Source organism: Heteronotia binoei, chromosome 21 (genome assembly GCF_032191835.1).
Source record: "Heteronotia binoei isolate CCM8104 ecotype False Entrance Well chromosome 21, APGP_CSIRO_Hbin_v1, whole genome shotgun sequence".
NCBI classification, from domain to species: Eukaryota; Metazoa; Chordata; class Lepidosauria; order Squamata; family Gekkonidae; genus Heteronotia; species Heteronotia binoei.
In genome coordinates, this window is record NC_083243.1 from 77976938 (window position 1) to 78121116 (window position 144179).

At 43.4% G+C, this 144179-nt stretch overlaps 2 protein-coding genes and 1 non-coding gene across 4 annotated transcripts; 2 read left to right on the top strand and 1 right to left on the bottom strand.

Annotated features, from left to right (window-relative positions):
- Window positions 1–7370: 7370 nt before the first annotated feature.
- On the bottom strand, window positions 7371–7452 carry TRNAS-GCU (transfer RNA serine (anticodon GCU)). The gene has a single exon. It is a non-coding gene; the product is annotated as a tRNA-Ser (tRNA).
- Window positions 7453–7828: 376 nt separating this feature from the next.
- KNL1 (kinetochore scaffold 1) lies at window positions 7829–74667 on the top strand. The gene is made up of 26 exons (XM_060261347.1): window positions 7829–8467; window positions 8725–8793; window positions 12894–12924; window positions 14773–14832; window positions 21071–21132; window positions 26960–27006; window positions 27138–27177; window positions 32735–32772; window positions 33213–33265; window positions 34190–39280; window positions 40833–40974; window positions 43099–43166; window positions 43294–43392; window positions 44018–44133; window positions 45324–45414; window positions 46753–46869; window positions 53883–53970; window positions 56005–56088; window positions 56659–56698; window positions 56816–56917; window positions 58101–58201; window positions 65248–65319; window positions 70800–70909; window positions 73243–73361; window positions 73558–73680; window positions 73784–74667. The coding sequence occupies exons 2-26, from the start codon at window positions 8759–8761 to the stop codon at window positions 73908–73910; spliced, it is 7056 nt and encodes a 2351-aa protein (XP_060117330.1). The 5' UTR covers window positions 7829–8467; window positions 8725–8758; the 3' UTR covers window positions 73911–74667.
- Window positions 74668–80366: 5699 nt separating this feature from the next.
- RAD51 (RAD51 recombinase) lies at window positions 80367–93547 on the top strand. 2 transcript variants are annotated; one of them, XM_060261352.1, is made up of 10 exons: window positions 80367–80673; window positions 82098–82209; window positions 82972–83109; window positions 83510–83627; window positions 84511–84602; window positions 87135–87229; window positions 89084–89197; window positions 92002–92131; window positions 92333–92454; window positions 92629–93547. In XM_060261352.1, the coding sequence occupies exons 2-10, from the start codon at window positions 82123–82125 to the stop codon at window positions 92750–92752; spliced, it is 1020 nt and encodes a 339-aa protein (XP_060117335.1). In that variant the 5' UTR covers window positions 80367–80673; window positions 82098–82122; the 3' UTR covers window positions 92753–93547. The 2 variants fall into 2 exon arrangements, with proteins under 2 accessions (XP_060117335.1, XP_060117334.1); XM_060261351.1 differs by lacking the exon at window positions 80367–80673 and having other exon boundaries at window positions 82088–82209.
- Window positions 93548–144179: the final 50632 nt, after the last annotated feature.

A 144179-nucleotide genomic window follows, 5' to 3' on the forward strand; every position in this document is an offset into this window, starting at 1 on the left:
GGGTGATTAACATGTGGAATTCACTGCCACAGGAGGTGGTGGCGGCCACAAGTATAGCCACCTTCAAGAGGGGTTTAGATAAAAATATGGAGCACAGGTCCATCAGTGGCTATTAGCCACAGTGTATGTGTGTATATAAAAAAAAATTTTGCCACTGTGTGACACAGAGTGTTGGACTTGATGGGCCGTTGGCCTGATCCAACATGGCTTCTCTTATGTTCTTATGTTCAAACTGGCCTGGAGAAAAATTGCTGCCTGACCCCCAAACTGTCAATCAGCATTTCCCTGGGCACATAAGAAAGGGCCACAAAGACTAAGCATTGATACAACCTTTCCTGTCCTCCTTATGATCTTCCTAATTCACAGAATCAGCATTGCTGTCAGTTGACCATGTAACCCAGGGGTGTCAAACTCATTTGTTATGAGGGCTGGGCTGACATAAATGAGACCTTGTTGGGCCAAGCCATGTCAGGTTGGGCCGGGCCATGTCATGCCAGGCTATTTAAGATTAGGTAGCAGAGATATAAACTCTATAAAGGACACACACACACACACATTTAAAAAACAACAACCTTAAAACATGCTTAAAACGTAAGCACTCGTTGGTCTCAAAGGTGCTTTCTTCGTATTTCTCCCATGGGATTCAGGGAACAAGTCAAAGGAAGCTCTGGCTCTTTCCTTCCTTCCCCAGGAGACTAGGGGAGGAGGAGCCTCAGTCAATAGAAGGAAGAGGGACTTGGCTCTGTAGCTCCTATGTGACTGAGCAAGCCTTGCAAAGCAAGCTGTTAAGCAGAAAGAAACAAGAGAGAGAAGGAAGCAGACGACAGCCATTTTGCTTGGGGGCCTAATAGGAGCCCTCTGGGAGCCTGATTCAGCCCCCAGGCTGCATGTTTGACACCCCTGAGCCTCTGTTTAAAAACCTCTAAGGAAGGATTGCTCACCACCTCCTGAGGAAGCCTTTTCCACTGAGGAAAAGCTCTTACTGTCAGGAAATTCTTCCTGATCTTTAGCTGGAAACTCTTTATTTAATTTCAACCTATTGGATTCTGGTCCAACCTTCTGGGGCAACAGAAAACAACTCCACACCATCCTTCAAGTACTTGAAGATAATAAAAATATCACCTTTCAGTCGTCTCCTCTCCAGGCTAAACAAACACAGCTCTTTCAATCTTTCCTAGAACTTGGTCTCCAGATCCCTCAACATCTTTGTTGCCCTCCTCTGGACACGTTCTGGATTGTCTATATCCTTCTCAAAATGTGGTGACCAGAATTGAGCACAATACCAGAGCAGAGTGGTCTAACCAGAGCAGATTGAAGAGATACCATTACTTTGATGATCCGGCCACTATACTTCTGTTAATATAGCCCGAAATCACATTTGCCGTTTTTAGCTACTGCATCACACTGCTGACTCATGTTCAGTGTACAGTCCACTAAGACCCCTAGATCCTTTTCACACATACTACTGCCAAGACAAGTCTACCTTGTCCTATAATCATGCATTGGATTTTTCCTACTTAAATGCAAAAGTTTACATTTATCCCTATTAAAATTCATTTTATTTGTCTTAGATCATCTTGTATCCCCGTCTCTGTCTTCTACTATATTTGCAACCCCTCCCAATTTAGTAACATCTGCAGGTTTAATAAGCATTCCCTCTATTCCTTCATCCAAATCATTTATAAAGATGTTGAACAAAACAGGTCCCAGGATTGATCCTTGAGACACTCCACCTGTCACTCCTCTCCAAGAGGATGAACCATTCAGAAGCACTCTTTGGGTGCAATCTGTCAACTAATTATAAATCCACCTATTGGTAACAGGATCCAAACCACATTTTACCAAATTGTCAACAAGAATAGTATATGACCTTACTGAAATCAAGATAAAACAATGTCTACAGCATTCCCCTGATCCAGCAAGGTAGTAAGTTTCTCAAAAAAAGAGGTTAGTGTGACATGACTTGTTCTTGAGAAATCCATGCTGGCTCTTAGTAATCACAGCCATCCTTTCTAAATGTTCCAGGACTGACTATTTGATGATTTGTTCTAAAACTTTTCCAGGTATAGACATCAAACTGGTGGGTCACTAGTTACCTGGATCTTCCTTTTCCCCCTTCTTGAAGATGGGGACAACATTTGCCCACCTCCAATCTTCTGACACCTTACCTGTTCTCCAAGAATTCTCAAAAAATAATAGCCAGAGGCTCAGAAATTATATCCAGACGTTCTTTTAGAACCCTTGGATGCAGTTTATCTGGTCCCAAGGACTTTGTTTCTTTAAAAGAAACTAGGTGCATATGTACTGCCCCTATGCTGGTTCTAGGCTGCAACTCCATACCTTCATCGTATGTTCTGTTTTAGCTATGTTGTGCCCCATTTCTTTCATAAGAGAAGACTGAGGAAAAGTAGGAATTGAGCATTCTGCCCTTTTTTCATCACCTATTACAATTTCACTTCCTTGTCTTCACAAAGGGCCTACCATGTCCTTGCTGTTTTTCTTACTTTGTACATAAGTAAAGAACCCTTTTTTGTTGTTTTTAGCATCTCTCCGCAGCGTAAGCTCATACTGCGCTTTAGCTTTCCTAACTCTTTCTCTACAAGCACTGGTTATTGGTTTATATCCATCCTTGGTTATAAGACCCTTCTTCCATTTCCTAAATGAGTCTTTTTTATTTCTCAAGTCTTTAGAGAGTGGTTTATGGAGTCACCTTGGCTTCTTTAGGCTCCTCCCATTTTTCCTTCTCAAAGGAATCATTTGTGATTGTGCCTTCAATATTTCACTTTTAAGAAACCCCCACCCCTTTTGAACTCCCTTAATTGTTTCTGACCATAGGATTTAACCCTGCTTAATTCTAAGTTTGTCAAAATTTTCTTTCCTGAAGTCCAACCTATATGTGTAACTATAGCTTTTCCCTTCGCCAAGACTGTAAATTCCAAAATCACATGGTCACTATTCTCCAGGGTGCCCACTATTTCAACTCATCAACCAGTTCTTCCCTGTCGGTGAGAATCAAGTCCAAGATAGCAGATCCCCTTGTTTCCTTCTCCAATTTAAATTCTAATTAAAGGAATTTTAAATTAATAAGTGCATGAAAGAAACAACATTTAGACCTAGATGGCCCAAGCTACCCCAATCTTATAAGCTAAGCAGGGTCAGCCCTGGATAGTACTTAGCTGGGAAACCACAAACTAAATCCATGGTTACTATGCAGAGGCAGGCAATAGCAAACTGCATCTTAATTTCTCTTTCTTGGAAACCCTACAAAGTGTCACCATAATTTGAATGCAACTTGATTGCACTTTTCACCACCACCAGTCTTAATAACCAAAATGACATAACCCATTTTGTTAAGCAGCCTATCAGAGGAATGCCTGGAATTAACAACAGAAAGCTTTAAAATCTCTAAACTGACTCATCTCTAAGAGATGAAGGTGTAGCTGTTACTGTTCTAGAGAGAAGGAGATTAGGATTGGCTACTGAGAGGGTGACAAACAATACTGACTACCCAGCAAGGTCTAGAGGCCACAGGTGCAAAGTTACAGGTCTAATGTTTCTGGGGAATTATAGATGTTTATATGCAAATGCTCTAAGTGTCTGAGGTAAAATAGCTGGAATGATACATGACATAGGAGAACATAGACATTGCTGGCATTTGTGAAAGTTGGTGGGATGAGGATAATCAGTGGGATACAGTGACCCCTGAATATATATTATAGGATGGGAAGGGAAGGGTCAGAGGTGGAATGGCTCTGTATATCAGAGAAGGTAAAAAGTCCAGTAAAATTGAGAATATAAGAGAAATAGATTTGCTTACAGAAACACTATGGGTGGAAATAGTGGGCCCAAAAGGAAGCTTAACTCTGGGAGTTTATTATCACCCACCAGATCAAAGGTTAGAGGAGGATTTAAAAACAGCAAAAGAAAGAAAGCAGCAAAACAAAATAATTCTCATAATACACATACATTGATTGGGCCAATATGTATTCATCAGGAGAAAGCGTTTAGGTTTCTAGATACTCTTGATGGAGCAGATGTTCATAGTAGCTACCAGCAAGGAGGCAATCCTGGATTTGGGCCTAAGTAATGCTCAAGACCTGGTGAGAGATGTAAATGTGATAGCACCAGCTGGAAACTATAATGCAAGTTTATCATTTATGTAAATAAGAAGTTGCTGCAAAAGACCAACAAAACCACATTTAACTTTAGAAGGGGTAACTTATCTCAAATGAAAGGAAAGGTAAGGAGAATCAAATCACTTTTGGAAACTTGAAGACTATTTAAAATTACAGTACTGGAAGCTCGATATACTGTAGGTTAGAAATGGTACAAATGGGTATTTTTAAAAGGCCTGCATGGTTAAGGAACAAAGTAATTAAAGCAGTAAAAGGTAAGAAGAATTCTTTTAAGAAGTGGAAGGCTAGTCCGAGTGAAGTAAATGAAAGGGAGCATGGGCTTTGTCAAAAAAAGATGCAAGTTGGTGATTAGATAGGCAAAAAGGACTCTGAGAAACATATTCCAACAAAGATAAAGACTGACAAAAATCTCTTCAAATGCATGAGAAGCGGAAAACCAGCCTGAGAGGCTGTGGAGTCCTTGTACAAGTAATGAGTTAAAGAATTACTAAAGGATGATAGGGAAACAGCAGGAAATGTATTTTTATTCGCTGTGGAAGAAAGGAGGTGCTTGCCCATTGTAGAACCACTGATTTCAGAAGGGGTGTTGAAAGACCCGAGTTGGATTGAAGTGATGAGAAAGGAGATCTTACAACTGATGGACAAATTAAAAATTGACAAATCATCAAGCCAAGATGGCATAAATCCAAGAGTTCTGAAACAACTCGAGAATTTGATGATCTCCTGACAAAAATATGCAGTCTATCACTAAAATCATCCTCAATTACTGAGACCTGGAAGGTAGGTAATATAACACGCATCTTTGAAAAAGGTTCCAGGTAAGATCTGGGAAATTACAGGCTGGTCAATCTAACATTGATATGGAGTGGAATCAGGCACATCAATGAACAGAAGCTACAGAGGGAGAATCAGCTTAGATTCTTTAAGGAAGATCTTGTCTCACCTTTTAGAGTTCTTTAAGGGGGTGAATAAGCACCTGGACAAGGGTGACTGTCATGCTTAGGCCTAATTTGTTTCCCAGCCTGTTTCGGTTTGCAACACAAGGGTTAACAATATTCTTAAAAATGTTTAATTGAAGAATGTGCCATCCAGGTACTCCCTTTCAAGAAAAAATCCTTAATGGTAATTTGGAGCTATTTGACCTTGTATGTGTGAAAGGAGATGGGAAAAACATTTTGTAGAGGGAAGTTAATTTTTTTGAGTGAGCCTTGTTGAGTGGTCAGGTGAAGATCATTAAATTATCTTGTTTATCTCACGGTAGGTAACTATGTAATTGGCTTTAGAAGACCAGGTTAGAAACACACTTGATGTGACAGAAGGGTGTTACTTTGGGTTCCTTGCTTTGCTAAAGTATGTTTTTTGCAGGCTATTTGTTCCAGTTTTCTATCAACTTTTATTGAATGGAAGAAAATATTAGCAGTCTTGCCTTTGTAAGACTTATTTTTTATGCCTGTAAGATGAGCTTTTCCCTATAATTAGGAAGTATAACTTAGGCTGTGTAGTTGTTTTTATTTTCTATGTGCCTTTGGAACCTGCAGAACCCAGTAACCCCAGCAAAACCATAAGCCAGTGTGCCAAGCCAAATAGAACCAAAGTCAAACCAGCAAATCTCTGTGGTGGAAACCCAAGGTGAGGGGCCAGCAGAATTATTTTATTTATTTATTTATTTATTTATTACATTAAGCTTATATCCCGCCCTCTCCGCAAGCAGACTCAGGGCGGCTCACAACATCACATTAATTCCATTAAAAACCAATAAAACATATAAAACATAATTACATATTTAAAATATTTAAAACATTTCATGGTGCTGTATTAATATGGCAATGGCAATTAATGGCAATATGTAGAAGCCCAGCAGAACCCAGTGCCACTATGGCAATGCAAGCCCAATAGAACCAAAGAATTGCTACAGTACAAATTGAAGTTGGGGGCACTTTTGTAAGCCCAACAGAACAAATGTCGAGGTGCAGAATGTCCAGCAGAACCCAGAGTCACTGTAGCAGTGCAACCTCAACAGGACGGTCAGTCTTAAGGATCACAAGCAGAACAAATCCAATGGAGTGCGGGGTGAGATTTTGCAAGCACTATGCAATACTATAAAGGCAGAGAAAGCGACATAAAGCAACTCTGGCAAAGAGGAAAGGGGAGGGAGACCCTCCTGAAACTGACAAACACACTTGCAATTGACACAGACAGCCTGGCAAGCCCCCCCCCCCCACAACACACACACACACCTAGAGGCACACTCAGAAACAAAGGCAAAATGAGGGGGGGGGGGAGAGAGAAATGAAGAAAGAAAAAAAAAGCCCCTGAGACCTTGCAAAAAGCTGGCTCCTGATATTCCCAGCAGATCCTGAATATTTCCAGGATTTTTGGGGGGACCATTGTTTCGATATCCCCCCAAAAATCCTGGATATATTTGGGATGCTAAGTGTTTGGGTCCAGGATATTTGAAGGACCATCCCCTCCCATATTGTCCACATCACCCACTAAGCAGTGGCTTATACCTTCAAGAGGTGAGGCAGCTGGTTACCAGAGACGGAGCCCTTTCATCAGTAGCTCTTCTCCTGTGGAACTCCCTACCCACTGGAACTTGCCTTGCACCGACCCCCAGAATTTATTTTTATCCAGGCTTTTGTTTAAGGGGGTTGATCTTTTAGCATAATTTGTTTCTTTCCAAGAACTGTTTTATGAGACTTGTTTTAAACCGCTCGGTGTTATGTGCTGTTTTTATGCTCTGGTGGTTCCCCTGAAAACAGGGGCGTGTATAGTACTAAATCGAAGACATACCTATCCTTTGGATTTACAATGGAAGCAGAGCACAGCAGAAAATATCCAGTTCGCTGACAAATTATGTTCTTGACTGTGTCACATTGTTTGTATTACTGGAACGTTTCTTGGCAGTATGAATTTGTGTGAATGCTTTGATCTTGAAAAAGAACAATGCCGGATTAACAAAGAGGAACGATGTCCACCCCCCTCCCCCCAATATTAAAGATTTATTTTTATGGGCACAACAGTTTTGAGAAATAAAGTTATTCAGATTTTTAGTGTTTATCTTTTACAGCATTTTTTTTGGTACTTTAGCAAACACTGACGCCTAAAGGAGCGTGAAAGAGTAGAAGCTTGCATTAAAAATACACCGTCCAGTTGGCAAATAAGCATTAGAAACCCCAACGCATAGCGTGGTAGGAAACGAACTTCAGCGGCTTTTTTCCAGGAAAAAAATTACGACGAGGATGGGATTCGAACCCACGCGTGCAGAGCACAATGGATTAGCAGTCCATCGCCTTAACCACTCGGCCACCTCGTCACAGGAATCTCAATTCTCTCCAAGCCTAAAAGAAACTGCTACTGCCAAATCTATACGGCAACTATTCATTTCTTTGCGAACATATGTGGTCTGTCCTGATAAACGCAGAACGCACTTAGAACCAAGCAGTCTTGAATAACAACTCTTTGGAGAATCCCGCAGATTGCTTTCTCAAGTGTTTTCTTTCCCGGTTCCCTGCAATTGCGGCGGAGACGGAGTAGGCCACCCTGCATGGAGGCCACCATGATGTACGGAACACGAACGCCGCCATGATGTACGAGCAACAAATGGTCTCATTTCTATTCTACTCGGCGAGCATGCGCGCGGGTTGGCGGTTAGTTTGAATTCTGTGGCGGCCGCAGCTGAATTTAATGGCGGCGCTGAAAGACCGACGTGCCGAAGGTCGCGGGTTTTTCCTGTCGGAGGTTTTGGAGAAGAGACCGTTGCCGAGGGAGGAGAACCTCTGACGACCACTGCGCTTGAACTGTGGTGTGAGTTAGCGGGGAGCAGTTTAGCCTGCCCCTTTGCGGCCTTCTTCTGCAGCCGCTTTCCTCGTAGCCGAAGTCGGGGCTTGTCGTCGCCGCTCCCTCGACCCCAGCCTCCGGCTTCTCACACCCCTCTCTGCGTTCGTACATGTTTACTCGGAAGTAAATCCCACTTCGCTCGTGGGCTTACTCCCTGAGTTGCTGTGTGCCCAAAATGTGGGTCGGAGAATGTTGTGGCATCGGCGGGGGAATGAGGCTTAGAGAGGCGGCAGCTTTTTTTTGCCGAAGATGGGTCTTCCGCTCCAGTGGCAGAGTCCATCCGAGGCGGCAGGAATCGGCAGTGCCATTTAAGACTTCAGTAGGTGGGAAGAGTCAAATTGTCAACGATTCCTTCCTAACTTTCGCCCCGGAAAAAAAAAAAAAACCCTCTTCAGGGAGAGCGGTTCTAGCCTACCTCTTGCTTTGTCTTATCTGCTTCCCGATCCTATGAATTATTACTAACTAAAATCTGCAGCTGGGGTGTGCGTGTGGTATGTTCCAGTTGTTAGAAACTATGATCGACGTTTAAATCTTAAAGGACATTTATAGTTGAATTCCGAGCTGGGGGCGGGGAAGCTGTGGTAATCCGAATAAGTAATACATCTCCGTTTACTCTATGTGGTCGGAGGTGGGGGGGACAAGCCCCCAGAAAAAAAATTAGTGCCCAGAGAGGCTTCTTAACTGTTATTTGCTATGCTTTGTTGCTTTTGCACAATATTTTGAGATACTAAAGTTCTGGCTGTTGCAGAAAACCAGCTAGCCCCACCCTGGGGCCCTCCAGGATGGACACAATTTATTCCGAAATAAATGCAGAAGAGTAAGTTGAACTTCCACAAAATACGTTTTGATGATGATTTGTTTTTAAATTAAGCAATTATTTGCCCAGAAAACTACTTCCTTTATTGTAAAATACAAGCTCCTATAAGTGGTATATGACTAGAGATGCACATTTTTCTGGAGATATTGAAGCTATGGGAGAAAGTTTTGAGAGAAATTGAAGTATATATAGAATGCTAACATGCATAGCATGAATACTTTATATCTCTCTTAGTGTACAGGCTGGTATATAAAGTTCAAAATGTGTGAAGTTTAAAAGTGCCTTAGTTTATTCATACTACTGTCAACCAAATTGGGGAGGGTGGGGGGTGAGTTGCAAGCTGTTGCACCCTATGCTAAGAACATCTTGGCTTTTGTGGTCTGAGAAGCAGGGGAAAAGTTGAAAATAAACCATAAGTTGTATAGTAAACAAAAGGAAATTTATTATTTGAACTTACAAAGTGTCATTTAGTTACTGCATTAAGAACTGTCAATAGGTTTTATTTATACACCACCTTTCTCACTGGGGACCCAAAGCAGCTTACTTCATTATCCTTTCCTCCATTTTATTCTCACAATAACTCTGTGAGGTAAGTTGGAGTGATCTTGGATGTCTCCCTTTCTATGGAGGCCCAGATCACGATGATTGCCTGGTCTGCCTTTTGATATCTTTGGCAGATCAGGCAGCTAGCACCATATCGATCCCCCCAGGACCTGGCTTCAGTGATCCATGCAATGGTCACTTCCAGACTAGACTACTGTAACTTGCTCTATGCTGGCTTACCCTTGAGACTGATCCGGAAACTGCAGAGGGGTGCAGAATGCCACGGCTCACCTGCTGACTGCACCACCTTTACGAGTGGGCATTTGGCTGGCGCTCTGCAGTCTGCACTGGCTGCCCATTGAGTACTGGATCAGCTTCAAGGTTTTAGTTTTAATGTTTAAAGCCTTATGCGGCCTGGAACCAACATACCTACAGGACCGTCTCCTCCCATATATGCCCGGGAGGTCGTTACATTTGGCCTCCCAACATCTGTTGGCCGTCCCCGGCCCAATAGATGCCCACCTTGCCTCAACTAGGGCCAGGACTTCCTCAGTCTTGGCCCCAACCTGGTGGAATCAGCTCCCTAAAGAGATCCGGGTCCTACCTGGCTTATTAGCCTTCCATAGGGCCTGTAAAATGGAGCTGTTCTGCCAGGCTTTTAGTTGAGGCTGCAGGTGTCTATTCTTGATCTGGTTGGCCTTCCCTGCCGGCACTGACACCTGAGCTATAAAATGGAATGATGTCTACCATCTCTATGGGATAACATCTTATCATGATGAGAGATGGCCAGACTGGGCAATATGTGATGATATAAAAAATTATCTGAGTGCTGTTGAGGTGTTTGTTTATATTGTATTTTATTGTTTTTTCATATGTTGTACTCCGCCCTGAGCCCTATGAAATATACTAAAATAAATAAATAAGTTAGGCTGAGAGAGTGTGACTGTGGCCCAGGGTCATCCAGTAAGTTGCCGTGGCACAACTGGGGATTCAAACCTGGCTTTTCCAGATCCTAATCAACAACCGCTGTGCTGCACTAGCTCTTTGGGTTGGTTTCATGGACGGCTCCTATCAGTTACACTGAACAGCCTTGCAAAAACTGATTTATTTTATAGTCTATTACAGGTGTGGGGAACCTCCATCCTGAGGGCCGTATACGGCCCTCGAGATCACTTGGTGGGGCCCTCAGGGATTGCTGGACCGAACTGAGCCATGTGGCAGCCTTTCTGGGGCCTGGCTGGCCAGTGAGGATCGTGGGGCCCAGCCGCGCTGCATAGCAGCCTCCCCAGGGCCAGGCAGGGATCACAGAGCCCAGATGTACTGCAGGGCCTGGAAAAGTTACTGTCACACATAAAAAAGCCCTGGACCTAGGCATTTGCCTAGGGTGGCTGGCCGGGTGTGTTTGTGTGTGTGTGTGCCAGATTAGGCTCTCCCCACATTACTTCAAATAGAAAACAATTATTTGCATTAATTCTGCTGGCCTGAATCATTCTCCCTCGGCAGAGCACGGTTTTTTAAGTTGATCATTTTTATGGCCCGCGAATGATGTTACAAATATCCATACAGCCCTTGGCAGAAAAAAGGTTCCCCACCCCTGGTCTATTAGATGATATTTCATATTAATTAACATTGTTACATTTAAACATATCCTTGAAATTTTCTTGCCTATGGTATACACAGGAATTATTATCTTCAGTTAAATATTACGACATAAACATCTTCTCCATCACTAGAAAGTATTTTGAGTTAATAAAATGTCTTACAGAATCATTTCACTAGTTCAATATTCCTCTAAATTTCCAATCTTTCTACAGAAATGAAAAAACATTCTGTAGAAAAGGCTAGCTGCTTTCACCCTGTAATTTTCCAGTGTATGTTCTGGATTATCCTGTCCATGACTTATTGAACACATTGTAATAGGTTTGAGGTAGGGATAGGCATGGTGGTTCAGTTCTTGGTTTGTTGGGTTATCCAGATCAGTGGTTTGCTTTGTTTTGTTTTTCAGTTTCCCAAACGATTCATGGTTCTCAAAGATTTCAGGTTTTCACTGCTGGTAACATCATTAGGGTTTGTAGAATCTTTCGGGATCAAGGCCTAGAAATAGCAGCTCTCCAGCAGCCCTGGCTCCACTCAATGCACAGCAGCCAAGAAGGTCTGAGCGCCTGCTCCGGCTGCAACGCCACTGAGGATGTTCTCCGCAGCTGAGAACGAAATGTCTGGAAGGAAAACTTTCTCCAGTAGAACATGGCACTTGATCCCGAAAGATTCTACAAACCCTAATGATTCATGGCTCATTGGTTGATTTGGTTTGGGAAGGCATAGAACAGCCCCCAAGTGGGCTAGAGATGCCAAACTTGTGGAAAACTCTTCAGTGGACTCTCCTCTACCAGCTCTTCAAGTTTGGTGCAAATTGGATTTGGTGGGGAGGGGTGAGCTACAGCCCCCCCCCCCCAACTGGTACCCCAAGTAAACTGCTCTCCTAGGAGCTGGGGAAAGAAATGCAAACTACCTTGCAGCTTCCAGTCTGTTTCACCCTCAGGAAGCTTGGAAACTGACTAGATATTGCAGCTCAGCTGTCTGGGCACCTGCTCTTCTGTTCAGTTCCCAGTGAAACTGAGTAGGTGCTGCAGGGGATCAGGGAGAGGGGAGCTGCAGCATTTAGTCAGTATCAGAGGAAACTGATCAGAAGTGCAGGCCTCAGAGTGAATGGAGCTGCTGCTTCTAATCAGTTTCACTTGGAACTAACCAGAAGTGCAGGGGCTGGAGAACTAACCTGAAGTGCAGGGGCTGGTGCCAGGCTGTCTGGGAAAAAAGCCAAACATGAACCTAACGAAAGACTGGTTGGTGTTTAGTGCCACGGAATCAGGTGAACCAGTTCAGAATGAACCACGAATCAGCCATTTTTAGAATGAATCATTTTTTAAACTGTATTTATTTATTGATTTGATTTGATTTTTAGCCTGCCCTTCCCGTAGAACAGGCTCAGGGTGGGTTAAATCATAAAAACAATCAACAGTAAAAACCAATTTAAAATATATAAAACCCAAAATTAGTGTTCTGAGGTTAAGCTGAACAATCCGCTTAAGTAGACCAATGGTGGTAGAGTAGTCTCTAGTTTGTATTGTCCTTCTGCTAGGGAGATTTCTGATCTAAATGAAAGCACTGCAGTTCTTTGGGTTCTGGTTTGTGATACAGAGAAAAGTTTTTGAAAAAATTATGGAGCATGATAGAGAGGCAGGGGCCATTGCTGTGAGAGTTGCTGAAGCACATACAAAGTGCTCCAGTGAGACATAAACTGGGTGCCTTTGTCCCTTCCTTTGCGCTCTATATATTTGTAGGTAAGGCAGATGCTGCAAGGGAACTAAGTTTCTAATATTCTCTTCTTCCAAGAAGACCATCCTGGACAATTATTGGAATTTCTCACAGTTCTGAGAAGTATGTTTTTAATGTGGGATTGTTTGAGAACATATATAGCATAATAAGTGTGCAATGGCAGAAAATTCTGGTGAAATGAATTGCATTTTAAAGTTTTTTATTTATTGTTTGTTTGTTTTTAGTGACCACGCAATTAAAAGAAGGATTTCATCTGTAAGTATAATGAGACAAAAGGTTTATTTTTTTCTGATAGTTAATTATTTCATTTGCATAAAGAGAAATGTTAGTGCAAAGCTAAAATGCTAAAGAAAATGTTAACTGTTTTATGTTCATTAATGTGTGTTTAAAATGCCATGATCTGTGTAGAGCCCATGGACTTTGTTGGTGGCCTCCTGTCCAAGTTCTAATCCTGGCTGACTACTTAACTACCAAGATTTCAGTCGCCTGGGCCACCCAAGTCATGACTGTTTATTAATACCTATATGGACATAATAAAATGGTATCCCGTTAATTAGAGACCCATGTTATCTGTTGTAGTCTGCAGATTATTCTTGTTGATGACTTGCTAGCTCAGTGGTTGCCAACTGTGGTCCAGGACTCACATGCAGCTCTTTCACACATAGTGCAGCTCCCGGGGGTCAAGGAGGAACTTGATGCAGGTTTCCTCTCCAATAAGTGTGCTTAGCATTGGGACCTCAGTCAGCCTCTGAGTGCTGACCCCATAGGTAGGTGACTATTTCCACCTTGTGGGAAGCTGGGGGAAATAGGCAGGCTTGCGAGTCCTTTTCCACCGCAGAAGTCACCCAGAGACCTAGAGTAGGGAAACAGAGCACAAGAGCTGAGGGAGCAGCAGGAAGGAGGGATGGAATTATAGAGGGAGGCGCATAATGATGCAAATGGTGGTCAGTGATTTAACTGGTACATGTGTGTTTCCTTCCACTGGTGCCAAAAAATAATTCCCTAATCTTTCCCTATGCAGGTTTTGACGACTGTTATTCCCAGCTTTTGTTTTTTAAAAAGTCTCCTAGCATATATTCTATCTTTCTATGCAAAGAAAGTATTAAGAGTTTTAATAAAGATATGTGGGTAATATTTATTCATGCCTTTTAGCTCTCAAGCATCTGATGTTTATTCTTTGTGGCTCTTACGTTTGACCGCCCCTGTGCTAGCTAGAACAATATTTCATAATGTCATAAACAAGATGACTTATCAAGACATGCTTATTACCAATAAAATGTCATTCCTTTTTTGTCATTTTGAGTATAAAATTGGAGAGAATGTGACACTGAATACATTTTGCTAATACAATGACTTGCTGATCTGAAATTTGTATATTGCATGATAAATATTTTAAATAGATCGTTATATCCCACCCTTCCACAATGCCCAAGGTAGCTCTTGATAATTGGCTTTTTAAAATCTATGTATCTGTATTATTCAGTTATATAGTGCCTTTTTGAGCCAAATGCTCTCTACTTTAAAGTGAATTATTAAAACACTGCATTTCCTCCTTTATGACTAACAGTTTGAAACCAATAATTCACAAGGTTAAGAAGAAGAAGATATTGGATTTATATCCCGCCCTCCACTCTGAAGAGTCTCAGAGCGGCTCACAATCCCCTTTACCTTCCTCCCCCACGACACACACCCTGTGAGGTGGGTGGGGCTGGAGAGGGCTCTCTCACAGCAGCTGCCCTTTCAAGGACAACCTCTGCCAGAGCTATGGCTGACCCAAGGCCATGCTAGCAGGTGCAAGTGGAGGAGTGGGGAATCAAACCCGGTTCTCCCAGATAAGAGTCTGCACACTTAACCACTACACCAAACTGGCTCTCTGCAGATTAAATTTAGGAAATGATCCAAAGAAACCATTTATATATAGTCAAGGGTGTAATCTGTGGCAACCAGATTTTTTTCTGGAGTCCTTACTATTGCAGCAGTCTCATCAACAAAACAAGCCAATATCAGCTGTAGAAGATACTAGAATAATAGATGACCATTAAAAAAGAAGAACTGCTGGTGGTAAAGAAATTTTAGTCTCAACTCTGCATGTTTTCTTTTTAGATTTTAAAAGTCCCCCGAACCCCTCTTCGTGACCTAGGGAGTGGGAATGAGATAATTCAGGTAAATATAAAATCTTTACTCTGTAAGTGTTTTCAAAATTAGGCTGGCCTCCAGTTCATGTCAGTACCTACAACATCCTGCTTTAGAATATAGTGGTATCTATATAAGTAGAAATAATTTCTTGATGCATTTATATGGAAGCAAGCCAAATGAAATCACTAGGATTTACTGGTGTTTTGTGTTCAAATTGTCATACTTCACAGATATTTTCTATAAGGGTTAACATATATTACATTTTAACTTCTGTTTATATCAGATAAGATTTATTGAGCTACACTGTGCATCCTGCTTATCAGAATAAATTTTACTTTTACAGGAAGAGATTGAAGAATTTTAAATTATTTGTGATTTGGCTGTTTTTCACTTGAAAAACTTAGTCCTTGGAAAATATTAAACCCACAGAATTACTGCTGTTTAAGTCACCTGTGGGGGGGCTGAGTGGCGGTATTTGTCTGGAAATAAAGGTCCAGATTGTGATGTAATGGTTTTCACTCCAGAAGTTTAGTATGCAAGTTCATAGCTCCACAGGTTAATCACTGGATTTTAACTTTCTGTGGGCACAGAGGTTATGTGGTGCTCCTTGCTGGTTAGCAGGAGGAAAGCTGAGAAACAAGTTGGTATGAATCACTTCCCAGGTGCAAAGCCCTTCATGCCATAAAAATACAGGTGACCTTGGAGGACAAAGCTGAGTTACATCTAACATTTGAGAACTTAGGCTGCTGAGGTCCTCAGGACAGCAAGAGAGTTGATCTGCTGGGGGGAGGGGAGAAAAGGCACCTTTACATAGTGTGTTGTTTGCCTAGGCAATGTGTGTTTTTAATTTACTTATTTAAATTCTTTAATTTCTTTCAAAGTTATAAATAATAGTTTAAAAATTAGATGGTACATTCTGCCATGTCCATATGTAATAGTACATAGCCCAGATCTCCCTGTTTAGAATGAAATTTATGGGTTGGAACGAAATAATATTTCCACAGGTGCAAGGATTTCTGCCCACACTTTTCCTGCCCACTCTCCAAAATTCTGTTTTTGCTCACTCATCCCCACCCCGGATTTTAGGCTTCTGTGGGAGGAAGGAGCTGGGAAAGCAGTACAGAAATGTTTGCAGAAATGTCTAGTCTGGATCCAAGACAATCCCGCCCCTCCCCCCCCAAAAAATCCCCCATCCTAGGTGTTTCTTAAATAACATTTTATTTGCTCCTTTAGTGTATATTTGGCTTGGAAGGTCTAAACAAACAAACCCTCATCCTAATTTCACTATGTTTTAGAGCCAAAGAATAAATAGTAAACTAGAAAATATTTTGCTGAATCCTAAGCTTCTCTCCCTAAGGGAAGATTCCAGATGGGTAGCTGTGTTAGTCCTTTTTAGCTGTGATTCCATTTTTTATTTTGCTGCTACTAGATTAACATTTATTCTAGTATAAACTTCCATGAGTCAAAGTGCTCTTTCCCAGATGCATAGGAATGTAAATCTAACCACCTCCTCCTGTTGTGTATATAAAATAAGGCCTGATGGAGTTACACTCCTATTCATCTTCTGAGAAAGAGAGCTGACAAAAGCTTATGCTGGAATAAATGTTAATGTTTAAGGCATCACTAGACTCCTGTTTCATTTTTTCCCCTAAGCAAGTAGATTTAGTGACACAGGGAGTTGTAAGAACCAATTCCAGGGGGAAATTATTGCCCTGTTTCCTGAATTTTAATTGTAGCTTCTATATATGAGATTATATTATTATCAGTGATGACATATTAGTGGCTTGGCTGGAAGATGTGAATAATTTTGCCCAATTCCTGTTACTCACTGCAGCCTCTGCCTCCAGTTACAAATTCTAACATCCGTTTTTCATGATGAGGTTTGAGTTGCTGTGGAAAGGGCAGCAAAGATCTGTTTCTATGAATTCTATTATGCTCAATTTCCACTAGATCCAATCAAAATTGTTAAAGCTGTTTTAATTCTTATCTCTTCCAAGTATGGTTGATTGTTTTGCTCCTTCAGGCACAGGTTGATCTAACTGTTCATTAACTCAGTTTCCAACAAATTTGATTTACATGCCACATTACATATCTGTGTAACTGGAAATACTCTACATTAGGGATGGGCACGAACTGGGGGAAATGGTGGTTCTTTTTGTTTCATGCTTTGTTTGGTTTCTGACCTGGTTTGTGATTGTTTGGTTCGGGAGGCATTAAAGTCATCAGGAGTCTTCAGCAGGCTCTTCTCCACCTGCCCTCCAAGTTTGGTGAAGATTGGATTTGGAATGTCCAAGTTATAACTCCTCCAAATTAGGTGCCTCCAGGAAAGTTCAGCTTAAGCTTTCACTGACAACTCATTGGGCTGCAGAATGTGAACTCTGTGATTGGCTCCTAGAACTGACAATCAAGCTATTGAGGAAGACTCAGCATGGGTTCTATAAGGGAAGATCTGGTCTCACTAATCTGTTACAGTTCTTTGAGGGGGGGAACAAACATGTGGACAAGGGAGACCTAATAGATGTTGTTTACCTTGATTTCCAGAAAGCTTTTGATAAAGTTCCTCATCAAAGGCTCCTAAGTAAGCTCAATAGTCATGGGGTAAAAGGATAAGTCCTCTTGTGGATCAAAAACTGGCTAATTAGTAATAGGAAATAGAGAGTGAGTATAAATGGGCAATTTTCTCAGTGGAGGGTGTTAAGCAGTGGGGTACCTCAGGGCTCAGTATTGGGTCTGATGCTTTTTAGCTTGTTCATTAATGATTTGGAATTGAGAGTAAGCAATGAAGTGGCTAAGTTTGCAGATGACACTAAATTATTCAGCATGCGGCAAACCGATTGTGAGGTACTCCAAAGGGATCTGTTAAGGCTGGCTGAGTGGGCGTCAACTTGGCAAATGAAGTTCAAGGTGGCCAAGTGCAAAGTAATGCATATTGAGGCCAAAAATTCTAACTATAAATACATGTTGATGGGGTCTGAGCTGTTGGAGACGAACCAAGAGAGAGATCTTGGAGTCATGGTAGATAACTCACAGAAAATGTTGAAACAGTGCGCAACTGCAATAAAAAAGGCCAATGCTATGCTGGGGATTATTTGGAAGGGAACTGAAAACAAATCGGCCAGTATCATAAATCCCTTGTATAAATTGATGGTGTAGCCTCATTTGGAGTACCATGTTCAATTCTGGTCACCACACCTCAAAAAATATATAGCTTTGGAAAAGTACAGAAAAGGGCAACTAGAATAATTAAAGAAGGGGTGTTGAACTCATTTGTTATGAGGACGGGATCTGATATAAACGAGACCTTGTTGAGCCAGGCCATGTCAGGTTGGGCTGGGCCATGTCGAGCCAGGCCATGTATATACCTATTTAAGATTAGGTAGCAGAGATATAAACTTTATAAAGGACACAGACAAACACAATTAACTGTTTTTGTAAGAAAAAATCTCTTAAAACATGCTTAAAATGTTAGCACTTGTTGGTATTAAAGGTGCTTTCTTTGTATCTCTCCCATGGAATCCAGGGAACTGAGTAAAGGAAGCTCTGTCTCTTTCCTTCCTTCCCCAGGAGACCAGGAGGGGGAAGGAAGAGAGGCTTGGCTCAGTAGCTCTGCTGTGTGATTGAAAGAGCCTAGCAAAGCAAGCTATCCCTCCCCCCTCTTCCTTCCCAAGGGAGGCACCTCAGCCAAGAAAATAGAGACTTTGTAGCTCCTGTGTGATTGGGCAAGCCTGGCAAAGCAACCTGTGATGCAGAAGGAAGCAAGAGAGAGGGAGAAGGAAGCAAATGACAACCAGGTGCTCCGGGGCCTGATAGGAGCCCTCCAGGGGCCTGATTCAGCCCTCGGACCGCATGTTTGACACCCGTGGATAAAAGGGTTGGAACACTTTCCCTATGAAAAAAGGTTAAAGTGCTTGGGGCTCTTTGGCTTGGAGAAACGTTGACTGATGGGTGACATGTTAGAGGTTTACAAGGTTATATATGGGATAGAGAAGGTAAAGAAAAGTACCTACTTTTCTCCCTTTCTCACAATACAAGAACTTGTGGGCACTTAAAGAAATTGCTGAGCAGTCGGGTTAGAACAGATAAAAGGAAGTACTTCTTCACTCAAAGGGAGATTAACACATGGAATTCACTGCCACAGGAGGTGATGGCAGCTACAAGCATAGACAGCTTCAAGCACAGAGGTCCATCAGTGACTATTAGCTACAAGGAATAGATGGAATTCTCTGTCTGGGGTATGTGATGCTCTTTATTCTTGGTGCTTGGGGGCAGCAGTGGGAGGGCTTTCAGTGTCTTGGCCCCACTGGTGGGCCTTCTCATGGCACCTGGGTTTTTTTGGCCACTGTGTGACACAGAGTGTTGCACTGGATGGGCCACTGGCCTGATCCAGCATGGCTTCTCTTACGTTCTTATGCTATGGACAACTGCTTTGGGTATTTCTAGGGCTCCTGGAAGTCCACCCCCAGCATTGCCTAGCAATTCACTGAATCAGCACCAGGCTGTCTGGGCAAATGAACTGCAAAGACAAAACAGATGGAGCACCATGGTCTGAAGAGGTTCAAAACAATCCATGAATTGGACCAATTTGTGCACAAATTGTGATTCATGGTTTGGTCCATGCCTAGTCTATGTAATCTATAAGCCTGCAAGACTAAATGGGTTAGTTAGCTTCAAAAGAAGAGTTTCAGTCCTAGTTTTTGTCCTCCTCAGCTGCTTATCTGCACATATTTGTGTAGAGAAACGGATGGTAGTATATAGTGGGAAGAGAAGGTGAGCCAAACTAAGGAGCCTTTTTGGTAGGTATGGGAGGAACCCCCATGCATGTTATGGTGATCTCATCCTCCTCCCATCTCACACACAGGTTTTTCCCTTCTTCTTTCTTGCTAAGCAGCCCCACTATCTATTTTCTTCCTATTGTTTTTTTTAAAATGGCTGTCCTTTATATACAGACCAGGGATCAGTCCTCTTTATAGAATCTATTTCCCTTTTTCAGCTTGAACGAGGACAAAATATATTTTTTATTTCTTTATGGCTGTCCCATTATCTCTCTTTCTCTATATGTGTGTGTGTGTGTGGCTTTCTTTGTAGCAGGAGCTCCTTTGCATATTAAAGTAAAGTAAAATTTTATTTGTATCCCTCCCTCCCCGCCTAGGCAGGCTCATTAGGCCACACACCCCTGATGTAGCCAATCCTCCAAGAGTTTACAGGGCTCTTCTTAGAGGGCCTACTGTAAGCTCTTGGAGGATTGGCTACATCAGAGGTGTGTGGCCTAATATTACAAAGGAGTTCCTGTTATACATATATATACACATATATGATGCTGGCACAGCCCAAGTTGCTGAGGACAGGGCCAAAATCACCTTCTTATATTCTGCTTTTGAAATGCCACAAAAGAGGCTTTAGAAAGTTTAAAATAAGCAAAATATTTTTATTTAACTTGCAGAAGAAAAGATCAGGTGGAATCAGGTGTAGGATATATGATGTGAGCAGATTTAAATAACTGAGGTAACTTTGTATTCACGCAAATGTCGGATTATTTGTTGCCAACAAGTAAATTTTTCTGTTATTCACCAAGGTCTTTAAAACATTGAGAAGAGAGACTTTCTTTTCTGTTTCTACTTGAACACTCAAGCATAAACACAAAAAGTTCAACCAGGTTTTCAAAATCCTTTATACACAGACCTGGGATCTCTCCTCTTTTCTGGAAGCTATTTTCCTTCTGGGTAGGGATCACTTCTCTTTACTAGAAGCTATTTCCCTTTTTTGGCTTGAATGAGGATCCTCCTTGATCCATTTACTCCCTTAGTATCGTCCCCTTGATCCCCTCATTCTCTTAGCCTCTTTCAGTGCTTAACCGTCTCTTCAACTGTTAGTTCCCAACTGTCATTCCTTAACTGATTCTCTCAGAATTTCCTTTGAACAGCCTGTTACTCAAGGGTTTTCTGACTCTGTTAGTCATATAGTCCATTACCCATATCTACACAACATGCATGTAGTGTGCTATTATAACTTTTCCTGGCTAGTGCTTAATTAACTTTTTCTGGCTAGTGCTTAATTAAGCTAGTGCTTAATTTGTGAGTTTCCTGCATTGTGCAGGGGGTTGGACTAGATGACCCTGAAGATCCCTTCCAACTCTATGATTCTATTCTATGAAGAAGACTTGATGATGATGAGTAGTATACATAATACTGTTTATTTTTATGTTTTATATATGCTTATATAAAAGAGAATTTGTTGTCTATGGGTGATTTCTGTGTTGTATGTTCAGGGTGGCAATGCTGAGAAACGTCAGAGAAACTCCCGGCGTGTCAGTTTTGCAGATACAATAAGGTGAGCTTGATTTTTCAAATGTGCATCTATAAATGCTAATTTGTACAGGATTCTTTGGGCAAAAAGTTACCAACCTTAGAAGTTTGTTTTAAATACATTCAAATATTATGAGTACATATATTGAGCTTCAGAATTCTTCAGTACCCAATGAATTGTGTTCCAGTGTGTCACAGTTGGTTGTGGTAACATTCTCTATTCAACTAAGCAGTTGCTGGTTATGGTTTCTGTTTCTTTTTTTCCACCTGGGGCAGAGAAAGGTGTTCCTATGCTGAGTCTAAACACACAGTTTGAATTATTTACCAGCCAGCTTAATTGATCTTTAACCCTTATATGAAGTGCCAGTTGTAGATTTGGATTGTTCAAAGTCATGTTTTGTCAGAGGCCAGATCTAGGAAGAACACTGTAATACAATGACCTATGAAGTATAAATGTAGGGGAGAGAGAGACCTCAATTTGTTGCTTTTGTTGATCTTTTGTCCACCTTGTGTGCTTTTGCTGACCTTTTGTCAACTATAGGTGCTTGGGGAAGTGTCTGCATGATAACACTGAAAAATATTTAAGGTGTAGTTTTGTAAACTACAGCAATCCTGTGCAAAATTACCTGAGAGTGAATCACAGTAAGCAGTGGAGTTGGAATCCATAATAAACAATATATAAGTTTGAGTCACTAGCTAGTGTTTAAAATGATCAACAGTATTCTAGGTACCAGGGTTGTCTATATTCTCCTTTGTTAAATTCTGATATTGAATACTGTTGGATTGTAACTCATCAATGGTGACATATTTTTCCCTTGCAAGAGGCTTCTTGCATCAGATAAGCCTCTTATTTCAGATGAAGGCTCCTTACACTTGAGGATGCACCATCATTACTTTAGTCAATTCCTACTTTTCCTCAGTCTTCTCTTGTGAGAATAAAGGTGCTCAACCTGGCAAAAACAGAGCACATGATGAGGAAAGGGAGTTGCAGCCTATGATCAGCATAGGGGTCTTTAAATGAAATGAAGTCCTTGGGACCAGATGAACTGCACCCAAGAGTACCAAATGAACTCGTGGATGTAATTTCTGAGCCTCTGGCCATTATTTTTGTGAATTCTTGGAGAACAGGTGAGGTGTCAGAAGATTGGAGGTGGACAAATGTTGTCCCCATCTTCAAGATGGGAAAAAAGGAGGATCCGGGTTACTACTGACCCATCAGCTTGATGTCTATACCTGGAAAAGTAGAACAAATCATCAGTCAGTCCTGGAACGTTTAGTAAGGATGGCTGTGATTACTAAGAGCCAGCATGGGTTTCTCAAGAACAAGTCATGTCAGACTAACCTGATCTCCTTTTTTGATAAAGTCACTACTTTGCTGGATCAAGGGAATGCTGTAGACATAGTTTTATCTTGATTTCAGTAAAGCTTTTGAAAAGGTTCCACATACTGTTCTTGTTGACAAGTTGGTAAAATGTGGTTTGGATCCCATTGCTGTTATGTGGATCTGTAACTGGTTGACAGATCACACACAAAGAGTACTTGTGAATGGTTCCTCATCCTCTTGGAAAGGAGTGACAAGTGGAATGCCTGAAGAATCTGTCCTGGGACTGTTTTGTTCAACACCTTTATACATCACTTGGATGAAGGAATCGAGGGAGTGCTTTTTAAATTTGCAAATGACACTCAATTGTAAGGGATCACAAATGCAGTAGAAGACAGAGTCAGGCTACAGGATGATCTTGATAGGATGGAAAACTGGGCTAAACCCAATAAAATTAATTTTAACAGGGATAAATGTAAAGTTCTGCATTTAGGTAGGAAAAATCCAATTCAACATTATAGAATGGGGGAGACTTGTCATGGCAGTAGTATGTGGTAAGAAAGATTCCTTTAAGCACTGGAAAGCTAGTCTAAGTGAGGTTAATAAAAGTGAACATGGGCTGTGGCAAATAAAATGCAAGTCTGTGATTAGGCAGGCAAAAAGAGACTATGAGGAGCATATTGCAAAAAACATAAAGACCAATAATAAAAATTACTTCAAATACATTAGAAGCAGGAAACCAGCCAGGAAAGCAGTGGGGCCTTTAGATGACCAAGGGTAAAAGGATTACTGAAGGATGATAGGGAAATGGCTGAGAAGCTGAATGCATTCTTTGCCTTCGTCTTCACTGTAGAAGATGAGTAGTTAGCCCACTCCAGAACCGCTGATTTTGGGAGGGGTGTTGAAAGACCTGAGTCAGATTGAAGTGTCGAGAGAGAGGAGGTCCTACGACTGATAGACAATTTAAAAACTGATAGTCACCAGGCCCGGATGGCGTACATCCAAGAGTTCTGAAAAAACTCAAAGGTGAAATTGTGGAACTCCTGACAACAATAATCTTTCATTAAAATCTACTTCCCTTCCTGAGGACTGGAAGGTAGCTATTGTCACCTCCATATTTTAAAAGGGTTTCAGAGGAGATCTGGGAAATTACAGGCCAGTCAGTCTGACTTCAATACCAGGAAAGTTAGTGGAGACTATTATTAAAGAGAGAATGAATAGGCACATTGATGAACAAAAGTTATTGAGGAAGACTCAGCATGGGTTCTGTAAGGGAAGATCTTGTCTCACTAACCTGTTAGAGTTCTTTGAGGGGGTGAACAAACGTGTGGACAAAGGGGACCCAATAGATGTTGTTTACCTTGACTTCCAGAAAGCTTTTGATAAAGTTCCTCGTCAAAGGCTCCTTAGTAAGCTCGAGAGTCATAGGGTAAAAGGACAAGTCCTCTTGTAGATCAAAAACTGGCTAATTAATAGGAAACAGAGTGAGTATAAATGGAAAATTTTCTTAGTGGAAGGTGGTGAGCAGTGGGATGCCACAGGGCTCAGTACTGGGTCCGATGCTTTTTAACTTGTTCATTAATGGTTTGGAGTTGGGAGTAAGCAGTGAAGTGGCTAATTTTGCGGATGACACTAAATTGTTCAGGGTGGTGAGAACCAGAGAATATTGTGAGGCACTCCAAAGGGCTCTGTGGAGGCTGGTGAGTGGGTATCAACATGGCAAATTATTCAGCATGGCCAAGTGCAAGGTAATGCACATTGGAGCCAGAAATCCTAACTATAAATACAAGTTGATGTGGTGTGAACTGTTGGAGACTGATCAAGAGAGAGATCTTGGGGTCATGGTAGATAACTCATTGAAATATCGAGACAGTGTGTCTGCAAAAAAAAAAAAAAGTCCAAAGCTTCTGCTGGGATTATTAGGAAGGGAATTGAAAACAAATCAGCCAGTATTATAATGCCCCTGTATAAATCGATGGTGTGGCCTCATTTGGAGTAGTGTACAATTCTGGTCACTGCACCTCAAAAAAGATATTAGCTTGGGAAAAGTGCAGAAAAGGGCAACTAGAATAATTAAAGGACTGGAACACATTCCCTATGAAGAAAGGTTAAAACACTTGGGACTCTTTAGCTTGGAGAAACGTCGACTGAGGGGTGACATGATAGAGGTTTACAAGATTATGCTTGGGTTAGAGAAAGTAGAAAAATAAGTACTTTTCTCCCTTTCTTACAATACAAGAACTCGTGGGCACTCAATGAAATTGCTGAGCAGTCGGGTTAGAATGAATAAAGGAAGTACTTCTTCACCCAAAGGGTGATTAACACATGGAATTCACTGCCACAGGAGGCTATAAGCATAGCCAGCTTCAAGAGGGGACTGGATAAAGATTTGGAGCAGAGGCCCATCAGTGGCTATTAGCCGCAGCATATTGCTGGAACTCTCTGTTTGGGGCAAGTGATGCTCAGTATTCTTGGTGGTTGGGAGGGGCAACAGGGTGAGGGCTTCTGGTGTCCTGACCCCACTGATGGACCTTCTGATGGCACCTGGTGTTTTTTTTGGGGGGGGGTGGGCACTGTGTGACAGAGTGTTGGATTGGATGGGCCATTGGCCTGATCCAACATGGCTTCTCTTATGTTCTTATTTTCTCATGTGTGTGAAAAGGATCTAGGGGTCTTAATGTACCATACACTGAACATGAGTCAGTAGTGTGATGCAGTGGCTAAAAAGGCAAATGCAATTCTGGGCTCTGTCAACAGAAGTATAGTGTCCAAATCATGCAAAGTGATGTTATTGTTTTACTCTGCTCTGGTTAGATCTCACCTAGAGTATTGTGTTTAGTTTTGGGCACCACAATTTAAGAAGGATATAGAGTAGGGCAATGAAGATGGTGACTCCTATGAGGATATGTTGAAGGGGCTTGGTATGTTAGCCTGGAGAGCAGATGACTGAGAGGTGATAAGATCAGCATCTTCAAGTACTTGAAGGCCTGTCATATAGAGGATGATGCAGAGTTGTTTTCTGTTGCTGTAGAAGGTTGAACCAGAACAACAGGTTGAAATTAAGAGCTTCCAGCTAAACATTTGGAAGAACTTCCTGACAGAGTGGTTGCTCAGCGGAACAGGCTTCCTCAGGAGGTGGTGGCCTCTCCTGCTTTGGAGGTTTTTAAATAAAGGCTAGGTGGCCATTTGACAGCAATGCTGATTCTGTGAACTTAGGCAGATCATGAGGAGGGCAGGGGGAGGGACTTGTAATTTTAACTGCATCGTTCAGGGGATTGGACTAGATAACCCTGGAGGTACTTTTCAACTCTATGATTCTAGGTACAGTGGTAGGATAGAACCCAGTATAACAGCTAAATGAAGTGGATATTGGTTTGAGTCCACTGGTGTTTTTATTGTGGATGGAAGGCTTTCTGTTCATGGAGTGTTAGTTTTCTCTCCCTCACATCATAGCCCCCAATGCACCCCAAACTATGTTCCTGGAACAACATTTGAAGAGGAGTTCTAGGGTGCAGTGTATGTGCAGTGTGTAAGAAATTCACATTCTGCAGGCACCCATAGAAGACCCCATGTGGATACAAGTTATTTTCAACCACCTCGGCTAGACAAGTGTCTTTTGTTACATATGCCAAGGGTCCCCAACCTTTTTGAGCCTGTGGGCAACTTTCGAATTCTGACACAGTGCAGTGGGTATAGTCACAAAATGGTTGCCATACTACTTACACAAAATAGGTGTTGCTACTTACATTCAGTCTCATAATGAAGATCCAGAAACCTTCTTGGGCAAAACTACACTTGGTGGGCATCATGGCATCCATGGCAGCCTTGACATATGCTGATGATACTGCCATATTGTTGTTTCCATGCAGGACTGATCCTTGGTGAAAAGGAATTTTTGTTAAATTAAGAGAAATATCGTTGCATCCAGCACACTTCCAAACCTCATAAGTGTTCTTATGACTTGATGGTGCCATCACCCTAGGTCTCAAAATGGCACTTGTAAATTCTTGCCCACTAGCATCATATTTAAATCAACCAATGCTTTCATTTCAGTGAATATAAAGACATACGCTTGTTCCTAAGGAATTGTTTTTGTGGCTCCTTTGAAGACTGCCAAAATTGCAATTTTTGAAAGAATCTCTATTGTAAAGACACTGGCTTTGTTGGAAATATGATAGAAATGCTTAACTAATGTGACTTTTCTTTTATGTTTTCAATATTGTATTTAATGTAATATAGTAAAACAATATAATATTGAATTTAATGTAATAAACACTATAGTGTAATGATACCGTACAATTAAAAATTAAACCCAGGATCTGCAGTCTTCAAATGCAGGATGTTATGACTGAGAAATCTGGCTTCTTAATATTCTTCCTTTTGTAATTGGTGGGGTACTAGGTGACTTGCATGGTGCTGTTTAAATACTGGCCAATGACAGGATGAAATCTTTTGATGGTAGAGGGTTTGTGTGTTTGTGTATTCATAAACATTTTCCCCCAAGCTATTAAAACTGTTTGTGGGTTTTTAGGGTTTTTCCAACAGATCTTCAAACAAGTGCGGAGTCAGATCATTTAGGTGAGAACTTCTGTTTATTGTTGAATTTAGTTGACCAGGAATAATAAAAAAAGCCTTTTTGGATGCAGTGTTGTAATAAATGCATGCCATGATACTGATGCTTTTCACAGTGTTTGGTTTTCTAATTTTAGAGGAAACAGTAGAGCCAAGGCATCAGGAACCACTTAATCAGTAAGTTTTGAATAAATTCCCTGACTGAACATATATTCTAGTTTAAAATGGTCCCAACTTGATCTTAACCTAAATGATGTTAGCACCAGTATTGATTAATGCTGTGTTCTCCACACTTCATTGTTTCACCCACCAAGGTTTAGTTAAGAACATAAGAACATAAGAGAAGCCATGTTGGATCAGGCCAACGGCCCATCAAGTCCAACACTCTGTGTCACACAGTGGCAAAAAATGTTATATACACACATACACTGTGGCTAATAGCCACTGATGGACCTGTGCTCCATACACTGTGGCTAATAGCCACTGATGGACCTGTGCTCCATATTTTTATCTAAACCCCTCTTGAAGGTGGCTATACTTGTGGCCGCCACCACCTCCTGTGGCAGTGAATTCCACATGTTAATCACCCTTTGGGTGAAGAAGTACTTCCTTTTATCCGTCTTAACCTGTCTGCTCAGCAATTTCATCGAATGCCCACGAGTTCTTGTATTGTGAGAAAGGGAGAAAAGTACTTCTTTCTCTACTTTCTCCATTCCATGCATTATCTTGTAAACCTCTTATCATGTCACCCCGCAGTCGACGTTTCTCCAAGCTAAAGAGTCCCAAGCGTTTCAACCTTTCTTCATAGGGAAAGTGCTCCAGCCCTTTAATCATTCTAGTTGCCCTTCTCTGCACCTTCTCTAAAGCTATAATATCCTTTTTGAGGTGCGGCGACCAGAACTGCACACAGTACTCCAAATGAGACCGCACCATCGATTTATACAGGGGCATTATGATACTGGCTGATTTGTTTTCAATTCCCTTCCTAATAATTCCCAGCATGGCATTGGCCTTTTTTATTGCAAACGCACACTGTCTTGACACTTTCAGTGAGTTATCTATCATGACCCCAAGATCTCTCTCTTGATCAGTCTCTGCCAGTTCACACCCCATCAACTTGTATTTGTAGCTGGGATTCTTAGCCCCAATGTGCATTACTTTGCACTTGGCCACATTGAACCGCATCTGCCACGTTGACGCCCACTCACCCAGCCTCAACAGATCCCTTTGGAGTTCCTCACAATCCTCTCTGGTTCTCACCACCCTGAACAATTTAGTGTCATCCGCAAACTTGGCCACTTCACTGCTCACTCCGAACTCTAAATCATTTATGAACAAGTTAAAAAGCATGGGACCCAGTACCGAGCCCTGCGGCACCCCACTGCTTACCGTCCTCCACTGCGAAGACTGCCCATTTATACTCACTCTCTGCTTCCTATTACTCAGCCAGTTTTTGATCCACAAGAGGACCTGTCCTTTTACTCCATGATTCTCAAGCTTTCTAAGGAGCCTTTGATGAGGAACTTTATCAAAAGCTTTCTGGAAGTCAAGGTAAACAACATCTATCGGGTCTCCTTTGTCCACATGTTTGTTCACCCCCTCAAAGAAATGCAACAGGTTAGTGAGGCAAGATCTTCCCTTGCAGAACCCATGCTGAGTCTTCCTCAATAACCCGTGTTCATCAATGTGCCTACTCATTCTGTCCTTGATAATGGTTTCTACCAACTTTCCCGGTATTGAAGTCAGACTGACTGGCCTGTAGTTTCCCGGATCTCCTCTGGAACCTTTTTTAAAGATGGGGGTGACATTTGCTACCTTCCAGTCCTCAGGAACGGAGGCAGATTTCAATGAAAGATTACAGATTTTTGTTAGAAGATCCACAAGTTCAACTTTGAGTTCCTTCAGAACTCTCGGATGTATGCCATCCGGACCCGGTGACTTATTAGTTTTTAATTTGTCTATCAGTTGTAGGACCTCCTCATTTGTCACCTCAATCTGACTCAGGTCTTTCAACACCCCTTCCAAAATTAGTGGTTCTGGGGCGGGCAAAAAGTTCTCGTCTTCTACAGTGAAGACGGAGGCAAAAAATTCATTTAGCTTCTCAGCCATTTCCCTATCCTCCTTCAGTAATCCTTTTACCCCATGGTCATCCAAGGGCCCCACTGCCTCCCTGGCTGGTTTCCTACTTCTAATATATTTGAAGAAAGTTTTATTGTTGGTCTTTATGTTTTTTGCAATATGCTCCTCATAGTCCCTTTTTGCCTGCCTGATCACAGTCTTGCATTTGATTTGCCACAGCCTGTGTTCCCTTTTACTAATCTCACTTGGACTGGTTTTCCACCGCTTAAAGGAGTCCTTCTTACCTTTTACAGCTTCCATTACTTTGTTTGTTAACCACGCAGGCCTTTTCTTATGCCTGTTTGTGCCTTTCCTAACTTGTGGTATGTATTTTATCTGAGCTTCTAGGATTATAGTTTTAAATAGCGTCCAAGCTTTCTCAAGGGTTTTGACCGTATGTACCTTTCCTTTCAGTTTCTTCCTCACATGCCTCCTCATCTCAGTGTATTTACCCCTTTTAAAGTTAAACGTGGTTGTGGTGGTCTTTTTGGACAACTCCCTATTTATACAAACGGTGAAATCAATAACATTATGGTCACTGCTCCCAAGCGGCGCAATCACTTTTACATCTCTCACCAAGTCTTGGGCATTACTTAGGACCAAATCCAGGATCGCCCCACCCCTGGTAGGTTCTGAGACCATCTGCTCCATAGCACAGTCATTGAGAGCATCAAGAAACTCAATCTCTTTCTCTCGACCAGAACACATATTGACCCAATCAATCTGTGGGTAGTTAAAATCACCTATTACAACACAGTTTTTATGTTTAGCCGCTATCTTTAAGCCTTCCATCATATTATAATCGTCCTCTCTCTTTTGATTTGGTGGGCGATAACAAACTCCCATAGTTAAATTTCCTTTTGGGTCTTCTATTTCAACCCAAAGCATTTCTAAAAGTGAATCTAATTCTCTGATCTCAGCCTTACTGGACCGTATATCCTCTCTGACATACAGAGCCACCCCACCTCCAACCCTTCCCTCCCTATCCTTCCGATATAGCTTATATCCAGGAATCACCGTGTCCCACTGATTCTCCTCATTCCACCAAGTTTCTGAAATTCCCACAATGTCTATGTTTTCTCCCAGCACTAAACATTCCAATTCACCAATTTTACTTTGAACACTTCTAGCATTTGCATACAAACATCTATAATTTCCCAGGCGAGCTAGGCCCACCACCTTCCTCCTGCCGCCTCGAGACACTGGCAGACAGTCCATATTGTTTGTCACCTTCACAGTGGACAACTCCGGTCCGTTACCCGGTAGAAAAATAGCAGCTAACCCTTCATCTCTTTGAGACGAGTCCTCCCGAACCAGAGACATTTCATCTCCTGTCGGCTTTCCCCCAAGATTTAGTTTAAAAACTGCTCTGCCACCTTTTTGATTTTAAGCGCCAGCAGCCTGGTTCCATCCGGGGACAAGTGGAGACCGTCTCTTTTGTACAGCTCCCGCTTGTTCCAGAAAGCATCCCAGTGCCTAACAAACTTAAACCCTTCCTCCTTACACCATCGTCTCATCCACACATTGAGACTTCTAATTTGTGCCTGTCTCTCCTGCCCTGCACGTGGAACAGGTAGCACTTCCGAGAAGGCTACCTTGGAGGTCCTGGCCTTAAGTCTCCCGCCTAGCAGCCTAAATTTTTCCTCCAGGACCTCACGACTGCATTTCCCCACATCGTTGGTGCCAACATGCACGACGACCACAGGCTCCTCCCCAGCACTGTCTATCAGTCTATCTACTACACGCGTAATGTCCGCTACCTTCGCACCAGGCAGGCAAGTCACCATACGGTCAGTACGCGGTTTCGCCACCCGGCTGTCTACTTGCCTAATGATCGAATCACCAACTACCAATACCCCCCCTCTCCCCCTGCTCAGGGATGGTTCCTTGGCGCGAAAGGATTCCCGCTCACCAACCGAAGAAGAGGTCCCTTCTGAGGGCGCATTCCCCTTATCCTCAGCACGGTGCCCTGTTCCCTCTCGACCCTCACGCTCTCTGGCAGCAACGGGGCTGCTACGTTCAGAGCGGGGCTCATCTAATACGCCCCCGAGAGTCTTCCCCAAGTGCCTAACTGACCGTCTCTGCTTCTCCAGGGCAGTCACCTCGGCCTCAAGGGTACGAACTTGTTCCCTGAGGACCAGGAGCTCCTTGCATCGAGCACACACCCAAGACTTCTGTCCTTTGGGCAGATAGTCATACATGTGACACTCAGTGCAAAACACTGGAAAGCCCCCAACCCCCTGCTGGCATTCTATCTTCATTGTATATATATATATATATTAAAATATACAGTCCTCTTTAAATGCTGTTTAAGTGGCTCCCCTTCTGGCGGGTCAACTTACCTAAACTTACCTTATTGGGAACTTACCTTATTTGGAGAACAAGGAAGCCAGGGATCTGGGTTCCTGCTCCTTAGAGAGCCCCTAGCCGAAGAGCCACAGGCCAAGAGCCCTTTAGCTCTCGCCCTTCGGCTCGCGCCTTTGGCAAGGCGCAGCTTAAAATGCAAAGAGGTGGAGCAGGGCACTCCTCAGCAATCACTCTCAATCAGCAGCAATCACTCTCAATCTCTTTCACCCTTAAGGCAGTCAACCAAACAAAGAGCAGTCAACCAAACAAATAGCAGTTCCCCAGCTATCACACCTTAGAATTTTAGGCAGCCCCACAAACCTTAGAATGTAGTCCTTCAAAACTCAGAAATTCTCAGCAATTTCTCCAGCTGTCTCAGCTATCAGAGCTGCTCTGCTCTGCTCCTCCCAGACCTCTGTGAGATGTGCTCAGCCTTTGGCAAGGCGCAGCTTAAAATGCAAAGAGGTGGAGCAGGGCACTCCTCAGCAATCACTCTCAATCAGCAGCAATCACTCTCAATCTCTTTCACCCTTAAGGCAGTCAACCAAACAAAGAGCAGTCAACCAAACAAAGAGCAGTTCCCCAGCTATCACACCTTAGAATTTTAGGCAGCCCCACAAACCTTAGAATGTAGTCCTTCAAAACTCAGAAATTCTCAGCAATTTCTCCAGCTGTCTCAGCTATCAGAGCTGCTCTGCTCCTCCCAGACCTCTGTGAGATGTGCTCAGCCTTTGGCAAGGCGCAGCTTAAAATGCTGTTCTGGCATAGTCTCAGATAGTAATCGGTAGCAGCTTCTGACAGCAGGTAATTCTGTTGTATCTCTGTGCTCCAGTCACAGCCAGTGCAGAGATATAGTGGAATTAAACCCCAGCTGAGTGAAGGAAAGCCTAGAGCAGTAAATCATGTAGAGATGCTATGGGCAGCCTCATCTGGCATTTGAGTATTTCAAAGCTTCCACAGCCTTTAACTATTTATTCCTCATTATGTTCTAGAATGTCCCCAAATATAGTTCAGGAATTATTAGACCTAGAGTATAGGAAGGTTAATTACAAACTTTTAGAGTTGGTAGGGAAATTGCTGCTTGCTTCAGCAGGTATTTAATTTCACTCTAATATTTGCAAAGTTGTTATTCTAAAAAGTAGCCCTTCAGCTATGAAGATTTTAGGTTACACAGGAGTAGGTCCAGTTTAGTTTTCTATTAAAACTCACTTTTGCTCCTGAAGTGATCTTTGAAATAAATTGCAAAAATTGTGTGTATGTTTTTTTTAAGAAAAGAAAAACCAGAGACTGTCCAGTGTGAGATCACTGGTAAGTATAGAGATGAGTTCTTTTTAAGCTGTGTTTGAACAATCTTTGAAAAATATTAAGTAATTTCTAAGTAATTAGACTTTGTTCTAAAACATTCTACCTAAAAATGATTATTGCTGCAAGTAACATGTATTTTACTGTACTGATGCCAGTGAATCCTCTGGTCTTGATTAGCACAGATCATGTGGTGGCATGGAATGTTCAGTTGCTCAGGAAACAAAAACATTTCAGTCACATTAAGGAAAATTGTCATTTTGCCTGAAATATAATCCTTAACACAGGAAGGCAAAGGACTAGCAAGAGATCACCCAATGTTTCCTCTAAGCTATGTTGTCTTGTGAGCAGAAATTCTACTTCGTGAGCCAAAAGATCTACTAGTTTTAAAGTTGTGAGCAGGCATAGACTGGAAATCAACCTTTTCCTTATCTTTTTCTTAAAAGGAATGAACACTTTACTTCATGCCCCAATCCAGACACCATTGCAAGAAATAGAGGTAAACATACAGAACTTTCTTACACTCAAAGAATATTTTAAACAGGCATAAACACAAGGATATACAAGCAAGGGGGAAATTATTCCTCCTCCACCCCCTCTTGCGTTCATTTTACTCTCCACTGGCATTTTCTCGGTTCTCATTCACTTTGCTTCTCCTTTTATTCTGGAAGTACTGAAGCCTTCTTGTGTGTGCCTTGTCACTTATTAGCCCACTTCTGTCCTGAATTCTGCAAAATTGCCTCTCAGTGGATCAGGTCATGTTGACATTCCTCCTGAAATCATACTTCTAGTCACAGCTCCTCATTCTTACCTTCAAGGCCCTCCATAACCTTGCCTATCATAGGATATGTTCATGCCTGTGTATTTTCATCCCTACAACTCAAGCACTCCCAGATATTTGAAGGGCTCCTGCTCCATTCGCCCCACCTGCCCTCCCCCCTTCCTGCTGCTGTCCCTTATGCTTAGAACAAGAGTGCCCTCTTGGAGCATATGATGCCATCCATCTCTCTTTCACTTTAAACTCCATCTCTTTCATTAAGCCTTTGGTATAACCACTTAATCATCATTCTTCTACTGAAACTAAGCCTAAATATTTAGACTGAATTATATATATTTTATTCCTATTTACCTTCCCTGACATTTTTCTCCTGTGAGAAATGTTAGATTAAAAGCTCCTCCCAGCAGGAATCTGTATCTTTTGGTCTATAAAGTGCCATTCTTTGGTCGAGATACCACTAGACCAGTATTACTAGGCCTAATTTTCTGGATTTTATAAGTTTTCATTTAGATGTGTGTATGTTTTTTAAAAGGCCAAAAGGGAAAACTGACTGCGTAGCTCCTGTGTTTGTGAAACCCTAGTTAAATGTAACTTGCAATGTAATATTTAGAAATGACAGTAATCATTAATGTTGTTTTATTACAGTGCTACGATGTAAACTCTGGTCAGGAATGGAACAAAATGAACAGAACACTTCTCTTTTCAGAAGAAAATGAAATGGATATGACAGCTGGTCACACTGTAATGATTACACATGATGTTGGGATCTATGAAGAAACTAACAAGCCCAAGAAAATAGATTTCAAATCATTTTCGGCTGAGTTAAAACTGAATAAGAAAAATTCGGAAATGAATGAGAGCAGTTTCCTTGGTGACCCTATGAAAGGGAATGAGACTTGTCTACTTCAACAGAAGACAAATGTTGGTAGCACAGAAAAAATTAAATTTGATGACTTTTTGAAAAGCTTGAAATCAACTAAACCCTTTACCACACCTGCAGCTGAAGTATCTTTTTTGCCTTCAGAAGTCCCAGAAAGAAAACAGTGCTCTTTGGAAGTAAATGCATCTTTCGACTTGCAAGGGAAAAGCAACCTCATGAACATCTTTGGGGGACTTGATAATAAAACAGCTGTTACACAGTACAGCTTATCCAATGAGACCATTGCGCCTCCTACGTGTCATGCTTCAGAGCAAACAGGACATAGGATGGTTACTCTGCATTGTGGAGATGAAAACATGGGCATGAATATTGTCAGTACAGAGAGAGTTTTGCCAGCTGGACCTGGCTCACTTAATGTAGCAAAACAACATCAGAACTTTGAAAGTGATTGCTCAGTTTCTTATGATAGCTACAGATCAAAGCCTAGTCATCCCCCTGGTATTCAGCAGCACCCAGCTATGTGTATTAATAAAACAACTGTAAACAGTGGGGAAGTAGGTGTTTCCAAAAAACATGGCATCAAGTTGATAAGTAGAGATGACTCACTGCCCTCTAATCAAGGAATATCTGTTACCCCAAAATTTTTTGGAGCAATGCCAGTTCTTGATGGTAGTAAAAATATTGTTTCTTCTAGCACTTGTTCAGATATGGAAGTTACTAGAAATTGCACAGGTTTAATTTGTGATGCTAATTCTAAGGAAATTAGCAAACTTGTCCATAGAACTTGTGAAAACAAGAGCAAGATTGTCTCTAGGCTAATTGGAAGAACTGTTTTTGGAGACAGTAATATGGACACCATAGAGAATCAAGCTTCTACAAATGCTAATATGAATGGTATTCCTCATTCCATCCCCTACAATGAAATGACTGCCTCAAAGCGAGAGGCTATTTATGGAAATAAGGAGCTGCAAAATTTAAGTATAAAACCTGTTTCTTGGACATCTTCCCATCTTGAGAGGAAAGAAGACGCTCGGCTTGTGACAAGTGACAAGTCAGCAGTCTTCTCTGCAAAAGACACAGATTTAAGTAGAAATTATGTTGCCAAGACTGAAGCAAAGCAAGGAGAAAGTCAATTTCTTCTGTCTGGTGACAAAGCAGCCTTTACTGAACTGAGTGGTACAACAGCTGTAAACTATACAACTAATAGAAAAAGTTCCTGTTCAAACAATAGAATGCCTGCAGTTCCTGCAGACAAAACTGTTATGTTTTCAATCAGTGAAGACATGGAATTAACTAAACCCATAACATACCCAATAGATAAATCTCTGAAAACTGCTGGATTTTACAAGAAGCCACAGGAAGAAACAAGACCTAGTAACCATAATATAATTGGACCCGCTACTAACAAGACAGTTGTATTTTCCCTTGAAGACAATGAAATGGAGATTACCAGGAGCTGTACAGTGGCAGTAAACCATAACTTTATGCAGCATTGTGAGAAAGATTCTCAAGTGTTGCCCTTACAGACTGTTGATAAGACTGTTGTTTATGCATCACATAATGACATGGACATAACTAAACCAAACACATGCATAATAGACCAGTCTCTAGAAAATGGAGGTGCCCAGGCAGTGCACAAACTTGATTACAAAGCTGATGGAAGACCTCCCACTGGATCAACCAGAGACAAGACTATTGTATTTTCTCTTAGTGATGAGAATGAAATGGAAATTACCAGGAGCCATACAGTGGCATTAAACTATGGTGATGCCCCTCGAGGTGCCAACATCCCCATTACAATGTATGTACCTCCAAATAAAACTGTAATGTTTACATTTAGTGAGGATATGGAGATAACTAGGCCTGTTGCAGGGGCAATAGATACATCTCTGAAACGTGTAACTGGTTCTCTTGCTGTACCACAGCAAGGTACAGGAAACGAAAAGAAAAGGATAATGGGAACAGCTAGCGACAAGACAGTTGTATTTTCCTGTGGTGAAGACAATGAAATGGATATTACCAGGAGCTGTACAGTGGCACTAAACCATAATTTTATGCATCATTATGAGACAGACCCCCAAGTATTGCCCTTAAAACCTGTTGATCAGAGTATTTATGCATCACATAATGGCATGGACAGGAGTAAGCCAATTTCATGCATAACAGATCAGTCACTGGAGAATGCTAGTGCCCAAGTTGTGTACAAATCAGGAAATGAGGCTGATGGAAAAACTCCCATTGGATCAACTAAAGACAGGACTGTTGAATTCTCTCTTATTGAAGACAATGAAAGGGAAATTACCAGGAGTCATACACTGAAAGTTAATCATGATACTATCCAACAAATGGGGGGAGCTCCTCAAGCACCCTCCCCATTTCCTGCAGAGAGATCCTACGTATTGGTACATAACAGTAACATGGCAGTAAATAAATCTACAAGTTTTATTCCTGAAGACAAGAGAATGATGCTTAGTCACTACAATGACACAGAAATAACTAAACCCATAAAACATGTAACAGATTCATTCAAGAAAAACAAAGAAAAAGAAACTGATAAAATAATCCTACCAGAATTTGTTGAGGAAGAGACAGTTAAATTTTTCCTACATGAAAACAATGAGATGGAGATTACTAAGAGCTTTACAGTTGCAGTAAACCATGATATCAAAAAAACAGAGATAGCATCCCAAGAACTGTCCCTGATTCCTTCAGAGAAAACCAAGATTTCTGGACATAATAGTTACATGGCCACAAGCGTTGTCCCTACAGATAAAGCTTTGATGTGGATGCATAGGAATGACATGGGAATAACGGAACCCTTAACAGATACATCATGGGAAAATACCAATTCCAAACATTTGCCACAGAAGGGAGAGGAAACTAAGAAGGCAATGCTATCTGGGCCAGTTAATAGCAATGCTATTGCTGTTAAGGTGCTTGATGATGAAATAGATATTACTAAATGCCACACAGTCGAAGTGAACCATGATATTTTTTCTCAGTCTGAAAGAAGACCTCCAGTGCAGTTTTATCAGAATAGTATGGGCATTACAGGATCTTATAATGATATGAAAAATATGCATGCAAATATAATGAAACTGGGAAAGGAATCTAAATGGGAAGTGTCCTCAAACCAAACATTGGCATTAGCTACTGTTGATAATATGGACAGTGCTAAAAGGCATCCAATGCTGATGAATAACAAAACAACTCAGGATCATCAATCAGTTAGCAAATCTGGGCTCCTAATTCCTCTCAATAAAAATAGTGTGTTCACATGTTATCAGTATGGCAAAGAAATCAATAAGTTGCCTCCTAATGCTACTGCTGATCAGAGCTTGGAAAAGAAACAGGAGCTAAATAAAAACACAAAACAGGAATTGGGTAACATGTCATTATTTACCAGTCATGGAATAACACAAGATATAGACATCACTAGAAACCACACAGTTAATATTTATGGTCCCGATTGTTGTGTACCAAATCCTGAAAAACAGATACTGCACTTGGTCACAAAATCAAGAGAAAATACCATTGCATTTTCAGATGGTGAGGCCATGGAGGTAACTAGAAACCACACAACTGGAATTGAGTTTATGAATACAAATAATTGTAATAATGAACTAAGCTCTTGTTCCCAGACTGAATTTGGCTCTGAATTTCCTCCTTTGGTTGTCCCAAATGAAAAGGAATTGGACATTGCTAAAACTGACAAACATATGCCTGAAAAGTCAATTTCATCCTCTAATATGGAGCTGTCTATATCTGTAAATAAGGCCAATACACAGAATTCGTCGAGAATCCAAGACAACCAGCTAGAATCCCATATCTGTAGAATTAATAATCTTGCAGCAGTTGCTGCAAATTATGTGCATGGTTGTGAAGAAAATGAATGCACGTTGCCAGTTGAAATGCTAGATCAAAATCCAGAGTTATGCGGTGAAACTGCTCTTAATGTGAACACAGAGAGAATGTGCATGTTACTTACTGAACATGAGACTTCAAAAGATTATCCAGGAAAATTATTTCTATCAAGACATGAAGGTAGCCCTGTTAGAGTTCCAGGAGGTCTGCCAGTTGCTGACACAGCAACTAACATAGACTTGGGCCATGCTACAAAAGATTGGCAAACTAATTTGGATCTTCCCATCAAAAACGTCTGCTCAGAAGAAGATCCAGTCCTTTTGTTTAGACCACCTAGTATTGTTAATGATCGTTCAATGCTAATGAACCCTGGGAAGAAGCCAGAGTTTGGCTTAATATCTCAAAATGATAGGCCCAGACTTGGAGAAAAGCTACTAAAGCAGAAAGATTTTTTGGAGTTAACAGGAGGTATCAGAATAGAATCCAGTAACTCTGTTGTTTCCAATGAATTGAAAAATAAGCCTTTTACAGAGGGTGATCCTTTTAGTGTACCCTTCAGTACTATGCAGAAGGATAGCTGTCAAATAAAAAAGTTACCCTTGGGTATCTTTCCACCTAAACTGCCAAACAAACGAAAATTCATCATTTCTAATGCAGATGGCGGTGGTGGAAAAAGAAAACTTCAAGATTCAGAAAAATCTCTGCTCATTAAGAAATCCTCAGATAAAATCACACAACATTTGAGTCCATCACACTATATAAGTGAAGAATTACTTCCTCAATGTGTAGAGGAAATGGATTCCAGTGAGCTTCTAAATTGCGAACTTCGGGAGAAGGTTTGTGATGTGGTGGATAAAAAAATCACTGATAAAGGGCATCTAAAAGAAACTAATAGCCAGAAAAGAGTTTGGAATCAAGAGGGAGAAGAGTTTCAGAAAGAAAAGAAGCTCAAAGCTGATGAGGGCTGGACTGATACCACAGAACTGAAGCAAGTAGGTGTATTGATTTTTTAATCAGTATAAAGTATAATACAGTATACAGTATAGCCCCCTTGGGGATACAGCAGGACATTTTTTTTCAAATGTGAGCACTCTGTCCTCTGGTAGCTTGCTATGCAGATAATGACTTGGGGAATAAGAAGCCAAATGGAACTAATATATGCTGTAGTTTAATGGGAGTTTGATGGTGTGGTCAGAGCATAGTGTTTAGCATGATGATGTTGTTAGAGCTTGGTTCTGAAAGGTCCTGCAATACGCAGTTCCAGCTCTGTTATATCTGTTGGCAAAGGTGGTGCAATGTCATGGGCTGTGCGGGAATCAGGACTCAGTCACAGGTATGGTGGTGATGTGTTTGCAGCTCTGTGTAAAACCACGGCCACTCTTGCCAAGTCTATAAAATCAGCTTCCCAGCCATATAGGGAAGTGAACTAATTTCAAAAGCTTGGATCCACTAGAGCATTTCTGCTTGCAGAATGCATTTTCTTTCTTGTTGTAGCCCATAAGGCTCCTGAAAGCTGCACTGGAAGTGAAAAAGTCATGCTCCTTGGGGGGGGGGGATTACTATCTGTGGGAACTCTTAACAGATCCAAGCCATAGCTAACAATTAGTTTTATTCTAAAGCAAGCTGATATGGTGTAGTGGCTACAAACTTACTTGGTGTTCTTAAGCTAGTACCTCCCCCCCACAGTCCCACAGGAATAATATCCAGTCACTGTACTGGACTACTGTAAGAGTGCTGAATACAATTAAATACATTATACCTGTTAGTCCACCAGGCTCACATATAAAGTATTTGTTATTTTAAAACTTTTCTATCTCCTTGCCTTACTTGGATATCCCAGGCAAGTCCCATTTTAGAAGCCAAGCAGGGAGACTCTGGCAAGTACTTGGATGGGAGACCTCCTTGGAATACCAGCAGTCAGGAGGACAGGGGCAGGCTTTATTCAGTCATCTCTCTGAATATCCTCCAGGTCTCCAGTAGGGGTCAGTCACCAGAGGTCCATGTATTTTAAGAAAACCCATTTCTACTTCCCCTTTCAACAATAGTTGTTGGGGCTACTTAAGTAATAAATGAACATAGCTTCAAGTCTGCTCATGGCCTTATTCTGGGAATCTACAAGAAACACAGCATATGCAATTGAGCCTTGATTCCCCCACAGGTTTTACATTGATTGCTATTGTATATTATATACTTAATTTTTTTTCACAAGTGATCTAGTAAAATCACTCTTGAAGGAATACACTGATAAACAGATTTTATTTTTAGTGTTTCTTCTAATGAATGTAGTTTAATTCTGTAACATGAGGAACTTTGCAGATCAGTTGATGACATTTTAGATTGACCAGTGGAACTTGAAGGTTTGCTGTACTTGGAAAACTTCTGTAGTAAAAGCAGCCTAGGGAAAAAACTTCTTGCAATTACCTCATTTGTGATCATACTGTCTTGCATAATCTAAAAATTGGTTCTTATGATGACCCACAGGCAAATGATACTTCAAATTATTTCTTATCCCACTGACATGTATTGAATTATTATTGTTTTCAGCCATTTTCCAGCATTATAGTACCTAATGAAGAAAGTCTTGAAGGCAAAAACACCCAAGATACGATGGCTTCAAATATGGAAAGGACACACAGCAGTAATGGAAGCTCCTTGGATTCAATTAAGGCCGATCCAGATTTCAGTAGTAAGAATTCTTTCTAAACTGATTAATTTAACTTCAGCTAATCCAATAGGTAAAGCAACTCTACTGTGTTCTGTGTAAGACATACATGTATGCGAATGAGGTAGGACAATGCAAATGAGACACAAAGATCTCCATACTAGTAGTCTCTCGTGCCTTCTCTCTGATCAGTCCCTTCAATGTTATAAAGGCATTATGGGAAAATAATTAGTTTGAAGATTGGAGTGACCTATCGACCTCAAGATAGTTTTTCCCCTCCTGTCTCAAGCCTTGCTACAAATTTTCCCATGATCTCTCTAGCTGTTTTAACAACAACAACAAAATGCAGGCATCAATTGTCAGGCTCCAGACTTCTGGAGTAGACCAGAGGAAATGGATGGGAAAATGAGAACCTGGAGAAATGAGTTGCTGGAGTCTTGAAAAAGCATATAAGTCCTTGCACTGGGAGAGAGGCTATTCAGTCCCCAAGACTGGGTTGCAGTGAGGTAGCTAGTGGAAGGAGCTGATGCCTCAGGACAAGGTGTATTGACCTAAAGAGGATCAGGTATTGAAGTAGAGTGAGGTCATGTTAGGGAACTTTTCCCAGCATCATTTGGCATAGAGGCTTTCATGCCTCCTTTATTCCACCAATCTGGGTACACTGATTGGTGGTTGTTACTGAAATACACTCTGTGAGGGGTCTGCAGCAGTTCACATGTGTGCTGGGATGAACAAGTGGAAGATTTTACACCAATTCTGAGTCTGCTGTTGTACTGATTGTCTGTTCTCAGACTCAACACAAGGTGCTGGTTCTTACTTCTTAAAACACTTTATTTCCCGATGCTATCATACCTTAGGGGCTGTCTCTTCCTATATTAACCCAAGTGCTGGGGACATTCTGCCTCTTAGTAACATTTGCTTACTGGAGTATCTCTGAAGGTGACAGGCACAGCTTGTACCCATTCCTGTGCTTTATCTGCACTATACTCAGTTTTGTTTCCGTTCTTCTGTTTCCGTTCTTTCTGCTTTTACAAGAGATTGCAAGGTGGTGACGTTTCAGAGGACTGCCTGTTAATGGTGTCTAGAGTCAATTTTGTGGTAATTTTGTCTATTGATTATGTGGATTGTGTATTTTAATCTATTTTAGTTTTAGTCTGACGTTTGGTTTTTATTAGCCACCTTGGCCCTGTCTAGTGTGTGAAAAAATGCAGGTTAGAAATTTTAAAAATGAAAGAAATAAACGATGATGAATATAATATTACTTCTGGCTAGCACACTTCATCTACTACAGCAGTTTAGTCCCATCAATCCCAAGAAGCCCGATGGGAGCATAGACATTCCCCTATTTGGCCTCAGAAAATAGTAGCTGAAGAGCAACTGTTTCAGATATGATAGTTCAGTTTTACTGGATGATCTCAGACGCTAATATTTTGATATAGTAATTTCTGTATATTCATTATACTTGTTACAGCTATTGCTTCGTTCCATTCATTATACCTTTGTAATTTTGGGGCCTCCTTAGTGCAGGATGAGGGAGATCTGCTTGGAGGGTGACTTTCCTCACTGTAAAGTGATCTCAGCAGGGCTTGATCTAAATTTGCAGGGATCTCTTACCTTTCTGAGCCTATGGGTACCTTTGGAATTCTTAGGGTGGTGGGTGCAACCACAACATGGCTGTTGTAGGAGGTGGAACCAACCACAAAATGTCAGGGAATGAGGTTTCAGGCATATGGTCTATTTAACCGGATGCCTTTTAAAATGAACACATTGTTTAAAAATATATTCTTGAGTACAAACAGCTTACTCATTCACACAGTGGAGACCCTTTTGCTGTAATGGCAGATGGTGCTGAGGCAATACTTTAAAATTATCTGCACGGCCAGTCAGAAGCCTCATCTGGCTCCTCCCATGCTCTACAAACACTTGATAGGCACCAGGAAAGGTTCCAGTGAGCACTGTGTTGTCTAAGGAAGGATGAGAATTTTAAGTTGAAAACAAAATCTTATTAGTTCTAATTATTTTGGTTCTTTACTTAGTGTGTGTGTATGTGCACACACAGTTTTATATTATATTATATTTCAGTGGGTATTCTATATATATTTAAGAGTAGGACCCACTTTCTTAATCGTGCCTCTTTTTCTTTTCTAGTTCAGCGAAATGCTGAAATAGAGGCTGAACTTCTTATGGGCAGTACTTGTGAACAAAATTTGCAGGAGGTACGTAAGCAATTTAATAATCCTTAATTTCCTTCTCTAGCAGGAACTGTATTAATGGATTTTGTTGTAAATTTCAAAGTTTATTTGTATAAGTCTACTTTGGAAATTTTGAATTCTTCATTTTCAGAAATTGCAGGAAGGTGTTATCACAGTTGGGGAATTTTTTACACTTCTCCAAGTTCATATTCTCATACTGAAACCTCGCCAGAGCCTGCTCCCACCCAAAGTAAGTGTATAGATCTACATGTTTATCTCATAAATTTTTAATTTGCCTGAAAACAGCTCAGCAATATAACCTTCTAATCTTCATAGTCTGTGTACAAGTCTTATATGGGAACTGCAAAGGCCAGCCTTGGAATATTCTAGAACTCATTAGAGTTTAAGATGCTCTTCCTTCTCTGAGAGAACACAATGAAAAAATCAGTGTTGTTCCTTCCTGTAACTGATGTTCATCCCATCAACTGTGCTGTCCCACATCCCTCCCTATAGGCTCAGTAAAAAAAAAAAACACCAGCAAGGTTTTGCAGCTGCTCAGAAGAATTTAGAAGTGAGATATGTACACCCTCTTCCTCATGTTACCTCAAAGTGAGAAAAATCATTAGAGTGAAGGGAGGGGCCACTCATACTTCATTGAGTTCCAAAATACTTTGCAGGCAGCCTGTGCATGGACAGTTCCTAGTTCTTGCTGTGGCAGTTTGGAAGAAGCAAGCCACTGCACAATTTGATAAGCTGCTTATTATTTCTCAGCAACAAAAACAGTTGCATTTAAGCTCTGCCTGTGCATGTGCCTCACATTTTTGAATCTGAAATTCATAGAACTATGTTAGATCTGCTTTTTTCCTCTTCCCTAGTACACTGTCAATGCATCTCCTACCCTGGAAGATTTGATTCTCAGCAAGTATGTTTATCATCCAAAGTTGCAGATTTACAATGAAGATTGTCAAGCTCTCTCCAAGATAATAGAAGAGTAAGCTACTTGGAGTTTTTGTTAATGTGTTAACATGTAACTGAAATCTGAAGAGTTGCAGTATATTGGCATTCAGAAGATTTCTCTTGCCTATCAACAGTGTTTACTTGACAGCAGTAGCTGAATTTTGCAAGTTCTTCTAAACATGGGTTGAGGGTTCTTACTGTTGGTAGACAGTAAGACAAATCTAATAACTTTGCTGTATTGACCTTTACCTTCATCCCTCCTTCCTGTTAGAGTGCTGCTGACTTTCAAGAATATAGTAGAAACACCTGGCCATAGCTATCAGCAAAACTCTTGTTAATTAACATTATTAAAAAATAATACAACAAAAGATGGTTGGTCTTCAGTGGTCAAACATTATCAGGTAGAAACTTTTCCACAATGGCTTTGGTGTTGGCTTGTTTTCTGTAGTGCAGAAGTGAAACAAGAGAGGTGTTGTGGGTTTTGAATTTTAGTTCAGTGACACTGAACACCTGGAAATCTGAGCAAATAGCAGGAAAAATGTGTAGATTTTTGTTCTTTTTTTACAGAAAAATGTTTGAACTGTTAAGAGAAGCATTTACAAAAAAGTTTGAATGGCTTTATGCATATATTTATATAAAGCCTTAAGAAGGGGAGGGGGAAGGGATCCAAATGTAGTATGAGCTGCTAATATGTATTCACCAGGGCATTTGAGGCCTCCCCCCCTCCCCAATTTGCTTGAATGCTGCTCTTAAGGCTTGAGGGATGCTCCACAGCACCTTCTGACTACAGCCCAAGAAACTGTTGTCCAAACAAAACTGAAGGAAATCCAAATGCATACTTTAGGGCTCTTTGGTTCCCAGCCAGTATGTTTCTACAGGTCTCAAACTCTGAGTGGCTTCCACAAGAACTATGGGAAGAATCCTGTAAAAAGGTAAAGGTAGTTCCCTGTGCAAGCACCCCAACTCTGGGGTGACGTTGCATCACAACATTTTCACGGCAGACTTTTCACAGGATGGTTTGCCATTGCCTTCCCCAGTCATCAACACTTTTAAGAATCCTGTACTCAAGTGCAAATAATCTACAGTTTGTACAGCAGGCCTTAATAGTTTTACAGAAAATATAATGAATACCAGAAAATACTTCATGATTATAAACATGGTTTAAGGTACTTGATAATCCAAATCTGCAGACTCATTAAAATATGCACTTTTTATTAATTTCAGGCTCAAGTTGTGTGCTGATAACAAAGATAAACTTCTGGTGAATGTACATAAAAGTTTGTGGGAAGTAATGAGAACCTGTTCTGATGAGGAGGTATGGACATGTATTTGTGTAAATGTAGCTACTGAGGTGTCTTTTCAGTCCAGTGCTGCAATTTTTCATATAGTATTTTATCTATACGTGGTTGCCCATCAACTGTTCCTTGTGCACTGCTTGTCTGCCCATAATATGCTGATTCTTTTTAGGATTTCAGAGATGGATTTTAACAAAAGGAATGTGTACATGTACAGTTGAGCACCTTTATGTTAATATTTTTGGCTAGACAAGGGTGGGGTGGGAGGGCTTAATAGTTGCATTCAGAAGTTGCAAGGAGCCATGCAATGTCAGAAAAATGAGTAAAACATATTGTCTATTGGTCATTATGACTGAAAGACACATTCAACACTCCTTAAAGATGAAAAGGAAAATAAGGAAAATGGCCAGCAAGAAACACTATGGAGTGATTGTCCATACCAAGATAATAGATACGGATCAGCATGAACTAAAAACAATGGTTCAGTTTGGGGCAGCTCCTGAACTGACCCAGAAGGACCCCACCCAAGCCATTCCAGCAACTTTAGTTCCCCTTTTCTCACAACCATGGCAAGCTGCTGTGGAGAGGAAGGGGGCAGGGACTGCCCTGAAAGGGCTACCCTTCCACCTTTCTCCCAGCTGTAGCTCGCTGTTAGGTTTAAATGGCTGGTGGCCATTTAACCAATTGGTTTCACTTTCCCCACTTTGAATGGAGGAAAAATGAAACCTAATGGGCAGCCAGCCATTTAAGCCTAACAGCTGATTGGTGGACCCTGCACTTCTCAGCTGTCAAGTTTATATGCTTGGCCCCAAACAGCTGAACTGGCCACAAGTCTGGTCCAATTTGGCCCAAACTTGAACTGGTTTAGAGTTTGTGAGCTGGTTCATGTCCATCCCTAATAATAAACACTGTGCAAATGTATTGCTGAGTTTGTGTGTATGTATACATGCATAGAAGGATGGAAGAGGGATTCATTTGCAAACTCAATCCAGATGTGAAGTATGTAGAGGGGCTTTGGATGAAGTACAAACCAAATCAGGCACAAATAATAGAATAGTGACTAGACCTGATAGTTCTGTTATCCAAGAAAATCTGGCAGTACTCTAAACCTTGTGCTGAGTATACCAGAAACAAAAGCTGTTCATAAATGTATTCTGTTTAAAAAAAACTTGCTTAATCTTGCAGAAACTCTGCATTTTGTTTGTTTCAATTACAGGTTGATTCTAATTTAATAGGTATTTAAGCACTTCAGGGCTTGAAATTAATTCTGTTGTGACTGCAACATGCTATTGCCACATTCTCAACCTCATCAATTTTCTTCTTTACTCTTCCTGGTACTGTCCTGAATTGCAATGCAGCTGAAACAGTTTGGAGCAGAGTTAAACAAAATGAAATCCTGTTTTGCCAAGAAGAGCAAAGTCCTGGCTCACAGAGGGAAAGCAAAATTATACATGAAGCTGGTGCAAATTGCACAGGTAAAAACTGTTTCAAGAAGCCAGTGTGAGGCAATTGGTGGTTTGGGGGGTGGCTCTGGCATAAAAAACTGCTTTTAAAGCACTAGTTTCCTGCCATTTCTCCAACAATGTTTGGGGTGGTATACGTGGAGTTTTCATGTTTTTCTCTCAAGAACTACATGGGGTAGCCTAGACTGAAAGATACTGATGGGTCCTGTCATGATCCTGGGCTCTAGAGAAGCCTGCCCAGGAATTACTACAAAAGCATACATTTCCCAGGATCTTCTTCGTGGTCTCTGTGCATCACACTTGTGGGATACTGCGCCTGCGCGGGTCCCCGATCGGTATCTGTAAGAAGCCCGGGAATTTTCCGCGGTCGGCGCCACTGGGCATGCGCAGGCGTCCCATTGCGCACGCCCAACGGCGCCACCGCGGTAATCCCGCCAGTTCCTTTCTGACCGCTGCGCGAAGAAGCTGCGTTTTCATCGTGTTCCCGGTCGGTGAGCTTCGGGGTTTTTCACCCTTTTTTCCCCCTTAGCCTCTGTATATATATTAGCCTGTTTATTGTTTTTTCTTAGAATAGTAGTTAGTTCTTAGTAGTTAGCTAGTTAGTTTAAAAAAAAAAAAAAAAAGTTGTTTTTTCTCAGGGTGCGTGTCACGGGGTTTGTCCTCCGGGACTCCCCCCCCCTCCCTGCTCCCAAAAATTTTTTCTCCTCTCAGAGGACTCTGAGAGGACCCTCCTAGCGACCACTGTCTATGGACAGTCGCTGGGGTTTCTTCAAGAGGTGCCAGGCCTGCGGGAAGAAGATCGCCCCTCCCGACGGCCATTCCCTGTGTCTTCTTTGTTTGGGAGAGGCGCACCGCGTGGAGACCTGCCCACACTGCCAGCACTTCTCCAAACAGACAAGGAAGAACAGGGCGGCAAGACTTTCGGCAGCGCTAACCGCCTCGGCACTGAGACCTCCAGTTTCGGCTTCGGTACCGAAAATGGCAAATGCCCAACTGTCGACGGGCCCATCGGTCGATGCCCCCGTAGTCGACACGGGAACGCCGAGAGATCAGCACTCGGCGAAACGGTCCCTCGAGCTATCGACCGAGAAGCCGTCGAAGAAGCGACGCGAGGAAGCGGGCCGCGAGTCCTCCAAGAAGGAGAAGAGTAAAGAAAAGAAAAAGCGACCTCGCTCCTCTCCTACGCCACCGGACACGGCGGCATCAACCGCCACTGAGCCGCGCAGAAGGGTTCCTCCCTCTCCGCTCCGCAGCCCCGCGACTCCAGCGGTCGACGCGCATACGTCGCACAGCCCTACAACTCAGCGGGCTAGCGTCCATCGGCCGCGCAGTCCCTCAACACCGAGGACTAGCGCTCATCGGCAGCACACCTCGCCGATCCTCGACCCGAGCGCTAAGGGGCAGCACATTCCAGCACCAGAAGCGGAGATCGACCTAACCCGTCGATCCCCTTCGGTGGCCTCTCGTCGGAGGAGCATCGACTCGGCATCGGACGTCGAGCCCCTACCATCGGCTGACGAGGCGACGCCTGCAGCGCCCAAGCGACCGAGACAAGGGGACCCGTCGGTCGAGCGCGTGAGGCGAACCGACCCATCGGTCGAGCGCGTGAGACGAAGGGACCCATCGGCCGACCCGCGCCGCTTCCCATCTATGCCCCCCTGGGAACAGCACAGATGGCAGCCTTCGTATCCCTGCTGCCCGCCTTACCACTGGTACCAGCCACCGGAACACCAGGAATGGGAGCGTCGGTCCGATACGTCCTCCTTCTCTAGGACATCACACCGACCCAGGCAACCATCGGCATCACTCTCGATCCCGCCGGAGGAACGCGCCGCCGCGACAGACCCCCCGACCCGACCGCTGACGCCGATCCAGCAGAGGGAGCCAACACCACCTCTGTCGACACACTCGGACTGTGAAGAGTCCGAGCCATCGGGTTCGGAGAGCGACGAGGGGAGGACCTGGGAACCCTCGCCCGACCCAAATACTGCGGAGGACCTCCCGGTTTCACCCTCCGAGGACCTGAGCTCCTATGCGGAGATGATCAAGAGGATGGCATCGACCATCGCTTTACCCATCTCGCAACCCAAGCCAGTGGTGGACGATAGCGTCTTCGATATCGTCCAACGCGACGCCTCCACAGCCATAGCCCTACCGATGACCAGGGTCATGTTGCAGGCACTCAAGGACCCATGGAAAAAGCCATCATCGGCACCGGTGTCCTCGAGGAAGTTGGATCACATATACAAGATCCAGGAGGCGGGGGCTGAGTTTTTATTCACTCATCCAACACCCAACTCAGCCATCGTCTCGTCTTCCTCGAGGTCGCGCAAGGTGCATTCTGCCCCCCCTGACAAGGAGGGGAAGAAACTAGACTCCATGGGCAGGAAGATCTATTCTGCAGCATCCTTGGGTGCCAAGGCCTCCAACTACACAGCCTGCATGGCGAGATATCAATACGCCATGTGGGAACAGTTGTCCCCGCTCCTATCCGCCCTGCCTGAGGACAAAAAAGCGGCTGCCAAGAAACTGCAGCAGGAGGGCCTGAAGGTGGCCAAGCAGCAATTGACAACTGCAAAGCACCTAGTGGACGTCTCTGCCTCACACATTATGTCCGCTGTCGCCATCCGCAGGCACTCTTGGCTGAGGTCCACCGCCCTGCAGCAGGACACCAGGGCACTTATCGAGGACCGTTTGAAGGGGACGGGCTCTTTAGTTCCACTACAGATAACGCCCTGCAGGAACTAGATAAGAACCTTAAGATCTCCAAGAGCCTGGGAGTGCAGGCACCCTCCAGACAGCCCAGGGCTAGACAGTGGAGTAGATCCTGGACTAGGAAACCCTCCCACAAGTCGTCCACAGACCAACAGTGGCGCCCACGCCCTTCGCAGCCCGACAAGCAGGCCTATTCGGGCAATAACACTAACAGGGGGCGCTACACCACCCAGCATTCAGGCAAACCTAAGGGTGCCCGCCCCTCCAAGCAGGGACTTTGACTTTTCTGTCCCACGCATCGTCGCCCCTGCCCGCTGCACCATCCGCCTCCGCCCCTTCCTCCCTGCCTGGGAGCAGGTCTCCTCAGACAGGTGGGCTCTCTCCATCATCAAAGAGGGCTACAAATTAGACTTTGCTCAGATTCCAAACCAGTCCGTGGTGGTTACCACCCCCCCCTCCCCACCGCTGCTGGCAGAGGTGGCCACCCTCCTACAGAAACAAGCCATAGAGGAAGTACCTCCAGAGGACAGTCCCGGGGGTTTCTACTCCCGTTACTTCCTGGTTCCCAAGAGGGACGGGGGACTGAGACCCATCATGGACCTTCGGAATCTGAACAAGTTCATCCTATACCGCAAGTTCCGGATGTCCACACTGCAATCCATCCTGCCCCTCATCAACCAGGGCGATTGGATGGCCACCCTAGATCTCAAGGATGCCTATTTCCACATCAGCATCCACCCAGAGTTCAGACGGTTTCTAAGGTTTGCGGTAGGCCCACAGCACTTCCAGTTCACGGCCCTACCATTCGGACTTTCCACAGCACCCAGGGTGTTTACGAAAATGATGAGCGTAGTGGCTGCCCACCTCAGGCTACAAGGGGTGATGGTCTTCCCATACATAGACGACTGGCTCCTGGTAGCCAGTTCAAGGGAAAGCCTATCTGCTCACATCACGTCCACGCTACGCCTCCTGGATGCCCTGGGCCTACAGGTCAACCTAGAAAAATCGAAACTCACCCCATCAAGGTCAGTGCAGTTTATAGGAGCAGTGCTGGATACAAACCTGCACCGAGCGTTCTTACCCGCCCAAAGGGCAAAAGACATTACCAGCTCTGTACAATTGCTCCAGAGGCAGGGATGGGGCACAGTCAAACAGATCCAGCGGATGCTGGGCCTGATGGCAGCGACGACAAGCGTGCTTCTTTTCGCGAAACTGAGGATGAGGAACATGCAGCTATGGTTCCTACGTCAGTTCCGCCCAACCAGGGACTCACCTCGAAAGAGGTTCACTATTCCCCCCATAGCGCTCCACTCGCTTCACTGGTGGGGGTCAAAGGACAACATCTGCCAAGGAGCGCCCTTCCACCTTCCGGCCCCCACAGTGACCATCACCACGGACGCTTCCCAGTGGGGATGGGGCGCTCACATGGAAGGACTATGCGTGGGGGGCCAGTGGCCACCCGAGCTAGCCCTGCAACACATAAACTACCTGGAACTGTTAGCAATCCACTTTGCTCTGCGTTCATTCCGCCCGAAGCTGACAGGGAAGACGGTGGCTCTGCTCACAGACAACACCACCGCCCTGGCATACATCAACAGACAGGGTGGAACAGTGTCCCGTCGCCTTTGCGCACTGGCAATGGACTTATGGGCGGAATGCATCCAGCAGGACATCTTCGTCAAGGCCGCGCACCTCCCAGGGGTCCTCAACATACAGGCGGACTCCCTGAGCAGAGGGGGGGCCTCACCGCACGAGTGGGAACTCCAGTGGCGCTTCCTGCAGCCAGTCTTCCAGCTGTGGGGTTACCCTCAGCTGGACGTCTTCGCCACAGCACACAACAAGAAGTGTCCCAGGTTCTGCTCCAGAGGGGGTGCCGACCCGGCATCCCTAGGGGACGGCCTTCTCATCTCCTGGGAGGGCCGCTTCCTCTATCTCTTCCCGCCCCTCCCCCTTTTGACGAGGGTACTCAACAAGATAGCCAGGGACAGGCCACGCTGCATCCTAGTGGCCCCCTGGTGGCCACGTCAGAACTGGTTCTCCTCCCTACTACGCATGGCAGGGAGGAACTTCTACCACTTCCCAGCGGACCCAGACCTCCTGTCATCTCAAGGGGGGCTAGTGCTGCACCACAATGTGCCACACCTGAAACTGACAGCGTGGCTCATAGACCCCTAGACTTCTCCAGCAGGGTCCAGGAAGTCCTACTAAATAGCAGAAAACCCTCTACCAGGGCTTCCTACGATAGAAAGTGGAAGAAATTCTCCAGCTTTCTGGCCGACCGGCCAGGCACACCGCAGAGGGCAGGCCTGCCGGCAATCTTCGACTTCCTATTGTCTCTAGTCGACGCAGGCCTAGTCTTTTCGTCCATCAAGGTCTACTTGGCAGCAATATCTGCCTTTCACGACCCTGTGGGCGGATACTCAGTTTTCGCCCACCCTCAGTCCAAAAAGTTTATGAGGGGACTATTTAGACTACATCCACCGTCTAGACCTCCCACTCAGCTGTGGGACTTGGCTCTGGTCCTAGACATGCTAACCAGGCGTCCCTTTGAACCTATGGCCACGTGCTCTCTGCAGCTCCTGTCCTGGAAGACTGCCTTCCTCGTGGCCATCACCTCTGCTCGTCGCGTGGGGGAACTCACGGCGATGCGCTGTGACTACCCCTACCTAGCTTTTACAGAATCTGGTGTCTCCCTGGCCCCAGATATCAACTTCCTCCCCAAGGTACCCTCCCAATTCCACCTCAATCTTGAGGTCTGCCTACCCACCTTCTTCCCTAACCCCTCCTCGGACGAGGAGCGGAGGCTGCACTCCCTAGACGTCAGGCGTGCCTTACTCTTTTACCTAAAGCGCTCTAAAGCCTTTCGCAGGGACCAACAGCTGTTCGTCTCATATACTTCGCCCAGGCTAGGGTCTAAGATCTCTTCACAGCGATTCTCGAAGTGGCTGACGGAGACCATCAAGACCTGTTACCTCCTAGCAAAGAGGCCGCTGCCAGGACCTGTTCGCGGACACTCCACCAGAGCAATGGCGACATCAGTGGCGTTCCTGAAAGGCGTCTCCTTGGCGGACGTATGCAAAGCTGCCACCTGGTCCTCCCCGCATGCCTTCATGAAGCACTACGCGCTGGACGTGCATGCTCAGCAGAGGACTCGGTTGGGGACTGCGGTGCTGCAATCTGTCGTCTCCGGTTGACCGTCTTCCCACCTCCAGGTATGCCTTGCTTGCTAATCTCCCACAAGTGTGATGCACAGAGACCACGAAGAAGATAGACAGGTTGCTTACCTGTAACTGTAGATCTTCGAGTGGTCATCTGTGCAGTCACACTACCCGCCCTCCTTCCCCACTGCTGACGGTCTCCCTCCTATGGGGGGCTTTTTTCAGCGGTCATGAAGGAACTGGCGGGATTACCGCGGTGGCGCCGTTGGGCGTGCGCAATGGGACGCCTGCGCATGCCCAGTGGCGCCGACCGCGGAAAATTCCCGGGCTTCTTACAGATACCGATCGGGGACCCGCGCAGGCGCAGTATCCCACAAGTGTGACTGCACAGATGACCACTCGAAGATCTACAGTTACAGGTAAGCAACCTGTCTATCCCCTCTGTCCCTCTGATTGGGTGGCAAGGTGCTTCCAGTGCTGAAAGCCCAGCTGGAGTCACCAAACTGGATGGCCCCCTGCCCTCCCCCAAAGAAAAAAACCTTGGCTGTACACCCCACCATATTTTAAATCCTGCCTACATCCCTGTCTCTAAGTTGCTATTGGACTCAAATCTAGCACATCGAAACCTTTTGGTCTAGCTAATGGAGCAGACTAACCATGACCTTTTCCCTTCTTGCAAATCTGTCCAAGGGATAAGGGGACCAGTAAATGGTATAAGAATATCTAATCGGCTGTTGCTGTCAAGCCACAGCTGACTTGTAGCAACCCCATAGGGTTTTCAAGACAAGAAAAACTCAGGTAGCTTGCCATTACCTGCCTCTGTTAACACCCTGGTATTCCCTGGAGGTCTCTCCATCCAAATACTAGCTAGGGCTGACCCTGCTTAGCTTCTGAGAGCTGACCAGTTCAGGCTAGCCTGGGCTATCCACTCAGGATAGGGAATGACAAATACAGTGGTGATTTTAAAGATAAGCATGTGTAAATCTGATCCAATTTCCTACATGGCAGTTCTGTGTAAGAGTCAGATAAAAGGATAATGAATTTTTAAAAACTGGTTTTATTTGGGAGTTAAGCAAATAGAGTCCTTGCCAAGATGAAATCTAGCCACAAATAAAAATTAGGTTTTAATTATCCATTTTTCTTCTATTTAAGCTCCAGTGGGAGAAACTCCAATCAAGACTAAATGAAATGGATGAACTTTTCAAAGAAATGGATAGCTGTCTTGTTGCTCTGGAAGCAGGTATAGCCTCAAGTGGTTTTTAGACCATTCTATTTTCTTGGTAGAGCAACTCCACTTATCTCTTTCCCCATTAACTATAACTGTATGCTGAATGCCTTACAACCCAAAAACATTACTTTGGTTTATTTATTTATATTTCTATTTGTATCCCACCCTTCCCATCGAAGTGGCTCAGGGCAGCTTACAACATATAAAAACTAACATAGGTTTGGCTTTAAAACATCAATTAGCAGCAGTTTAAAACAATAAGTTAATAAAACATAAAAACCAGCAGTCTGTCAGAATGCACACTACCCCCATCCAAAATTCTCAGTGTCGGTTAGTTGTAAGCCAGCCGGAAGAGGACTGTCTTGCAGGCCCTGAGGAACTGCCCAAGGTCCCGCAGGGCCCTCACCTCTTCCGGCAGCTGATTCCACCAGTAAGGCGCCGTTACCGAGAAGGTCCGATCCCTGGTAGGCCCTACTGGATCTATGCAAAACAAAGACATGTGATTCATGTCTTAAGCCATCAGTTTAGAACTGATTTGAATTATTGTTTAAATTGCTTTTTGTCAACAGTAAATCTGAAGTCAGAATTTGAACTAGAAATACCAGGGATTGAGTCTTATGGGTACAAAAAATGTGCTGTGTCACTGAGCTGAACCTCTCATCTCCTGAGAGCCCCATATAGTTTCTGTATGGAGTTGCTACTCTGTATTTTCCCTCTGGGCGCCTGCCATGAATCTAGAGCTGAGCGGTGGAGTGATCACTAGACCTCAAGACAGCCCTTTACTCACTTAAAAGCCTCAGCTATGCAGCCAGTTTTTCTACAGACATCTGTGCCCCAGGCCTTCTTCAAGTCTCAGGAGTGGACTGCGGGAAATGGTGGGAAAAACTGAACCCATTGCTGTTAAGGAGGCAGAGCCTTGCTAAAAGAATCATATAAGACTTTGCACTAGAAAGGGAGGGGGAGTTCACTTCTTGAAGGTGGGCTGCAGTGTAGCTATTATGAAGTTACTTGATCCCCTAAACCCAAGGGGGGGGGGGTGAGTTGTGTTTGGGAATCTCATTGTTTTCCAGCTGGCTTTCTTCCTTGGAATTTTTGCCCTGTGTGTCTATAACATACTCTGTGCTAATCTGCTTTTTACAAATATTTGTTTTGTTTAATAAATTAGTCTTTTTTTTTATGCCTCATATTCAGCCATATAGCAAGACATGCCCCGACTGATGAGGAAGCTGTTGAGGGTAGGCAAGGAGGGTGTTGTGGGTCTTTATAGTCAAGTCCTAGAACAAGAGTGGTGCAGCCATCAAAGGTCCTTGCCATCTCTGGGGCTGAAAGGGAAGGGGGTGGCTGGAGGGTGCCTTGGAAAGGAGTCCCCATCCACAACAAAGCCTTGCATGGCCCCACCTCTTCTTTTGACAGCTCCAATAGCTGAGCATGCTTTCTTATTTAAAATCTCAGCTAGTTAAACTGCACAGCAGATGTAGAACACACACAGCCCCTTCTTACAGAATCTCCTGCAGTATAACTAATGTATGGGAGATTTTGGTTTTTGCTCATTATCCTAAGATATATCTAATGATACTGTGAAAGAAAAATATGTCTAATTTACTGTTGCCTGAGACTTTTTAATATATTTATTCTCTCGAGTTATTTGGCAGAAGCATGAAGGAAAGTTAATGTAAATTAGGATTGCCATATTTTGAAATGCAAACAAGAGGACATATTTTCCCGACTGACTACTTCAAACAAGTGATCACTATGACAAATCTCATTTTAAATACTCCTACTATTTAACTGTGATTGCTATTAAGAATATTCCTAATCTTCCAACCCCAAAAGAGGACATTTTCATGAGTTTTTTAAAAAGAGCCGTAAAGAGGACAGACTCCATAAAAAAGGATATCTGGTAACTCTGTAAATAAAACTTATATTTACTGGAAGTTGAATCTCCAAGTTGTCACTTTGTTACACAGTTTGCATTTCCTGCTGTGTTCACTTGAGTAAAATATGAGAGTTTTTGGATTGGCTATTCTTGTATTGCTTGCTTTTTAGAAATTGCTAAATTGGAAGAGTCTGAGCTAGAGGTCAGTGAATCTGTGGCAGAATGTGAGTCAAAACTGAGACAGACCGAGCAAGGTAATGGGGCTGACTTGCAGTATATGATAAATGTATTCAGTTGTGAATAAACGTTCTGAATTGGTGTCCAACTTTTTCACTACTTCATGAGAGACTGTCTTAGTATTGTTTAAAAATAAATATATTTTTGTTTGTTTAGGCCAGCTTTCCACATGATAGAATCTCTTATCATAATCCTCATGTTTGTCCACATGCTGTGAACTGCTTGCCCATAGGCAGGGCTCTTTTTGTAGCAGGAGCTCCTTTGCATATTAGGCCACACAACCTTGATATAGCCAATCTTCCTGGCTCTTCTAACAAGGTCTACTGTTACATCAGGGGTGTGTGGCCTAATATGCAAAGGAGCTCCTGCTACAAAAAGAGCCCTGCCTGTAGGACCATCATTTATTATTATATGATTTGTAATATACTGAAATTATTTCCCCGTATGAATTTCATAATGTGCACATGGGTCTTTAGTGAGGAAACATGCATTTGAATCTTGTTGACAACTGGATTGTCATAGTCAGATAGTTATATAGTTTGTATTTATTGCCTACTGCTAGACTCTTGTCTTTTCCCCCTTTGTAGAGCTAGAAAACTACAAAGCTCAAGAGGAAGTACTTCAAAGGTAGATTTTGACACGCATTTTCATTCCACAAAAGTTTCTTGGTTAACTTATTTGTTTTGTTTAGTTCGTTATTGTGTTTCGTTCACATATTGTGTTTTTTTAATGGCATACTTACAGAGATCAGTCAAATCTTAGAGGACAGCAACAACAGAGAGTTTCTGAAATAAAACATCTCCAGGAAGAAGTCAAACGTTGTCAGGAACATATGGAGAAATACAAGTAAGAGGGTTAAATTAAAAGGGTTCTTGTTCTGTTGTTACCTACCAGCTAATTAGCTCCATACCAGCATATTTTATTGCACTGTATTTAAGATTAGTGATGTTTTTGAGTTTCATCCTCAAGCAGTGACTCTAAGGACTGACTGTTTCACCTTGTAAAGAGGAGTGGCAGATTGTTACTGACTTGAGAATACACTTGAATTATATTAACATATAAAAACTACATTTAATTAAGTTTCATTAGTAATTATGTCAACTTTAAAGTATGTAAGTCATCTATCTCAATGGCTATTAAAAATTAAATTGAAATTGAAACTTTGCCTTTTTGTGAACAGCTGCTACTGATCTCAAGAAAACAAGAGTAACAAAATAGTTAATCTTGTTTGAGGCTTCAAATGACAAGAGTACACATGGCTCTCATGTGGCATCTTTACCTTCTTCACCAAAAACTTTGGCCAATATAAGGTTGTGTAGCTTCCTATTGCAATATTTCTTTTAGAAATGACAGAAGACTTTCCTAATTTAAAAGAATGAGGGTGGAGGGCCAAGAGAGAAGGCACTTTCTTCTTTTGGCCTCCGCTCTTCACTTAGTTTTTTTCTCTGAGCTCAAAGTGCTCCACCTGCTGCATTAATTCTGGAGAATTGTCATGAAGGCTTCAGGTTGCTGTTCAAATATTCAAATTTACACCTCTGGCTGCCTGAGTTAGTACCTCTATGTTGCTGTCTGCTCCAAGGAGTATTTATCAGCAGCATGAAGGGAGAACATAAGTGCAACCCTCTGTCTCTGCCATTTGGAGGAAGAAGCTATAAGGAGGTGGTACTGTTGATAGTGACAGATTTACCCTGCATCTGCCCCAGTATTTATAACTTTCAGTGACTACATGTCTGCATACTCTCAAGAGAATCCCCCCCCCCCTCAGTGTGGTAGGGATAGGGGAGGATTCTACAGTAATTTGGGGGGTGGGGTTATGTTAAATATGCAGAATGGAAAAACTATTTGGAAATAGTACTCCATGGCTATTGAGCCCCATTTTTGCATTGCATTTTTAAGCACTCCTTAGTTAGGAAGTCTCCTGCCTTTTGAAAGAAGGAATTTGATAATAAGCCACAGAACTTTACTGGAGTGCATATTTGCCTTTTCCTGATTGATTTTGATAACTTATGTTTATAATATCTTTCTGTAGCTTCTCTGAATGGGTGGTGAAAGAATGGAATGATCAGCAGGCAGTTTTCACCTTCCTTTGTGATTCTATCGAGCTCACTATTGCACTTGAATGCCCTGTGGGTAAGTGGCAAAAACAGGAAGAACTTGTTCCTGGTTTATAAAGGAATGCTTGAAAGCATCATTGCTGAATGTATATTTTAATGTTCCAGTACATTTTTTTTGAGGAAACAAAGAAATAATATAAAGGAAATATAGAAAGGAAAAAAGGGTTACCTAACATAATTAAAGGTGCCACTGGACCCCAACCTCAATGTCTCCTGCTAGCCCAGGGCCTGGCTACCACAGGGACAGATTAATGCCTTATGCACCCCTGGGTGAATAGCCAGTTGTCAGTTGGTTGCCTTCCCCCCCTCCTGGGGCTCCCTTTTAAAATAGCTTGTCTGAAACAATGGGAGTCTGTCTGATACAGAGAACCACTCCCAGAATCAAGTTTAAAATATTTATTTTAGAATGTTTACAAGCATACTTTTAGCAGTATTGCAGATTGAAGCAGGGAAGAACAAAAGAAATGGGTAAAACACAAATCCTCTGTCCATCTTGCTAAAACTTTGTTCTGACATAATTTTATATATAATTATATATATCAAAGAAGATTATATATAACAAAGTATAAAAGACAGAAAAATATTTTACTTCTTATGGGGTATATATATATTCATCATTTGACGTTTCAAACTTTGTGACTAGTCATTTTGTAGCTAAGTTATTCATTGCTACAATCTTCTTCGTGGTCTCTGTGCTTCACACCCATGGGATAGTGCGCCTGTGCCGAATAGTGCGCCGAATCGGTACCTGAAAAGCCCGAGATTTTTCCGTGCTCGGCGCCAGTGAGCATGCGCAGGCGTCCCAGTACGCATGCTCACCGGCGCGGGGATCCCGCCAGCTCCTTTCTGACCGCTGCACTGAGAGGTTTACCTTTCGTGTTCCCCGGTCGGTGAGAATCTTTGGCTTTGCCCTTTTCTCTTCTGTTTAGCCCGTTTATTATTTTCTTAGTGTAGATAGATAGATAGTTAGTTAATTAGTGAGTTAGTTGTTTTTTTTTTTTTTAAGTTTTTCCGTGTGTGTTTGTTGGATTGCCCTTCGGGGTGTTCCGCCCCTTTCCCCCCAGTTTTTCCCCTCAGAGGGCTCTGAGTGGGTTTTTTAGCGGCTATCGTCTATGGACAGTCACTGGGGGTTTTTCAAGCGCTGCCGTGCTTGTGGGAAAAAGATTGCCCCCCCAGACGGCCATTCCTTGTGCTTGCTGTCTTTGGGTGAAGCGCATCGCGTGGAGGCCTGCCCGCACTGCCTTCGCTTTTCCAAACAAACGAGGAAGAACCGAGCGGCCCGTCTATCGGCAGCTTTGATGGAATCGGCGCTTCGCCCACAGAGATCTATGGCGACCTCATTGACACCGAAGTTGGTGGACACCCCAGCACAGGAGTGCGCATCGGCCGATGTGGCTCCGACTTTGACCGAGTTGCCGGAAGAGCGCGGCTCCACAAAGCGTTCCCGTGAAGGTTCGGTGGACACGCCCGCTAAAAAGCGCCGAGACGACTCGGGGACCCGAGTTCCTAAGAAGGCAAAATCGAAGGAAAAGCGGAAGCGACCCCGCACTCCTTCGCCTTCGGTCGACGCTTCGGCCCCGGTGACCTCAGCACCACCGAGGAAGATCGTGGCTTCCCCGCGCCGCAGCCCACTGACTCAGCCACGTCAATTGACCTCGGAGCATGAGCGTGAGATCGACTTGACTCAGCGATCTTCCTTGTCGGGCTCGCGTCGACGCAGTGTGAGCGAATCAGCGTCGGAGGTGGAGGTTTCGGCACCGATCATCGAGCCTGTACCGATGGGGCCCTGAGAGAGACGAGAGGTGGAACCCTTTCAAGCACCTCGCCGCTTCCCGATACCACCGTGGGAACAGCGTAGGTGGCAACCTCCGTACTCTTATTATCCGCCGTACCAGTGGTACCCAGAAGAGTTCCCGGAGTGGGAACGAGAGTCGGAGTTTTCCTCCATGTCTCGAGTATCGCACCGATCCCGAAAGGCGTCTGCATCGGTATCGATTCCCCCGGAACGACGCATGGTCCCGCTCGAAGCTCATCGACGACCATCGCCGCCGATCCGGTCTCCTCCGAGGGAATTGACGCCGATGTTATTGGAGCACTCCGCTCACCAGGATTCCTCGTCATCGGAATCGGATAGCGAAGCCCAGGACGTGGCGCCTTCACCGGTCTCCCAGACGGCTGAGGATCTTCCGATTTCGCCGTCGGAGGATCTGAAGTCAAACGGGGACCTTGTGCGGAGAGTTGCAGCCACTCTCAACCTGCCTGTGACTCAGCCAGAACCAACTGTGGACGACAATGTGTTCGATATAATGCAGAGGAACACATCCACCGCTGTTGCCTTGCCAGTCACCAAGGTGATCCTCCAGGCAGTTAAAGAGCCTTGGAAGAGACCATCGTCTATGCCGGTCTCCTCCAAACGACTGGACCACATGTATAGGGTCCAGGAGGCAGGAGCTGAGTTCCTCTTTACCCACCCAAGGCCAAACTCAGTGGTCGTCTCCTCCTCCTCGAAGGCACGTAAAGTTTATTCCTCCCCACCAGATAAGGAAGGGATGAAAATCAATGGTATGGGCCGCAAGGCCTATTCAGCAGGGGCACTCGGAGTGAAAGTATCTAATTATGCAGCTTGCATGGCACTCCGTGTGGGAACAACTCTCCCCTCTTCTCTCTTCCTTGAGTGAGGATAAGAAGGCTGCCGCCAGGAAGTTGCAAAAAGAGGGCCTTGCTGTTGCCAGACAACAACTGGCTGCAGCAAAGCTCATGGTGGAGGCTTTGGCCAAAGCCATCACTTCCACTGTCTGCATCTGGCGCCACTCCTGGCTCAGATCCACTGCCTTACACCAAGACACTAAGACCTTTGTGGAGGACTTACCGTTTGAGGGTGACGGGCTCTTCAGCACCACTACTGACACGGCGCTGCAAGAGTTTGATAAGAGCGTCAAGACCTCGAGGAATCTGGGCATGCAGGCCACCCCTAGAACTTCCAGGTCCAAGCAGTGTCATAAGCCTTGGGCCAAGAAGCCCTTACAGAAATTTTCGCCTGAGCAGCAATGGCGTCCTTGTCCCTCGCAATCTGAAAGACCCTCCTACTCTGGCAACAACAGGAGCCGTTACGGGTCCCAACCAACGGGCAAGCCCAAGAGTGCTTGGCCCCAGAAGCAGGGGCTTTGACTTTCCTCCAGTACGCGTTATCGCTCCCACTGGTGTTACACCACGTCAGCATCCATCCGGCGTTCAGGCGTTTCTTAAGGTTTGCAGTGGGTGCTCGGCACTTCCAGTTCAGGGCCCTTCCATTCGGCCTGTCCACTGCTCCTCGGGTGTTTACAAAACTGATGAGCGTTGCGGCTACCCATCTTCGTCTTCAGGGAGTTGTTGTCTTCCCGTACATCGACGACTGGCTTCTTGTGGCGAAGTCGAGGGAGAGTCTATCATCGCACATTGTCATCACTCTGCGTCTTCTTGACACCCTGGGGTTGCAAGTCAACCTGGAGAAATCCCATCTTACTCCATCAAGGACAGTGCAGTTCATAGGGGCTCTGCTGGATACAGACCAACACTGGGCATTTTTGCCTTCGCAGAGGGCAAAAGACATTATCAGTTTGGTGCAGCTTCTCCAAAGGCGGCAGTGGGGCACGGCTCAACAACTTTAGCGGATGCTGGGGTTGATGGCGGCGGCGACAAGCGTGCTGCGTTTTGCAAGGCTACGAATGAGAGGTCTTCAACTATGGTTCCTGCGCCATTTTCGCCCTCTCAGGGACGAACCTCGAAAGAGGTTCACCATCCCGCTTGCAGCTCTTCGATCACTACAATGGTGGGGGTCGGAGAGCAACATCTGTCAGGGAGCTCCCTTCCATCTTCCGACCCCTACTATGACTATCACTACCGATGCTTCCCTGTGGGGATGGGGGGCCCACCTGGAAGATCTCTGTGTGGGTGGTCAGTGGCCACCGAGACTGGCTCGGTGCCATATAAATTATTTAGAACTGCTGGCGGTTCATTTTGCCCTTCGCTCCTTCCGCCCGCTGGTAGCAGGAAAGACGGTGGCACTGCTTACGGACAATACCACTGCCCTGTGCTATATCAACAGGCAGGGGGGAACAGTGTCTCGTCGACTCTGTGTGTTGGCGATGGACCTCTGGATGGAGTGCCTCCAGTTCGGCATCTTTGTGAAGGCGACACATCTGCCGGGGGTCCTCAACATACAGGCGGACTCCCTCAGCAGGGGTGGGGCCTCTTCACACGAATGGGAACTGCAGTGGCGTTTCCCAGAGCCTGTGTTCCAGCTTTGGGGGTACCCGCAGCTGGATGTCTTCGCCACAGCCGAGAACAAGAAATGCCCTTTGTTCTGTGCCAGGGGGAGAGCGGATCCAGCTTCGTTGGGAGACGGACTCCTACTTCCTTGGGGGGGCCGGTTCCTTTACATGTTCCCGCCTCTGCCTCTGCTGACGAGGGTGGTCCACAAGTTAGCTCAGGAGAGGCCACGCTGCATTCTAGTAACTCCCTGGTGGCCCCGCCAGAGCTGGTTCTCGATCCTGCTCCAGCTGTCAAGGGGGGTCTTCTACCAGTTTCCGGCGGAACCGGACCTGTTGTCGGCTCAGGGCGGGCACGTGTTTCACCACAACGTGCCGCATCTGAAGTTGACAGCGTGGTTCATCGACCAGTAGGTTTTTCTAACAGGGTCAGCAAGTCCTCCTAAGCAGTAGGAAGCCTTTCACCTGTGCTTCTTATGGAAAAAAGTGGAAGACGTTTAGTGACTTTGTGGCTGCCTTCCCTGTGCCGCCTGACACTGTCGGGCTCTCGGCAATTTTTGAGTTTTTATTAGCCTTAGTGGATGAGGGCCTGGTTTTCTCCTCCATCAAGGTCTATCTGGCAGCTATTTCTGCCTTCCATGGTTCAGTGGAGGGTTACTCTGTTTTTGCTCACCCTCAATCAAAGAGGTTCATGAAGGGGCTGTTCAGGTTGCATCCCTCCTCGAGGTTCCCCCCACAATTGTGGGACTTGACTCTAGTTCTGGACAAGTTGACTTGTTGTCCATTTGAACCCATGGCAACGTGCTCCCTACAACTTTTGTCATGGAAGACTGCATTTCTAGTTGCCATCACATCAGCACGCCGTGTGGGGGAGCTCATGGCAATGCATTGTGACTATCCTTACCTTGTTTTTCGAGAAGCTGGGGTTTCTCTGGCTCCAGACATCACTTTTCTTCCTAAGGTGGTCTCTCAGTTCCACCTTAATTTAGAAGTTTGGTTACCTACGTTTTACCCTAGCCCTTCCTCGGACGAGGAATGCAGATTACATGCGCTGGACGTTAAGCGTGCGCTACTGTTTTATTTAAATCGTTCACGGAGTTTTCGTAAAGACAAGCAGCTCTTTGTTTCTTATGCTGCTCCCAAGTTAGGGTCCAAGATTTCGTCTCAGAGGCTCTCAAAATGGCTTACGGAGACGATTAAACTTTGTTATTTGTTGGCGAAGAAGCCTTTACCTGGACCTGTTTGTGGGCACTCCACAAGGGCGATGGCCACGTCGGTGGCATTCCTGAAGGGGGTGTCCCTTTCTGATGTCTGCAAGGCTGCTACCTGGTCTTCTCCACATGCCTTCATGAAGCACTACGCGCTGGACGTGCATGCTCAGCAGAGGACTTGGTTGGGAACTGCGGTGCTGCAAGCTGTGTCTTCTGGTTGACCGTCTTCCCTCCTCCAGGTATGCTTGGCTTGCTAATCTCCCATGGGTGTGAAGCACAGAGACCACGAAGAAGATAGACAGGTTGCTTACCTGTAACTGTAGATCTTCGAGTAGTCATCTGTGCATTCACACTACCCGCCCTCCTTCCCCACTGCTGACGGTCTCCCTCCAGTAGGAGCTTCCAGCGGTCAGGAAGGAACTGGCGGGATCCCCGCGCTGGTGCCGGTGAGCATGCGTACTGGGACGCCTGCGCATGCTCACTGGCGCCGAGCTCGGAAAAATCCCGGGCTTTTCAGGTACCGATTCGGGGATCGGCGCAGGCGCACTATCCCATGGGTGTGAATGCACAGATGACCACTCGAAGATCTACAGTTACAGGTAAGCAACCTGTCTTTCTTAGTGTGACATTTTTCATCTCTTTGGCATACTCTTCTCTTACTTTTAACAAGAAGGTGATAAAGCAAAAATAGTGAAAAAGGTCTATCTATTTAAGGCAGGGGTGTCAAATCCATTTGTTATGAGGGCCAGATGTGACATAAATGAGACCTTGTTGGGCCGGGCCATGTCAGACTGGGCTGTGTGTTCCTATTTAAGATTAGGTAGCAGAGACAAAAACTTTATAAAGGACACAGACAAACACTATTACAGATTTTTTACCAACCCCCCCCCCCCCCTTAAACTAAATCATGCTTAAAACGCTAGCATTCATTGGTCTTAGTGCTTTTTTTGAATCTTTCCCATGGGATCCTGGGAACAGAGCAAAGGAAACTCTGGCTCTTTCATTCCTTCTCCAGGGGACCAGGACGGGGAGGAGCTGTGTGATTCAGCAGGCCTGGCAAAGCAAACTGTGAATCAGAAGGGAGCAAGAGAGAGGGAGAAGGAAGCAGTTGACGGCCAGTTGTTTGGGGGGCTGATTTAGCCCCCGGGCCGCATGTTTGACACCCCTGATTTAAGGTGTTTCTCCCCAAAGTTGTCTTATTTACACACATTTATATTCAGGATGTTACATTTAAAACTAATTCATGTTGTGCTTTTTATTCATTACCATATATTGCATACAATATTTTAAACTGCTTATTTTAAATTTGTCCCCTGCTTGCATAGTACACATTCTGTCTCTCCTCAGATTTCATCATTAATCTGTTTCTCAAATAAGTTGTTAATTTTGCCTTTACTGCATACTCAACAAGTTTATTTTCCCATAAGTTCCAGTGTATTAAATTATTGCCCTGACTGGTATAGCTCAGGCTAGCCCAAACTTGTCAGATCTCAGCAGCTAGACTGGGTCAGCCCTGGATAGTATTTGAGTGAGAGACCCCTAAAGGAATACCAGTGTTGCTATGCAGAAGAATGTAATGGCTTTATTTTACTTCTTTTTCATAGATGCTGCTGCTTTCACCACCAGAATGCCCTACAGGAAAATAGTCAGTGTGCACTTTGAATCATTGTTGGATGGTAAGGTTCTGAACTGCTTTACTTTCAAGACTCACTCCTTCCCCGCCGCCCCCCCCCCCCGGATGAGATTTTAAATTTAAATGTCCTTTCAAGGTGTCTTTCACTAAAATGTTTTTAAAATCTAGTTTTACAAGTCTTGGTTCTTAACAATGACCTGAAAAAACAGTGAAATTGCCAAGCCATAACGATTTTATTTTGGGGCAGTCAAACAAAATTTGAGGCTCCTGCTATAAAACAATTTGGATAAATGCAAGTTGAATAGAGCTATTATCACTCTAGAAGAGAGTGCTCTGAGATAGGTGCCTCCTTTCTGTTTCAGCAGGCAGCACTTTTTCTAGATACTGCTTCTTCAACTCCTGGGGGGGGGGGAACCCTCCCAATTTACTTCAGGCCTCCACTGAGCAAGTAAGCTGCCTTCAGGCTTGCAAGGCCTTATCTTCTTTTAGAGGTCTACTTTCTTTCTTTCTAGTTGGTTTAGTTTTGTTGAGCAGAGAGGAAGACTGCTATACCGCCCTTCAGCCCGAAAACTTTGGGTGGAGGGGCCTGGGAGCTAAAATATTTGTCAGAGGGGCTGCAGGGCTTGGCCACTTCTTCCCTCCAGCAGCCAACCCACCCGGCTCCAGCTCTCTCTCACACATTGCTGTCGCTCTCTCACTTTCTCTCACTGCTGCTTCTCACTGTCCCCCCCTCTCTCTCTCACTGCCGATTTCTCTCTCTCTCTCATCTTGCACTCTCTTTCTCCCCCTCACTGTTGGGAGCTCTCGCTCCCCCTCACTGCTGCTCTCTCACTGTCCCCCCCCCCCCCTCTGTCCATAGTAATGCTACATATGTTAAGGAGCTCACATATGTTGTTTAAGGAGTTCAGTAGACACGGGAGGCTGTTTAGTTATCACATTCCAACAGATATACATGACTTTTGGGGTGAAGAAGGTAATTCATATGGTCTCTTTTAACGCCAATGCAATATGGATCATGGAACCAAAACAAAATTATGTCCTAATTCACCAGGGAGTCCACAAAGAAGGCGAGATTCTCATCTAAGCATTTAACCAAATAACTTCCTTAAACGACTTTGCAAGGTGAGGGATTGCGAAGCACTGCTTCTAGCAGAGCACACCCTGTTTTCCTCCTGTTTGCCTGTTTGGATAAAAGTTTACCAGCAACCTTGGTGAGGAGCTGGCAGGAGGAGGGCAGCGGCCCTTCGGCCCCTCCCGAAGCGGACTGGCGGGGGGGGGGGGGGAGTCACTGCCGCACTTGGCCTTTCTGCATGTGGGAACGTGCCTGCCGGAGTCTTCCCTTCTTGGCACTCGGGGGCCGCCCAGGGCAAGGCGGGGGGATGCCTTCATCCCAGGGAAGATGAAGCCACACAAAGAAGTATAGTTCTTGGGCTCCCCATAGTGAGCAAGATATAAACTCTAGGATAAAGGCTTCTTACTGGGACTGTTTTCCCTCAGGATAGCATAATTTGATCAAGGACAATGGGGCAAATATAGAGGCATTCATATGTACAGTGCACAAGGTTTCTGCTTTTGCCATCAGGCCGACTGTATCCAGTCCAAGTCTCCAGTCTTGGGTTGCTAAACTGTTAGGGAAAACACCTTCTCCTGGATGCATGAAGCCTCTGCTACTGGAGTTAGAAAAAAGCTCACAACACTTCTTGTAACCAGGAGGAGGAGTTTCTTCCAACAGTTTAGACTGCAGCACCTTGGAATAACTGAGAAGACATTCACTGTAAGTGAATAACTTTTTCCATTTTCAGGATTGTGATCTAAGGACATCTTCATGGAAATTGACCCACCCCTTTCCCCGATCTTAGGCATGTGTCCTTCCAATGGCTCAAGTTTTCTACCTCTACAAACAGGCAGTTCTCTAAGAACTTGCAGCCCCAAACTTGCAACTTGATCAAGAAGTGACATCAGCCTGATGCTAGGATCCTACCCATAGGAGGAAAACTCTGAACAGTTGTTTCATACATGTTTACCACCATCCTGTAGCTGTTTGAGACCATTTAAAGATGAATTTACAAACCTTCTGTGGTCAAGTTCATTGGGTGCACCAGTCAAAGATAGAAGACAAATAGTAGAAACCAGATCACAACATTTTGAGACAACCAGGAAATTGAAAGGGTCCGTTGAGAGAGTTGTGGTGGCAATTTATCCATCTTCCCAGCTATGGAAAAAAATGGAGATTAGAAAGCATTGCTTAATTCTATACATGCCTACCAGTTTCTGCAGACAAAGAAACTTCCCTTGGAAACTCTTCACAGCATGCTGGGAACTTTCCAGCCTCAGAGTTTCCTTAGCTTCAGTAAGCCAGGGGTCCCCAACTGTGGTGCCTGCCAGCACCTTTCATGGCACTTGCCAAGTGTTTTTAGAAAGTGCGCAGACCATATGGGGCTTTTGCCCAGTGAGACTTCTGACTGACCATTGGAAATTTGATGTGGCTGTGCAAATTTTTAAAAACATTTCTTTGGCAGCAGCTGCCACACAGAACAAAAATCTTTATTTTGTGACCCAGAGTACGCTACAGCAGCCATGTTGTTGTTAGCACCACTTCCTGTGGCAGCCATTTTGTAGCAGTGATTTTGTTGCTGCACCTACCATGCTATGTCTGAATTCCAAAGGTGCCCACAGACTTAAAAAGCTTTAAGTTTGAAGACCACTGCAGTAGGCCTACCCTCCTACCATGAGTACTGGCAGATGCTGGCAGAGGTCAAACTGACTGGTCTGTAGTTTCCTGGATCATCCCTCCTCCCTTTTGAAAATTGGGATAACATCTGCCCTTGTCTTATGGCACATCTCCCATCCTCCAAGATGTCTGGAAGGTATCATAATGCCCCTGTATAAATCGATGGTGCGGTCTCATTTGGAGTACTGTGTGCAGTTCTGGTCGCTGCACCTCAAAAAGGATATTATAGCATTGGAGAAAGTCCAGAAAAGGGCAACTAGAATGATTAAAGGGCTGGAACACTTTCCTTATGAAGAAAGGTTGAAATGCTTGGGACTCTTTAGCTTGGAGAAACGTCGACTGCGGGGTGACATGATAGAGGTTTACAAGATAATGCATGGGATGGAGAAAGTAGAGAAAGAAGTACTTTTCTCCCTTTCTCACAATACAAGAACTCGTGGGCATTCGATGAAATTGCTGAGCAGACAGGTTAAAACGGATAAAAGGAAGTACTTCTTCACCCAAAGGGTGATTAACATGTGGAATTCACTGCCACAGGAGGTGGTGGTGGCCACAAGCATAGCCATCTTCAAGAGGGGTTTAGATAAAAATATGGAGCAGAGGTCCATCAGTGGCTATTAGCCACAGTGTGTGTGTGTGTGTGTATATATATATATATATATTAAAAACAAAATTGCCACTGTGTGACACAGAGTGTTGGACTGGATGGGCCATTGGCCTGATCTAACATGGCTTCTCTTATGTTCTTATGAAGGTGATGGACAAAGGCTCTGCAAGCTCTCTAGAAAGTTTTTTGACCACACTTGGGTGCATACCATCTGGCCCGTGGGATTTGTACTCATTCAGTGCAGCCAGGTGCTTCTCAACTACCTCTCTGTCCATGTCAACCAGCCACCCAGACACCGTGCCTTGTAATAGAGTTCTGAAGTCCACGGCACAATGGCACAACTCAGTAACTTCAGAATATTGGCTTTTATTCAGGTGTGGCTATTTTGGTAGCCAGACCAGATTGTATAATTGTATTTGGCTGAATAAATACCTGAAAAATACCAATAAGGTGTTTTTCAGATATTTGACTTGCTATATACTGAGCCTACATCACTGATCCCTACTTAGATGACTATCTGTTGAAATGGCTTCATAACAGAGCAGAGAGGAGGTTTTCTTCAGTGCTTTCCTTCTGAGATTGGATGAGGCCAGCTTCCACACAGGACCATTAGATCTGCTATTATCTGATTTACATCTTGGGATGTCATCCACTGTTACACTTCATGAATTTCTGTAAGGGTTGTTTCTTGTCCTACTTGAGATTGGCATCATGGCCTGCCTTAATTGTGACTCTAACCATGTGTATTGAAAATAATGAGGTTTTCCCCTTTAATTAGCATCTTTGGTCCCAGGCTTGTACTTCTGTCCTACGCCTTCTTTTCTCTTACTTTTCCACTCCTTGCCGTATGTATAGGGTTCATTCTTAGAGAGTGAGGGTCAAGTGCTGTTTGCTATATGTAATTTTTGCTATTTTTAACTTTATTATTATTTCTAGCCTTTCTTTCTTCTAAAAGACTCAAGGCAAGTTAATTTTTATCAGAACCCTTTCAGTTCTGTACCCAGGCCTAAAGCCACACTGAAAAGGGTTTTGCTGTTTTGAAAATAGTTTTTTGATCAGCTTGTATGCATTCACAACCTGGAGCAGATTCTTCCAAGATAAAAAAGGAAGACTTTAAAAAAAATCCAAGTTGCTGAAGCAGATGAAAAGAATCACCATTCTCCAATAACAGTAGAAAGAACACTTATAAATAAGCCCAATGCTTGTATTCCTGCTGGTAATGTTGGGACAGAGAGCTGATGGTAAGATGGCTGTTATGCATTTTCACAGTTTTCTCAATATGACTTTGTAATGCAGACTCTCTGGGTTATGAAGCCTAGGCATAGTTAGAGGGGAAGGTGGTAGAACAATCAAGAAAAGTGAGAGGAACACATAGCTGATAAGCCGTTGTACCAGCAATAAGGAAAACCTACTTTTGTGAAAAGAGCTGTTAGTGTGGGGCTCTTTTGGAATAGTTGGATCTGAATGAGGCTGAGGCTTAGTCAGGCATGTGCGGCTGAGCAATATTTGTCTTCCACTTCGCAATTTTGCTTCTGACTGTGGCCTTGTGTCCACTGAGATGGGAAGTTTGCATCTGGCCAGTGTCACTTTGTTATACTCCACTGTTCTTCCATCATGGAACTCAGATGACTTACCAAGGATCAATGCTCCCTCTTAGCTGTGGAGTTTTGTGAGCAAAAATTCTACTTCGAGAGCTACTGGCATTAAAGCTGTGAGTGAGTGATTTGGCTACTGCATAAATTAGTTTGGGGCCATCCTTCCTGAGACAAAAATGTGTGAGCCAGAGGCCGAAAAACTGAGCTAGCTCACACTGACTCACCTTAGAGGGAAAACTGCCAAGGATTCCTATATACTCACCAGACTCACACAGCTTCATCCAGGTTGCTGTATCATATACTTTCAGGTGATACCTAGGATGTTTCAGACTGTGCGCAGGGGTTTACATGCTTCTCCATTTTTAAAAAAAGATCCCCTCTCATAGAAAACTAACATGTTGGGGGGAAGACAAGGATAGAACTCTTCTCCTGGGAACCATTCAGCCCTATATGGCATAGCCCAGCACAGGTTTACTACCTCAAAACTTGACCTGTAGACCATATAGTTAGAATTTCTATCAGCTATGAATACAATTACTTCAATATAATTTTATGGTAAATGAAAGTTTTGGGGTTTTTTGTTCTTGCAGAAGCAAAAGCGCCAACTTCTTCCAAACTAGTGCACAAGCTCATTTTCCAGTTTATTATTGATCAATGTTCATGGCAGGAGAAATACACAACAGTGCACCATCTTCATCAGGTAATATAATAGGAAACAATTTTCCAAATAAAGTTTAGAACATGTTCTGTACCAGGCTTTCCATTTGGCTGGCACTCCTGTTTCTCCTGCCCCCCTCCCCCCCCCCGCCAGCAGTGCCATCTTTTTGGTTTTAGGTACTCCTGTTTTTATAATACATTGTGGTTTTTAAATGTTTTACTCTGATGTACACCACCCTAAGCCCTGTTCCACAGGGGAGGGCAGTTATAAAATCTAATAAATAAATACCAATAGCCTCTTTAAATTCTTCCAATTTAATCAGTTAAGGCTGTGTTTATTAAAACTTAGGAACAGGGTTGCCATCCCTGGAAATTTGAGAGTGCAGCCTGAGGGAGTGAGGAGGGACCTCAGGAGGGTACAATGCCATAGAATTTTTCTGCCAAAGCAGCCATTTTCTCCAGGGTTACTAATCTCTGTAGTCTGGAGCTCACTTGTAATTCCAGGAGATGCTGAGTTCCCACTTGGAGGTTGGCAGTCTTGGGAGTGGAGATAGAGAGCTGAATTCGAAATGCAGAATAGTGTTCATTCTATTTATTTAATTTATACGCCGCCCTACCCCACAAGTGGCCTCAGGGTGGCTTACAACATAAAAACATCAGACAACTAAAACAATAAATGGCAGCAGCAGCTGATAACAAAAATCTGTGCTTCATGACAAGCGAAGATGATGATGATATTGGATTTATATCCTGCCCTATACTCTGAATCTCAAAGCGGTCACAATCTCCTTTACCTTCCCCCACCCCACAGACACCCTGTGAGGTAGGTGGAGCTGAGAGAGCTCTTACAGCATCTGCCCTTTCAAGGACAACTCCTGCAAGTGGAGAAGTGGGGAATCAAACCTGGTTCTCCCCAGTAAGAGTCCACACACTTAGCCACTACACCAAACTGGCTCTCATAGTAGGTACCCCAAGAAACTCCAGTGCCCCAATAATATCCAAGGGCACTAGGGGGGAGTCCAGAATGGTTGAACATCTGCCTCAACCAAAGATCTGGCAGAACAGCTCCATTTTACGGTCCCTGCAGAACCGTAGTAAGTCCCTTAGGGGCCTGATCCCAAGTGGGAGCATGTTCCACCAGGCCTGGGGCAAGGGCTGAAAAAGCCCTCGCCTTCGTTGAGGCTATGCAGACATCCCTTGGGCCGGGGACCACTAGAAGGTGCTAGTCAGAAGAGTCATATGGGGAGAGATGGTCCCACAGGTATGACTTGCTGAACTGCACTGCTTATTACAACACTGAGCTTGGGGAATATAGGGGGAAGGTATCTAAAATGTATTTGCTAGCATTTCTTTTGTGTCCCTCCTCCCCCTAAATCAATCAAATAAAGTGATAGTCTGAGAATTCAGTCAACAGGGCCAGGGTACTTTCTCCTCCTTAGTCTAACAATCGATCAGCACTCCTTGCTTCTCTGTATCTTTTCCATAAATCGCCGCTAATCCACTTCATACACAGGCCCTGCATACTGGCCATCTTACTCGCTGAGCAATTACAATACTAGTCATCATGACATTCCCAGCAGCTTGGTGGGGTGGGGGGGTGTGCAACTCACTTGAAGGCAAAAGCAAAGCCAGAACTACTACAAGCAGTAGCTGATTACAGTCTTTGGTTGCTTGATACAGATGGTGCTTTTTTGCAAGTTTCTTAAATTTAGGGGACAGTAATTCACTATTTTTCCTAGAAAAATCTGTATATTCTGGCTGTCTGTAGTGTTTCAGATTCGTTTCAAGGAGCTGGTGTTTACCTTTAAAGCCCCATATGGCCTGGGACCTGTCTACCTTCAGGACCGCCTTTCCCCACATGTGCCCCAGAGAACACTGCATTTAGGATCTCAAAATCTTCTAACGATCCCCAGGTCAAAGGAAGCCTGGCTGACTACTGCCAGGGCTTTCTCTGTGGTGGAATGCGCTACCAGAAAACATCAGAGCCCTGCTGAACTATTCTGCCTTGCATTTAATGACTAATGGGAGATAGCTGTCAAGTTGCCACATAACTGACAGACTTGGCCAACTGTAACAATATCATGAGTGTCATATTTGATAAGATCCTTGTGTGATTTTAATTGTTAATTTTGTGATATAGTAATTTCTTGATTGTTTAAATTTTATATTCTATGTTTTGTTTTTTATTAGCTGCCCTGAGCCTGTTTTGGGGAGGGTGGGAAATAAATCTAATCGAATAAAATAAATAAATAAATTTGATCCTTTATTTATATTATGATTATTGAATTCATTCAGATCCTGTTTTAGCAATAAAATTAGTTTTATGGATCTGCATTTTAAAATTTCCTTGATTGTGACTTCTGATTCTCAAACCAGTTGCTGCATGATATCTCTCTTGTGGTGAGTCGCTGTCAGCTCCTAGGAGAAGAGATAGAGTTTCTGAACAGATGGGGTGGGAAATTTAATCTTCTGAAGACATCTGTGAATGATACAAAGTAAGTGATTAAAGTCTAATCATATAAAACATATTGATTCAAATAACACTCTGTGAATGTTAAGATTGGTAGTAATTTTGGGGGATTGTATGTGTCTAATACAAAGTTGAAACATTTCACCTTTGCAGTCTAATGTTCGTTTAATAAAATACAACCCCGACCTAACTTTTGTATGTATACTTTGCTTCATTCATAGACTGAAACTATTATTCTCCAGTTCTCTGGCTTTTGCAAAGTTTGAAGTTGAACTGTCTCTCTCTGCCAACTACCCTATATCCCCTGTGGCTTTCACTGTTCAAAAATACACAGGCAATCTTGGGTAAGTAAGTAAAACAAACTAGAGATCTACAGTTCTAATAGTTTTTAGAAAATAATTGGATTCCCAGCATCCATTTTTACATGTATTTGTTTTCTCTTCCCAGCCAAGAAGAAATTTCTGAGGTTTTGTCTAAAGTTCCAGTGGGAGCCAACTATTTGAAGAGAATGATCGATCAGATTCATCATAGTCTGCTCCAGAATCCCTCAGCAATTTACAGACAGCAAAAATAGTTTTGTGTGCAGCTCTCAGACTGGACACTCTGACAGTTGAAGTATGAGAAATATAATGTCAGCTGCCAAGAGAGCAATATTTGTGGTCAGATATTTAGACACAGTCTTAAGCACAAGTACGTGGAAAACTGTAATAATGAAAGAATTTCATATGGCTTCTTTTCGGTTTTGTGTGTGGTTTTTCCCCCCAGTCATGTTTTCATAGCTTCTGGTGCTGCCTATGGCTTTTTTATCTAGGAACCTAGCTTCTCTAAACTATGAAACTGATATAATTCAATTCCAGTAATATTTACGATTTGAAAGATCCTTTACTGCAGTTATGGGTATCTTCCAAGTTTTGTGTGTGTGTAGATGATCAGCATTAGCCTTTAACACCCCATCATAAATTATTAGGTTTTATTTTCATACATTTGCTGGTATAACTCCTAAACTGAAATCTCATTCAAATATTGCACTTCAAAAACTATACATATTTTCCAATATATATGAAAAGTACTTTGACAGAATCTCAGTCATACCACCAGTGATGTATTTTAGATTATTGATGATGCGCTTCATCATAGGTATACTGTAGCCTCCAGAATTTCTCCACTCTGATGTATAGTTGCCTGACAGCTTCTGTATATATGTAAAGTATAGCATTTTATAACTTTTTTTGAAGCCTGGGAATTGGTGTTTTAATTATCTGTTTTCCTTCTGTTGAAGAGAGAAGTTTTTTAAAAGTATGTTTATACTAATAAACTTGTTTTTGAAATGACTTAAAAGATTACTATTTATTCCTAGGTGTTCTCTTCTGTGCTACTTTTAACTTTAGACATTCCCCCCCCCTTTCCTAGTTTGGACATATTTTGTGTACTCCTTTCATCAAGTATTAGAAAAGGTACTTCAGGAGCGTTCTAATTTATATATTAGATACACAATTTCTTAACTGCCCTTTTGTCTTATTTTTCCACATTTTCCTTGTAGAATGCATTTGTATTTCCTGTGTATTTCCGTCTTTCTTTTATTGTCCTAACTTGTGTGCTAAGTTTTTAAATGGCTGCATCCTACTACCATTTTCAGCAATGGGTGAACACTCCACTTTCAGCTGTTGTTTCTAGCTTACCAATTTTGATCACTTGTTAGTTCTTTCTCCTCAATTTACTTTTTGGTTATTTCTTCATTTTTCTTGGTGCTTTCATCAAAATCTTTTAATTCATTACAGAAAAATTGTCTTCACTACATATGGTACTTCCATCTTTCTTATCCTAAAGTTTGCCTACTTAACATCTTGCTATGCTAAAACTCAGATGCATAGCAGTGTACTTGTCTAATTGCTGCTTCAACTGAATAGACTTGCACCACTGTACCAATAGTTAACACAAATTAATTAGTGAATAAACTCAAAGTTGAGTAGTGTAGTGATTAAAGTGTTGCACTTGGTGATACCAGAGCACTGCCGAATAAAGAGGGTAGCCCTAAAAGACATGGGGGGCCCCCTCAAGCTAGCCTGTGTGTCCCTAGAAGGCCCCAAGATGGAGACCAGGAAAACTCCATATTGGAAGGCTGGGCTGCATAGGCAAGGCATGCCCTGAATGACCTTCCCCCCATCTTCTCCAGATGGACGCAAGGGAAAAATACTGGAATGCGCTGGTGTGAATGGATAATCCTATCACTGTCTCTCCTCCTCCCGTGACCCATCTTTACCCCGTCTCTGTCAATATACTATTCCGTTACCCCATTGTAGTGTCATTTCAGTCTTTCCTGGGAAACCAAATTGTCACCCATTTGCCCTTCCTGAGTGGTCATACAGAATTAATTTTCACCTTTTGTTCTACCTCCGGACCTCTATCGTAATCCCTCGATAAGTTCCTTACCCAGCTACTTAGCCCCTGCTGTGAGACTTCCCCCTCCCAACCCTATAACTGCCAAGGTCTGGAGTCATAGGGTGTGCATTGTTGGACACCTTGCTAGTTTGTACCCACTGATATGTCCTGTTACTGGGTTCCTTTGGGGCAGGTCACACCGACCGTGTCTGTTCCCACCTTTATTTTTCCATGGACCTCCACCATCTTCTAGAAAGGTGTAGAATACCCTTTCTGTCTTCCTTTGTTCTGCACTATCTTGCACCCCTTTATTTCTTAGGTCTTGTGGGTATGCTTAAATTTATGTGTAAAGAGTGATTGTACTGCAACACCTACGTTATTTTTAGTAAAACCATTTCAAATTTCATTCTCATATGGAGTTATTTTCTGAGCTATCTGACCTTCGTATCATTGGCAAAAGATCTCCGCTCAAAGCTCCAGCTAATTTCCCCATTTAAAAATAGGAAACCCAAAGCACTTTCTGTAACATTGGATCCAAAAGATCCAGGTTCAAATTCCCACTGTGCCATGGAACCTTACTTGGTAACTTACGGCTAGTCATACACACTTATCTGAATTTACCTCACAGGGTAGTTTAAGGATAAAATGAAGGAGAGGAGAACAATGTAAGCCACTTTAGTCCCTGCTGGGGAGAAAGATCATTTAATAAAATGAAGTAAATAAATTTCAAATATTTTCAAAATTCCCAATAATCTATTGGAAAGAGATTGTTTTTTGATGCTTAACTTCTTCGCTGCTGTAGTGGTTCCACACAAGAAAGAGAAAATTATTGGTAGGAATAACCGTGGACTCAAGGCTTGGGCTACTGAACTTAAACTGTAGTTTAAATAGATTCAGGTGGGTAGCTGATTTGGTCTGAGGCAACAGAACAGAAGCTTTTCTCTTGAATAACATTTTCATAGTTTTGAAGGTGCCACAGGATTCACACTTTGTTTTGACGTTTAAATGTTATGACTGTAATCAGTCAGCAGAGGTCTCCCCTACAATATGTCATAGCTGTTCAGGCTGGTGGAATAAAGGTGATAGAATACATCTGGAAATATGCAGTTCTGCATTAACTTTTTTCATTATACTCTTATAAAGGTTTCATTTTAAAAGCAAGTACATATTTAACTTGATTTAGAGACCTAGGCTAAGCACCGATGACTAGCATACAATCAAGTTTGATTCCAGATTTGCTGTCTGGATGCTGCTATATGGAAACAGATTGGTTCTATGCTTGGGTGATTGGTTAAACATAGCCCTAAACATTTGTTAATGGCTCTTGTCCCAAAATGGCAATTGCTGCTATATTTTCTGGAATACAAATCATGATTTTTTTACATAGCTTGGGATAGTTGTATCAGGTTTTGTGTCTAAAGTGTAAACTGGATCTTGACCTTGTACAAATCTGCACATCGTCCTTAGCTAATAAAAGACATACAGATGGAGTCCAGGTGAAGAAGAAAGGGTGGGGGGGGGAGTTTGTTGCAATGAACTAAGAGCAGAGCTAGGCCATAGCATTACCAAGCAGCTCTGAAAATGTTCAGAATGGTTTCCCTTGACACACTGGTTCTCATGCTACTCAGATCAAAGGTTTGCTCAATTTGTTAATTTTACTGCATACTGCTGTTTTGTTGCTTTTGCATGCTCATGCTACTCAGATCAAAGGTTTGCTCAATTTGTTAATTTTACTGCATACTGCTGTTTTGTTGCTTTTGCATGCTCATGCTACTCAGATCAAAGGTTTGCTCAATTTGTTAATTTTACTGCATACTGCTGTTTTGTTGCTTTTGCATGCTCATGCTACTCAGATCAAAGGTTTGCTCAATTTGTTAATTTTACTATTCTGTCATTGTGCCATTTTACATTCTAAACCACTGCCTACCAGATAATTTTACTTCACTGTCACTGGTTCTTAAATCTGTACCATGTTGCATTCTGGGCCACTACCTACCAGCTGTGTATGGCTCTGCTCAGCTATGTATAACTTTGCTCACTGTGCTGGATTCCTCATCTGATGAAGTGTGCTTAAGAGCACATGAAACCTTGCGTTCTAAATAAAAATTGGTTGGTCTTAAAGGTGCAAGTTGACTCCTGCTTTGTTCAACTGCTTCAGACCAACACGGCTGCCCGCTTGGTTCTTATGTACACATGCCAGCCTGATTTCATTGCAAGAGCCAGCTATGCACTACTGATACACTCTGCCACAGTGGCATAACCCTATTGGATAAGATCTATGTCACAGACAGAAATTCTACTTTGCATGTGCTTTGACCAGATAAATCCAGTTTGGACTATAAGAGCCCTATACTATATTGTTACCTAGAAACACAGTAGAAATGCAGTAAGGCATAGTGCAAGGTCTTCTGGTATGTTATCTTTTTTCCTTCTCAGTCAGACCTAGCTGCTGTGTGTTAACCCATAGAGATGTTACTTAAGCATGTCTGTGGCCTTTCTAACTAAAGCTGTGTCCCACAATCTTAAGGAGCCTCTCTGGCTTTCTGTGATGTAGATTGTACATTTGACTTGACATTTACCCATCTTCAGGGTAGAAAAAGTAATCTGACCATGTGCATTTTGTGTGGTGCTACAAGGCCAACAATGGTTTGACTCTAGCTTTCATAAATATGAACTGTTCCGATTCCATTCATACAAAAAGCCTACACGGCATGGGTGTCACTCAGCAGAGAGTTCCAGCAAGTTGGGGCCAGGACAGAATGCCCTGGGCCTGGTTGAGGACAGCCGGATATCTGCTGAGCTGGGAACACACCAGAAATCAGCCGACCAAAACACCCTTCAGGGAGGTCATACAGCAGGGGACAAGAAAGGGCCTTCTACTAGCTGCCACCACTCTGGTAAGGGTCTGTCTGGGGGGGCCCCAAGCACCCACCCAACCCTTGTGTCTTCCTTATTAACAGTTATCTTTTAATCATGACCAAGGAGACGTGAGGTCCCAGACAGTTTAACAATAACAACAGTTTATTTATAGTGCTCAAACAAAGGTAAAGGTAGTCCCCTGTGCAAGCACCAGTCGTTTCTGACTCTGGGGTGATGACACATCATGACTTTTTTCCAGGGTGGTTTGCCATTGCCTGCCCCAGTCATCTACACTTTACCCCCAGCAAGCTGGGTACTCATTTTACTGACCTTGGAAGGATGGAAGGCTAAGTCGACCTTGAGCCGGCTACCTGAATCCAGCTTCTGCTGGGATAAACTCAGGTTGTGAGCAGAGCTTGGACTGCAGTACTGCAGCTTACCACTGCCATGGGGCTCAAAGGTGGGTAATAAAAGACATTGAGTGCAACAGTGAATGAAGAAACAGTAAAGGTTGGTACAAATAAACAGCCCTAACATGTCTAACTAGTTCCCTGTTACTAATATCAAAATCCACTACCTTGAGTGAAGGATCTCTTCCTACAGCTACGGCCTTCTCTCCACACTGCAGCCCTTCTAAAGAGAACAACTTCCCTTTCTAGTTGGGTCTTTTATTGCCCTCCTCCCAGGTCCCACCCCTTTGGGTGAGTTTTCCCTCCAAAAATTGTCACCCAATCAGAGAGACAGAATGGATCCTGGGAGATGTAGGCCTGCTAGCCACTCCTACATTGGCTTCTCTGGAGCCTGCAGATCTCACTAGGCCTAGGATCATGACAGAGGGTATACCAGGAGAGGTGGTTCCAAAGATATGTCAGGCCCTGACCATTTAGGGCCTTAAAGGATAATACCATAACCTTGAACCTGATCCAGTACTCCACCAGAAGCCAATGCAGCTCACGGAGCACAGGGTGGATACGTGCTGTATGCAGAGTTTCTATAAGAACTTGCGCTGCCGCACTCTGTATCTATTGGAGTTCCCAGGTCAGACACAAGGGTAGCCCTAAGTAGAGGAAATTACAGTAGTCCAGTTTGGAGGTGACTGCTGCATGGACTACAGTGGCTAGGTCGGGGCAAGGCAGCTAGGAGGCCAGTTGTTTGACCTGGTGAGGATGAAACTGCCAGTTTGGGAATATTTGCAATCTGAGCCTCCATTGACAAGGAGGCATCCAGAATCACACCCAGGCTCTTAACAACTGATGTCGGTCTCAAGTTATTTCAAAATTTCTACACCAAAATTCTTTCAGAAAAAAAATATATACCGGCTCAATTCAAGCAAGCATTGACACTGCAAATAGCGTTACCTCCTAAAGTGGCAGGGAGTTGCAAGCATATGAAAGGAAATCAGAACAATCTGCCTTCATGTTCCAATTTCAAGGGATATATAGGATTATCTGACCTTTTACGGTAGTGAGTCACGGACCTTGTTGCCTATTGTAGACGTGCCCTACCGGTTCCTCTGCACCATTCCGTACTCTTCAATTTATATGACAATGTGCGCATATGGAAAACCACTAAGCAAAGTTACGTGGACACGCGCCGTCTCCCGCTCATTGACAGCGGGCTTGTTTTGTATGATCGCTGCACTATGGTTCACCGCTGTCATTCTCTTAAGCATTTAAGTATCCATACATAATGGGTGGGTTGACAAGACCAGATAATTTTCCCGGCACACTATTTGTTTAAATTGCTGGAAGCCAGGGTTCTTCGGCCACCACAAGGGGCCGAGGCTGCTGCTAGCGTCAACAAAATCCCGGAACCGCCCGGACCCTCCCCCAACGAATAATGCAGAACAGTCTTATCGCGGCCCGCATGCGCAACAGGACCTCCTTCAACCACTCAGCGAGCGAATGAGGCGTTGCTGCGTATATACGTAGGGTCACGTGAGGTAGTGGCGGGCTCTTCTGAAACCAGAGGCGTACAGGCCCGTTGTTGGGGGAGACTTTGGAGGGGAGTTGGTGTTTATCGCCCCCTTGCCCCCATCTTTCCCGGTGCAGAAAGGACGCCGCAGAGGTGGGCTTGTCGTTCCTGGGCCACCTGACAAGGTGAGGCGGGAAATGAAACGCTTGTTCCTTGCGAGTAAGAGATTTCTCGGGCTGGCGTAATTTTCAGTCGTTAATAAACTGAACGGAACTCCAGAGAACATAAGAAAGGCCTGCTGGGTCGAACCAGTGGTCCCACCTGGTACATCATCCTGTTTTATACAGCCAACGATCAGTTGTTCTGGAAGATGAAACTTAACAGGTCGTAGAGGCTGAGGCCTTCCCCCTGCTGCTGCCTCCAACACTTGTATTCAGAGCTTTCATGCCTCTGGAAATGGAAACCCCCTTCAGTCGCTGTGGGACTAGTAACTAATGGATCGAATCCTCATTTTCAAGCTGTCTATCATGGCCATCACTGTGTCTTCTGGTAGCGAATTCCACTGTTTAATTACTCATTGAGTCGGAAAGTATTTGTTTTCTGTTGTGAACTTATTTCCCAGCGATTTGTTTGTGAAATCATTTCCCAGTATTGGAGAAAGAGAAAAAGCTCCCTCTATCCACTTTCTCCATCCCATGCACAATATTATAAACCTCTGTGGTGTCTCCCGGTAGCTGTTCTTTTTTTAAAACTTAAAAGATACAGTCTCTCTGTCTTTTTCTCATATGGGAGATGCTCCAACCCCTAATCATCTTGGTTGCTCTCTTTTGTACTTTTTCCAGCTCTACAAGGCTATAGAGACCAGAACATTGAGTTTTTCATTGCTACTGCACAGTGGGTCAGCAGTTTCATTCAGGTTTCCACAATAAAACCCAAGCTCTTTCAATTTCAGTGTCATCCAGCTCAGACCCCATCAGCATATATTTAAAAATAGGAAATTTTTTTGTTCCAGTATGCCTCACTTTGCACTTATTCACATTGAACTTCATTTACTACATTGTTGCCCAATCACCCCATTTAGATGCCTTGACATTTTGACTTGATTTTCAGCATCCGGAATAATTTGGTATCATCAGCAAAGCTGGCTACTGTGCTACTCAGCCACAATTACAAATTATGTATTAACAGATTAAATAGTACAAGTCCCAATTTCAGTCCTTAGAGACCTAACTGCTTCCTTCCTTCCATTGCACAAACTGTCTATTCCTCTTCTCTGATTACTGCCATTTAACCAACTTTTAATATATGAGAGAACCAACCTCATGATTGCTAAAGGTTACTCTGAGGTCTTTGATGTACCTTGTCCAAATCCTTTTATATCCAAGTATATGATGTCTACTGGATTGCCTTTATCTACATGCTGGTTAACTTGCTCACACAACTCCAAGAGATTGCTTAAGCAGGATTTCCCTCTGCAGAAGCCAAGTTAATTTTTCCCTCAGCAGATGACATTTGCCTACCTTACAGGATTTATTGATTACAGTAAACTAATGTATGTGCAGTGCTTTGAACACTAAATAACTGTTATTAACACTTCTTACTTTTGTAGGAACATTGACAGAATACTTTGTGCCATGGCCATGCAAATGCAGTGTGATGAAAGTGCAGATTTGTCAACAGATGAGGGAAGCTTTGGTCCTCAACCCATTTCACGGCTGGAGGTATATCATCAGTGACTCCTTGGAGAGCTAGAGGTGTTTGGGGCTGCTTCATGCATTAATATTTCTGTGCATAACATGTTCCTAATCTATGTGCATGCAAAGAAAGATGAACCATCATGACCTTGTTATAAAATATATACTAGGGCATATTTATTGAAATAGTTTTATTCTGCCTTTCTTTGGGTTCAAGGTAAAACCACAGCTTAGGGCTGTTTGAGAAATGAAATTTTATGCCATACTCATTTTCAACCATTATAGCAGTGACTGAATTTTTATGTGAAATAAGTTTCCTTATTCTGAAAGTTTTAATGTTTCCATGATGGTGGATATGGTTCTGAGATGAAGGGCATTTTTCATTTTGGTTTCTGTTCTACCAGTCTATGAAGGAATAAAGGTGCAGACATGATAATTAATCTTAAATGCAATTCTTGCTGCATAATATTTAAATTAGTAACAATTGAAATAGTGCTGAAAAGTTGCTGGTTTATCATTAAGTATTTATTTCAAATAACTATTCATCTGTATTGTATATCATAATGTATTATGCTGCTGAGCAGGCAAGGCAGGAAAGAAACTTCACCTCATTGTTTGTACTATTCTTAATATTGGAATAAATAACTGAAATACATAAATAGAGTATATCTTTCAGCTGCTTTTTTGGTTGAATGGGATAGCAATACTTCATATTTTGTCAGATAATTTAAGTGTCTCACTTCTGTTGCAAATGCTTCATGCCCAGTAACTATGTTTTCTTTTGCATAGCAATGCAGTATAAATGCAAATGATGTGAAGAAATTAGAAGAAGCTGGATTTCACACTGTTGAAGCTGTTGCTTATGCACCAAAGAAAGAGTTGCTCAATATTAAAGGCATTAGTGAAGCTAAAGCTGACAAAATCTTGGTAATTATACTTTAAAGCTATTAAAATATTAAGATAACTGCTTCTTGAAAATAGTGCTCCATGAACTTTTTCAAGTAAGATTGTACTTGAAAATATTTAGAAACGGAAGGACTTTTTAACATTTTCCTCAAAAGTATTATAGCAATTCAAGAGGTAGGAAAACAAAGCAAGGAAGTGGCAGAGCATGCTTTTGTTGGGTCTACTGCAGAGTATAATGGTGTACTTCTAATGGCTCAATGATCAGCTCTCAAGTCAAAAGATTCCCGTGACTGCACCTAGATGCTGTGTCACACCTTGTTTAAATAAACAGTTGCCTTTGTTGGCCTAGGCAGATATTCTTGTTGCAAAACCAGGGTTTTTCTACCATTGTCATTTCACTGCCATTTATTCTCCCTTTCAGGCAGAAGCAGCAAAATTGGTTCCAATGGGCTTCACCACAGCAACAGAGTTTCATCAGCGGAGGTCAGAGATCATTCAGATCACCACTGGGTCCAAAGAACTTGACAAGCTCCTTCAAGGTGCAGATCTTTATTTAGAATGCTTGTATTCTGAAACATTATGTCCACTAAATGTTTGCATATATAATAGTGTGTAGATGTGTATATGCAAAACTTATATCACAGATTGATTCAAAGTGCATGTATTAGGCAGAATCTGTTTTGAGACCACAAATTCTTTCAAGGGTAAGTTCAGTAGAAGAGAGGAGGATCCTGGGTCTTTTGAAAAGGTGGTTGCCTAGCTGGTTCTGTTTGTGTTATATTTCATAGCAGGAACCTATTCAAAAATATCTACTGAGTAAAGGAGCACACAAATAGTTTTGCATAGAGATCCATATTTAGATATTGAATAATGTATAGCTTTGGATTGATATCTTTGATTAATACAGGGTCCTTGGGCTTTTGCAGCCCAACACTTGCAAAGTAAATCTTTGCTTATCCTCGTTTGAATTTACAATGCTGCTTGCCACAATAGTAAATTTTCTTCTGGTCCCTAATAGGACATTTCCTTCTGGTGGTGTGTGAAAGAAGCCATTTTAAGACCTTTGCTAAAGAAATTAGTTTGGCAAAATAAAATCTTGCCAGTTACACACCCTGAGCTTTATGGAAGGTGTAGGATACAAATATTTTAGTAAGTAAATATGATCAAAAAGACCTGTTGCATGGTGTTATTAATCTGCCTTCTAAGAGCCTTTCTCCATCTAAACTCTGTTCATTATATATTTTTGCTTGGAACTTGTTGAGTTTGCTTTTCCTGAAGTAATCATGCAGCAAAAGCCATTGTGGAGAAATAAACCCATAGGACCTTGAGATTCCCATGAACTGAAATTCAGGCACTTTTAATATATATCTGTTGTAGATATTATTTGTGAAGTGAGTTTGAAAATCATTATTTCTTATTAAGGAGGAATAGAAACTGGGTCTATAACAGAGATGTTTGGAGAATTCCGCACAGGAAAGACTCAGTTGTGTCACACGCTGGCAGTAACCTGCCAGGTAAGTAAATTAATTTCCTACTGAAATAAAACATTAAACAGAAAATACTCCTGCTCAGTGGGGCATAATTCCCATGATACAAGAGAACTATAGTTGGGTGGATCCTTTGACACTGAGGACTTGGCTATAGGTTCACAATAGACTTGAGTCTGTGAATCCCTTTTACTGCTGAACAGAGCTGCAAAGACAAGAAAGTGCAATTTGCAGCAAAGAATTAGTAGGTGGGGAAAGGATGCTTATCCTTTTCTGTATCTGCCACTTTTGTCTCTAATCCATTTCCTCCAGCCACTGTCACCATAATGAGGCAAATGTCTTAAGAATCTTGGCTGGTGGAGTAGCAGATGGTGGGGAGGGTGCTCTGGAATGTTTATTTAGCATACATCTCCTCCCCGCCCCCGCTGCTTCTCCAGTGCAAAAATATAGTTTCCCCTGCTTCTTTATAGCTCTAGGCTGTAGAGGAGGGCTCTCTAGCTGATCTTAAGTCATGGTGAAATCAAAGTTTCTGAGTTCTGGTAACCCTATGAGTTAATGACTTCCAAAATGTCTTACTGTAAACAGCCTTGCTCAGGTCTTGCTGTGGCTTTCTTGACTGAATCAGTCCATCTCCTGTTGGGTCCTCCTCTTTTCCTGCTGCCTTCAACTCTTCCTAGCATTCTTGTCTTTTCCAGTGAGTGTGGTCTTCTCATAAATGTGACCAAAGTACAATATCCACAGTTCGATTATTTTAGCTTCTAGAGAGAGTACAGGCTTGATTTGATCTAGAACCCACTTATTTGTCTTTTGGGCCAGTCTACATTATCTGTAAAACTCCTCAAAGACCACATGTCGAATGAATCAACTTTCTTCCTGTCAGCTTTATTCATTATCCAGCTTTCACACCCATATGTAGCTTGCAAAACAGAGCTATTCTGCCAGGCTTTGCAGCTGAAGCACTGGACATCACCTTCTATTAGGTGTGTCCCCCGTGTCCCCCCCCCCAATTCTAGTGATCTTGGGATCTGATGGACTTGAACATATGAAGCTGCCTTTTACTGAATCAGACACTTGGTCCATCAAAGTCAGTATTGTCTTCTCAGACTGGCAATGGCTCTCCAGGGTCTCAAGCTGAGGTTTTTCACACCTGTTTGCCTGGACCCTTTTTTGGAGATGCCGGGGATTGAACCTGGGACCTTCTGCTTCCCAAGCAGATGCTCTACCACTGAGCCACCGTCCCTCCCCTAATTTTCTGATGGAACCCATCCTGTGTCTGCTTTGCAGGAAGGGCAGGATATAAGTCAAACAAAATAAATAAATAATGGGGAATACTATGGCATGAATTAACTTTATCTTGATCACCTACACACATCTCTACACTTAAGGATCTTTTCTAGCTCCTTCCCAGTCTCAGTCTTTCTGTTTTCTTGGTTGCAGCCTTCCTTTGGGCTGATGATGGAGCCAAGGAATAGAAAATCTTGTACAATTTCAGTTTCTTCACTGTCATCCTTAAAGTTGTCTAACTTCCTTGTCATGACTTTTGCATTTTTGATGTTCAGTTGTAATCCTGCTTTGGCACTTTCTGCATTAACATTCTTCAGGAGATGTTTCAGGTCTTCACTGTTTCCTCCCAGTAATGTGCTGGCACATGAATATCTCGAATTATTAATGTTCCTTCCACCAGTTTTCACAATACCTTCACCTAAATCTGTCAGCTCTCCCCAAGACTTGTGCTGCAAATAGATTTAAGATATAGGGAGATAAAATGCATCCTTGGCTAACTCCTTTGCCAATTGGAATGTTTTGGTGTTTTTCTTCAGTATTCTAATTTTCAGCCTTAACACATCATGATCTGTACCACAATCAGTTCATGGTCCTCTTTTAGCAGAGACAATAGAGCTTCTCCAACTTCTGCTTCTGATTATGTAATCTGTTGAGTTTCTGTACTGGCTATCCAGTAATGTCCACATATACAATCGTCTGATCAGTCACCTGAAATGTGTTTGCGATGAACAACTAGTTGTCTTCACAGAATCCTATGAGTTGTTCTCCTGCTTTGTTGTGTGCTCCTAACTCAAATTTTCCAACTGTATTTAATTCTACTTTATTCCCTGCCTTTGTGTTCCAGTCACCTATGACTAACAGCACATTTTGTTTAGGTGTGTGATCAGTTTCTTCCTGGAGACATGCATAAAAGCGTTCAACTTCTTCAGCATCTGTAGTTGGGGCATAGACTTGACTGATGGATATATTTATAGGCTTTCCATGAAGTCTAATATTATTCAGTCAGACTTTGCATTATAGCTACTGACTGCCTGCGCTACATCTCACCTTGCTATTAGAGCAATTCCATTTCTTCTTTGTTCTTCATTTCTAGAGTAAAACACTTCATAATTTTCTGACTGAAAATATCCTAATGTAGTCTACTTTAGTTCACTCCCAAGATTACAATGTTTAAACATTCCATTTATTATTTTACAATTTCTAGATTATCAGTGTATCTTTTCAGAGAATCAAAGCACTTTTGTGACAATCTGTTGTTTTCGCCCCATTTCTTAGCTTCCCATTGATCGAGGTGGTGGTGAAGGGAAAGCCATGTATATTGACACGGAGGGCACTTTCCGTCCAGAGCGCTTGCTTGCTGTGGCTGAAAGGTCTGTGATTGTACTCTGTATGGCTCCATTAAGCTGTGTCACAATAGTGCCATCTACTGATGACAAAACAAATGTATGATAAGACTTGCTTAAGTAGCTTGCATGTTATTTAAAGTGTTTTACTGTACCTTTTAGTCAACGTAAAAGTAAGAGTAGAACAGAAGTGTACAAGATGTGTATTCATCTAATGTTCAGTATATACATAACTTGTGTTCTGCAAGCATAGAAAATGTGTTCCTGGCATCAGATCCCCTCTTTTGCAAAGACCGATTTAGGAGGCAGTGGAATTCCCACTGGAATAGACTTTCTCTATGCAATAATGCAGGCCTGTATTATAAGCTAACCAGTGTCAATATTTCTGGGGGTAGATAGACAAAACTTTTGATTTCAGGCTATAATCAGGGCAAATCAGACACAAATGCACCAAGTACAGCTTTCTTAATAGAGTGTATTATTTTGACAGACCGTTTTCCCTCTTTTTATAGGAGAGGGATATAAATATCCGCTTACTTTTAAAAAAGATATTAAGCAGGTTTGACTATGTGCACCAAACTTTGCTTTCTAGGGCACATATAACCATTCTAACAATTTTTATATGCCCTTGTTCATTTCAAATTCATTTCATGTATTTACTGATTGATTAAAAATACTAGCCACTTTTCTACATTACAGGAACTCAAAGTGGTGTGTGAGGTAAATAATATTATGTAAATAATAGCAAAACACAATAAATACCCCAAACCAGTAATTTAAAATCAATAATTTAAAACTGCTGGTAGGCAGAACAAACTAATTGAGTGCTTTCGTGAATAAACCCATCTTCTGCTGCCTCCTAAAGGTCGAGTGAAAGGGCCAGGCACACCTCCCTGGGGAGCTTGTTCCATAATCATAGGGCTGCCACTGAAAAGTCCCTCTCTTGGTGTACCTACTGGATAAGCTTATTTGATTAATAGTCAAGAGGGCCTCTCTCTGTTACCTTAATTCCCAGGCAGGAACATATGGGAGACCATTCTGCAGATACCCCGCTTGCAAATCTTGTAGGGCTTTATAGGTCAAAACCAACACTTTGAATTGGGTTTGGGAATGGATAGGCCCAGTGTAGTTGCTGTAGTATTGGGGTCCCATGCTCCTGATAGCTGGCCCTGACGAGCAGTCTAGTTGCAACTTCTGAACTCCCTTTGAGGTAGCCCCAATTGGAGTGCATTGCAATATTCCATTCTAGATGTAACTGAGGCATGGATCACTATGTGATGATAATAAACAGAAGTAAATGCTCTGTTTGCTGATAATTTATAACTAAAGAAATGTCAGATTTTTTTCCAGTACCATACTCTGATATTTTTTAAAAAGTAATGAATTCCTAATGAGTTGAGATTCTGATGGCTGTTAATTTATTTAAAGTTTTTTTCTGAGATCCTATTAAGCCCTTTAAAAATGAATACAGTTCAGAAAACTAGGACACCCATGATATAGATTCTTTGTGTATATCTTTCACAAAGATTATGTGAAAGGATTAAAGAGGATTATATATCACTTTTACTACCCAAAATGCAATCTCAGCTCTTCCTTTTTTTGAAAAACAGATTAACAAAAAAGGAGAGTGAGTTTGTGTGGATTTTTGGAAACACAAAGACCAACCTATAACACTGTTGAATGCAGCTTCCATTCCAATTTATCAAATCAACAGTAACAAGGTCTCTTTGATGCAGAGGGAGCAGCACACCAAAAATTGCTAGAGGGAGGGAGGGATGAGGCATACAATATGAAATAGTCTGGAACAGTCAGGCAGGGCATCAGACTTAACTAGATGCTCCCCAAAGACCGACTTGCCTTTTGTTTGATTTGCTCGCCTAGGTATGGCTTATCCGGCAGCGATGTGCTCGATAATGTGGCATATGCTCGAGGTTTTAATACAGACCATCAGACGCAGCTCTTATACCAAGCATCTGCTATGATGACAGAATCAAGGTAACAAGTGTAGCATGCTCAGAGAAGGTTGCCACTATCTTATAGGTTAATTGGTTCATCAATTGCAACATTTTATATAATTTCTCTGAAGATGGCAGGACAATGGCCTAATAAAGAGTCCCTGGCTTTTTTTTTTACCAGAATAATATAATTGTCCTGTGAAATATGCCTAATCCTCGCTGCTGCCAGTTTTCCCAGATTGCAGTAGTGTTCTGTTACCATAAAATAAATTCTTCCTAACATTTCAGTTAAGTGCACCTTGGTAAGAAAAAGATGGTAGTTTTAGACTTGATGCCTCTCTTCAAAGAGATGTGTCCGAAATATGTGGTGGACAAATAAAAGACAATGGGTTGGATCCAGCCAGATTTGTCAGTCAGTCTCACCAAATCCCCCTCACTACAGCCCTCATCCCACAAACCTTTTGATCATGCAGGTCCCAAGATTCTTAGCAGAGCTTTTTTGGATGTCAAAGGGGACCCCTTCCTTCCTTTTTTATCATTTAAAATGCCATTTGGATCTCACAAAACTGTTTTGTAACTGTTAAATGTAAATGAGATTGGAAGCCATGCATGTTTATCTAAGATCTTGTCGTAAAAGACACATTTAGAACCCTATTCTACATGGAGGATATTTTATGTGCCACAAACTCTGATCCAGCCCTAGGATGATCTTCAGTGGGGAGGGCGAGATATAAATCGAATAAATAAATTAACATTTGAAAGAGTGCTCAGGCATAGGTGGACCACCACACTAGAAGAACCCCTCTTACCACTGAGGTAATGTCCCATGTGAGCGAAGTGTTTCAGGGTAACCTGATTTATGCTCACTTAAAGGAAGGAGGTAATGCAAATGAATACTGAGCAATTATATGGTTATGTGGAGCATCTATCTCGCAAACTGTGTGTGTGGAGGCGCATACATTCTACTGCGCAAAGTCCATTTCCAACCTACAAATGTATGAACCAGGCCTAGACTAACCAGTTTCATATTCATGCTTTATTCAGAATAATAGCCACCATTCTGCCCTACATTATACCCAGGTAGACAGAAATATGTAGGTTGCACACTGGAATTGATTGATGATGTGCATGCCCTTTTCTGGTACAATGCAAGAGTCTTTCCAGTCTCACAAGAATACTGTATCCAAGCAGTCTAGTGTTAAGTAAAAAAGGCCTACAGACAGGCAACAATTTGAAGAATAACAGGCAAAATGAATGATCTCAGAAAATATCTTGGTGGGAATAGAACATTTCAGGGAACATTTTCAGATAAGAAAATAAACACCAAAATAGCATGCTAAGTTAGCCAGAATTCTGACAATAACAATACTATCTGGGTTAGAGTAAGATACTAATTGTGTGGAAGGTCACCTGGCACTTTGCCAGTAGACAGCATTCTTTTCCAGAGCAAAATATATGCTTCACTCACAGTATTTAACAAGCTGAGTTTGAAACATACATTCTCACAACCTTTCCACAGCTGTATTTTTTTAAAAAAAATATTGATTGATATGAAGAAAAATACAGTTTTCAGGTCTGATACTATGTACTAACTGGAGTTTTGAACCAATCACAATCTTACTACTTTAAATTTTTGATGAGGAGGGATGATAGGCAGTCTGGGTTACTTTACTGAGGAGCATCTGATAGTAGAATTGAGACAGTACAAAAAGGAAATTATAATTATGTAAGTTTTTTTGATGTAAACCACCCTAAGCCCTGTTCCATGGGGAAGGGCAGCCTAAAGCTTGAATTTAATAAGTAAATAAATAAATAGAAACCTACCAAGCTTTCAGTCAGTGAAACCCTCTACAGGACTTAAGGTGGTTTACATAAAAAAAGCTTTACATAATTATAATTTAAAATTAAAATTATCATAATACAGCATAAATACCAATAAGATGATGATGGAACTGCCAAGGTGTGCCATAGCCTCGAAGGGGGGGCAGGGGAAGCAGGAGTGCCAGCCAAATGGAAGAACATTGCTATCCTCAACAAACACCTTGTGGAACATCTCTTCCTTGCATGCCCTGCAGAACTTCATTAACATATGAACATATGAAGCTGCCTTATACTGAATCAGACCCTCAGTCCATCAAAGTCAGGATTGTCTTCTCAGACTGGCAGCGGCTCTCCAGGGTCTCAGGCGGAGGTTTTTCACACCTTTTTGCCTGGACCCTTTTTTGGAGATGCCGGGGATTGAACCTGGGACCTTCTGCTTACCGAGCAGATGCTCTACCACTGAGCCACCGTCCCTCTAGTCCCACAGGGCTTGAGTATCACTCAGCAGAGAGTTCCAGAAAGTTGGGGACAGGGCAGAGAATGTCCTGGCCCTGATCAAAGACAGCCACATACCTTATCAGCCGACCATAATAAAAGAGTGCAACAGTGAATAAAGAAACAGTAAAGGTTGGTACAAATAAATAAACAGCCCTAAGGCATCTAACTAGTCGTTCCCTGTTACTAAATATCAAAATTCACCACCCCCTTTGAGTGAGGGATCCCTTCCTCCAGCTACAGCCTTCTCCACACTGCAGCCCTTCCAAAGAGAACAACTTTCCTTTCTAGCTAGGCCTTTTATTGCCTTCCTCCAAGGTCCCACCCCTTTGGGTGAGTTTTCCCTTCAAAAACTCTGTCACCCAATCAGAGGGACAAAAGGGATCCTGGAAGATGTAGGCCCACTAGCCACTCCTACACAGGCTTCTCCGGAGCTTGTAGGCCTCACTAGGCCTAGGATCATGACAAGGAGTATACCAGGAGAGGTGGTCCCAAAGATATGTCAGACCCTGACCATTTATTTTCCAGGTATGCTTTGCTGATTGTGGACAGTGCCACAGCCCTTTACCGGACAGATTATTCTGGCCGAGGTGAATTGTCAGCCAGACAGATGCATTTAGCCAGATTTCTGCGCATGCTTCTTCGACTTGCAGATGAGGTAAACTAAGTGGCCTACACCTTATTATTTTATTTTGTTCCATCTGCAGTATTCTCCGGGTAGTCAAGGGATGAACAGGGGTACTTTATTCAGAATAAATGGGATGAATGTAATGTCTGAGTAGACGATGACAGACCACCTGGGGCGCTTTCCATTTCTAGCAAAGAAGCTGCAGTTAATTTTATGCCTCTCTTGTGACAGTTTGGTGTGGCAGTAGTGATTACGAACCAGGTGGTAGCCCAAGTAGATGGAGCAGCAATGTTTGCTGCAGATCCCAAGAAACCTATTGGAGGGAACATCATTGCACATGCTTCAACCACCAGGTAAGACAGAAGAATGCTAGTTTTAATTGATGTGGCTTTTCTTAGGTTCTGGTAGGTTATCTGATGGAGTGGGGAAAAGGATAATTAATGTCCAAATTGCTGTAGAGCCAGATTATTATTTTTTAATCTGTAGATCATCCTGGTTCTAATATGTCTTCAATTCATTCCTTTTAGATTGTACCTGAGGAAAGGTCGGGGTGAAACAAGGATATGTAAAATCTATGATTCACCTTGTCTTCCTGAAGCAGAAGCTATGTTTGCTATTAATGCTGATGGAGTGGGAGATGCTAAAGATTGAGTGACCCAGCATGTCTGCCTAATAAGAATGGACTAATCAAAAGCAGCTGTGCTTCTGCTGATGATTCTCCTGCTCAAGTTTTGCTCTGACTGGACATCTGATCCTCCATTTTGGAATTGCTATATTTAACTTCAAAATAATTTTTAAAAACCTTGGACCTCTTGTCCTGTTGACACACACCTCCTTCTGATGCATTTTGCTGAATTGAATTCTTTCATTCTTAATGCTGTAGTATGGCAAGAACTCTAAGAAATGCCCTATTTGCCAAGTCTATGCAGGACTGATGGCTACATAAAGAGTGAAATCCTGAACTTTTGCCTGACTTAAGTTAGATGCTTAAAACTATGAAACAAGTGCAGAAGACTGGCATGTTAAGGATTGGGGAAAGATTCTTGTAGAGGTTGAGAGTGCATTGCATCTAAATTATTATTTTGTTTGTTTTGAATCTGTTTAGCATTGGCAGAATCTGAGGCAAAGAAGCTTTGACAATAATTCTGAAGTTCAAGCAGCTTCTAGTTCACATTAGAGACTTTTCTGTTGAAATTGTGAACAGAAAAGTTTTTGAACTGTAACTTCAGAACTGAAATTATCAATTGAAACTTTATTTTTCTAAATATATCTTCTAAATTAATACAGTCATTGTCTTATCCCCAAAAAGTTAGGCATTGGGTTACTGTTGTGATAAAAATTGTAGATGTGTTTCTGACAGCATTGGTGAGGTGCTGCCTGTAAATATTTCCAAGGCACCTTGATTGTGCTAACATTTAAAACTGATTAAAGTATCTTATACCCACACGGGGCTGTGGAAATCTCTACTGTTTTGTATTATCCACAGACCAATTTGTCTCTGTTATGGTCAAGGAAAACAGGTTAACATTAGGTTCAGGTGGATGACAGCTAATATAAATGGTCTCAGACATGGGCTGGAGCTTAAGAATTCAAATTCTGTGCCTCCTATTATGCAAATGTCTGTAAATGTTTCCTTTGCAATGTTTTACAAATTTGGAGGACTTCCCCCAACAGGGCAAGGAAGAGTGAGACAGGAATAAATGTACAGGTCTATAGAGGATTGACAGGAAGGAACAAGCTGTTCAGAGGACAAAATCGCCATTAATTTTCACTTATTCAGCTCAGAGCAGGTATAGTGGACTTTGATCTCCCTGCAAGAAATGAAACCTTTTAAAACTGAGAGCCAGTTTGCTGTGTTGGTTAAGAGTGTGACTCTAATCTGGGAAAACTGGGTTTGATCCCCCACATTTCACATGCAGCTGTTGCTGTGACCTTGGGTCAGTCACAATCCTTGAAAGAACTGTTCTCTCCAGAGCAGTTCTTGAAAGAGCTGTCTCAGCCCCACCCTACCTCACAGGGTGTCTGTTGTTGGGAGGGGAAGGCAAAGGAAATTGTAAGCTCCAGGTGAAGGGCAGGGTATAAATCCAACTTCTCTTCTGATGGATTTTGCCTCCACAAAGTATATAAAAATACACAAAACATGAATACTTGTGTGCATTCAAGAGTACTATGAGACTGCTGCTAATCTCCCACATGCACACAAGATCTTAACATATGCATTGGGAGACGATGCACAAATGACCATAGATGTACACTTTGGGCAGCCAACTGGTCAGATAAAGCCCACATGACGCATATAGCTGGTAAAGCATGTTTATCACTTTCACAATATCAGCCTCGCAGCCAGCCACTAACACATACCAGTTTCAGGGATTCTTCTTGGGATCTAATGTGATGTTGTGGAACTCCTGCCTTGTTGGATACAAATATTACAAGCAATACCCTGGGCTCTCAGTGTGCTCTTGTGCAAAGGAAACAAAGCCCAGGGAGCGCTAGTCCTAGAACTTCCATTACTCAGAACTACAGTATGACCTGTGAAAGGATTTCCCTCGCCGAACATCCCAAGCTTACACGTTGTCTATTTGTTCATAAATTCTGAGGTACCTATTTTTGATTTTCCATGCTCTAGGCCTGAGATATCACAGAAAATCTCTTGAAAGGAGCAGTGTTATGGAAATAAACACAGCATAACAGGGTACCATGATGATGTTAATTACTATTTAGGTGCAGAACATTCAGCTAGCTCAAAGTCTTGTCTGCTGACCAATGTACATGAAGGCAATTGTGGGGCCAATAAAATTATGTAGGTTCAGCAGTTATATTGTCCCTACCTTCTGAGAAGCTTCTTTCTGGTGCATCTAATTTGTAGCAGCAACCCATCCCAGAGGGCTTTGCAGTTGAGCTGTCTTTTCTTTTCCAGTGGCGGAATTTGGTGCAATTTGGAATTTGGGACTAGCTGTCTGGCTGTGATAGAGGTTACAAACAATGCAGGTGGTGATGGGTGGACTGGTCTTTTAACTTAGCAGTGAAGTATATGGTGGGCCACTGGCAGCTTGGTGGCAGCAGCAGCTCAAAACATCCACTTGGTTCAAATGTGGCTCACAATAGTGATGACTATATTTCTTCTCATTGCTGGTGCAGCCCAGGTCTGAGTTGAGCAGACCAGCTGGCACTGCGAGGCCCTCTTAATTCAACTTGCTCCAGGACAATTGTTAACCCAGTCTGCCCATGCACATAGTGCTTGTTTGTTTTCAAGTGGCAGCCCAGATAATCAACATGGTTTGAACCCTAACTGTGATTAATTTGAAAGACTCCTTATTTGCAAGACTTTAGACAGTACCTGCATGACACTAATTGTATTGCTGTAGGAGTTCTTTCAAGCTGTGGTGCTGGAGAAGAATCTTGAGAGTCCCTTGGACTGCGAGAAGATCAAATCAGTCAGTCCTAAGTGAAGTCAACCTTGACTGTTCCCTGGAAGGTCAGATGCTGAAGCTCAAATACTTTGGCCACCAAATGAGAAGGGAGCACTCACTGGGGAAGACCCTGATGCTGGGAAAGACGGAGGCAAAAGAAGAAGGGGACAGCAAAAGATGAGATGGCTGGACAGCTTACTGATGTGACTAACATGAATTTGAGCAGACTTCGAAGGATGGTGGAAGACAGGAGGGCCTGGTGTGATGTGGTCCATGGGGTCGCAAAGAGTTGGACTCAACTGTGCGACTGAACAACAACAAAAGGAGTTCTTGAGGACTAGAAGGTGGGAAGTGGAAAAGTCTGAAGTGGTTGGACTAATCAAAACTTTATTCTTTGCAAATGGTTTTGCATCCCCCCCCCCCAAATTATTCGACAGCTGGAACGGAGAGGAAGCATCCTGCTGCCTGGACTGACCCAAACTGTTTTTGGTACATTGGATGAGTTACCAGTCACGAATACCCTGCTTGCCACTCTTTGGGGGTCTCACATCTGTTGTACACAGCCTGAAAAACTGGCAGCACCAATGACTGTGCAATTAGCATGTTGTACACAAATTAAAATGCTGCCTAAAATACGTGAGATGTGGATGAACCACAGGGCCAGAGGAACTGAGCCAGACTCCCAGTTGGAGGAACAAACGAGTTGTCTTGGATTGTTGAGAAATCTGTTCTCTTATTTCTAGAAAAGAAAACCCACATTTGGTAACAAGCTTGTGGGCAAGGAGTTGGCTGGAGTTGACACTGTGTGTGGTCAGTAAAGTCTAGTTCTTTGCCCAGCTTTCAGAAGCATATGCTAATTTTTTCCATATGTGGGCTTAATGGGTGTAAATATAGAGGATATGCTAAGGCATGCCATCTATCTTTTAATCTTGCCAATAATGGGCTACAATCAGCAGATGAACGCTTGCATTACAACTGTATTATGTTTACAGCCACACATATTGATTTACTGGAGCCAGGGGGGCAGGGTAGGCAAGCTTGTGGCACACCGGACCATTTAGACCGACACACAGGGACCAGTTCTCTGCCCAAGCAATCCAGGCGAGCCCCTGATTTGCTGGCAAACCCACTCAGTCTAGTGTCAGTTTGTGGTCCTCTGTTATATCTGATCAGAGGCTTTTTACCAGTTCTGCACACTTTCTTTGGGCAGTTGTCATGACTATGTATAACTGCATCTATATACTAAATGGTGTCATGAGCACATTTTGCTAAATTTTATTTTTCTTCCATGGTTGTGAAGGAATAATAATGAGGGCATTTAGCAGCTGGGTCTGACAGATACTACTGAAGACCTGTAGGTCAGAGGAGTAGAAAGAGAAAGCTGCATTATGAGATGGCATCAGAGAGAGCTTTAAAACTGTGGTGTTGAATTTGAGCTGCCAGAGGTAGGGCAGAGTTGGACCTTTCCCCATTTTTCTCCTTTATGGTCAGAGTATTAGAAGCATTAGGTAGGCTGGGCACAATCCGCTAAGGTATCTTGCATAAGCCCCATTTAAATGAATGGAAGCTGCGCAAAAGTACTAGTATGCTCTCAGTTCACCTCTGCAAAAGAGCAATTATGGGTCTGTAAATATATGCTTGCATTTGTGGGCTCACCCATCTCAAGGACACTAGTTTAACCCTAGTTAAGAACCCTAGAACCTGTGTTTTTAATAAATATTGTTACGATGGTGGCCTGACTTCACTGATCAGTGATTTGCCTTTCCTGGTGCACATAGCTGAGTGGTAATTTGAATGTGGGTTTCACATATCCAGATGCTAGCCTCAGCTCCATGCACATGTGTAGGCTTAATGGTTTTCAGAGCAGCTCAGGATCTGAGAAAGCCTCCCACTGCTAGGAAGTTAGTCCTGAAAGTTTACAGCTCCCTTGGGCCTCTGCATGTTATGGTCAGGGCAGGCCTAAAGAACAAAGTCAGTCCTACAGATGGAATCACTGACAAGACATTCAAATTCCCAGTACCTGATGGTTCTTAGAGGCTGGTGACAGTTTCCCCAGTATCTTTTGCTGCCTCTCTTCTCTTGCAGATGGAAAGCAAAGAGTTAAGCAGAGCCTGTCACATGGTGGAAGCCGGCTGGAAGGGAGAAGGAAGGCAGTCACGCAACGAAAACAGTGCTGGCTCCAAGGGGGCAGGGTTCTCACGCAGTGCCGTGTAACCATGTCATCTATCTTGTCACGGTCCAGGCCCTCCTGTCAGCATTAATCCACACCGACAGTGGATTAATCTTCCCCTCACACACACTCGCCTCCCAAGGGTGAGACAGGAATGGGGAGCAGGGGAGTCTGTTCCTCAGCCAAGAAGCCTCTGCTCCTCTGGCTCGCACCCGTCCTGAAATAACAGCTAGTTATGGAGAGCAGTGATTATGTCTCAATTTTGCACGCCAGGAGGAACTTTTTCATTTCAATTCCTCCTTTTCATTGGCAAGACATCCTGACAGCTCTCCCTCCTTCTTCACCAGCACACAAACACATTCGGAGAGGATTTTGTTACAGAAATGGAAGTCCAGGCAGTCACCAATTTAAGAAACCCCGCTTTGTGTTCTTTGAACTTTACATGGAAGATGAAAGGTGACCAGAGTAATCCAGGGTAGTGTTCAAACAAAGCCCTTGTGTAACCATGGCCCAGTGATTTAAACTGGCATCTACATAAGGCACGTCCTCAAATGCACAGAAGATAACAGAATAGAAAGGTGCTTAGAGCAGAAACTGGACTACATTGACTTGGTAGCACTTTGTATGAAAATCTCCCATTAAATATGAATTTACAAAATTTGAATGAGTTTGGAAAATAGCTCTGAAAGCACTCTCCTGGAACCCTAGGGCAAGTATTAATTCTACTTAGTGTGAAGCCCCAGAAGCCTGCTCTCATGTGACAATAAAATACATTTTCCCATCCTGCTCAAAATCCTCATGGCTCTATTCAATACTAGCCATTCTTGGTATTGGGCAAATTAATAACATACAGTCTTCAAAAGATGACATACGATGCTATTCTGTTTCACTGTGCAAAAGAAGACATGTAGCTGCAGATAGTATTTGACATCTGGAATGTTGCACGTATATTGTTGGAACTACTACAGAAATTAATAGTTAACAGTTTATGACTTATCTTTTTTTAAAGGTTGTTTCAAAGTCATATCTACAGTCTTTTTAACTGGCCTTTCTCTGAAACACGGCTCAAGGTAGGTTAAAATGATACTAAAACATCATAAACTAAAAACAGGTATAGCCAACAGACAGAGTTTAATAGCAGCTAATCTAATGGTTTTTCAGTCATCTCTTCATGTAATTCTACCTTAAGACAGTTAACTAAAGTTCTTGGTAGCTATGAAGCTCATAGGTCCTTGGCTGTCAGGCTCAGCAATTATTATTTTGCCTCTGTTTTTTGAAGTTCATATTCTATTACATAATTGAAATAATCTTTGTTTCTTCCCCTCCCTCCATTAGACAAACTTTTTGCAGATTCAAAAGATAAACTGGGTGGGGTCTCATTAAATTTTCAGCCTACCCCTGTCACACAGTCAACAACCATCCTAGCTGCACTTTAGGTCTTAAAGGTTTACATCCACTGTAAATGTTAAACAGCTCATAATGGACAAAATTCTATTTTGTTTTTCGTGCTCTCAGATGAACTGTACACAGTGCCAGGTGACAATAAACCCAGACTCATTAGGTTAATGGATTTTTTACAAGCTACTGAGGGGTGAGAGAAAGTTCAGTGGCAGAGATGGGGAAGGAGGACAGGACAACAGGTAAGGAGTTCAAGTTTAGTTACTGGAGCAGAAGCAGTTATGCAGAGAAGGAACAAAAAAAGGCAGTGTGAAAGGGAAATCCAGGGTATTCTAGAATCTGTCTTTCACCTTTCTGTAACTTAACAGAGCAGCATGCCTGATCTCAAAAGGTCCTATACATATTCACACATTTGCAACTCAGTCCTATGAGTACTTTGGGCTCAATCCACAAACCCATGAATGCAAGGGAAGGTTATACGCGTACTGTTATGTTTACATCCTTGCAGAGTATTCAGGGCTGGAGAAAAGGAGGATCTTGGAATCAGTTGTCAGAGTGGGGCTGGGCACACCTTCAGTCCAGGGCTTACTTAACAGTATGAGCACTTTAGGATCAAACCAACACCACCTAGTCCAGCGTTCTGTTCCTCATAGCAGTCAAGCACGTGGTTTGCAAGCAGAAACACAGAGGCCAAAGCCTCTTTTTGTTGTTGCCTCCCACAGCAAGCATCAGAGGTAAACTGACTCTGGGCATGGAGGTTCTGTTTACCATAATGGTTAAAACCCATTAATGTACTATCCTCTATGAACTGGTGTAATTGCCTGATATTATTACAGCAGCTGGCAGTGAGTTCAACAAAGTAATTATGAATTGTTTTTGTCTGATATGATACCACTGCCCACCAACTTGTTTATTTGTACTTAATATTGCATAATATATTGTTGGATTAGGACTGAGGAGATCTGGGTTCAAGTTCTCATGCAGCCATGAAGTTCAAGACCTTCTTTCTCAGCCTAAACAGCCTCTTAGGGTTTTTGTGAGGATAACATGGATGGAGAGAACTTTTGAGGCTGCTTGTACTTCAAGGCAGAAGGGGAGGATAAACTGATGAAAATAATTTACAACATCCCCTCAAAGTTTCAGCTGACAGCAGCTCCTCTATTCCACAGAATTGCACCTTTCACAGATAATAGATCAATATATGAATGTTCAATTTACACATCTCAGGTTTTCTGAAAGGCTTTAAACTATGCAAAGCAGTGCTTTCTTAGGCCCAGGTGTTTCAATCAGAGTTTCTTTAGCTGCTCCACTAAAATCTATATGGGCTTTGAAATGCTTAGCTGGATTTTGGCCAAGAATTCCCAGTTCCTATCTCAGATTCTCTGCTAATTTATTCATGGTAACCCCCATGTACAAAAGGAAAGAAACATATGGGGTTTTTTCCTATTTATTTTTAATATGGTGGTGCTGGAAAGTGATGCCAAGTCATAGCTCATTTATGGCACCCCATAGGGTTTTAAAAGTGCAGTGAAGCTTTGTGCTATTGCCTGCCTTTGCATAGTGACCCTGAACTTCCTTGGTGGTCTCTCATGCAAGTATTAACCAGCTCTGACTTTGCTTAGCTTCCCATGTCTGATAAAATTGGCTAGCTCGGGCCATCTGGATCAGCGCATTTTGAATATATGGAACCCAAAATAAGGATAAAAAGGTACAGACTATGGCTAAACCTAGCCTCTGTCTCCGCATAAGGCCTTGAGTTACTGAGAAAAGACCTGCTGGCAGTTTGAAAGCAGCTGGGGAGAAGAATATCTTTTTACTGGATGTTTTCTGTCTCAAGAGTTTGCCAGGAGATTTGCCTACCTTGCTCAGTGCTGCTAACAAACTGACAGAAAAAGAGGTCAATAAAACCCTCCAAACATTACCTGAACCGTCAGCATTCTTACCTTGTTAAATGTCAGCAGCTCTTTGGACCACTGATGACATGGAAAATCTGTACATGCTGGGAATAAAAGAATCACAGAATCCTATCCATCTAGTTACACAGTTCATTTATGAGCCTGGCTATAGGACAGAACTGTGGACAACTGCCTACCAAATAGACTGTATGGGCGGAGAGCCTATTTTGGCTCGCCCTCGGGGCCTGATGGACCCGGAACGGTTCCAAACGGCCCTGAGGGATCCCTGGCCCACTGGCAATTCCCTCGATGACCTGGTGGAAATCTGGCAGGGCCAATTGTCCAGGGCTATCGATGAAATTGCACCCCGGCGTCCTCTACGCCCTCGTACGAAGCTGGCTCCATCGTATACCTTGGAGCTGCGCCAGCTGAAACAAGGGCTCAGACGACTAGAGAGGCAGTGGAGGCATACTCGGGATGAAGCAACGAGAACATCCTACAGAACGTTTATGAAGTCTTATGAGATGGCAGTCAAGGCTACAAAGAAAGATTACTTTGCAACCAAGATTGCATCTGCAAACTCGCACCCAGCACAATTATTTAGAATAATTGGGGATCTTATAACGCTGCCACAAGGCAAACCAAATGTTAGAGAATTAGAAATAGGCTGTGAGGCATTTGCGAGATATTTTGCAGATAAAATCTCGTTGCTCCGCCAAGACCTGCCTACCACTTTGGATACAGTGAGTGAAATTGAGGCTCCGTGCCTGTCTTCGGGTTTAGTGCTGGACCACTTCGACCCGCTCAGCCTGGAGGAAGTCGACACAATCCTCTCTGCTGCTTGCCCGACAACATGCGATCTGGACCCTTGCCCCTCTTGGCTGATTAAATCTTGCCAGGGGGAGCTTAGATGTCCTTTACGGGACATCATAAACAGGTCCCTCCTAGAGGGGCATTTTCCAACACCTCTGAAAGAGGCCTTGGTCCGCCCTCTCTTGAAAAAAGCTACAGCAGACCCGGCCGAATTGGCGAACTACCGTCCGGTGTCTAATTTACCGTTTTTAGGTAAAATTATTGAGAGGGCCATGGCGTTGCAGCTACAGAGGTTTCTGGATGACGCTTCTATCCTAGACCCATGTCAGTCTGGCTTCTGACCGGGCCATGGGACGGAGACGGTGTTGGTCGCCTTGGTAGATGACCTCCAACGGCAACTGGATCGAGGCGGCGTTGGGGTGCTGATGCTGTTAGACCTGTTGGCTGCATTTGATACAGTCGACCATCGGCTACTGACGCGCCGCCTCGCCGACATTGGGGTTGAGTGGTCGGCCTTGCAATGGCTTTCCTCCTTTCTCCTGGGTCGGGGACAGAGGGTGGCTATTGGGGGTGAGCGGTCCCGGAGGCGCACACTGGATTGTGGGGTGCCTCAGGGAGCAGTGCTCTCCCCGATGTTGTTCAACATCTATATGCGCCCCCTTGCCAAGATTGCCCGGCGGTTTGGGCTGGGTTGCCATCAATATGCAGATGACACCCAGCTCTATCTACTAATGGATGGCTGGCCCAACCCCACTCCAGGGAATCTCGACTGGGCCTTACAGGCTGTTGCGACATGGCTCAGGCTGAGTGGTCTGAAGCTGAATCCAGCGAAGACAAAGGTCCTTTGCGTGGGTCGCGGCGCTCTGGGAAGGGAAATAGCTCTCCCGGCCTTCGATGGTGCGCTATTGAAAGCAGCGCACCAGGCAAAGAGCCTGGGTGTTTTACTGGAGCCTTCATTATCGATGGAGGCCCAGATAGCAGCCACCGCCAAGTCAGCATTCTTCCATCTGAAGCAGGCAAGGCAGTTGGCCCCTTTCCTTGAGTGCCGGGACCTCGCAACAGTGATCCATGCAACGGTCACCTCAAGACTAGACTACTGTAACGCCCTCTACTTGGGGCTACCTCTGTGCCGGACTCGGAGACTGCAGCTAGTGCAGAACGCGGCGGCCAGGCTGTTGTTGGGACTCCCAAAACGGGAACATATACGGCCGGGGCTACGTGAACTGCACTGGTTGCCGATTATATACCGGGTCCAGTACAAAGTGTTGGTCATTACCTTTAAAACCTTATATGGCCGAGGACCTGCCTACCTGAGGGACCGTCTTTCCCCGTATGAACCCCAGAGAACACTGAGGTCAGCCGGGAAAAACCTAATGACCATCCCTGGGCCGAAGGAGATTAAATACCAGAATACTAGAGCACAGGCATTTTCAATCGCGGCCCCTACCCTATGGAGCCGACTCCCCGAGGAGGTGCGGGCCCTGCGGAACCTTGATCAGTTCCGCAGGGCCTGCAAGACCACCCTTTTTAAACTTGCACACTTGGACTGCTAAGAAGATCGGTAATTAAAGATCCGCCAATGCGGTTTGAAGACCTATACCGCTGAATAACTGTACTTATTGGATTGGTTTTAATGTTATTAAGTTTAATGTTTTAATGTTTTATATTGTTAAATCTAATGGTTTTTATCTAATATTGTATGTTTTTATAAAATGTTGTTAGCCGCCCTGAGCCTGCCGAGGTGGGGAGGGCGGGATATAAATAAAATTTATTATTATTATTATTATCATCATCATGCTGGACTAGGAGCCCCACACATATAGAAGCATGATAAGAGCTTGTGTTATTACAGATGAGAGTTTAGGTCTTGCTACTTATGTTCAATCTGTTGACATTTTGATATATTAGAATATCAGATTTATACACAAATGACTTCTGAACTTACAAGTTTATGTTTGGTAAAGTCTTCTGCAAATACTTCTTTCTTCTCCATTTCCAGGAGCATCCTCTGTATGTTCTTATAGTACTTTTCTTTTAGTTTTGAGGGGAATATCAACCAGTTTCCCTCCCTGAACTAGAGCTGGGGAGACTTTGCCATCTAGGCTGAGCTTTTTGGTATAGTGGTTCCTCTCAAGAGCAGCCTCCATCAGAGCTCTCTCAGTCCCACCTAACTCACAGGATGTCTGTTGTGGGGAGGGGTCAGTAAAGGAGATTGTAAGCCACTCTGAGACCCTTTTTCAGTAGTGAAGGGCAAGGTATAAATTAAATCTTCTTCTCCTCCTCCTTCTCCATCTGCTCAGCTCCACCACTTGCCTGCTGATGCCTTTAAAAGAAGCTACTACTTAGAGATCTTGCCTTTTCCCTGGGCAGGCTTTTAAAGTTAATAGTTAATTATTTGATGTATCAAAGTAGGATTTTATATGTTGTGGCCAAGCACAACAAGTAGGATTTTATATATGCTGATGCCTTTAAAAGAAGCTACTACTTAGAGATCTTGCCTTTTCCCTGGGCAGGCTTTTAAAGTTAATAGTTAATTATTTGATGTATCAAAGTAGGATTTTATATGTATTGTAATAGGACTCCAAGTGAGATGCTCTGAGTGAATAGTGAATAAAAACTCTAATAAAGAAATCATTATTTTGCAGAATATAATGTAGTTCTAAAAGAGACAGTATACAATAATTTCAGATTTTATTAAATCATTTAATTTAAAATGTCTATCAACATGAACACTTCCATTATCACATAAAAACTCCAGCACAGGATAGATAACATTAAATCCTGTCTTTATGAAAAGTTCTTGACTGACATCTCCCAGAGGGGTATTTACCCATTTGTAGTGCTCATGAGCTTGAAACACAAAGGTGGTTCATGGTAGCAAGAAGGAAGAAGAGAATTTCTTTGAGATGCAAAGACATAATGTCAAAGAGCACTCCGGGACATTTTTGCTGAACATCTGTATCCTGGGGATCACTCTATGGAAATATAAAACAGGAATTTTTAAAATAGTGAGCTGTGGGGAAGGGTCATGGTCCAACGGCAGACCATTTGCTTGGTATGCAGAAGGCCCCAGATTCAACCCCTGGTATCTCCAACTTAAAAGGATCAGGTGGGAAGTGATGTGAAATACTTGCATTTGTGACCCTAGAAACCAGCTGTCAGTTGAAATTGATAATAATAACCTTGATGGACCAATGCTCTCACTCAGCATAAAGTAGATTCATGTGATCAACACTGAGCATATTCTGTTAAGGAGATAAAATGAAGACAGGGGATCCTACCTGAGGAATATCTGGAGTTGGTAAACAGAAGAAGACATCTCACGCCCTTCCCCATTTCCCTCCTCCCCTTCCCCCCACTGGAAAAATTGTAGAAAAGAAGTTTTAACACAGTTGCAAGGATCTGTGAGTGCTAGGAAAGGCCATAAGGCACCATTAGCCTAGGGGTGTGCAAAAAAACAACAACAGAATTACATGGATTCGGAAATACACGGGGCCAAAAAGATACGGAATACCATATATTTCCTATTTCCGTACTCGAAATAGCCGCATATATGGTAGATACGCGGCTATTTCCGAATATACGGCCCCATTATACCCTATGGCCATTGAAATCAATGGCAAAATAGGGTATATTGGAAGCCGCCTGGAGGGGAGGGGGTTTGAGGGGGAGCCCCCAAATTTGCAAGGGACCTTCAAGGGACTCTCCCCTACAAATCATCCAAGTCCCAAAAAGATTGGGCCAGGGGGTCCCATTCCACTGTAATTGCCGTGGGAAAAGTGGCTCTGGGGAGCAGGAGGTTTTGAGGAGAGCCCCCCAAACTGCTGTGCAGCTTCAGGGCACTGTCCCACACAAAACCCACAAGGCCAAAAAAAATATTGGACTAGGGGGTCCAATTCCTGGGGCACCCAAAGCCAAACCTTTATAACAAATGTTGGATTTTAATTATTTCTTATGAAATGTTAATTTTAAAGTGTAATTTATTTTTATGTTAGTTTTATATATGTTGTAAGCCGCCCTGAGCCACTCGGTGGGAAGGGCGGGATATAAATCCCAGATAAATAAAAATAAAAATAAATAAACCTAACTTCACACCAGATAATCTCTATAGGACCCAAATGCACTACATCTTTCTATCTACTCTATGAACCCTGCAGGCCTGGAACCAATATAAACCCAATTGCCAACATTACTGCCAAACAAAACACAATCTGCTCAAGATCTGTTCTGCAGACCTGGCTGCAGCAAACCCAGATGCCAGTTCTCCAGCCCTGCCCCAAACAACACGGGGAGAGCTGGCCAAGCACAACAAGCCTGCTGATTCTGGGTCTCTCACCCAGGTGCCAGCTTCCCTGCCACAGAACACACAATCTACAGATGCCAGCTCTCCAGCCCTGCCCCAAACAACATGGGGAGAGTTGGCCAAGCACAACAAGCCTGCTGGTTCTGGGTCTCTCACCCAGGTGCCAGCTTCCCCCGCCCCTCCCCTCACAAACCAGAATCAGGAAAAGGGACAACAGGAGAAGGCCAAGAAACTCAACTGTTAAAAAAGTGGCCTTTTAAACAATGAAAATTAGACCAAACAGCACCCCCCCCCAAGAACCAGAACCAGAAGAGAAAAGGAACAACAGCAGCACAACACAGCAGCAACAAATCAAACACAGAATCCTTTTAAAACAGTAAAAAACTTTTTAACAATACAGGAACTTTACCAACCCTCCCCCCTCCCAAAAATCTTCACTCTAACCCCAAGAAATCCAAGCCACCCAAATCAAGAAAAGTAAAAGGACACTGCACTTTTAAAAGTAAGATATGGGCAAATTGGCAAACCCCCCACCCCAGGCCCCCACCCCCAGCAGAACCCCCTAACCCCAAATAAGCTACCCAGTACTCACCGACCCAAATCTGGATAAGTAAAGGGACTCTGAGTCTTAAAAAGTCCTTTTACTAACTAAAATAAAAACAAGAACCCCAAGACTGTCTTACCTTAGACATCTTCTCTTCTCAAGGCAGGTCAGGAAAGGCTTGAGAGCAGCAGCAGCTGAGGCCAAGGGCCAGCGCAGCACAGTCTCTCTCTCACACCAACACAAAACACAACAGCAATGGAATGGAGTCCAGCCAGGCAGACTCTGACCCTACACAGAGCAGTTTCAAAAAATAGCACTGCTCTGTGATCGGCCAGAGAACACTGTTTCCTTGGATACTCAAGTGAACAAAAGAACAACAATGTAGCTGATGGCTGAGGGATTAGCCCAGCCATCAGCTACACAAAAGCCCTTCAAAGCATGCATTTGCAATGCATTTTGCAAATGCATGCTTTGGATTGGCTGCTGGGGCTCCTGTCCCCCTCCCCCTCCCTCCCTGATCCCAGGGAGGCTATGGGAGAGGCGGGAAAAGGCTTCCAAAGGCGGGAAAGGAAGCAAGCAGCTCCCCTGAGGCTGCAGAAGCTCCTTTCCTGCCTTTTCCATTGACTTCCGTATACTTCCGAATATCTATATGGAAGTATACGGGGAGCCATATACGGCTCCCATTTAATGGCCTGAAAATGGAATCGGAAGTATATGGTGCCGTATACTTCCGAATCAGGGGTGATTTTGTGGTCTATGCGGTTCAGCCAAACCGAATGCACACCCTTACTTTAGCCTAGACTCATGTCTGATTTTTTTTTTAATATATGGGTTCCCCCATATCTTTTATGTGTTCTGTATGATGTTAAATACCATCGCTTTGCCTTGCTTTATTTTGCTTTATAAAAATATAAAATTGAAATAAAAATATTGTGTGTGTTTGTCTGTGTGTCTGTGTTTGTGTGTGGCACCTTCCAGGGCTGTGTAGTGATTCTGGTGCCCTGGGCAAAAGTCTAGGATGGGCTCTCCAAATCACTGCTGTTACCCCACCATCACCGGCCCGATGGTGCATGGCACCCTAGGCAGACTGGTGGTCTGCCGCCCCCCTCCATAGTGCCCCCGTGCCTCCCCCCTGCAGCAACACCCCCCATGCCTCCTCCACCCGTGGCAGCGCCCCCTTCCAGTGGCATGGCACCACCCTGCAGCTTCTCCTCCCCCCTTCCCCACCCCAGGTCTATTTTCATGCCAGGAAGGGCGATTGAGCGCCACCCCCAGGCTGTCTAAAGGCCGCCCCCCTCCGTGGATCAGCTGATTGCCGGGTAAAACCATGCTGCGTCCTCACTCAACGCCCAGGCAGGCCAGCAGCCACACTAATGAACCACATCCTGAAAGGGCACCACTGCTGCTCCCTCCTCCTCACTTTTTTCCCATCCAAGGAAGTGGGTGACCCTCCTACCCCCCCTGAGGCCAAGTAGGATGCAGTCCTCAACCTTTGTGAGATGAGGGGAAGCCATCACTTGAAGCCATCTGCATGAGGAGCCTTGGATGCAGCAGGCACAAGTGGCTGCCACTGAACCAGCTGCCTGAATCCCAGACAGGGAAGTGGGCAGCCCCAGCCCTGGATGGAACAGGTGAGTGGGCAGCCCAAGCCCTGGATGGAACAGGTATGAGTGGCAGCAGTGGGAGCCTGCTCTATTTCTCCCCCCTCTCCATTGGGGGTCAGGGTGTGGATAGTCAGTCCTTCCCCACAGCATGGGGGCCCAGACCATTGCCTCTGTTGCCCGTTGACTAAAATATCTACTGGCATCTTCATATATTTATCTCTTTCATTTGCATACCAAGTCTTATACACACTCCCAGGTATCTCAAAGGAGCTCAGATAACAAATGTTGAGACAGACCTTACACTACCTGAGACCTGCAGAGTCACACCAAGCCACAATAGTCAATTCTAGATGAACCAGTAGTCTGATGGGACATGAGGCAGCTGCATGTGACTACTACTTTGCCTGAATTTTGCCATATAAAACCAACATTTTAAAGAGTTCCAATTCACCGCTAACTTGAATCTGGATCACACATTTCTTGCTTCTGTTTCTGCTGCAGAGCTCATATGACACTAATTTCCCAAAACTTTTCATGAATTTCTGGCTACAATTTGGACAAGGCCTAAAGAAAAATATGAAAACATAACATACAACTTCCATCGGCCTGTATGCTGGAAGCCTCAAGTATTGCTGCTAAGTACGTTCACCAGATACATTGCTGATTTGCTTTGCCTTTTAATCTTGTTGATATAGTTCTTCCTCTTCTTCTGACTTGATACAGTTACAGCTTCCCAAGGAATGTCAAATGCTCATGACATACTGATGAAGGACTCCAAGGTACCTTGTGCAATGAATCATCCTCTTCAGAACAGATGGAAGGGAGGGGGGTGCCACGAGACTCTGTGTTACCTCCCATGTTGTTTAATATCTATGTAAGGCCCTTTAATGAGATTGTCTGCAATTTTGGAATAGGTTTTAATCAGGGCTGGCCTGCCCACTAGGCAAACTAGGCATTTGCCTAGGGTGCTGGCAGGGCAGGCGTGCTGAATTTGGCCTTCCCCACATCCCGCCTCCTAGGAAAACCCCTATTTGCCTCCTCCCCCTCCTTCATCAAAATTTTAATGTCCAGGAACGGGTGGTGAAACTCCATGCTCCTAGGCTCTTTAAAGACTGACCCCCCCCCCACGATCAGCTGATCAGCAAGTAAAACTGCGTTGGGGGCTCCTGTGCAGCCCCTCCAGCATGCTTATGATCAATGCCGGGGCAACAGCGGCAGGCAAGCTGTTGAAAGAGTGGCTGCACTGCTGCCTCCTCCCCACTTCCTCCCCATGCAATCCAGGAAGGAAGTGGGGAGAACAAAGTGACACAGCTGCTCTTTCAGCAGCTTGCTTGCTGCTGCTGTCCTGGCGCTGATCGTGAGCACGCCGGAGGGGCTGCATAAGAGCCACCAACCCCTGGTGCGGTTTTACTGCCAATCAGCTGATTGGCAGGGGGCAGCCTTTAAAGAGCCCAGGAGCAGGTGCTTCAGCACCCGTTCCCAGGCATTAAAGTTGTGACGAAAGGACAAGGGAGGGAGGAGGTGCTGCAGGGGGGGGGACAGTGGGGTGCGGCATAGCAGAGAGTGGCGGTGGGGCTGCCTCGGATGCTATGTTCCCTAGGGCCAGCTTTGGTTGTAATCACTATGCTGATGACACCCAGCTGTACTAGGTATAAACCAGAGGTGGATTATTTCTGTACTGACCCAGTATCTGAATGCAGTGGTCAAGATAAGGCAGAATTGATGGTCTTTGGAAGGGCCACTGCTTTAGATGGAATTGATAGTGTGCAGCTTTCACTAAAAGACTTTTGTCAAGAGCTTGATTCTTGCTGAGCCCTGGCCTCCTACTGGAGAAAATAAAAAGTGCTGTTTTGCAGGCGGCTGATCTGGTCCTACTGACCCATGTTTCTGTCACGGGAGTGCCCTACAAGAGCACAGTTTGGTGTAGTAGCTAAGTGCACAGACTCTTATCTGAGAGAAGTGGGTTTGATTCCTCACTCCTCCACGTGCACCTACTAGAATGACCTTGGGTCAGTCATAACTCTATCAGAGCTGTTCTCTCAAGATCAGTTTCTGTCAGCTCTCTCTGTTCCACCAACCTCATCTCACAGGGTGTCTGATGTGGGGAGGGGAAAGGAAAGGAGACTGTAAGCTGCTCTGAAACTTCAAGTGAAGGTAGGGTATAAATCCTCTTCAACAATCCACAAACTGCAACTGGTGCAAAAATTAGGCAGCCAGTTTGTTATTGAGGGACTACTGGATGGGGACCCTGTAATCTACTCTAATGTTCCTCTATTGGCTGCTGGGTCCAACTCAAGGTGCTGCTACTCACCTCTAAAGGCCTTCATGACTTGTGGCCCATGAACAAAGGATCTAAAAACTAATAAGTCACCAGGCCTGGATGGCACATATCCAAGAGTTCTGAAAGAACTCAAGGTGAAACTGTGGAACTCCTGACAATATGTAATCTTTCATTGAAATCTGCCTCCATTCCGGAGGACTGGAAGGTAGCAAATGTCACCCCCATCTTTAAAAAGGGTTCCAGAGGAGATCTGGAAAATTACAGGCTAGTCAGTCTGACTTCAATACCGGGAAAGTTAGTGGAAACCATTATCAAAGAGAGAATGAGTAGGCACATTGATGAACACAAGTTATTGAGAAAGCATGGGTTCTGTAAGAGAAGATCTTGTCTCACTAACCTGTTAGAGTTCTTTGAGGGGGTGAACAAACATGTGGACAAAGGGGACCCAATAGATGTTGTTTACCTTGACTTCCAGAAAGCTTTTGATAAAGTTCCTCATCAAAGGCTCCTTAGTAAGCTTGAGAATCATGGAGTAAAAGGACAAGTCCTCTTGTGGATCAAAAACTGGCGAATTAATAGGAAGCAGAGAGTGAGTATAAATGGGCAGTCTTCGCAGTGGAGGACGGTAAGCAGTGGGGTGCCGCAGGCCTAAGTACTGGGTCCCATGCTTTTTAAATTGTTCATTAATGATTTCGAGTTGGGAGTGAGCAATGAATTGGCCAAGTTTGCAGACGACACTAAATTGTTCAGGGTGGTGAGAACCAGAGAGGATTGTGAGGAACTCCAAAGGGATCTGTTGAGGCTGGTGCGCAGATGAGGTTCAATGTGGCCAAATGCAAAGTAATGCATATTGGGGCCAAAAATCCTAGCTATAAATACAAGTTGATGGGGTGTGAACTGGCAGAGACTGACTAAGAGAGAGATCTTGGGGTCGTGGCAGACAACTCACTGAAAATGTCAAGACAGTGTGTGATTGCAATAAAAAAGGCCAACACTATGTTGGGAATTATTAGGAAGGGAATTGAAATCACCCAGTATCATAATGCCCCTGAATAAATGAATGATGCGGCCTCATTTGGAGTACTGTGTACAATTCTGGTCACTGCACCTCAAAAAATATATTATAGCATTGGAAAAAGTGCCAAAAAGGGCAACTAGAATGATTAAAGGATTTGAACACTTTTCCCTATAAAGAAAGGTTAAAACACTTGGGGCTCTTTAGCTTGGAGAAATGTCGACTGTGGGGTGACATGATAGAGGTTTACAAGATTATGCATGGGATAGAGAAGGTAGAGAAAGAACTACTTTCCTCCCTTTCTCACAATACAAGAACTCGTGGACACTCAATGAAATTCCTGAGCAGTTGGGTTAGAACTGATAAAAGGAAGTACTTCTTCACCCAAAGGGTGATTAACACATGGAATTCACTGCCATAGGTGGTGGCGGCAGCTACAAGCATAGTCAGCTTCAAGAGGGGATTGGATAAATATATGGAGTAGAGGTCCATCAGTGGCTACTAGCCACAGCCTATTGTTGGAACTCTCAGTCTGGGACAGTGATGCTCTGTATTCTTGGAGTTTTTTTGGGGGGGGCACAGTGGGAGGGCTTCTAGCCCCACTGGTGGACCTCCTGATGGTACTTGGGGTTTTTTTTTTGCCACGTGTGACACAGGGTGTGGAACTGGATGGGCCATTGGCCTGATCCAACATGGCTTCTCTTATGTTCTTATGATCACATCTGCTTACATGTTCTCATGCAGCAGCTTCATTCTTCCTAGCAAAGTGCCACTCTTGTGGTATGTTTGGCAAAAATTGGGCCTTGAGCTTTTTCAGGGGCTGCCCATACCTCTGAAGCAGTCTTCCAGAAGAGGTCAGGGGGCTACTTGCCTCCCAGTACTCCAGTAGTAAGGCAGCCAGGGTTATTATGGAAAGCTTTGGGGGCAGCCCAATCCTGGGCAAAGGGGGAGTACTCTGCTAGCAAGATTGGTTTTTAAAAGTTTTTATACCTACCTGTTGTTAGTCGCCTTGGGATCTGAGATGCTCTGGGAGACAAGCCATAAACATGTAGACTGTAGCAGTTACAGTGAAAGCCAGTGGATTGTTTATTTATTTATGCTTGGCTCTTTTCTCCATAGGGGACCCCAAGTGGCTTACATTAATTTCCCCTCCCCTTTGCTATGTGAGATAGGTGAGTCTGAGGACCTGGTTCTTGGTGACTATAAGGATAAATAGTTTACCATTTGCTCTATGAAGTCCTTTAACTTTTGTAAATTGTTTACACACTTCCGTGCTAGTATGACAAAAACTGCCCCACTCCAATAAATCTGTTGTGTTAACACCAGTTGTGGTGTGGCAGCAAATGTGACATCCTGTTCCTTCTGAGCAGGGGAAGGGTTAAGCACTAATGTATCCCCTGCAAACCACTTTCCATGGAGAAAATGTTGTTGGGAAAACATGACCCTTGACTGCCATGTGACTTGTCCTTGGCCCTGAGCAGGAATTTGAGTCCAGGTTTCATTTTCTAACCCAAACCAGGACTTTAGTAATTGCACTACACAGTTCACATTTAATAGAACTACCGTTATATGTACCTCAGTTAACCAAAATCTCCTTGCTATCCAAAATTCCTGAAGCGTCTGATGCAAAGTTTAATTTTACCTGGGTAGTTGGGAATGCCAACCCTGGACCCCTTTGACTCCAAGGTATTGTACTGGATGACATTTTATTTCTGTAATGCACAAGTTGTGTACTTTACATTTTACACAGCATGAGATACCACAAATGGCTTCTAATAATTAGCTATTATAAAAGCCACACAAGCAGAACTGTGAAAAGACATAACTTGGCATAGCTTCAGTTTATTCACCATAAACTTGTTCTTGGCTGATTCGATGTATAGGGTTATAGCCAGTTATAACCACATTGTTTTATGGTTTGTACACACAGGAAGAGGTTTTTGACTACATTTTTTCTTCTTCTGGAGAAGAATGTTTAGGTTTATGAATCTTATACTGCTAGTGGCAATGGAGTGCTTCTTTTTATTCATAATGTTACATACCACTTGTATGGGATGAATTACATGTAGTACAGACTGTTCCAATCAATGTATACATAATTTATGTGAATTGGGTTTCTTAAATTATCCCCACAAGTGTTGGATTAATAAACGAGAGGTCTGCCCTCCATTGTATTCTAGTATTCCTTGTATATTTGACTCAAAAAAGCCATGCCTCATAATGGTTCTGTAGGTGTGGTGTGGCGACAGCCACAGTGATGTAGTGATTAGAATGTCAGACTATGAGTTAGAAGATCTAGGTTCAAATTCTCCCTCATTCATGATGTTCACTGGGTGACTCTGGACCAGTCTCTCTCTCTCTCCCCACCCCCCCGACACACACACACCCCATAACCCATCTCACAGGGTTGCTGGGAAAATTAAATGGAGAAGGGAAGTACTGACCCCTGAGCTTCTTTGAGAAGACAGAATAAAAATTTGACAGATAATTTCATGACAGTGTTGGGGTGCTCTTCTTTCTGCTTCTCCATCCCCTGGCACAAGTTGAAACCTGGTTTGTGTCCTGCATGGCCCCAATTCAAATCACCACTCTGTGGCACCACTGGCCTTTAACAGAACAATTTTCATCATTTCTGTCTGGCCCTGATGTAGCAAACTTGTGTCTGTGTTGTGCCACTTGTGTCAGAGGGCGTTTTCGCACTCACCTTCAGCCGGCGCGACCCCCCTCTTCACCGCGCAGGATCTGCGCGGATTTCGCACTAAAAGCCGCGGAGCAGCCTTTTGCGCCGGAAACTCCCGGCGCAAAAGCCACTCAAACGGAAACCGCCAAAAAGCAGTTTCTGTTTGAGCGGCTTTTGCGCCGGGAGTTTCCGGCGCAAAAGGCTGCTCCGCGGCTTTTAGTGCGAAATCCGCGCAGATCCTGCGCGGTGAAGAGGGGGGTCGCGCCGGCTGAAGGTGAGTGCGAAAACGCCCAGTGTGTGCCAACATACAGAAGTTTCCAAATTACCCTTCTCTCTGAAGGGTGGTTTTCTATGGACAGATATCTGCTTTTATGGAAGAGCCCCTCACCTCTAGTCTGAAATGGTACAGCCCAGACACAGAAGACAACTAGGCCACAGGAAGAACCAGGACATATATCCTTTAGTAATAAAACCCACGTCATGGTGGCAAAATAGAACCCAGGTTTTTGTTTTTAGCAGGAACATACAGAAACATAGTTCTGGCTAGCTTGGTGTCAGGGGCCTAATATGAATTCCTGCTGGGCTTTTTCTACAAAAAAAAGCCCTGGAGCAACCTGATACATTGGGACTGGGTGGGCCTGTGGGGCATCAAGTATTGGCTCATCACACGTCCGTCATCCCCTTTGGCCTTGCATTGGCTGACTCTGCTCTCCCCCATCCACTGCAGGTCCAGGAAGGTTGAGCCAAGCGCCAAAAGCAGTCTTACCTTAGAGACAGCCACATCTCCAACTCTTCTCTGTGTCCTCTCTATCAACCAGCCTCAGAAAGGGTTGCAGAGTTACTGCAGCCTCACAAAAGGCCTCCTAGCACATGCCTCAGGTGAATGGAATGTCACCCTCCAAAGCAGTTATTTTCTCCAGGATGTGGAGAGAGATCTGTTGTCTGAAGTTCAGTTGTGATCCCAGGAGCTCTTCAGGTTCCAACTGGGGGTTGGCTAACCTATGCCTGGCTGCTTGCTACTGTTCAGCAGCAGCCCCCCATTACAGCCAGTATGGCATAGGGGTTAGGGCTTCAGAGTGGGGTTTGCTAGATCCAGGTTCTTGCTGTGGAAGCTGATGGGGTGATTTTGGACCAGTCACAGACTTCTAGCCTAACCTACCAAACAGGGTTGTTGTGCAGATCAAAGGAGGGAGAGGAGAATGATGTAAGCTGCATTGTTTTTCCCCACCCGTGGAAAAAGACTGCTTTTCCTAAGTAGAAACTGGGGCAGGGGGGAAGAGGCAATGGAAAGCTGAAGTCAGGGGGTCAGATAAAGGGAAAGAGAAAGGGTTGCTAACTCCAGGTTAGGAAATTCCTGGAGATTTAGGGGGTGGGGCGTGGTGAGAGTGGAGTTTGAGGAGGGGTGAGGCCTCAGATAGGTACAATGCCATTTCTTCCTGTGGAACCAACTTTTGCCCATCTCCAGGTGAGGGCTGGAGATCACTCAAAATTACAACTGCTCTCCAGATGACAAAGATCAGCTCCCCTTGGGATGGGGGGGGGGGGGATGAATGCCTTCACTTTGGTGGGTGGGAAAGCAGCAAGGGTGGGGGGCATTCACCCAGAGCCTCTTTCTAGAGCCCGTTGTATTTTTCTTCACAATGGGCCTTATAACTAGTGAGTATATAAAGAAGGAATGCATGAAGCCAGGAAGCAAAAACCTTGTATTAAAATGCAAACGTGTCTGTTACCCAAGTGGCCTATATACCCTGACAATCAGAGCATTCCCACTTTAACATGCATGTGCCCACAGAAATTAAAAGTAGCATAGGTGAAAGCAGGGTGGAAGAGCACAGAGAGATCTGCAGAGATCTAGGGCCAATGCAGAGTCACACACATTCCCCCTTATTTGTGTTTTCATCCATGGTTTGATGCCAATTCATAGAATCATAGAGTTGGAAGGGATCTCCAGGGTTATCTAGTCCAACCCCCTGCACAATGCAGGAAACTCACAAATACCTCCCCCTAAATTCACAGGATCTTCATTGCTGTCAGATGGCCATCTAGACTCTGTTTAAAAACCTCCAAGGAAGGAGAGCCCACCATCTCCTGAGGAAGCCTGTTCCACTAAGGAACCACTCTAACGTTCAGGAAGTTCTTCCTAATGTTGAGTTGGAAACTCTTTTGATTTAATTTCAACCCACTGGTTTTTGTCCTACCTTCTGGGGCCACAGAAAACAATTCCACACCACCCTCTATATGTCAGCCCTTCAAGTACTTGAAGATGGTGATCATATCACCTCTCAGCCACCAGGCTAAACATACCTAGCTCCTTCAACCTTTCTTCAGAGGACTTGGTCTCCAGATCCCTCACCATCTTTGTCGCCCTCCTCTGGACCTGTTCCAGCTTGTCTATATCCTTCTTAAAATGTGATGCCTAGAACTAAACACAATACTCCAGGTGAGTTCTTACCAGAGTAGCATAAAGCAATACCATCACTTTGCATGATCTGTACACTATACTTCTGTTGATACAGCCCAAAATTGCATTTGCCTTTTTAGCCACCACATCATACTGCCACTAAGACCCCTAGATCTTTTTCGCACATACTACTGCTAAGACAAGTCTCCTCTATTCTATAACCATGAATTGAATGTTCCCTACCTAAATGCAGAACTTTACATTTATCCCTTTTAAAATTCATTTTATTGGTTTTAGCCCAGTTTTCCAGCCTGTCAAGGTCACCCTGTATCCTGTTTCTGTCTTCTTCTGTATTTGCAACCCATCTGCAAATTTAATAAGCATTCCCTCTATTCCTTCATCCAAATCATTTATAAAGATGTTGAACAAAACAGGACTCAGGACAGATCCTTGAGACACTCCACTTGTCACTCCTCTCCAAGAGGATGAGGAACCATTCACAAGCACTCTTTGGGTGCGATTTATCAACCAGTTACAGATCCACCTAACGTTAACAGGATCCAAACCACATTTTACCAACTTGTCAACAAGGATAGTATGTGGAACCTTATCAAAAGCCTTACTGAAATCAAGATAAACGATTTCTATAGCATTCCCCTGATCAAGGTAGTCACTTTCTCAAAAAAAGAGATCAGATTAGTCTGACATGACTTGTTCTTGAGAAACCCATGCTGGCTCTTAGTAATCACAGCCATCCTTTCTAAATGTTCCAGGACTGACTGTTTGACGATTTGTTCTAAAACTTTTCCAGGGATAGAAGTCAAGTTGATGGGTTGGTAGTTACCTGGATTGTCTTTTCCCCCCTTCATGAAGATGAGGACAACATTTGCCCACCTCCAATCTTCTGGCACCTCTCCTTTTCTCCAAGAATTCTCAAAAATAATAGCCAAAGACTCAGAAATTCCATCCTCAAGCTCTTTTAGAACTCTTGGATGCAGTTCATCTGGCCCTGAGGACTTCGTTTCATTTAAAGAAACTAGGTATTTATGTACAACCCCTATGGTGATCCTAGGTTGGAACTTCATACCCTCATTATCTGTTCTGTTTTTGCCATATTGAGCACTGTTTCCCTCAGAAGAGAAGACTGAGGAAAGTAGGAATTGAGCAGTTCTGCCCTCTCTTCATTACCTGTTACAATTTCACTTTCCTGCCTTGCAATGGGCCTACCATATCCTTGCTCTTTTTCTTACCCTGAACATAAGAAAAGAACCCTTTTTTGTTGTTTTTAGCATCTTTGGTCAGCCTAAGCTCATATACTGAGCTTTAGCTTTCCTACCTTTTTCTCTACAAGCACTGGTGATTTTGTTTATATTCATCCTTGGTTATAAGGCCCTCCTTCCAATTCCTAAAGGAGTCTTTTTTATTTCTCAAAACTTTAGAGAAGCTGTTGGCTTCTTCCATTTCTTCTTTTCATAGGGATCGTCTGTGATTGCGCTTTCAGTATTTCGCTTTTAAGAAACTCCCTCCCCTTTTGAGCCCCCTTCTTCCTAAGTATTTCTGACCATGGGATTTTACCCAGCATAGTTTTAAGTTTGTCAAAGTTTGCCTTTCTGAAGTCCAACCTATAAGTCTGGCTATGTATAGCTTTTCCCTTCCCTAAGACTAAATTCCAAAATCACAAGGTCACTACTGCCCAGGGTGCCCACTATTTCTACTTCTTCATTCAATTCTTCCTTGTTGGTTAGAATCAAATCCAAGATAGCAGATCCCCTTGTTTCCTTCTTCTCTTCCTGGAAAAGGAAGTTGTCAGCAAGACAAGTCAGGAATCTATTTGACCTTTCATTTTTAGCAGAGTTGGACTTCCAACAAATGTCCAGGTAATTGAAATCTCCCATGATCACCGTGTCCCTTCTCTTGGAGAACTTTACAATCTGTTGTAGGAGTATCTCATCCAAGTCCTCTGCCTGGCTTGGTGGTCTATAGCAGACCCCCACCATAATATCACTGTTGTGTCTTACTCCTTTTATTTTTACCCAGAGACTCTCAACTGAGCTGCCATGCTCGGATTCACATATTTCCTCACAAGTATATACCTCCTTCACATATACTGCTATGCCTCTGCCCTTTCTCATTTGTCTGTACCTTTTAAATAAGATGTATCCCTGAATCCTAATATTTCAGTTATGAGTGTCATCCCACCAAGTTTCAGTAAGGCCTATTATGTCACAGTCTCCTTCCTGTATTAGGACTTCTAGTTCCTTCTGTTTGTTTCCCATACTCTGCATTAGTGTAGAGACATCAGAATCCACGTTTTATGCATCCTGAGGGCATAGTTTCCATAAATACTTGCAAGTTAACATTACCTAGTGTATGCGCCACTCTCTGCAAATCTTTAGTGTTCTTGTCCCCCGTTTCTGACATTATACAAGGCTTTGAATTACTGTCTCACTCCCCCATACAATTTAGTTTAAAGCCCTCCTTATTAGGTTAGCAAGGCTGTTACCAAACACCCTTTTCCCTACCATTGTAAGGTGCAAACCATCTCCTGACAGAAGACCACCATCTTGAAAGCATAAGCCATGGTCCATAAATCCAAATCTTTCCTGATGACACCATCAACGTAGCCAGTTGTTCATTTGAAGTATTCTTCTTTCTCGTCCTTAGCCACGACCTTCAACAGGAAGCACTGACGAGAACACAACCTGTGCGCCCAACTCCTTCACCTTCTGACCCAGAGCCACATAGTCTTTTCTAATATGTTCAGGGCTATGACAGGCAGTATCATTCATTCCCATGTGGATCAGCAAGAAAAGATAATAATCTGTGGGCTTGATAAATCTTCCAATCTTTTCTGTCACATCCTGGATGCATGCACCTGGCAGACAGCAGACCTCTCGGGATGACAAGTCCACTCGGCACACTTTGAGGAAGGAGTCTCAAATTACCACCACCTTCCTTTTCCTATATTGGGGAGCAGAAGCTCCAGGCTTCTTATCCACAGGATCCTGAGAAACTTTCTTCAAGCTTCGCGAAGGCTGGGGAAGTAGCCCTTGTTCCAATAGTTCAGAATCAGTTACTGTGGGGAGATCCTGAAACCTACTGCTGAGCAGCAGAAGCTCAAAACATCTCCTGATTTTCTTGCTCCTTCAGGTTACATTTTTCCATGAACCTTCCTCCTGTGTTAGGTTCTCTTCCTATTGCTGAGATACCACTTCCTCTTCCTCCTCTTGTCCTTTCAAGAGCGCCTTATGGATTCTGTCAAAAAAATCCTCGCCTTCCTTTATACACTGCAGTGTGGACAATTGTGCCTGAAGTCCCTGTATCTTCTCCTCCAGCGAGGCTACTAACTTACACATACTGCAAGTGTAATTGCAGCTACTCTCAGGTAGAAATACAAACATCCCACAGTCTTTTCACGTCACTGCCTCAGCTCCCTCACCAGCCATGCTGCTGCAATCCATTTCAAAATTCTCTTTATCTTGACTTCCTTGTAAATTCCACTACCAACTGCCATTTAATTCCCCACTCCTCCCTTGCACCTGCTGGAATGGCCTTGGGTCAGCCATAGCTTTGGCAGAGGTTCTCCTTGAAAGGGCAGCTGCTGTAAGAGTCCTCTCAGCCCTACCTACCTCACAGGGTGTCTGTTGTGGGGGAGGAAGGTAAAGGAGATTGTGAGCCGTTTTGAGATTTGCGGTGGAGGGCGAGAAATAAATCCAATATCTTCTCCTCCTCCTCCTCTTTCAGCAACAGCTACACAAAAAACACACAAAAGCAAATCAGAATTGCTGGAGTGCAGTATAGAAATGGGATCCAATGCCTGGGAAAATATCCTGGGGTTCTTGAGGCTGACTTTGTACCCCAGAAGTGTGAAAACAGAAGAAAGATCATATTTCTTGAAATGGATTGGAGCCAGAAGTTTTAAACCTTATTGGTGGATGTATGCAACAATGGGTGCGCAGGGAGAAATAACTCTCAAGGAAGAGGACACTGGGGACACAATGTCTTCTTTGATAACACTGTCCAAGTAGAATTACAAACTAAGCATATATTATTTATATTCAGCTAGACTGATGACACTTAACACACTCACACACAAATTGATTGGGGGGGGGCACTGTGAAGGAAATAAATGTATCAAAATTGGAAATTGATGAGTTGACATTTCATTCCTAAATCACAAGCAGATCCTGTTAGTGTCTGAACAATGTTGAATTTAATTAACTGAGGCACTGTAGTGGGGGGTGGAGGGTGAGCTTGCTATATTTGTCCTTTCCCAAGGATTTTTAATTACCTTGCTTAATTTCTTTGAACTGGAGGAGGTGCTTTGCTGCACTTCAGATTAGAGAAATACATTCCTCTCTACTATTCCAAATTTGGGGCAAGATCAAATTAAGGGAATTTTAAAAAGATGCACAGTTCTTCTGGAGGATTGGTGGAGGGATCCCAACTATGTACTTCATTGCTAAGCTGAGAGAACTACTCATGGAATAATATGTGCTTTTCACCTAGACTTTTAAACCAGCAACTACATATACTGGATATACTGGATGCAACAGGAGGTAGAGCAAGGGTATCAAACATGTGGTCCGGGGGCCAAATCAGGCCCCCGGAGGACTCCTATCAGGCTCACAAGCAACTGACTATCATCTGCTTCCTTCTCCCTCTCTCTAGTTTCCTTCTGCATAACAGCTTGCTTTGCAAGGCTTGCTGAATCGCACAGGAGCTATAGAGCAAAATCTCTATTTTCTCCATTAGCTGAGGCTCCTCCCTTTGGAAGGAAGGGGGAGGGAGAGCTTGCTTTGCCAGGCTCTCTCAATTGCACAGCAGAGCTACTGAGCCAGGCCTCTCTTTCCTCTATTGGCTGAGGCTCCTCCCCCTCCTCATCCCCTGGAGAAGGAATGAAAGAGCCAGAGCTTCCTTTGTCCAGTTCCCTGGATCCCATGGGAGAAATACAAAGAAAGCACCTTTATGACAAATAAGTGCTAATGTTTTAAGCATGTTTTATTTAAAGGGTTTTTTTTTTAAATCTTTGTGTTTGTCTGTGTCCTTTATATAAAGTTTATATTTCTACTACTTAATCTTAAATAGGTACACACATGGCCCCGTCCGACAACGTCTCATTTATGTCAGATTTGGCCCTCATAACAAACGAGTTTGACACTCCTGTAGAGTATTGCTGCAGCTATAGTGCAAGTGAGTTGTCAGATAAACGGGAGCAAAAATCATAAACAGTTGTACAATGTAAACTTCATATATTTCAGAAAACAGACATTCTTCAGTGGATCTGAAGGTGCACACAGAAGTGACAATGTAGGAAAAGTCCAGATAAAGTGTTAAGTCTACAGCAGCAGAATAAAATAGGAATCCATTGACATTTTAGAAACTAAGTTTATCCCCACATAAGTTTTCATGAGTCAGAGCTCACTTTTTCAGATGCATAGCAGTTCAAATGCATCTGGCTGATTTATATGTACCACATAAAAATAAGAAGGAAACGTTGCAAAAAGAGGCCAATTCAAGACACTGCCCAATCCAAAAAGTAATTAGTCTATTCAGAAAAGGTATGGGATACTCCCAACCGTTGTTCAGTGAAGTAAAACCCAATTCAGAATAAAATAAATACATATAATAGGTTACAAAAAAATAGCCAAAGTAAACAATTATAAGGAGTAGGATCTGCAATATATTAAAAACTGCAATACATTAAAAAGGCAGTAATTCGTGTTTTAATATTTGAAGATTAAATAATGGCCAAGAGCAAAACAAAACCGCAGAAAAGCAGAAGTAGGGTCTTCAGCAAGCTGTGGTTAAAGGTGAAGCAGAAAGTAGGGAAATGACCCAAAAAGGTCAGAAAAATGAGATCATGTAGAAAGGTGATTGGTCAAAGGATTGTGCAAGAGGGGTATATAAGACCAGTGTGCCTCTGTGATTTGGCTCAGACCCTGGGTCTGAAGCCCATGTACAGGGGCCCGTGTGCACGTTAAATAAAGCTTGGCTGTTTTCCTGATCTCGCCTCAGACCTCGTTTGTAAGTATGATTTAATATTAATTGGGCAACACAGGACTTTTCCTGCTACAGAATCAAACATTATTTAATCTTCAAATATTAAAACACGAATTACTGCCTTTTTAATGTATTGCATTTTTTAATATATTGCAGATCCTGCTCCTTATAATTGTTTACTTTGGCTATTTTTTTGAGAAGGAGAGGAGGAGGAGATATAGGAGATTGTAAGCCGCTCTGAGTCTCTGATTCAGAGAGAAGGGCAGGGTATAAATCTACGGTCTTCTACTGTCTTTTAAAAATTTTTATTTATATATATAAAAACCCATAGTGAGTCAGGAATCACGGGTCTCTATTAACTTGCAGTACTGCAGTCCTACGCTCTGCTCATCACCCTGAGTTCAATCCCCGGTGGAAGCTGAATTTTCAGGTAGCTGGCTCAAGGTTGACTAGCTTTCCACCCTTCCGAGGTTGGTAAAATGAGTACCCAGCTTGCTGGGGGGAAGTGTAGATGACTGGGGAAGGCAATGGCAAACCACCCTGTAAAAAGTCTGCTGTGAAAACGTTGTGAAAGCAACATCACCCCAGAGTCGGAAACGACTGGTGTTTGCACAGGGGACCTTTCCTTCCAATTTAGCAATATCATATTGGATTCTCCTGTTGAAATTCCTTTGCAAGAAGGCTATAACTTTTAGACCAGCAACAGAATGCCTTGAAATATTAAAATGTTCCCCATACAAAAGAATAAAAGGACATAAATATGCCATTACAACCACAACATTCAGGCACCAGACCCCTTTTTAAATCTTTAAAATCTGCTTCAGTGCATAGTACTCCCTTGCTGATTTGGGCTGAATGAATGTAATTCTGTCACTTTTACATTGAAAATAATAACAATTGAAAATAACTTTTACATTGAAAATAATAATAACAACAATCAGCAGGATAGGACATCCAATAAGCAATATCCTAGGATTTGGATTGCTGAAATCTTAAACAGAGTTGAAGCAAAGCAGAAGCATTTTAACATGACATGTTAAATGATGCCGAAATTTCACAGTAGGCTAATACAACAGCAGACAGTACATAGAGTAAAAAAGGCAGCAGCAACAAAGATAATTTAAAATGTTTCTGCCAATTGTGGTGGTGGAGAAATACACACATCCATATTTCTTGATACAGTCTCATGGAACTGTCTCACGCAGGAATAAATGTTGCTCTTTAAGGTACCACAGGAATTGTATTGTCTTTTGCTACAACAGACTAGCACAGCTAACAAACAAGAATTATCTTGAAACACTAACAAAACCAGGGATCATCTTAAGTTAGAGCCTTTAACATCTTACTTGCCCCCCACAGTTATGTTTAACCTCAATTTGACTCTTTAATTTTACAAGTACTGCATGACCCAAGCATGAAAGAAGAAACACTTCTGCGGTGGGGGGAGGAGCAAATCCAGGTTAGAATGGTGCTTTGTTATAAAACTTTGGCCACCTGAGACTGGTTCAGGTCTGGGGGTTTTGCGAGGCAAAGCAGGCCTTACCAAAAAGAAAAGGGTAAATTAAGGCCATCAGGACTAGAAAAGAGTCTCTCTTCCAGTGTTCCTTTCCTAAGCCCTGGATGTAACTTAATGCTCAGAAATTCATTATTATTGGGAGTTAAAGGTCAGTGCTAGAGAAGAGGCCAGATTGACAGCCCTGGAGACTTCTTTATTGAGCCAACCATTTCAAAACAAACAGCCATAAACATCTCTGTTCTGTCCTGCTAGCATAGTCTCTGGAGAGGTGAATACTATGCTGCTCCAAGTTTAATACAAAGGAGCCAGCTCGAATAAGACTTGACTGTTGTGTTCATCATCTACTTCCTGCTTCCCCATTCTCTACGGTTGGAAGGACATGGTAGAAAGCAAACATGAGATTGCCAAATCCATTTATCCAGGAAGGAATTTGCAGGGAAGCAGCAGCAAGAAAGAAGGGACAGCTTGATCCTACCCAATGGTTTCACCCAGCTGGAATGCTGCCGAGATATCTCAGGCCAGAGGTTCCTTTACAGCTGAGAAAATATTGCTCATGTTGCAGAAGAGGAAGTGGGTAGGCAAGGAAAGTGTGGAAATCAGTAAGCAATTAGGTGGGTGGGCAGGCAAGCAGAACTGAATTCACCAGTCCTCTCAGCCTGTTCTATAATCTTCCTCTTTAGAGGAAGTTGAAATAGCCTAGTAGCATTCTAGCTAACTAGGATATTGTTTTTGGCTTGTAAAGATCAGGGCTGATGGAAACACCATGGAGTCACAGTGGTTGCCTTCTCCAGCATTAAAGGAAAACTATTTCATTATTTTAAGTCATAGAATCATAAAGTTGGAAGGGGCCAAATAGGCCAGCTAGTCCAACCTCCTGCTCAATGCAAGTCAGCCTAAAGCATCTGTGGCATGTTCATCCAGCCACTGCTTGAAGTTTGTCAGTGAGGGGGACCTCACCACCTCCCTAGGCATCTGATTCCACTGCTGAACTACTCTTACTGGCAAAAAAAAAAAATCCTAGTATCTAACTGATATTTTCCTCTCATAATTTAAACCCATTATTGTGAGTCCTCGCCTCTGCTGCTAGCAGAAACAGCTCCCTGCCCTCCTCTGAATGAGGGCCTTTCAAATGCTTACAGAGAGCAATCCTATTCCCCCTCAACCTCCTCTTCTCAAGGTGGAACATTTCCAAGTCTCTTGGCCTTTCCTTGTAGGGCTTGGTCTCCGGGCCCCTGATCATCTTGGTTACAGCTTCTGCACCTGCTCTATTCTGTTCTCATCCTTTTTGAAATGAGGCCTCCAGAACTGCACACAGTACTCCAGGTACAGTCTGATACAGGGCTTTTTTTGAGCCGGAACGCACCAGAACGCTGTTCTGGCAGGCACGAGGAGTGTTCCGGCTGCCCATGCCAGTGTTCCACCTCAGCACAGCCAGCTTGCTGGCTGGGCTGAGCTGACTGAGCCAGCTTCCTGACTGACGCTTGTGTGGCATCAGTCAGGAAGCTGTGTGACTGACGCTTGTGTGAGCTGACTGAGCCAGCTTCCTGGCTGACGCTTGTGTGGCGTCCTCCCAGCTCCCCAATGTCTGGCCAGGGTCAGGGGGCCCAACCGTGCTTGCACGGCGTTTCCCTGCTCCCCAACGGCCGGCCGGGATCAGGGGGGATGAGCTGTGCATCTGTGGTGTTTTCCCACCTCCCCGACCTCCAGCCAGGGTCAGGGGGTCGAGCCGCACATTTGTGGCATTTTCCCACCTCCCCAACCTCCGGCCAGGGTCGGGGGCCAAGCCATGCTTGTGCGGCTTCCTCCCAGCTCCCTGACTTCTGGTCGGGGTAAGGGGGCCCAACTGCATTTACGCAGCATCCTCCTGGCTCCCCGACAGCTGGCCAGGATCGGGGGGCAAGCTGCGCATCCATGGCGTCTTCCCGCCTCCCCAACCTCTGGCTGGGGTCGGGGGGGGGGGCTGAGATGCGCATCTGCGGTGTTTTCTTGCTCCCTGATGACTGGTCAGGGTCAGGGGGTCCGAGCCGTGCATTTGCAGCGTTTTCCCACTCCCAGAAGGCTGGCCGGGGTTGGGGGGCCGAGCTGCACATCCGCAGCATTTTCCCGGCTCCCTGCTGGCTGGCTGGGCTGAGGGGGGTGAGCCATGCTGGGCTCTGCCCTCCCAGGGCCTGGCTGGCTGTGAGGCTTTCAGAGCCCAGCTGCAGCAGCGGGATTGTTTTTGGCCAGGGTTCCCCTCTGTGGAAGAGTCAGCATTGCATTTCAGGTAAGTTTGTTGACGCTCCTCCACCCCATCTGCATTAAATCCTTACTTGCTCCAATCCACTTTATTTCCATTTCTTTTTCCCCTTCCTTCCTTCCTTCCTTCCTTCCTTCCTTCCTTCCTTCCTTCCTTCCTTCCTTCCTTCCTTCCTTCCTTCCTTTTCAATTTCTTTCTTTCTTTCTCTCTCTCTCTCTCTATTTTTCCTTCCTTCCTTCTTTCAGACATATGACATTCATGTCTTACAGCGCTCAGACATCTGATGTTTATTTTATGTGGCTCTTATGTTAAGCAAATTCCTGTGCTAAGGATTCTTTTGGGTCACAGCCAGTGTTTCCTCTAAGCTGAGTTAGTGTGAGCTAGCTCACTGATTTTTAGCCTCCAGTTCACAGATTTTTGTCTTAGCTGAGGAAGGATGACCCCAGAGAACAATAATTTATGCAGTAGCTCACAACTTTAATGCCAATAGATCACAACTTTAATGCCAATAGCTCACAACTTCAATGCCAGTAGCTCACAAAGTAGAATTTTTGCTCCCAAGATTCTGCAGCTTAGAGGGAACATTGCCACAGCCAGTGCCTCCCAAGTGATTACTAAGATGTCAGCCCAGAAGCTCTCTCACATGTGCATATATGAATACTGTCAAAAAAAGAAACGTGGCCACAACTGAATTGCCAAGGTGCCAGCATCCACTGCAAGTAAGGAACAGTGCAATCCTAAACAGATCTATTCAGAATTTTATTGAACTCTACTCTGTTGTGATTATTTCTAGGAAGGTTAGATTCATGTCCAGTAGAAACTAGAGACATCTTGGGAATCAGTGAACTAAAATGGATGGGAATGGGTGAATTTAACTCAGAGAATTACTACATCTATTATTGTGGGCAAGAGTCATGTAGAAGAAATGGTGTGGCCTTTATAGTTAACAAGAGAGTGAGGAAGGCAGTAATGGGATACAATCTCAAAAATGACAGAATGATCTTGGTCTGTATCCAAGGCAAACCATTCAATATCACAGTAATCCAAGTCTATGCCCCTACCACTGATGCAGAAGAGGCTGAAGTGGACCAGTTCTATGAAGATCTACAACACCTTCTAGAAATAACACACACAAAAAAAGATGTCCCCCTCATCATAGGGCAGGGGTGGCCAATGGTAGCTCTCCAGATGTTTTTTTGCCTACAACTCCCATCAGCCTCAGCCATTGGCCATGCTGGCTGGGGCTGATGGGAGTTGTAGGCAAAAAACATCTGGAGAGCTACCGTTGGCCACCCCTGTCATAGGGGACTGGAATGCCAAAGTAGGAAGTCAAAAGGTAACCGGAACAACTGACAAGTTTGGCCTTGGAGAACAAAATGAAGTCGGGCAAAGGCTAATAGAGCTTTGTCAAGAGAACAAGCTGGTCATAGTGAACACCCTCTTCCAACAACCTCTTCCTACACATGGACATCACCTGATGGGCAACACAGAAATCAGATTAATTATATACTCTGCAGTCAAAGATGGAGAAGCTCCTTATGGTCAGCAAAAACAAGACCTGGAGCTGACTGAGGCTCAGATCATGAGTTACTCATTGCAAAATTCAGGCTTAAACTGAAGAAAACTGGGGAAGCCATTAGGCCATTCAGGTTTAACCTTGATCACATCCCTTATGAATATACAGTGGAGGTGAAGAATAGGTTTAAGGAACTAGAGTTGATAGACAGAGTGCCTGAAGAACTATGGATGGAGGTTCGTGACATTGTATAGAAGGCAGCAATCAGCACCATCCCAAAGAAAAAGAAATGCAAGAAAGCAAAGTGTCTGTCTGATGAGGCTTTACAAATAGTCAAGGAAAGAAGAAAAGCGAAAGGCAAAGGTGAAAAGGAAAAATTCACCCAACTGAATGCAGATTTTCAGAGAACAGCAAGGAGAGATAAGGAGGCCTTCCTGAAGGAACAATGAAAAGCAATAGAGGAAAATAACAGAATGGGAAGGACAAGAGATCTCTTCAAGAAAACTGGAGATATCAAGGGAACGTTTCGTGCAAAGATGGACATGATAAAGGACAAAAACAGTAGGGACCTAACAGAAGCAGACAAGATCAGGAAGAGGTGGCAAGAATACACAGAAGAATTATACAAGAAGGATCTCAATGTCCTTGACAACCATGACAGTGAAATCGCTGACCTTGAGCCAGACATCCTGGAGTGTGAAGTCAAATGGACCTTAGAAAGCATTAGAGAGCGGAGATTATGGTATCCCAGTTGAGCTATTCAGAGTCCTAAAAGATGATGCTGTTAAAGTGATGCACATATTATGTCAACAGATTTGGAAAACGCAACAATGGCCACAGGATTGGAAAAGATCAGTTTATATTCCAATCCCAAAGAAGGGTAATGACAAAGAATGTTCAAACTATCGCACCATTGCACTCATTTCACATGCCAGCATGGTCATGTTAAAGATCCTACAAGCTAGGCTTCAGCAGTATGTAGATTGGGAACTACCAGAAGTTCAAGCTGGGTTTCGGAGAGGTAGAGGAATTAGAGATCAAATTGCCAACATTCAATGGATTATGGAGAAAGCACGGGAGTATCAGAAAAACGTCTTTTTCTTTTTCATTGACTACACTAAACCCTTTGATTGTGTGGATCACAACAAACTGTGGCAAGTCCTTAAAGAGACGGGAGTACCAAACCACCTCACATGTCTCCTGAGAAACCTGTATAAGGGTCAAAAAACAACTGCCAGAACAGGATATGGAACAACTGATTGGTTTAGAATAGGAAAGGGAGTTTGACAAGGATGTATATTGTCACCCTGCTTATTTAATTTATATGCAGAGTACATCATGCGGAATGCTGGCCTGGATGAAGCAGAAGCCGGAATTAAGATTGCTGGGAAAAACATCAACACCTCAGATATGCAGATGACACCACTCTAATGGCAGAAAGTGAGGAGGACCTAAAGAACCTCTTGTTGAGGGTAAAAGAGGAGAGCACAAAAGGAGGCTTGAAACTCAACATAAAAAAAAACTAAGATCATGGCATCTGGCCCCATCACACCTTTGCAAATAGAAGGGGAAGACACGGAAGTAGTGACAGACTTCACATTTCTGGGGTCCAAGATCACTGCAGATGGTGACTGTAGCCATGAAATTAAAAGACGTTTGCTCCTTGGGAGGACAGCTATGGTGAACCTGGGCAGTATAATAAGAAGTGGAGACATCACCCTGCCCGCAAAAGTCCGTATAGTCAAAGCGATGGTATTCCCAGTAGTAATGTATGGCTGTGAGAGCTGGACCATAAGGAAGGCTGAGCGCAGAAGAACAGATGCTTTCAAGCTGTGATGCTGGAGAAGAATCTTGAGAGTCCAAATCAGTCAGTCCGAAGGGAAATCAACCCAGACTGTTCCCTGGAAGGTCAGATGCTGAAGCTGAAGCTCAAATACTTTGGCCATCAAATGAGAAGGGAGCACTCACTGGAGAAGATCCTGATGCTGGGAAAAACAGAAGGCAAAAGAAGAAGGGGACGGCAAAAGATGAGATGGCTGGACAGCGTTAGTGATGTAACAAACACGAATTTGAGCAAACTTTGGAGGATGGTGGAAGATAAGAGGGCCTGGCGTGACTTTGTCCATGGGGTCACAAAGTGTCGGACTCAACTGTGCAACTGAACAACAAGAAGAACCTAGAGACCAACAAGATTTTTGGGGTGTAAGCTTTGAGAATCAAAGCTGGGAGGTTTATACCTCAAAAATATTGTTGGTCAATGGACTCGAGTCTAGCTGCTCTCCTGCAGACCAATACAGTTACCCTCTGAAACTATCCTAAAATGTGAATTATAGACACAATGAGAATATGGAGAAATTATCTCAGTGGATTGCACTGAAATCTCCTGGAATAATTTGTTAATTTTTGGGAGGACTGTGTAGATGTGTATGTTTATATGGCATAGTTCTAGAGGAACATGGAAATACTGAAGAATGCTGCTTCCTAAGAGTCTCCCACTTTCATTCAAAAAGCAGTTTTCTAGCCTTTGTGCCTGTAAAGCCATGACCTTAGTAGCCCAGAGTATCCTGATCTCATAAACTACAAAGAGTTGTGGCTCAGTGGCAGAGCATCCTCTTGGTATGCAGAAAGTCCTAGGTTCAATAGCCAGTTAAAAGGATGCGGTAGGAGGTGATATGAAAGACCTGTACCAGAGACCAGCTGCTGCCAGTCTGAGTAGACAATACTTACCTTCATGGACCATTATAAGGCAGCTTCATGTGCTCCTGTATGTTAGCCCTGGTTAGTATTCAGATGGGAGGACCTCCCAAGCAATACTCCCTCTAAGCTGTGTAGTCCTGTGAGCTAGAATTCAATTTTGTGAGCAATTGGCATTAAAGTTGTGGGCTACTGCATAAATTAATGTGCCCTGGGGCCATTTTTCCAAGCTAAGACAAAAATGTGTGAGCTGGAAGCTAAAAAACTGTGAGCTAGCTCACACTAACTCATCTTAGAGGTGGATGTGATTATATGGTCTAGGACCTGCCTATCTTAGGGACCGTCTCTTCGCACATGTTCCCCAGAGAGTACTCAGATCGGGATAAAAAAATCTATTAGTAATCCCTGGGTTGAAGGAGGCCAGATTAAAATCAACCAAAGACAGGGCCTTCTCGATTGTAGCCCCCTGCTGGTGGAACCAACTGCCAGATGAAGTGAGGGCCTTGCAGAACCTCACGCAGTTCCGCAGGGACTGCAATACTGTCCTCTTCCGGCTGGTGTTTAATTGCCATGGCACCTGTATTTAAGGGAAGTGGAAGAAGGCCATCGCCACTGAAATAGCACCAAACTAATATTCTTTTTTAACTACTGAATATCTTGTTTTATTGTAAGAATGTGTAATTTTAATACTTATTAGTTTTAATTGTTGTTGGGATTTTATGTTTATGTTGTGAGCCGCCCTGAGCCTGCTTCGGCGGGGAGGGCGGGATATAAATAAAATAAAATAAAATAAATAAATAACCATATTTCTGGTGATGTCAGAAGCATGGCCTTGCATGCAAATGATGGTGATGTCAGAGGTGTGGCATAGTATGCAAATAATGATGATGCCAGAGGTGTGGCCTCGCATACTAATGAGTTCCTGCTGTGCTTTTTTTTTTTTTTTTTATAAAAAAAGCCCTGGTCTGATGAATGCAGTGTACAGTGAGACTATGACATTTTGTGGTTTGGATGTTATACCTCTTTTGATATACCCCAAGACAGCATTAGCCTTCTTTTTTTTGCATCATAGTGACTGCTCATATTTAGCTTACAGCCCACCTGTACCCCAAGACCTTGCTCAAATACACTGCTACCCAGAAATGTGTCCCCTCCCCATCCATTATGGGTGCTTCTAATTTTTGTTACCCAGATGTAGAACTCTGCACTTATCCTTATTCACATTTACCCATCTTTCCAGTGCATCCAATGCATCTTGTTGTTCTGGTGTATTTGGCACTCCTCCCAATTTGGTGTCATCAGTAAATTTAATCAATAGTCTCTCCACCCCCTCATCCAGATAATTTATAAACAGTAATCTAGCTCATTCCCATCTCTGGTTCTTCCCATGTCATCTTCCCCTCTGCCCATTCAGTTTCCTCACATCTTGATGTAAGAAAGGACAATCTACTCATCAACACCACAACTCAGCCCACACTCTCCAGACTATCCTGTGGGTTCAACAATTTTTTTTAAAAAGCTGCTAGAGCAAATGGCTCCAGGTGATTTAAGCAGGCATCCCATTGTCCTGTTCACAGATACTTCTTATGTTGTGAGCCTTTTTGAGTGTGTGTGTAAGAATGCCAGAACACCATGAATCCTTCCTTGATGATTATTTCGTGGATGGGAGAGATCCAGGTGGTTCTGGAATCCACACCAGCACAGCAGTACTGCAGGATCTCCCTATGGGACAGCATCACTCACACCGCTAAAGGTATGTTATAGGGCTGGTAAGTTGCTATACTCCAGTTTTCTGCTCTGAACTCTTATAGCCTGTGACCATTTGTTCTTTAATACCTATAGCCCCACTGATTATACAAAAGTATGTCTCTTGTACAGTTATAAGCCTGATTCATTTCCTTCTTTTTGTTTCCTAACCAAGCCACTTTGGAACTGCCTGGCAGAAGCCAAGGATAAAGGAAATTAAGATCATAAATACTGATCAACTCCAGTTTTTCACATGCAAGCTTCAGTTGGAGCAGTCCTGGGTCAGGTCTCCTTCTCACAGCTATCTCTGTATGTAACACTTGAAGAAGGGGAAGAGAGTCTCCAGGATGGCCTTCTGAAGAGAAAGGCAGGGAGGCAGCTGGAGGCCACATTCCCGAAAGACCTTTCCTTTTCTTTGCTCCCTTCCCTTGCTCTCACTAGCAGGCCTGGTAATAATTAAGAAGAGTACTGCTTTGTAGCCTGGAATGGATGGATTGAATTACATGGCGACTGACAGATGGTTAGCAAGAGGAACTCTTCTTGCCAAACTAGGATCCTGGCTTGCATATGTGGGCTCTCCGACCAAATCCAACTCCCTTTTTAAAGAATGTCCCCTCTTGTTCTAAGATCACTTCATAGGACATGGGTGCCACTGCAAGCAAGGAAGGGAAATGTATAGAGATCAAGCATTGTGTCTGAAGATCAGTGTAATATTTGTTCTGCAGAGGGTACACAGCTTGGAAATAGATTGTAAATTATGGCTTCCCAAATACAAAATAGGCAGGTATATACTCTTCCTACATGATAGTGTAATAGGGGTGTAAAAGTTTTAATGCTTTCTGTTATTTCCCTGTATCACTAAAGTGTGGAGTGGCTTTTACATTGAAATTTTGTTTCATGTGTAGTTCACTTGAAGTGAAGGCCCAAAATGGCATTTCCAGGACCACCAGTTTGTTCTTCCCAGGCACCAGCATACCTGGGTTTACCAGTGGCAACTAGTCTGGAACACTGATACAAACCATTTTTGTTTTGTTTTTAAGTTTCTGTACCGTATTTATGATTTGTAAAGGCTCCAGGATGGCTTACTGTATAAATGCCAGATAAGTATGGTATCAAAGCTGAACAATAAAATACTTTCTGTTAATGTTAATTGACAATCTAATGCTTTAAATGTTAAAGAAAAGTATAGATATCTGACATCTTGTAAGCCTGAGAGTGGACACAGAGAGTGTGGCAAATTCAGCTGCCAGGCAGGGAGGTATTGTTCAACAGCACAGTCCACTTCCCACCTTTTGCCCCCACCCTAACCCACTCCACTTCTCCCTCAGATGCTGAAAACAATGTTGAGCTGAAGAATGTACACAGGGACTTTCCTCAAGATGCTGCTTTTTAAAGGTCTGGTACCACGACTTTTCCTCCTCATGGCACTTGGCTGCATCTCTCTTCACTGCACTGGTGCAGGCAGCCAAATGCCAGCCAACTCCCAGCATACTGTGTAACTAGAAACTGCAGCCACAGATGCTCTGCCCATTTCTTTGATCCTAATGGTCAACTGGTAGAAACAACTGCAGGGTATAGCAGACTTCTGGCTAGGGTTTGTGTGAGAATCACACGACTTCTACCCTCACACACACATACACAAACTTTGCTGGAACTTGGCATGGTTGAAAAAGCCAAGAGGAAAACAGGCATTGCAATTCCCTCCAGTAAAAGCACAGTGGAGCAGGGCCACAGACTGGGTTCAAGAAGCAGATTTTATTAGTTAGAAGAAAAAATAATCTGAAAGTTACAAATACTATGGCAAATGACAGCAGAATTTTTGTTTGAAGAGTTCCGGTATTTTAAAAAAGTTCTCATACTTTCTAGAAGTCCCTGTAAAGCTCTGAAACCTCAGAGCATCATTCAGCTTGTTCAAACACCAGAGGTAGCTTTATGCAGCATCCAGTAGGGACACACAAGTACCCAAATAAACAGCACAGACTTGAAGACTGCATCAAATTGGGATCCCTCGGGCCTGGCATTCTGAGTCTGACCTGGTATGCTCTTGTTACAGGATTTTGCAATCCAGTAATAAGCGAACATGGCAATGAATGAAGTACCATGGCCCACAAGAGAATCTTTGGTCATGCCAGGAAAGCTGCCTATGCCTCTTTAATACTGACTGCATGCCAGAAAAATATTCATCTTGGGATCTTAAAACATCAAATCTTTTTTAAAGATTCTTTAAAAAAAAGGGGTCCCCAACCCCCGGGCTGGGAACCAGTACCATGCCGCAGCCTGTTTCCAAAGGACCACGCAGCTTTACCACTCTCCCCAGCACAGCCTTGCCACCCTGCCCCCCCCCAGCGCCTTCTCTGCCCCCCCTCGCCATTCTCACCATTTTAAGGCCAGGGAAAACACACTGAGGGGGCGGGGGGAGGCTGAATTGGGTGTCTCCACTCTGCTGGCCCTGGAGCCGGTCCCTGGGGCCAAAAAGGTTGGGGGCCAGTTTTAAAAGACTGCAGTAAAACCAGAAAGTTCTCAGGAAGCCTTTGAAAGTTTTATCAATGACAAGCAATGTCAACAAAGCACAGCCAAAAAAACCTGGTCAGTTAATACCCATTCAAGTTGCTACACTTGCTAGGAACAAGTGCAACTAAACAAAGGTTATGCACACTCAGGGAGACTTTCTTCCAGGCCAAGGTGCTCATTATTGGACTACATAAGCCAGAAGGCTCAATGCAGACTGATACCGTTTTCGCACACAGCTTACCATGGGGTCACGTTCTTGTTCTCTCCGCAGCATCTGTCAGATTCCCCACTATCTGCGCTGGAGTTACAGGAAGTGCCGCGGCTTTTGCGTAGCAAATGTAACCTGGGTTTTAGCGGTACTTCCTGTAATTTCGGCGCAGATAGTGGGAAATCCAACGGACTCTGCGGAGAGAACAGGAACGTGACCCCGTGGTAAGCTGTGTGCGAAAACGGTCAGAGTCAAAAGACATCTTGCCCCCCGCCCTCACAATAAAGAAGTTAAACTACTGATAATTTGCAAGCAACAACAGAAGCCATAATCCATCAGGCACCATCTTTGCTTAATAGCTGAGTGGGCTTCAATTATGAAGACTCTAACACCTCTTACTTCTACATCTTTCTTCCTAGGGTCTGACTATACCTGACATCTGGTACAAGTTGGGTTGGGGGTCCCCTGACCTGACTAAGTCACATGTACATTTGTGTGGGGTCACCTTAAAAACTGCTCTGTCCATTGCTGTGGCTCAGAGTGCAGGGGGGAGGGGAAGAGGGGCTTCTGCCTTCATTCCTATGCCATTTTCCTAGAGGAAATGATGGGGTGTGTGTGTGTGTCTGTTTAACCCTTCCTTGAGCTTCACAAGTCCTAATTCACTTGAACTCCCAACCCAATTTGTGTCACATATCCTGTATAGTTGAAGCCTTACCTTTAGGGAGAAGCAACCAAATCTCTGCCCCTAGCAGGGGCACTTCAGTGCTTGAGGATGAGTTTGCTGCATCTGTTCTTTGCTTGGATTATATTATGTAAACTATTTGAATGCTTATTTTTCAGTATTTTGCTACCAAGATTTAGAGCTTGGATCCAAAATACTGGATGTGGCTTTTCCCTCCTATGCAGCAGTCTTCTAGGCCAAACCACATGAAAATACTAAACAGAAACTGGTTTACACTAGGTGGAGACACATGTCTAATTAATTAAATACCTCAGCATTTATCTGTGGTTGGATGTTCATATTTTGTGAGATTACTGATGTTGCTTTCTGAAATAGAAGATCTGATTAGAGTGAAACATTTTGTTCCTTTCTTTCCCTCAAGATATACCCACACACATGATTTTTGAGGTGAACATGTTCAACAAATATACCATGTTCAGTTATCAGATAAGAGTCAATCACTATGTCTGTTTGGTTCTGTACTGAATGGCTCAAATAGCTGCCAAACAGGTTTGCACTGATTCTTTACAAGTGTGCGTGCACAAAAAGCCTGCTGATCCAAATGGACTGGCAACCATTAATACTACTAAAGCCTGCTTAGATCAACACTGAATGGTAGGATTTTTTTTAAAAAAACACCAGTAATAAATGGCTGATTTATATGATTGGTGACTGATTTAACAAGGGTGAGGTAGGAGTGGTGTTGAATTCTATCATGCTGGATGAGAATTTGCACACTCAAAAAGCCAATTGTTCTGTACTGTTCTGCTGTGAGGAAGGAACAGTAGACCAGCTGAACACCACAAATGGGTTGAGACAGTCTATCTAAAAATCAGCTCCCTATTCATGACTGGTGAACAGGATGTGGACCCAAATGGCAGATGGTGAAGCATCCCTGTACACAGCTCTATGTCTACCAGTCCAAAATTACCAATTTGCTATCAATTTCCTGTCCTGTTCAATAATATTTTTGATTATCAATTGATTCATTTCTCAGAGCTAGGCTAACAACCTGTACACAGAAACACCATTTTATTTTTCTTCATCACAATGTGTTTTCTATTTAAAAGGCTAATGTTCCTCAATTTATTTGACACATCTGCAATTTCACTACAGAAACATAAATTCTATGAGCTATTCAGGAATTTCTGAACTATGACAAATTTAACTGTAATTGCTGTGCCACTGTCATAGAGAACAGAGAAAAAAATGACACACTGGAGGAATTTTGAAACTTAATTTCTGATGAGGTATGATTCAAGTAGTCTGCCTGGCTTTGCATCATAGTTTAGTGATTAGACTGTTGGACTAGGATATGGGAGGTTTGAATTCCCACTCTGCCAAGGAAGCTCACTGGTTAAACTTCAGCCAGTTTCTCTATCTCTGCCTATCCTACTTCATGGGTGTAAGGACTCTTGGGACTCTTTAGCTTGGAGAAACGTCGACTGTGGGGTGACATGATAGAGGTTTACAAGATAATGCATGGGATGGAGAAAGTAGAGAAAGAGGTACTTTTCTCCCTTTCTCACAATACAAGAACTCGTGGGCATTCGATGAAATTGCTGAGCAAACAGGTTAAAACGGATAAAAGGAAGTACTTCTTCACCCAAAGGGTGATTAACATGTGAAATTCACTGCCACAGGAGGTGGTGGCGGCCACAAGCATGGCCACCTTCAAGAGGGGTTTAGATAAAAATATGGACCAGAGATCTATCAGTGACTATTAGCCTCAATGTGTGTAGGTTTATATATATATATATATATATAAATTTTTTGGCCACTGTGTGACAGAGTGTTGGACTGGATGGGCCATTGGCCTGATCCAACATGGCTTCTCTTATGTTCTTAAAACGGAGGAGGGTAGAACAATGTTGTAAATCACTGTGCTTTTCTACTGGGGAGAAAAAGCAGGATATATATATAAAATAATAATAATAATAATAATAATAATAATAATAATAATAATAATAATAATAATAATAATAAATTTATTCTTATATCCCGCCCTCCCCCGGATTAAGGCTAAGTGGACTTCTTTGGGGCCAGGGATTATCAGCAGATGTTGATCCATGGAGTGTAAGGCTCTCTGGGGGGTATATGGGAAGAGGTTGTCTCGCAGATATATGGTTTGCAAAAAGCCCGAAAAGCAACTGAGCTGTTTTTGCAGCTTTCATGGGAAACCCCCACTTTCTGCTCCATTCACAAACTGCACAAATATCTCTAAGGGCGTTTTCGCACTGACCTTAATCAGCAGCGACGCCCCTCTTCACCGCGCAGGATCGGCGCGGATTTCGCACTAATTGCTGCGGAGCACCCGGAAGAGCTGGAAAGTCCCGTGGCTTTTGCGGCACAAATGGAAACTGGTTTTTGGCGGTTTCCGTTTGCGCCGCAAAAACTGCGGGACTTTCCGGCTCTTCCGGGTGCTCCGCGGCAATTAGTGCGAAATCCGTGCCGATCCTGCGCGGTGAAGAGGGGCGTCGCTGCTGATTAAGGTCAGTGCGAAAATGCCCTAAACGTTTGTGGAAATTCATGACAGTGAACCCATCACAAACTTCTGTTCATGAACCACAAACAGGGCAAAGTTCATCATGATTTTTGTTTCATGGTTTGGTTTGTGCCCATATGTGTTCCAGGAAATGATTTTAAAGGCCTTCTCCCAAGGACATCTCTGCTGAATGCCAGTCCTCCACTGGGCAAGAGAGAAAAAATGGTATTTTCCCACTGGGATAGAAAGGCCTGCGATCATCTTCCTTCTGGTCTTTGTAATTCCAATGGAGAAATTGCTTTTTCTACTTCTTGCCCAGAGGAGCCCAGGATTCAGTAGAGAGATGCCATGAGAGAAGGCCTTCAAAGTCATGGCTTGGAATATTCTTTTCCTCCACCACCTCCTTTTTAAAAATTATATTCTGACATGTAACCTGAGGACGAGTTCTGCTAATAAACATAAGCAATTTTGTTTGGTCAACATAGTTTAACTCATACAATTTTTTCCTCAAAAAGGCAATTTCCATTACATTTGTGTAGCAACTTTTTAAAATACCCTTCTGAGCAACTGATTATTCAGGTTTAAGGATTAGGTCATCATAGCCAAGAATGAAAGTAACAAATGCAATGAAAATATTCTAATGAACTATCATTAGCAGTAAAATATTTATTACACAGAGAATGTAGTTTGCCTATTCAAACTCTTTCTCAATTCAGATGTGTTGGGACAGCTCCTCAACTGGTTTCAGATTCCTTGTACTACCCACAATGCAGGGCACTTTTGTAAAGTCAATTGCCCTAAAAATATGGTTTTGGGGAATTTAGAGCGGTTGGCAATCAGCCTTTTAGTGAGATCTAAAAACCTGTTTATATAGAAGGCGTCTGCTTGAGAGTTACCCTCCCAGTAACGAGGCAAGATGGTCTAATAATCAATGGGGTGTTTTATTTAAGGAATAAGGGCAAACATACAAGGGTATAAAATCATACAACATACATACAGGCCTAAGAAAACAGATATGAAATTGATAGAGGGGTAACACAAGGGTGAAAACATAGACAGAGTATACGACCTGATCCTGGTGGCTTAAGGTCCAGTCACAACTAGAAGATATAGACATGCACTGCGATTTGCCATACCTGATGCTCTTTACTTAGAGTAGGGAGGGAGGAACAATCTGGTTACATATTGCTCAGGCACAGAGAGTGAGCATGGCTTTCTCTCTGGTTATATTATTTTTGGAAAGGAAAAGGTCCTCCCAAAAAGGGGCTGGCTTGTTGGTGGGCAGTATCTAGTCTATTCTGGGTACCTGATTGGATGCCCACCTCCAGCCAATGAGCAGACCTGACTCTGGTCACCTGAATGGATCTCCAGGTAACAATGGGACAGAGGGAGGCTCCAAATGGCAGCTTGGGCAAGGCATGGGTGGAGGCATTAAAACAAACTATACAAACTTATCCAAATGTGACAATAGAGGGCCAAATTGGTACCTAAGGTGACACCCAATCTATACAAAGAACTCTGGGTCTAGGTGAAGCTGGTCTTCCTCTTCTGGCTAGCACTGCCCATTGTCTAATGTTCCATTTATCAAAGACTTGGGCAGTGTGGCAGGACCCACGCTTAAACTGAGCTTGATTGCCTTATGTAGATGTAACAGCTCATTTCTCTGTCATGGAGTCTGGCACTGCAGGAAGATGATCGCTGATGATGTTAGCCTACCAACATGGCTTTCATGGTCAAGGCTGGAAACCACTTGCCCAGACAGTTCCTGGAGACGCGACTTCTTCCACTGCAACGGCCAAGATGGTACACGCACGGAGCAGCTGGAAACCCATCTGTACTCCTGGCTAGCACTCTTCCAGAGATATAGAGTGCTGTTGTAACTATGAGGCTGTTAGTATTCACGTAAGTCTCTTATAAAATGGTAGATAAAACCCACGTTTCACAGCAGATGTGTGTGAGTTGAATCTCCAGGCACCCTGGCAACCAAACAGGTGATTACGATGTCTGTATATAACTGAAATTAGAGGTCTCTTGCTCACACTTTCCATTGTCTGCCCTTTTCAAGACCTGGTGTTGATTTGGGCTGCCTGAATTTCAACCAACTTATGATCTTGTAGAACCGACAGCCTAAACCCCTTGTAAATTAACATTATACAGAAGAACTACCTTGCTGGATCAAATTATGGCCCATCAAATTCATTTTGTTTCTGACACTGGTCAACCAGATGTTAACAATCAATGCATGAAAGTGGTGATCATTCCCTGTGGTTTATCACCAGGACCCCAATATTCAGAGATATACTATATGCAGAAAATACCATAAAGAAAGCTGGACCAGATTTAGATGAAAGTGGAGTGAAAATTGGTGGAAGGAACATTAACAGATATACAGATGACACCACATTACTGGAAGAAAACAGGGAAGACTTGAAAGGACTATTGATGAAGGTTAACACAGAAAGTGCCAAAGCAGGATTACAGCTAAACATCAAGACGACAAAAGTAATGACTACTGGGAAATTACACAAAAGGCTGATGATAAAGAAACTGAAATTGTTCAAGATTTTCTACTCCATGGCTCCACTGTCAACCAAAAGGGAGATGGCAACCAAGAAACAAAAAGGAGATCCAGACCGGAGAGGGCAGTGAGCTATTAAGGAGTTAGAAAAGATCCTGAAGAGTCTGGCAACTGAGATCAAGTCAATTCATGGCATAGTATTCCCCCATTACTACATATGGGTGTGAAAGTTGGACAATGAAGAAAGATGACAGGAAGAAAGTAGATTCCTTATAATGAGGTGTTGAAGGAGAGTTTTACAGATACTGTGGATCGCCAAAAGACAAATTGGTTTCTAGACCAAAATCAAGCCTGAACTTTCCCTAGAAACTAAAATGATTGATGTGTAACAATGTGACAGTTTAATTAAGCACCTCCAAAACTATCACACTTATGTTGAATCAGTTCTCCAGTATTCACCTTCAGAAATGGCATTTTAGGCACACCTAAACAGTTAAACAGTGTTCAGATTTATTTGAACAAACTGGCAAGGGAGGAAATCAATACGTACACAGTGTTTAGGATTTGGAATTGGTTGACAGGAAGTTAAATATATTTACAGAACTGCATCTTATGGCACTGAATACACAAGAGACTTTTTAGACTTCAGGGTGTTTTGCTTTCACTGAAGGTATTACAGATGTTACAATGCTTTTGCTTAGACAGTACTTATTCTTGACTGCCTTATGTTTCCTTTTGAATTTAATATTTATTGGTCACACAGACTTGAGAATTTGGGTTTAAGACTAGCATTTCCTACTGAACTCTTTCCTCTGGCAAGATCATTAGTGTCTTCTTCCTAAGATCAATAACTCTGTCTTTTGGCATGTTTAGAGCCATTCAATTCCACTTCAAACCATTTGCCAAATCCTTATCTTTCAGATTTATAGTCTCTTTAAACTGGATATTAAGCTTATAAATGGAGAACCAATTCCCTTCTCAAGTTGTGTTTCTGTGTTTTACACACAGAGACTGATTAAACTATTTCAACAGTCTCCTCAAGAGTCTACCCTTTTTCCAAAGCCACACTCCATGGCTCTGAAACAGACTCCACTTTTCAGACTCCTCTTACACCAGAAAGTCTCCCAGGCCACCACTCTCTTCTCCAACCAACTCTCCAACTGCCTCTCATACTCCCCTCTACAATTAGCTGCAGTTCTCCAATCAGAGCGAGTTCCATTAAATGTCAATCAGTTCAGCTAGCTCACTCTCTCTCAAGCAGCACTTCTTATAAGCATGCATCTGCATGCTGTCCATCACATGAGGATATCATACTTTCGACACATCATGAGAAGCCAAGAGTCACTGAAAAAGACAATAATGTTAGGAAAAGTCAAAGGCAGCAGGAAAAGAGGAAAACCCAACATGAGATGGGTTGGTTTAATCAGGGAAAATGGCTGTTAATAGGACATTTTGAAGGACATTCATTCATAGGGCCACCATAAGGTGGAAGTGATTTGACCATACTTAAAAAAACACACACAGTCTCTTTAAATGGAGGGTCCATTTAGCCCTCAGTTCCTCATAGATCTGTCCTGCATGAAGCCATTAAACACTGTCTATCCTCAACTTTTCATCATTCATTAGAAGCCCCTCCCCCAAATAGCAAAGAAGTCCCCTTCTTGCCCTGAGCCACTAACTTTAAAAGATGGAAGGGAATAGGACTTGCATTGTTTTACCAAGTTCTGCTTCTTTAGAAATGGTGATTTCCAGGCCAATAAAGCAGGTTTGTGTTCTTAACCCTGACTGAATGTTCTGCTATATTATAAAACGTATACAAAGACTGTACAGTCATCTGTCCTATTCTTGTCATCGTGGAGCAATGCTAACAACTGAGAAATTGTACAAGACAGTTGGTTTCCATCTTTGTTATCCTCTCTTATTTTTCCCTTTGCATGTAGCCAGTGAAATGAAAGAAAACATACTGAAGCAGTCAGGTTTAAATTATACAGCTGTCTTGGAAAAGGACTGTCTGGGGGCTCTTCATAATAGCTTGGTCCAAGTTAATAGTTATTCATGTATTCAAAAGAAGCTGCTACTGCATGGAAGGGTACTATTACCAAAAACTGAGGCTGACCCTTCAAGCCTGTGAGAGAAAGAGCAGAACTATCCTGTGTGTGAATTAAACCAAACATGTCTTGAAAGACATGAAAGATTTACTTGGTTGAGATGTCCAGAATAGCACTCTCAACCCTTGACACTGGAAAGAGAGAAAGAGAGCAATAAACTTAATTAAGCAGAAGTAGTACGCTTCAGAGTTAGACAGTATCATTAAAGGAGAGAATTACTCAAGGCACTATTAATGTTTTTAATCTTCAGACACCTGATTCCACATGATATTGCTTATGTCGTTAAAAACTGCTGCTGAGTTAAAACAGAAGACAAAGATGTTAACATAGAACTGAAGGATAAAATGGGTTTTAAGGTTGAAAAGACATATATGAATTGTAAACATTATCAATTATGCTAAAAGAAGAAGAAGATAGAAGATATTGGATTTATATCCAGCCCTCCACTCCGTAGAGTCTCAGAGCGGCTCACAATCTCCTTTACCTTCCTCCCCCACAACAGACACCCTGTGAGGTGGGTGGGGCTGGAGAGGGCTCTCACAGCAGCTGCCCTTTCAAGGACAACCTCTGCCAGAGCTATGACTGACCCAAGGCCATGCTAGCAGGTGCAAGTGGAGGAGTGGGGAATCAAACCCGGGTCTCCCAGATAAGAGTCTGCACACTTAACCACTACACCAAACTGGCTCTTCACTGAATGAAGTTTAAAAATATATGTTAAGAAGGGACAAAGTGCAATTGTTATTGTTGGGAAGGAATTTGAGAATATGGAATAAAAATAAAAAATTAGTTTGTGTCTGAAAACACCTTTGTGACTCTCAACAAAAAAAGCATACGCTAGATGAGAAATAATAAAAGCATAAATTGTTAACATATTGTGACATATTAGAATTTTCTCAAGGGGAATGTAAAATGAAATTAAGAGATTTGATAACAGAAGGATATATTTGCCAATGGCTTTCTTATATACAATTAGCAGAAAGATATAAAATAAATAAAAGATATTATGAACAATCCAAGTAGGGTGGCCAGACCGTCCCGGTCTCCCGGGACATTCCCGGATCTGGCCACCCAATCCCGGATCCCGGGCTGCCTATACCGGGACCATTAAAGGTCCCGGTTTAGGCAGCCCCGGAGCCGGTGGGCCGCGGGCGCGGGCGGGGAAGGCGGGGAGTGAGCGTCCCTGCGCCTGCGCAGGGCCCCTGCGCACGCGCAGGGACACTCCCACCCTCACTCCCCGCCTTCCCCGCCCGCGCGCGGGGCCCGGCGGCAGTGGTGGAGGCCTCTCCGTGGCCTCCGCTG

Excerpts from the sequence above, each read along its gene's own strand:
- RAD51 (XM_060261352.1), top strand. The coding sequence starts at position 82,123 with ATGGCCATGCAAATGCAGTGTGATGAAAGTGCAGATTTGTCAACAGAT. Across the intron at positions 82,210-82,971 it reads AACCCATTTCACGGCTGGAG|CAATGCAGTATAAATGCAAA; the intron begins GTATATCATCAG and ends TCTTTTGCATAG. Across the intron at positions 83,628-84,510 it reads ACTTGACAAGCTCCTTCAAG|GAGGAATAGAAACTGGGTCT; the intron begins GTGCAGATCTTT and ends TTTCTTATTAAG.
- KNL1 (XM_060261347.1), top strand. The coding sequence starts at position 8,759 with ATGGACACAATTTATTCCGAAATAAATGCAGAAGA. Across the intron at positions 14,833-21,070 it reads GTGGGAATGAGATAATTCAG|GGTGGCAATGCTGAGAAACG; the intron begins GTAAATATAAAA and ends TTGTATGTTCAG. Across the intron at positions 56,089-56,658 it reads ACTGAGACAGACCGAGCAAG|AGCTAGAAAACTACAAAGCT; the intron begins GTAATGGGGCTG and ends CCCCCTTTGTAG.